The 144,179-nt window shown below is 32.2% G+C and overlaps 1 protein-coding gene across 1 annotated transcript; it reads right to left on the bottom strand.

The window, feature by feature from the left end:
- Positions 1–32,149: 32,149 nt before the first annotated feature.
- Positions 32,150–69,485, bottom strand: LOC126880888 (dopamine receptor 1). The gene is made up of 3 exons (XM_050644961.1): positions 69,263–69,485; positions 37,515–37,644; positions 32,150–32,204 (listed from the first exon to the last, which is right to left on the bottom strand). The coding sequence occupies exons 1-3, from the start codon at positions 69,483–69,485 to the stop codon at positions 32,150–32,152; spliced, it is 408 nt and encodes a 135-aa protein (XP_050500918.1).
- Positions 69,486–144,179: the final 74,694 nt, after the last annotated feature.

The following is a 144,179-nucleotide window of genomic DNA, read 5'->3' as shown; positions in this document are numbered from 1 at the left end:
TCCCTGATAGGACTATCCAATAGAATCCAAAGGACTCTAAAGGAGTTCCTACCCGCTACCTAGACCATATTTTAATAATAGATATAATTGATAATAAGGTAAGAATCTAAAATTATGGTGCAACGTAAGTGATACTCAAGGAGGCCCTTTCTATAAGTAGAGCTTAGCTATGCTGGAGCTTAATATCTGTTGGTGCAACCAGGCATTAGTCTTTTTTTGATAAACCAGTTTTTATCGAGATGATGCTTCTTTTTTAATATGTGTACATAAAAATTGTATGGGGGTTTCGTTCCTTTAAACCTCCCAAATGTTTGTGTACTTTTCAATTAAACTTTTATTGCGGTACCATTAGTTAAACACAGTGTTTTTAAAACTTTTTTGCCTCTTAGTATATTTTCACATTATAAAAATGTAAATTATAGATTTTTCATATTATTCCCAGGTCTCTATAATCGTACTTTACCAGATAGTCGAGGAAATGAAGCTGGATAAATGGCAAAACCTTGCAATTTTTTCGTCCAGCATCGATTTGTACAAAAATTTGGAATTAGGCTCATTTCACCCTCTAGTTCATTTTCTATATTGAGCCGTTGTACGCTTTTGGTTTTTTAAGGGTGAAAACCACCCCTAATTGTAAAAAATTATAAAATAACATTGTTAACTTAATATTGTCAACATTTGCTTCTTATTAGTTACATAATGATTGTTTTGTGCTTTAAGATATAATATCACAATATTTCAACCATTTAAACCACCCTTGGAGCTATATATGAAAAGTATAGTTATCCTAAAAGAATAATTTCGACTTGCATCAATTTACATAAAAATTTGGGGTTAGGATCATCTTACCCTGTACTTCCTATTCTATATCATGCTCAAGGGCGTTGATTATTTTTAGGGGTGTTAACTACCCTTATTGTCAAAAATTATATAAAAACATTGTAAACTTTAATATAGGTTAAATTTGGTTTTTTACTGGTTAAATAATGATTGTTTTATGCTTTAGGATATAATATCATAATATTTCAACCCTTAAAATCCACCCTTAATAACATTGCAATTTTTAGAAGTAGACAATTTAATAGACCTAAAAAAAAAGTAGAATTAAAGAATTACAAAAACATTTATTTACACAAAAATACGAATTTACAAATACAGAGAGAGTGTAATTTGGAATAAATTCAATATCTCAAATAATAATTATTTTTTAGAAAAACGCTCAGACCCGTCGATTAGTATTTAAAATTGTCCTTTTCGGCATACAATAATAGTGTATACAGGGTGTCCCAATTCAGAGATATGACGTCATCGTTGATTTTCTTAAATGGCAACACTGTCATTTTGATAGCTATTTTGATAGGGTGTGTAAAGTTATACACTAGTGCAAAATTTCAAATTTTTATTCTCTACCATTTACAAGATAATAGAAAATAACCAAGTTATGTCTGTAATATGGATTAAATTCAATAATTAAAATACTAATTGTTTTTTTTAAATGATCAGACCCGTCGATTAGTATTTCTAATTGCATTTTTGACGTAAAATAATAATCTATACAGGATGTCCCAATTTGGAGGTATGGCGTCATCGTTTGATTTTCTTAAATGGCAACACTGTCATTTTGATAGCTATTTTGATAGGGTGTGTAAAGTTATACACAACTGCAAAATTTAAAAAAATTGTTCCCTACCATTTATAAGATAATAAAAAATAACAAAGTTATGAAAAACAAATATTCAAATAATAACTGAATTTAATTATTTCAATTAAGCAAATACTCATAATGTTGCCCTCAATTATTGTCAAATTGTCAATGGGCAACGTTATGAGCATTTGCTTATTTGAAATAATTAAATTCAATTATTTTTGATTACTTGTTTTTCATAACTTCGTTATTTTTTATTATCTTGTAAGTAGTAAGGAACAAAAATTTGAAATTTTGCAGTTGTGTATAACTTTACACACTCTATCAAAATAGCTATCAAAATGAGAGTGTTGCCATTTAAGAAAATCAACAACGACGTCATATCTCTAAATTGGGACACCCTGTGTAAATTATTATTATATGTCAAAAAGGACAATTTGAAATACTAATCGACGGGTCTGGGCATTTTCCAAAAAAACAATTAGTATTTGAGATATTGAATTTATTCCAAATTACAGACTCTCTCTGTATATAAAAATACACATACAAATAGTTTTTTAGTCATCCAGTATACGAACCGGCTCTGTGGTATTATATAAGTACATTGAAAATGCTCTATAAAGGGGACTATTCGAATTTTTTGAAAAAAAAATTAGGTTTATAAACATAGCTCCTTCATTTTTGGCGATAAAAAGTTTTTTCAATAACAGTTTTGTAGGATTTTTGAAGAGTAATAAGACTGTGTAAATTAATTTCGTAAGATTCCTTAATTTTTAATTGAGGTGGGTTTAAAGGGCTCGAATAAGGGGATGTTTGCTCGTAAATAGATGTTTTAAACAGCTATATCTCGCTAACTGGTCACTGTAATGAAAATCTATGCATAAGGAAATTTTAGCTATTAAAAAAGCTACAATTTAGAAGTCCATCATTTTTTTTCGTATCTCCAGTATTTTCGAAGATATTTTAAAGAAAATGATAAAAAATGAAAAATTTCAAAAAATAAATTTTTTTAAACTCCAATTTTTCTAAAATTAGGCCTTTTAAATAAATCAAACTTCTTGGGTGTATTGATAATATAAATATAAAAGGAATTACAGAAAGGCGAAGACCAATTTTTAGTTACAAGGGTAGGTAGGGGGTTGTTTTCACTGTTTTTTTCCTAGAGAAAAATAGGTTTCGAATTTTTTTGATCATAAATTGCTCAATTTTTATGCTAGAAACTTTTTACTATTTTTTTTGAAAGATCTTATTATATGCTTGAAAAAACATCATGTAAGTTTTCCTGGAAAAATGCAAAGTTTTCCCGTTATTTGGCTTTGATTATTTCAAATTATGCATTTGATGAAAAGAAACTATTCTTTAACATGCCGTATCTCGGTTTGTATTGGTCGTAAAAATATTATAGAGAAACAGTTTCGTCTGTGTTAATAAAAGATATAATTTTGATATCTACAGTTTTTTGATTAAATGCATATTTTTCGAGTTATTCTCAAAAAACCCTGTAAAAAAGTCGATTTTTCCGTCGAAAAACTGTTACTTTCAACCACGAATAACTCGAAAAATATTAGTTTTACGAACAAAATGTAAAAAACATTTTTTTCTTAAAATTACGTTTTACATCGATTTACATGGTTAAAATGTAATAAAAAATTCCCACCCCCGAGATGGGGTGGCAAATATCCCCAAGGTTTTAGCGTAGAGCAGCATGATATAGAAAATGATCCTTGGACTATTTCCTACCTTCTGTGAAAATTTCAAGTAAATCCATGCTGGACGAAAAAATTGCGAGCCAAAATGCTTCATTTTCTCGACTAATATACAAAATAGGTGGTGGATATGAAAAAATTTTCAAAATATCTCGATAAAAACTGGCTTTTCGAGAAAGTATCAGGAGGCAAAAAGTTTTAAAACACTGTGTTTAACTAATAATACTTTAAAAATAATTTAATACGAATATACACAAAAGTTTGGGGCGGTTTAAGGAAACAAAATCCCCATACAATTTTTAATGGGTGTACTTTCACTAGAATTTTATTTTAAGATGTTCCTGCCATAATAATGCCACACGTCTATTTTCATTAAAAAATCTTTAATAATTTTCGAATTATTGAAAAAAATTGATTTTCATTTTGTAACTTCAAAGGGCTATAACTTTTTTTGTGAGCACATTCGTACTAAGGTAAATTAGGTTCAATCAACATGTTTTTGGCACCAGAATCTGTGGTATAATTTATAACCAATCTTTTCTCGACACCCTGTATATTCGAATCAAGCAAGTCGTTCAGTCGTGATATGAAAATTATATCTAATTGGAATCAAACTGCCAAGATAAGAGTTGACAACCAGGACACCCAAGATATCAAAATACCTAGAAAGAAGATTCCATCAGTGTTGCGTGCTGTCTCCACTACTTTTCAATGTCTGCAGTGAAGCGGTATTTCAAGAAGCGCTCTCAGATTCAATGGAAGGTATATCTAACAATGGAGAACATTTGAACAACTTACGTTTTGCAGTCGATACAGTAAAATTAACGGATAACAGCAATGATTTACAGAACGTAATGCAACGCCTTAATAAACGCTGCCATGAGTACGGACTGAAGATGAATTTAAAGAAAACTAAATGCATGATCATGACTAAATCAGCACACGCAAACATCCAAGTAACTATTAAAGAGACTGTAATTGAGAGTGTGGATTACTACAAATATTTAGGAACATGGATAACATCAAATGTTTGTAAACCAAACCAAAGAAATTAAGACACGTATTGAAATAGCACGTGCATCATTCATTAAACTTAAAAAGTTTATTTGTTGTCACCTAAGAATGCTTCGATGTTATGTGTTCTCTACTCTTCTTTATGGTTTGGAAGTGTGGACATTGAAGCAAGTCCATTTGAATAAGTTGGCCGCCTTTTAATTTTGGAGTTACAGAAGAATCCTACGAATATCATTGATTCAAAGAATGTCAAACGTGGAAGTAAATAGAAGAATAGGAAATCAACCGAAAATAATACTATCAAAAGACGAAAACTTGAGTACTTGGGACATGTGATGAGAGGGCAAAAATACTCATTATTACAACTTATTATGCAAGGCAAAATCCGAGGAAAGCGAAATGTGGGAAGACGAAGAACATCCTGGCTTAAAAACTTACGGGAATTGTTCGAATGCAGTAGTGCAGAGCTATTTAGAGCGTCAGTCAACAGGGTCCGCATTGCCATGATGATTTCCAACCTTCGGTAGAAGATGGAACTTAAAGAATATTTTTTAAAAATATATCGAACGACACTAAACGCACCTCTTAACCTTCACCCCTGAGAGTGGGATAGGGATAATTCTAATATCTTTAATAGGGACCTCATTTTTATCTAAGATTTGGATTCGTTACAAAATGTTCCAAAGAATGTGCGTTACAAAATGTTCCTGTAGATTTTATTCCAAATATTTTTTCCAAATATTGATGGATGGCGATATAATCGCAAAAATATGAATTATTTTGATACCCTAGGAAGATTTTGGAAACGGTCTAATATCTCAAGAACTAAAAAAACACGTGTTTAATATTTGCCAAGAACCTTTCGAATGACACGAAACACGACCTCCTATCTCACCTGTGGGGATGGGGCAAGAGTCAACATTCAAATCTTATTAGAAATACAAATTTTTATTGCAGGATTCCGAATCTGTATTTCGACGCTGCCAAGCCAAAACGGCATAACTTTTTAGTTAGTTGCACCAAAAAATAGGATTTTAATTTCCGCATCAAACAGTCAACACGGTATAACCCCAGACAAAGTGAAATAGGGGTAATATTGGTTTAAACTTTTTATAAACGCCAGTCTAGTCACGCACGTGAACACCGACGCCGACGTGAACACCGATTGGCATAATCGCCAGTGCCCGTAAGATTATCATTGTGTACAGTTCGGTCCAGCAATAATAGTAAAGGTATGTATTCTTACAATTTTTATGGATAAGTAACCTGATATTACTTACCTTTGCAATATTTTCAATTGGTATTGATTTTTGAAGCGTAATAATACACTGAAATTCTCTAAAAACTATGAGGCGTTTATGCCAAAACCAAATATTTACATCGTGGTTGACACAAGCGCCATTCCTCAATGGTATTCTTATGGAGGTTTCTTATTTAAAAATTGCGCAAATAAAAAGTTCATTTTAAAATTTTCTATTGTAACTTTGTACTAGTGTGATGAACATTTTGTATTACAACATATAGTTCAAATCAATTTTATATAGCTAAAAATGATCGATTTTTGGCGTGTATGCCATTTTTTTGTTGCAGATGAATAGCAGAAGTAAAAAAATAATGGCCTTACTAAATGACAATAAAACATATACCGAAGCAGTAAAAATAATATACAGACTGACAATAATTCCCCTATATTCCCCTTAGAGGTTTATGATATTTATAATGCCAACATTGACAGTGATTATGAATTACAATTTGCTATTATTGAAGTTATACTTCTTTACGATCGACAGTGAAATTTAATAATGCCGGGCGCATGCGCACACAGACAGTATGCATTTCGTTGCTAATATTTCAAGATATATATGTATCAGCACTGTCAGCAGAAATAAGTCATATTATATCATATAATTTTTGTGTCTTTGGATTTGTTTTCCTCGGGAATAAGATATTTTATAATAATAGTAAGTATATTTAAAGTATTTTTGTATACTTCGCTTGGTCTATTAAATTTGTCAGTATGTATGAGAAATCTTGTAACCTGTCAAAGCAAAAGTTATATAGCTCAGTGGTAGAGCGTGTGACCGGAAATCAAGAGGTCCCGGGTTCAAATCCCGGACGATTCATATTCTTTTTTTTTATATATTTTTGGTATCGTTTTAACAAAATTTTTTTAAAAGTGGTAGGTAAAGAAAGTTAGTTTAATATTTAAATAAAATACAAATAACCTGTTAAGTATATTAGGTAATTTCGTTGAAATAATAATAATATAAGTATAACTTCTTACGTGCGTACAAAGTACACACACATTCATTTTAGATATCCGCTTCTATTTGCGAATTATTTACTTTTAAGTATTTCATCCTAGCATCAAAAACATGTTTAACGAATTTAGGGTATTGTTTTTAACTTAAAATGTATTTTTGGTTTAAAAAAATAAAGCCTATCAAAAATCATCGTAATTTCATAATTTTTCTTGTTGGCATAAACGACAATTTTTAATTTTCGTTTTTTTCTTTTCATTAATGGCATATATCCCTTTTAAGCGCCATATTGGCTAACCTTACAACGATGCGATCAACACAAACGCCAGAGGTAAGTTTGGCATATTCACCAATGTTATATCTTGATTGGACATAAGTGCCATTTTCTAGTTTTTAATTTATTTCAGACAGTATTTTCAGCTACATTCATGTTCGCAAAATATTAAAATTTAAAAAAAAAATCATTAATTTTTTTGAGTCACTGTGCAGATAAGCAGAATTGGTAAAAATAAAAATAATCATTTTTTTGTGTTTCCTGAAAACTCAAGTTAATGTCGTTTATGCCGTTTTGGCATGGCAGCGTCGATTTAGTATTATAAAAAATTTCCATCCCCATCCACCCCGGGGTAAAATTAAAAAAAAATTAAATATATACAAATTTATATGAAAATTAAACAATATTTTAATGAAATATTGTAATATTCTTTAATAGGGCTTATCAACGCTTTTCATTTGTTTCGAGCTTCTATCATATTTTATTATGTCGTATAATCCGTGTATAATATTAATATACGACAAAATGAGAAGCGTTGAAAAGTCTTATTATGGATGATTCTGTTATCTTCAAAAATAAGATTTGTGATTTAAAAATCTAATATTGATAGTATTTTTATTTTACAAAATGAACATATCATCGTTTAAATTATAATAAAAATATCCTTCAAATCATCCCTTACCCTTTTCGTTTGTAACCAACATATCTTATTTATTAATAAATAGGTACGTATACAGAAAGTGGACTATTTTTGTTTTAACTATTTGTGCTTCAATCATTTGATAGGTACTTTACACCGCAAATTAGGTACTTTACACTTCAAACACCGCGGAGTGCTACCATTTAAAGGGGTGCGTTTTTGAGACAAGGGTGAATTAGTCCCTAGGCACAGGGCGAATTAGGGTGAGTTCTATGCACATTTGGTGCAAACATGCCTACAGGAAAATTGTTTCAGGTTAAATTTACTATAAAAATATCACATTTTAAAGTCAAAAATATTTTTTTTTACAAAAATATATTAAAAAAAAAGCAAGCAAAAAACACGAAATATAGCAATTTTGTTTTTTATCCCAAAGCTTTTGTCAATGGGGATATGGTATAGGAATTGCTTCACAGAAAAAGAACTTCCATTCTTTTTTTTAAGTGACGTTTGGTATAAGTCCCTGTGATTTACAGTTTCCAAATTATGATTTTTCCAAGTTCGCCACTCACAGCGATTTTGAGACATTTCCCTTGTTACTTCGCAAACTTTGTTTAATAGGAAGAAAAATTTATCTTTAAAATGATCTATCAAAAAGGGTGTGTGGCTATTTTTAAGCAAAATATGGTTTGTCAAAATTGTATACTTTTAATGATTTTTGATATATTTTAGGCTTATTTTTAAATTTCTCATTATAACTTTTTTTTTATTGTATACTTAGTTGTATAAATTGTACAATAAAAAAGAAAACTTATTTTATTTACGTTAAAACTGTGTATTGTAAAAAACTCTAGGACTATTTTTAAACAATATATGCTTTTTCAAAATGTCACATACACATGCAATGGGTCCCACTAAGCTGGAACCATATGGAAAACTTTTTTATTATTAACTTTATGAAAAAATGTATGCTCTATAAAATGCTCTGAATAGTCTAAAACCTAAGATGCAATCATTAGATATAAAATTTCTTCAATAGTATACGAGGTATGTTAAAAAATATGAATTTCGCTCAAGAGTAAAGTAGCTTTATATTTCAAAATATTGAAAAGTGTTATTAAGAAAAGTTATTTGGAATTAAAAATTATGTTATAATATGCCATGATATTCTTCTAATTAAAAAAATTAAAAATTTTAAATTTTTTCTCAAATTACGGATATCTTGTTTAAAAATAGGCCAAGAAGTTTTTTTGCAATACACCATTTTAAGGTAGAGAAAATATGCCTGTTTTATTTCACAATGTATATACCTGAATGTACAAGAAAAAAAGTCATAATGAAAAATTCTAAAAATAATCATAAAAAATATTAAAAATCATAAAAGTATAAAACCTTGAAAAAGCATAACTTGCTTAAAAATAGTCGTACAACCTTATACAATAGACAATTTTTAAAGGTAATTAACTTATCTTTCTACTAAGTTTACCATTGCATATACCTAGAAATGCGTAAAAAAAGTTACAGAACAATGTTTACGAAATAATGGGTAAAATGGCCCAAAAATGCTGTAAGCGACGAAATTTGAAAAATCCTATTTCGGAAATTGTATTCCCTAGAGACCTCTATCGAACGTCATTTTAACGAAGAAGGATGGTAGTTATTTTGCTCTGAAGCAATTCCTATACCTATATCCCTGTGGAAAAAAGTTATGGGGCAGAAAACAAAATTGCTTTTTTTTGTGTTTTTTCTTGTTATTCTTTTGAGTATATTTTTGTAAAAAAAAATTATTTCCACTTTAAAATGTGATATTTCGATAGTAAATCTAACCTGGAACAATTTTTCTGTAGACATGTTCGTACTAAAAGTGCAAAGAACTCACCCTAATTCACCCTGTGCCTAGGGACTAATTCACCCCTTTCTCAAAAACGCACCCATTTAAATGGTAGCACTCCGCGGGTTTTTCAAATTTAGAGGTCGATTGACCATATGAGATAATAAAATCCCACTAACGTTGTAGTTCCTTTTAGCTCTCTTATTTTGAACATAATCAATAGCCTATTAAAATATACAAGCAGATTAACCTTCACCAATAAAGAAAAAAATAACTATTAAAAGTGTTCCTTTTTCAATGTAGGTCATCTTATTTTACAACAAAGAATATCATTCCACTACCAATGGTTGTAAGCTGGGTTGCTAGGATAATACTCGGAAACAAGAAATATTTTCAATGATACTTTTCGACTTGGAATGAATCCTATCTGAAAATCGACTGTATGAAGAACAGTTAAACGATCTGAAGCAATATCTTCTATGAAAAGTCGACAAAAATTATCAAGATTAAAGTCAGCAACAACAATAACATTTATTAGAATATAAGAATAAAGAATTATAGATATTATTTGTACAGCAAACAATAACAAAACAAAATATCCCTGACAAGTAATGATTCCTAACTTCTCATTGTACAAAAAACATGATGTATCCATGATGAAAAGTCATATTCTAATGTTTTGGCAATGCTCTTACGTTAGATCTTGAATGACGTAAGTGTGTTTTTGTAGTAAAAATAGTATAAGTATTCGTACCACGTGTTTTTTAGAATAACAGTCAAAATTTTATCCTGTTTACTCCACTTTTTAAAGGACCGAAAAGGTTTTGAAAATTGTAATCCTTTTAGATATTTCTTGACTGATTTCATTGTAATTTTTTTTAAACTACGGTATACAGCCAACCACTGGGAATGTTTCCTTTATAAGAAAAATAAAGAAAATAATAAACTTTCTATAAGTTTTAAAACTTTTTTTGATAATGGTTTTTTGATCTTTTGTTACATTATGCTCCGCGGACAGCTTAAACTTTCGTCAAAGTTAGCTTAAAAATAATACAACTTTCAAACTTTGGATTACAGAAAGGAGTTGCTTATGTCTTTTATATGTTCGTATAATATAACTAATAATAATGCAAAAAATATACAGGGTGTTTTATTAATAATTGGAAATATTTTAACTGTAGAATTTTGTGCTCAAAATGCTAAGATGTAACCCAAATTAATTAAATCAAATGTGTCTCCTTAATGAGTTACAGGGTATTATATTTAAAAGTTTAAAAACTATTTTTACCCATTACATCAAGACAAGGTGTCTCAAATTAAATGTAAATTTTCGTTAATGACAACCGGAGATATTGCGACATTTCTATATTCAGGGTTTCTAGCGAAAACCCGATAACTAACAAAACCATTGTATAGAGATAATCGCGATTAAAAATTTTAGGAAGTTTGAAGAAGATTTAAAATCGTCATAGGAAGTTTTATAAAATATTTGTTATTGCCAAATGGTAGAGAATTTAATATTTAGTTAGAATAATTTATTTTAAATATATTTTATAAAAAGGTCTTTACAAAAAAAAATAAAACTTGATATTTATCCGGTTTTACCTCGTTGAATGATTATAGCATTTGACTTTATTGGTTTTTATTTAAAATTTTTTTTAATTATAAAATAAAAAGATAATTGTATATTATTCCAATAAAAATAAACTAATCTGCATTCTTTTTAGAAAATTAAAAGGTAAAATGTGTCTTCTTCCGATTCTTCTCACATCATTACGTCTGGAGTTCGATCTACGATATAATTACCGGTTTTTAAATTTGTTATTCAAGCATGCACCTCTTCTGGAAAATATTTTCTTGGCACATCTTTATCAAATCGTTTTTCTTTGCTTTACTTATTGGAAAAGTCCTTTTATACAACTTTGGTAAATTGCCCGGAGTTGGTAAGTCTATGGTTGCTTTTTGGGATGAAATTTGTTTTAGCCTACTAGGGCGTAGAGTAGGAGTTTTTTTTATTCAAACCAATATCTTCTAATATTTTTATTAACTGGTTATCGTTTTCCGCCATTGTCCTCTTTAGAATATCATCCAGTAGAATCACTGTTAGCTACAGCATTTATTATATCATCTGAGAATATACTCGTACACAGAGTTTTTTAAAAAACTTTTGACACTGTGACGTTCCGCCCCTTATAGAATCGATTATTGATGGGAAGATATTATTTAACTATCCAAAATATTATTTAATTATTTTCAGAATTATTTTCTTTCAATGTTTATTCAAATAGAACTTAAACCCATCTCAGAATTTTTAAATGCTTGATGACGTCACATTTAAAACGTGGCAACATTGGTTTCCCCACTTTGACAGCCAATGCTTAGTAGAGGGGTACGAAGGATTCAGCTGTGAACGTGAGCCTTGGATTGCGATTGTTTCTCGAGTGTTCGGTCTGAATCGTAGTGTGCGGGGTCATTAGACTCAATTATTCACCTCTAATTCTCAGTTCCAAATTGATTAAATATTACAATAAAAGTATAGTGAAGTTATCCAGCAGCAGTGGATTTGAAGAATTTTAGAGCATACTATATCCAATGAGTTCTACCCCGCACCTACCATGAAATCTTAAAGCCACCCTACAACAACACCAAGGCCAGACCACACAGAGAGAAACAATCAATAGGCGACCAGCCTGGATTATTTCCACATTTTCTTTTTTTTGAGTACCTCCAGCTGCTTTCCAACAGTTTTGAGTACCTTCAGCTGCTTTCTACCAGTCTTCCTCTCCTGTACCTCCAGCAGGACAGCTGCTAGCGAGAGTTAGCACCCTTGGGTGCCCATTACATCAACTTCAAGATTAGGAAAGAGTGGTTTGTTTGGGAACATTTACTGTGCTCTTATTAAAGACAGACTGGTTTTGTGATATTTAGTACATTTTTTTTTTAGTTCAATTGCACACACATTTTTCCTGCTTTATATTTTTTATAGGTTTTTTTTCTTTACAACATAATATTTAATTGATAGCGTTCCCCAACACTCTGCAATCTATAAAGGTATAAATTTCTGAGCTCAGATATTTTCCCTGATAATAGTAGTCGGTACTCTTATCTTGATTATTTTTAGGCTGTGTTCCACTTTTGTATAATTATTTAAACTCATTCCATTATTTTAGTATATGTTTAATTAAATTTTTAAAAATTAACTTCACATATTAGTCAAAATTGTAATTATTAACTTTATTTAACTTGAACTTATTAACTTTACTTAACTTTAACTTATTAACTTTATTTAACTTTAACTTTAATTTATTAAATTCATATGAACTTCTGGATTCTAATCCCTCAGATTAGTTTTTGGTTTCACTTGTTATTATTACTATTATAAACCACGAGTTAGGAAAAGGATCTGTGTATCCACTCGTAGGTTTATTTATTCAATAAGGCTTGTGCCTGTCCCACTCACAGTGAGGTATTTATATGTTATATATAGTATCAGGTAGTATTTAATTAAGGTGTACGTATTATAAACGTACAATTATTATTTGGTGAGGGTTCTACTAACCTAGTTGTAAGTTGTACTTCCTGTATTAGAGGTACCCGTAGTCAGTTTTTCTAACCTTATAAAGAGTATTCTTAGATCATAGTTGTATGATGATTTTGTAATTGACTTTCACTAGTATCACTTTTTCCTGTCATGTTAGAGTTACACACTAGTTACTTGTCCTAACTCAGAGATTGTTAAAAAGATCTAGTAGTTACATTCAATAAATATACATTTATTGTGATTTTTTTTTCTTATTACTCCTTTATTTTTAGTAGTATATTTTATAATTTAATAATCTTTAATAACTTTTCACATACTTGTACTACAAATTTAACATACTCTATAGCAGCGTAGAATACCTGGAAGAGCGTTAACCTAGTTATCCTTCTTCTGGCGCCCAAAAATTCATTCTATTTTCAGTATATTATTATATTTACTCTATCTATTTTCTGAACATTATCTTCATATCTTCTTTTCGAGCCATCATTGTCACTTCCTTTAATCTATTGTCTGGCCAAAAATAGCCGTGCAAATTGGCCGAATCCTTCCTTGAGTGTCAAGTGGCCCTTCTCATACATATTTAGCTAGCCATTCAAGTTATATCTATCTATTAATGATTTCTCATCTCTAGTCCTGTATCAATTCGATATTCTTTGTCTTGGCATCCTTCCATACAAATACTACTACAAAGTTGTATTTTAGTTACTCCAGCTTCTTCAACGGAGAAGCCACACATTTTTGTCCTTTGGCTACATTAAGTAGATCTTCTTCTTTTTACTACTTCTGTTGGAGTTTACCACTCCCTTTTCATTCACTCCAACAGAAAATCATCAGCTAGTTGTTACATTGGCGCCCAACGTGGGGCTTTATTTTTGGTCTGAGACAGTATTCATTTAGGTCAATTCTTCTCTTTTATCTGAAATCTCTTTGTTATTTCCGTTTGGTATCCTATACACATATTGTTACTTATTTATTTTATTTTTAATTTCTGATACATATCAGGTATTCTTAAACGCTGTTTTGATTTTTGTTTATATTTTGGGACCTCATTATAGTATATGTTTGTGCAGCTTACATTCTGGGTTAGATTTTGAATTTTTATTGGGAACTTATATTTAATATTGCTATTAATAATATAATTCATATAACAATTTTATTTCTTCAGTCAATAGTGGTATAGTTGGAGGTACAACTAAGTGTTGATTATTATTATTATTATTATAGATATATATTTTTTCTAGAGTGGTGGTAAGTTACATATAAATAAAAAAATTTACTTCCAGTATTTAGGTAGTAGGTTTACTTGAGTATACAATATTTATTGGATTATTTATCCATTTATTTGATCTTATATATTTATTTGATCTTATTTATTAGATTATATACTGCATTATATATATATTTTTTTTTTGCTGGCTATTTTGATTTTGTTGGTGTGTTGCTGATATTTTCTCGGTTTATATTATATATATTTTGCGTGCAAACTTTCATATTTTCATATTTTTCATATTTCTGTTCTTTGGACTATTTGTCAATAACTTTGCTCTCATCATGTGTGCTTTTAAAGCTGAACATCTTCTGGTGGATGAATTGGATTATGAATTAAAGATTCGGGACATAATGCCAGAGGAGTCGACAACTGTCGATAAAAAACGCAATCTTTTGAGAGGTGCTTTGAAACAAGAAGCTGGCAATAGAAGTTTTCTCCAAATTTCAGCTGTATCCCTTCCTTTTGAGGAACAACAAAAAGGAATCACTGAAACATTGGACAGCTTGTCTAAAAAAATCGAAAAGTTTAGGGGAACTGTAAAGGATACAGAGTATGCGCGATTAACATCTCGTCTAGGCCATATTTCTGCCCGTGTACACTTGCTACACTGTCCTTCTGAAGAACAGGAACCGTTCAAGAGGTCTGTTTCTCTTAAAATATTAACACTAGAGGGTGAACTTGATTCTAGAGTTAACCCCATTGCTACCTCTACTCCTAATGCTTCAGTCAATGTACCTAGCTTTACGTACTCCAAACCTGTTCAAGTACACAAATGGGGTATTTCATTTTCAGGTGAAAAACAGCACACTGATGTGATGTCATTTTTAGAAAGGGTTGAATGTCTTCGAATATCTAGAGGTGTTTCTGAAGAGGATTTGTTTGCTGCTTCTGCTGAGTTGTTCACCGGGACCGCTTTTACATGGTTTATGAATAACAGGGGTAATTTTTCTTGTTGGTCTGATCTGATTAAAAAGTTGAAGTCGGATTTTCTTCCGTATTCATTCCAGGATGATTTATTAGATCAAATTAAGAATCATAAGCAGAAACCTGGGGAATCTGTTACTATGTTTATTAATACTATATTAGGTATGTGTAGTCGTTTAGACACTCCTTTGTCAGATTTAGCTAAAATTAAAATCATCCTTAAATGTCTATTGCCCTTTTATCATCAACAATTAGCTCTTATGGACATTCAGAACATTGATGACCTTACTATAAAATGCAAACGTTTGGAGGAAACGTTATCCTGGTCTTCTCAACCTCCATCCACATCTCGATCCTCTTCTAACTCTTCTTCTCAGCCAACTTCCTTTAGGCAACGTTCTTGGCTAAATAAGGGTCATGAACATAATGTTTCGGTTGTTAGTTCTCTTGTCTGCTGGAATTGTGATCAGCCTGGTCACCCATTTTACAATTGTGGGATTCCTCAAAATCGTATTTTCTGCCATGGTTGTGGCCGAGAGAACACCCTTAAAAGAAACTGTTCTAAGTGTTCGGGAAACGACACGTCGGAGGTCCGTCCCCTGAACGTTTCTCCGTCCAACATCCAATCAGGGAATCAAACCCCATCGTCAAACGAAACTACAGGACCAAGCACATCCAGCAACCCAAACCCATCTTCACGAAAAGGGAAAGGGGTGTCGTTCAAGAAAGCAGCACACACCACAAAACAAAATTAAACCAGAAATTTATTTCTATAGATAATACGTTAGATTCGCTTGATTCAAATGATCACAGATGGTCATTTACAAACGCTTCTTTGATTGGTAGTGTTCAACGTAACAATAATAATTGTGATAGTAATGTGGTTCCATTATCTATATTAGATTCTAGTTTTGTTAATGATGATGATACGTCTGGGTTAGTTCCATATAACGGTTGTAGACAACCAAATACTTTAGATCTAGATATTAATTCGTTATTAGTTAGGAAACAAAATGATAATAGGCCATATCTTCCTATTCAAATTTTAGGACAATCGTGTTTAGCTTTGTTAGATAGTGGCTCTAATATTTCATTGATAGGGGCACATTCGTTAAATTTATTGAAAAATTCTAGTATTCCCATTATGCCCATTTCATCTTTGCAAGTATCTACTGCAGATGGTACAGTTCAGTCCATTACGGGCAAACTCCAAATTAAAATCACAGTGGCAGATTTATGTAGGGAAATTACATTTTATGTTATTCCTTCCGTGCAGAATTCTATAATTTTAGGTATGGACTTTTTCAATGCTTTCAATAGTACCTTAAGTTGTTCTGATTTTTCTTTTTCCATATCTGAATTTAATTTATCTACCCTTAGTGCTATTCACGATTTTGCTAGTTTATCAAGCTCTGAACAAAGGCAATTAGAGAGTATGATCTCTAAATTTACTACTCTTTCTTCAAAAGACAAACTAGGTCGTACGTCGTTAATCTCTCACACTATCGAAGTGGGAAATCCCACTCCTTTCAGATTATATCAGTACCCCATACCTCAAGCCTGGCAGGCAGATTTAGAAAAGGAAGTAGATTCGATGCTTGCTTTAAATATCATAGAACCTTCAACATCGTCCTACTGTTCTCCGCTCTGGTTAACGAAGAAGAAGGATGGATCCTTCAGGATCTGCTTTGACGGTCGAAAACTAAACAGTATCACAACTAACAGGGATGCTTATCCTATCCCCAGAATAGATGTGATTTTGAGCAAACTTCAGAATGCCAAATACATCTCTTCTATTGATTTGTCTAAGGCCTTCCTACAGATCCCACTGAGTGAAGAGAGCAAGAAGTATACTGCTTTTGCTGTCAGTGGTAAAGGATTATTCCAGTTTGTCACCATGCCTTTCGGTCTTGTTTCTGCTCCTCAGACAATGTGTCGTCTGATGGATTTAGTCATTGGTCCACCGTTAGAGCCCTATGTTTTCTATTATTTAGACGATATTTTGGTTGTCACTCCTGATTTTTCCCTTCATATGGAAATTTTAGATAAGTTATTTTTACGTCTTAAGGAAGCTAATCTAACGGTCAATCTGGATAAATGTCAGTTTTGTCGCCCTAGTCTTAAGTTCTTGGGTTATGTTGTGGATAACCAGGGGCTGAGGACTGATCCTGAGAAAATAGTTGCTATCAAAAATTTTCCTATACCAAAGACCACCACCCAAGTCCGTAGGATATTGGGAATGTGTGGCTATTATCGGCGATTTGTACCGTCCTACTCTACTTTGTTGTCACCTCTTACTGATCTTTTGAAGAACAGGAAAAAGGGACAGACCATTACTTGGACTCCTGAGGCTGACGAAGCTTTTAGGCGCGTTAAAGATGCTTTAACGAGCGCTCCGGTTATGATGTCACCTAATTTTGATGAGCATTTTTATCTAATGACAGATTGCTCTAATACAGCTTCTGGAGGCGTATTATTTCAGTTGAAAGATGGCTCCGAACACCCCATAGCGTACACTAGTAAGAAGTTGAACAAGGCCCAGAAAAACTATTCAACTACGGAGAAAGAACTCTTAACTATCATCCATGGGTTAGAAGCTTTTCGTTATTATCTGGAAGGTCGTAATTTCACTATAATTACTGATCATAGTTCCTTAGTATGGCTTCATAGTATGAAAAACCCTTCACAGAGGCTTTCTCGATGGATATGCAAACTGGCTGCCTATTCATATAAGATTGTCCATAGAAAGGCAAACGGGATAGTGGTCGCAGATGCTCTTTCACGTGTCCATGATATTAATGTCCTAGATCTGTCCTCTTTAAGTCCTGATATGTGGTATCAGAATATGATTGATAGGGTCACTCAAGACCCACAAAAATATCCTGATTTTAAGGTAGAGAATAATATTCTGTACAAACACATCTTAAGTCCGATAGAGTCCTTATCCAATATGTCGGAGTGGAAAATAGTTGTACCTACGCCAAATAGGGAAAATATTCTGCATATGTTTCATGATGAAGTTACGGCGGGTCATTTTGGTTTTTATAAGACTTATCACCGTATTGCCGAATTATATTATTGGCCTGGTATGCGGAAGTCTATAAAAAGGTACATTTCTAAATGCATGGTTTGTGCTACTTGTAAACCAAGTAACCTACCACAGGCTGGACTTATGGGTTCCTTCAGGAACATAAATTTTCCTTGGCAGATGATCTCAATGGATCTCATTGGACCTTATCCTCGGAGTTACAAGGGTAATACCTATTGCCTGGTAGTTGTGGATTATTTCACTAAATTTCCTTTAGTTTGTCCCCTTCGCCAGGCCACAACTCCAGCAATTTTAAAATATTTGGAGGAACAAGTCTTTTTGGTGTATGGTGTTCCTCAAATTGTGTCATGTGACAACGGTCCTCAGTTTGTATCGAAGGCCTTTAAAGATCTTCTAGCTAAATATAAGGTTCAAAAGACCTTTTATAATGCTGCCTACCATCCACAAGCAAATCATACTGAGAGAGTAAATCGCAGTATTGTCACAGCTCTAAGGTCCTATACTTACCCTGATCACAGAGCTTGGGATCAATATATTCATTCCATAGCTCAAGCCATAAGGACTTCTGTCCATGAAGTTACCCAGTGCTCTCCAGCATATTTGAATTTTGGTAGGAATGTGGCTTTATCAGGTGATTATTTTGGTGTAATTTCAGACAATTCCGAAAATCTTCCTCAAATATCTGAGAAACTTCATCGCTTAGATGATCTCCAGACGTTACCTCATATTTTCGCAGACATTAGGAAGAAGTTAAAAACTTCTTACCTAAGGAACCAGCAGCACTATAATTTGAGGAAACGAGATCTGCGATTCTTTGTTGGTGATCGAGTCTTAAAGCGCAATTTTGTCAAATCCAATAAGGGTGATGCCATTTCTGCAAAGTTTTGCCAGAAATATGTCCCATGTACTGTCTCAAGGGTAATATCTCCTTTGATTTATGAATTAAAGGACAATTCGACTAATAAGCGAATTGGTCAATTTCATGTAAAGGATTTACTGCCTGACAACACCATGGACGATGTGGATTCTTCAACTTCATCGGAAGAAGATTAGCTTAACAGGGTTGTTTAAGCTAATATCTTCCTGTGTTTGCCTTTAATTAGTTTTATTATGGTATAGTATTTTAGTTTAAATTGTTAATCACCAGATAATGCCTGACCATAGCAATTTTTATCCTTCGGCATGGCTTGATGATTTCTCACGTATTAGTTATTAGGTACCGAATTCTTGTGTAATACCGCTTGTATGAGTTTATTATTATTTTTTTTTTGTATTATAGATTGCATTTGAGTCATTATCGACAAATATTCTCAAATACTAATCCCGCCAGTAGTATTACCAAGTTAATAACCTCCACTTGTACTCTTAGTTTTGTACTCAACCTCTCAGAATAAAAGGGCTGTTGATTATTATATATTAAGATATTTGGATGTGTGGGCTCATACAAGTATTCTTGCTTAATATAGATGGAACTATGTTACACTACCATATCTTAGATTATGTGTTATATCTTGGATATTTGATTACATACCTATTATTTTTTTCTTATTGTTTTTATATCATGTCATTGGATTTGCCATATTGGAAAGAAGTTGTGGTTGTTAATTTGTTATTGGGTTACTTTATTGATATTTGTCACAGGTACCTTAAATACTTTATATTAATTCGGATTCTTACTTCCTCCACAGGATGATTCTGGAATGAATTTGGAATTTTGATTTATAAATGAATTCTTGAGTCCTTCATATTTCTTCTTATGAACTAGTCTGTTAATGCTCAAAGTTGGTGAATACGTGGGTTCGAAGTTCAGCAACTGATCACTGCTATCCGATCTCGTAATCCATGTCTTTCTTGTCAGAGTAGGCAGATGTTTATCCATGATAATATTTCTGGTTGGGAAATGGTGTACAACACTTCCTAACCATTCTTGTGCAATTGTTCCAAATATTCCAGGCACATTTTCACACGATAATAGGGAAGTCTAGTTTGCTTATTTTATGTCTCTTAGTTCATAGTATATTGATGCTTGACTTTCCATAGACGTAGAGTCGTAATGTTAGTGATTAACCCACTGGGACAAATTATTGATTTTCTTTTTAGTAGATTCCCTCTTCTTTCCTTAGGCATTAATTGTTGCTTAGATTCAGGAATATCTCCTGGATAATCCTATGTATGTTCACATGAATATACAGTCTTATGAAAGATTGGGAGCTCGTTCCCGTCATATTTTGTATTTACCATGGAGTCATAGAACTTATAAGTTCATCCTTTATTTTTACTATTTAGTTTCGATAGGCTCATATTACCGGATGAGGGTAGATCTAGAGCTAATTTAGTTAGTTATTTAGTATTAGTGAGAATTGGTCCATAAATCTTCCTGATCGTTCTTCTTTGGATATGCTCCTATAAATCTGGTGTCCATTGCTAGTCCGATTTTGGATTAAGTGTCCGATTCTTCACTTATTTTGTTTATTTGGTTGTATAGGTTCGTATTACCGGATGTGGGTGTACGTAGACCTAATTTATTTATATGATTTAGTATGGATGTGAATTGGTCCATAAATCTTCCTGGTCGTTCTTCATTGGATATGCTTTTGTGAATCTGTTGTCCATTGATAGTCTGACTTTGGATTGAGTGTCTGATTCCACATTTATTTTGGTTAATGTGTTTGCATTCCTTTGGTATGTTCACTATTTATATTAGTTGGTATTGGTGAAAATTATTCTATAAATATTCCTAGTTGTTCTTCTCTGGATATGCTATTACGAATCTGGTGTCCATTGCTAGTCCAATTTAGGATTGAGTGTTTGATTCTTCACTTATTATAGTTATTGATTTCATTGGTGACTTTAGTATATGTACTTGCGTTATGGTATGAATTGGCTCTCACCTTTGCCTGGTTGTTCGTCCTTGGATATACTCCTTATAAATCTGATGTCCATGGATAGTTCAACTTTGGATTTACTGCCAATTCGACACTTATTTGTCATTATAAATTATGTCTCATCTTTAGCACTTTTACTAGGACTTCGGGTCATATTTTGCAATTCCCGTTATTTGCTGCAGTGACCATCCTACTTTCCCTTGATTATTAGTGGTGATTATTTGTAATCTTGCGAATCAACGGGGAATGATACACTAAGCACTACTACTCTAGTTTAATATTTTGAAAAAAAAAAAAAAAAAAAAAAAATTTTTAAATAAAATTTTTTTTCTGGTGGTTGAAAGGGAATGTGACGTTCCGCCCCTTATAGAATCGATTATTGATGGGAAGATATTATTTAACTATCCAAAATATTATTTAATTATTTTCAGAATTATTTTCTTTCAATGTTTATTCAAATAGAACTTAAACCCATCTCAGAATTTTTAAATGCTTGATGACGTCACATTTAAAACGTGGCAACATTGGTTTCCCCACTTTGACAGCCAATGCTTAGTAGAGGGGTACGAAGGATTCAGCTGTGAACGTGAGCCTTGGATTGCCATTGTTTCTCGAGTGTTCGGTCTGAATCGTAGTGTGCGGGGTCATTAGACTCAATTATTCACCTCTAATTCTCAGTTCCAAATTGATTAAATATTACAATAAAAGTATAGTGAAGTTATCCAGCAGCAGTGGATTTGAAGAATTTTAGAGCATACTATATCCAATGAGTTCTACCCCGCACCTACCATGAAATCTTAAAGCCACCCTACAACAACACCAAGGCCAGACCACACAGAGAGAAACAATCAATAGGCGACCAGCCTGGATTATTTCCACATTTTCTTTTTTTTGAGTACCTCCAGCTGCTTTCCAACAGTTTTGAGTACCTTCAGCTGCTTTCTACCAGTCTTCCTCTCCTGTACCTCCAGCAGGACAGCTGCTAGCGAGAGTTAGCACCCTTGGGTGCCCATTACATCAACTTCAAGATTAGGAAAGAGTGGTTTGTTTGGGAACATTTACTGTGCTCTTATTAAAGACAGACTGGTTTTGTGATATTTAGTACATTTTTTTTTTAGTTCAATTGCACACACATTTTTCCTGCTTTATATTTTTTATAGGTTTTTTTTCTTTACAACATAATATTTAATTGATAGCGTTCCCCAACACTCTGCAATCTATAAAGGTATAAATTTCTGAGCTCAGATATTTTCCCTGATAATAGTAGTCGGTACTCTTATCTTGATTATTTTTAGGCTGTGTTCCACTTTTGTATAATTATTTAAACTCATTCCATTATTTTAGTATATGTTTAATTAAATTTTTAAAAATTAACTTCACATATTAGTCAAAATTGTAATTATTAACTTTATTTAACTTGAACTTATTAACTTTACTTAACTTTAACTTATTAACTTTATTTAACTTTAACTTTAATTTATTAAATTCATATGAACTTCTGGATTCTAATCCCTCAGATTAGTTTTTGGTTTCACTTGTTATTATTACTATTATAAACCACGAGTTAGGAAAAGGATCTGTGTATCCACTCGTAGGTTTATTTATTCAATAAGGCTTGTGCCTGTCCCACTCACAGTGAGGTATTTATATGTTATATATAGTATCAGGTAGTATTTAATTAAGGTGTACGTATTATAAACGTACAATTATTATTTGGTGAGGGTTCTACTAACCTAGTTGTAAGTTGTACTTCCTGTATTAGAGGTACCCGTAGTCAGTTTTTCTAACCTTATAAAGAGTATTCTTAGATCATAGTTGTATGATGATTTTGTAATTGACTTTCACTAGTATCACTTTTTCCTGTCATGTTAGAGTTACACACTAGTTACTTGTCCTAACTCAGAGATTGTTAAAAAGATCTAGTAGTTACATTCAATAAATATACATTTATTGTGATTTTTTTTTCTTATTACTCCTTTATTTTTAGTAGTATATTTTATAATTTAATAATCTTTAATAACTTTTCACATACTTGTACTACAAATTTAACATACTCTATAGCAGCGTAGAATACCTGGAAGAGCGTTAACCTAGTTATCCTTCTTCTGGCGCCCAAAAATTCATTCTATTTTCAGTATATTATTATATTTACTCTATCTATTTTCTGAACATTATCTTCATATCTTCTTTTCGAGCCATCATTGTCACTTCCTTTAATCTATTGTCTGGCCAAAAATAGCCGTGCAAATTGGCCGAATCCTTCCTTGAGTGTCAAGTGGCCCTTCTCATACATATTTAGCTAGCCATTCAAGTTATATCTATCTATTAATGATTTCTCATCTCTAGTCCTGTATCAATTCGATATTCTTTGTCTTGGCATCCTTCCATACAAATACTACTACAAAGTTGTATTTTAGTTACTCCAGCTTCTTCAACGGAGAAGCCACACATTTTTGTCCTTTGGCTACATTAAGTAGATCTTCTTCTTTTTACTACTTCTGTTGGAGTTTACCACTCCCTTTTCATTCACTCCAACAGAAAATCATCAGCTAACTGGAATTCATTCATGGTTAGCTAGTGGAAAGAAACATTTGTTACTAAATGTTCGTTAATTTCTTTGGGAAGTTTTAGGGTCAAGTCTAGTCGTAATTAGTTTAACAGTTATATTCTACAAAAAAAAAAAATTCTAGACTATTTATACTACTACTACTAGACTCCAGTAATTTCTACAGAGTTTCAATAGTCTTCAGACAACTTTTCAGTACACTTAAATTTAAATTTACTACAATTGATTTGCTGTGATACCTTTAGTCCTGTCGCCAGGGGGGGTACAACGGCCTCCTTAATTCAGATGGACTTACCCAAGTTTTTTTTATATATTTTGACCCGCAAAATACGAATTTTTTGGGTAACAGTTGATCCGGATGTCGATAAGATTGTTATAGACAAAGAACTTGAGGAATTACATAACAGCGATTTCTCGCAAAACAAAACATCTTTTTGTATTTTTTGGGTCATTTTAAGCAAAAAATATTCCTACAAGTTTTTTAGTAGACTGCATAGTTTTCGAGATAAACGCGGTTGAACTTTCAAAAAATCGAAAAATTGTAATTTTTGAACCCGAATAACTTTTGATTAAAAAATAAAGTAGCAATTCTGCTTACCGCATTTGAAAGTTTAAGTCAAATTATACCGGTTTTGATTATTTGCATTGCTAAAAATTAATTCTTTTTTTGTTAAACTAATCTGTCAAAAATTTTGAGTTCTAAACTTCTCTGATGTTCTCACATCTTTCGAAATTGTCCCGTCTTGACTGTATAATTTATTTAAGTGATCTAAGTGCTACCACTCCTGAATTAAGGTCAATATTCCAGTTTCCAGTAAACACATTCGATTATAGGTACAAACCATTTGCAATGCTACGAGTTTTAAATTGTTGCTCATAGTTTTCCGAAATTTTGGATAATGCTCCTTTAATCTGATTATAACCTGTAACTAGTTATTTTGCGGCATCACCTCCATGATCATCTAGTAGTATTTGCTCTTTTAAGAACAATAATATTTTTGCCACGGTCTGCGTTGCTGTGGCTTAAAGACGCAGCTTTTAAACATTCTGTTAACAAGCTGTATATATGTAGAAGAAGTGAAAAAATACATATTATAGTTAGTTCTTCTAAGTTGCAGTTGCAGCTTTTGAAACTAAGTTTAGAGAGTGGGCGACACAAGGAATCCACAACTCCAAGATATTAAGGTACGTATCCATACGTGGGTGCTCCGTGTAGCAGCTCCACATAGTGGATACGTTGGTGCTCGCCCCACGGCGCTCACCCTCTTTGATTCAACCGGTTTGCGGGTTATATGTAGGGGAGCGCATGCCGTATCCATTTGAGCAGCTACACCGAGCACGGAGCACCCACGTATGGATACGTAACTTTTTGTTCTGTAATTTCAGCCTGAACACCATTGTATTTTCCACCGATAACTGACGCATTAACGTAGGACGGTCTCCTGCAGTGTTTCAAATCGATATCATATTCTTGCAAAAATGTCATTAGAGAATTAAATATATCTTCTGCTTTATAACCGCGATTTGGCAAGAATGTGGTAAACCTTTCAACAGGAGTGAAACCTTCTATGTAACGAAATATCACAGTTAATCGATTGATATGAACTGAATAATATTTTGACTTTTTAATCCTTGAAACTATTTCATTTAATACGTTTTGACCTATCGGATGTACATATTTCCTCACATGATTGGCGAACGATAGTTGACATGTGCGCTTCCAGGATTTGAATATTTATTAATATGGTGCTTCAAAAATTGATCATATTCAGCTAATAACTGGAGTATTCCCAAATAATTTTCATTTTGTAGTGATGAACTCGACAACTCATTTTCGCTGCGAAATGCTAAATCTCGTTCACAAATAAACTTTATAACACTAAAATTAGTCTGTGAGTATTTTCCAATAATTCTTTATTGCTTTGGCCTGTTTTGCTATTTCAGTATCAACACGCCTAATTCTTTCGTGTGCTTTAGACATTTCGTGATCCATAAGCCTACTATGTGCATTTTTCCAATCATTCCTCTGTGGCTAAAATGTGTACGAACACTAGATAAGAATCTACAAACGAAGCAATACACTCACCCGGTGGAAGGTGAAAAACATAACCATGAACAATGTATGATATTATTACTCACTCCTACGCTCCTTCATTTTATTCTTGACATAGGTACATTGTCGATGTCGAGTTCCTATATCTCCTGCCAATATCTGTTTAAATGAACCTCTTATGTTTGGGGCTTTGTGGGGGCCCCCGAAATGTGGGGGCCCCGGGAGGCTGCCCAGCCTGCCCCCCTTAAATCCGGCCCTGATTAGGAGCTGCCCCAAATTTTATTTTTCTAATCTTTAGGGGGGGTCAATATTAGTATAAATTTAAAATCTCGGCTGAATTTGACCGTTGCGTTAGCCGCCATCTTGATTTTAAACGAGAACCGTTTTTGCTCAATATATCCGCCATTTTCAATTTTTGGACAAAAAATATACAAACTGAAATTGTTGAAAATGCGATTTTCTATAATTTCGTTTTCGTACGGTCTATATTTTCCGAGCTATGGTGAAAAAAACTGTGACAGTTAAAGCATAATTATTGATTTATTGAATTATCTCGTTTATTATTACTTTTATAACAAATATTCACCTATACAAAACTGAAGGGAATTAAATTTTACACAAATTTGGTCTCTTTTATTTTTTTGATTAAATCAATATTTAAGGTAGTACGTATGCGGTAAAGGCGCGAGCGTAAGACCCGATTGATTTTAAAGGAATTGTTTTTGTTCAATATCTTCCCTATTTTCAACTTTTCGACGAAAAGTGTCAGGACTGAAATTGTTGCAATTACGATTTACTACAATTTTCCGAGGTGGGAAAATTCCCCCAACGGGATCCAAATAAAAAAAATTGTTGAAATATTAAAATATGTTAGCTGACAAGAAACTTAATTATCGACAGACCAATTCAACCAATAAAACCAGCTAGTTAATAAAATTAAGCGAACTTAATGCATATAAGTTATTATTTATGTCTTTTATGTACTTCGTTTGGTTGGTTCTTCATTGGAAGTTTCAAAAATTGTATAAAATATAGTTCTCTTTATTTTAGTTTATGTACAATTATGTCGTAAAGCTAATAATAAATGAGACAATTCAATAATTATGCTTTCCCTCCGCTTCCACTATTTTCCTCCTAAACTCGGAGAATATTGATCGCTTAAAAAAATTGTGGAAAAGAAATTGTAGGAAATTGGGTTTTCAACAATTTTAGTTCTTACCGTTTTTGTCGAAAAGTTGAAAATGGCGGAGATATTAAGCAACAACGGTTTTCCTTTAAAATCAATATGGCGGCTAATGCAACCGCGGAATTCAGTCGAGATTTTAAATTTACACTACTATTGATCTCCCCTAAAGGATAGAATTATAAAATTTGGGGCAGCTCGGAAAAAAGATTCAATTCAGTAATTATGCTCCCCCCACCACTTTTTACTATTTCCCACTTAACTCGGAAAATATCAACCGCATGAAAAAATTGTTAAAAAAGAAATTGTAGGAAATCATATTTGGAACAATTTAAGTTGAAAATCCTCTAGATATTGAACAAAAACAATTGCTACAAAATCAATCAGGTTTTACGCTCGCGCCATTATCGCATACATACTACCTTAAATATTAACTTTGGCAAAAAAATAAAAGAAACTAAAATTGTGTAAAATTCAGTTCTCTCTATTTTCATATAGAAACATTTTTGTTGTAAAACTAACAATAAACGAGATAATTCAATAATTATGCTCTATTTATGTATAACTGTCACTATTTTCCGCTATAACTCGGAAAATATCGATGGCACGAAAAAATTGTAAAAATAGAAATGATAGAAAATTACATTTTCAACAATTTCGGTTGTTATACTTTTTGTCGAAAAGTTGAAAATGGCGGAGATATTGAACAAAAACGGTTCTGGTTTAAAATCAAGATGGCGGCTAACGCAATCGCGGAATTCAGTCGAGATTTTAATTTACACTATTACTGACCCCCCTAAAGATTAAAAATAAAATTTGGGGCAGCTCTTAATGCAAGGTTAGGCCTGTTATTCATCTAACCCGACTGGACTATTGGGGAAGATTTAATAAATAACTGTGCTCAATATGTGTCTTTTTTTTGGAAAATTCTGATATTCGTGTATTTAACCGTATTTTATTATAATATTATTTTGTTTACAAAACGTTTCAAAATATAATAAATAACGTTCTAAAAGAAATTGTTCCTCTTGCTGATTTATTTCATTCAACGACCACGAAGTTAAAAATATTATTTTTCTCCAAACTCGTTCCGAAATAAAATAAAAAATATGCATATGTCGAAAATAATTCCCCAACTTTAATGTGGGTTGTGGAAACATTACTCGTTCATCAAAAATCCCTTCTCAACTTTTTTGTTATCCAAAGCCACAAATTCAGCCGTCACACACATTAACAAGTTTTTTGCGCGCTCTACATGTTCCATTTGTATTTAATTTTATAACTTTACGTCGGATATACGTCTCAATAAAAAGTTGAAATGAATACCAAAAACTTGGCGGTACACGTGCTTTTCACGATTGCGTTCCAGGTTTTAGGAAAGCGTCAAGAAATTATGTGGATTTTAGGTAGATCCGGCTTTCAGCTTTGGGGAGGAAACTCACTAGAAAGTTTATTAAAATTATGGATGTGATAAAAACGCAAGATTTAGAGAATTGTAGGGAACGGCGCTATAAGAATGGTTTTTAGGAAGAATTGTAAACTTCGTAGAGTCCTTAAAATTTCGTAAAGTCCATAAATTTGATTTATTATTAATAGTTATGTACATTATACAGGGTGTTAGCAAATAAGCATGAAAAATTTTAAGGGCTAATTCTACATGAAAAATTAATGCCAGTTTGCTCTATACACATATGTCCGCAAATGCTTAGTTTCGGAGATACGGGGTGTTGAAATTTTTATTTCAAACTGCCAATTTATTTATTGCTCTAAGACCAGTTGAGCTATGAAAATGAAATTGGGTGAGTTTTAGGAGGTAGTTATTACAAATTTTATAACATACAATTAAGAATTTTGTATTCATCATTGGCGCGCCTACGGGCAATGGTCTGAATTATTTTAAAGAAAAAAATAGTACGCCACTGAGATATTTCGAATTAGAAATTATTTTTAAATTCCACGTCTAATTTATGATAAAAAACCTTTCTTGCCTTTTTTTCATATGATGCACCGTTTTTATGAAGAAAAATAAAACATCTTGGCGCATATTTTTCATTTCTTAATACATCATCAAGAACTATCCAATATAATAATACTAAACTAGAACAATAACACAAAATATTACTAATACCATTTCAACTAGGTGCAAAGCTGCAAGAAATGTTTAAAATGATCTCCTTTACAGGTAACAGAAGAATTTTATATTCATCATTGGCGCGCGTACGGGTAATGGTCTGAATTTTTTGAAGAAAAAAATAGTACGCCACTGAGATATGTCAAACTAAAAATCATTTTTGAATTCCTCGTTCAATTGACGACAAAAAATCTTTCTTGCCTTTTTTTTCATATGCGGCGGTGTTTTTATGCAAAAAAATTAAACATCTTAACGTTTACAAAGTATTTGAACTAAGTTTCTATGCATATGGAAACTACCTCAAATACTTGGTAAGCGTTAAGATGTTTTATTTTTTTGTATAAAAGCGGCGCTCGTGTGAAAAAAGGAGAGAAATATTTTTTGTCGTAAATTGAACGAGGAATCTAAAAATGATTTTTAGTTTGACATATCTCAGTGGCGTACTATTTTTTTCTTCAAAACTACTATTCTAACTTCTATTTTCTTCAGACCATTACCCGTACGCGCGCCAATGATGAATATAAAATTCTTCTGTTATCTGTAAAGAGATCATTTTAAACATTTCTTGCAGCTTTGTACCTAGTTGAAATCTTAGTAATATTTTCTGTTATTGTTCTAGTTTAGTATTATTATATTGGATAGTTCTTGATGATGTATTAAGAAATGAAAAATACGCGCCAAGATGTTTTATTTTTCTGCATAAAACCGGTGCATCATATGAAAAAAGGGCAAAAAAGGTTTTTTATCATAAATTAGACGTGGAATTTAAAAATAATTCTTAATTTGAAATATCTCAGTGGCGTACTATTTTTTTCTTTAAAATAATTCAGTCCATTGCCCGTAGGCGCGCCAATGATGAATACAAAATTCTAAATTGTATGTCAAAAAATTCGTAATAGCTACCTCCTAAAACTCACCAAATTTCATTTTCATAGCTCAACTGGTCTTAGAGCAATAAATAAATTTGCAGTTTGAAATAAAAATTTCAACACCCCGTATCTCCGAAACTAAGCATTTGCGGGCATATGTTTATATAGCAATCTGGTATTAATTTTTCATATAGAATTAGCCCTAAAAATTTTTCTTACTTATTTACTAATACCCTGTATATTACGCAGCCCTACAAAAAAATTATCCTGCTGTCAGAATAAAAAGCAACTGATTTTGATTAATTTAACTGATTCCAAAAATACAAAACTTTTTTGCATCAACTTTAGTTTTCGAGATATACATATACTCATCAAATAATTAAATATTGTTATTAGGCTATTGATTATGTTCAAAATAAGAAGCTAAAAGGTACTAGAACGTTAACGGGATTTTATTGTCTCATATAGTCAATGTACCTATAAATTCGAAAAAACCGCGGAGTGTTACCATTTATATGGGTGCGTTTTTGAGAAATGGGTGAATTAGTCCCTAGGCACAGGGTGAATTAGGGTGAGTGCTATGCACTTTTGGTGCAAAGACGTCTACAGGAAAATTATTTCAGGTTAAATTAACTATCGAAATATTACATTTTAAAGTCAAAAATATTTTTATTTACAAAAATATATTCAAAAGAAAAGCAAAAAAACAACACGAAAGAAAGCAATTTTGGTTTTTGCCCCATAACTTTTTTCCACGGACATATAGGTATAGACATTTCTTCAGCAGAAATGAACCCACACTCTTTTTCTTTAAAATGACGTTTAGTAGAAGTAACTAAGATTTGTATTTTCCGAAATAGGATTTTTCAAAATTCGCCGCTCACAGCATTTTTGGACCATTTTTCCCATTATTTCGCAAACATTGTTCTATAATTTTTTTTACGCATTTCTAGGTATATGCAATGATACATTTATTAGAAAGAGGAGTCAATTACCTTTAAAATGGTTTATTGTATAAGGCTGCTTGGCATTTTTGAATCAAGTTCTGATTTTTCAAGGTTTCCTATTTTTAATGAATTTTGATATTTTTTATGATTATTTTTTAAATTTCTCATTATGACTTTTTTTATTGTACATTTAGGGATATACATTGTATAATAGAAAACAGCATATTTTCTTTACTTTAAAATGGTGTATTCCAAAAAAATCTAGGACTATTTTTAAACAAGATATCCGTAGGGTATTCAAGAGTATCCGTAATTTGAAAAAAATTTAAATTTTTTATTTTTTTTTTGAATTAGAAGAATATAATTGCATATTATAATATATTTTTTTAATTCCACATAATTTTTCTTAATAATACTTTTCGATATTGTGAAATATAAAGGTACTTTACTCCTGAGCAAATTCATATTTTTTAACATACCTCGTACACTATTAATAAAATTTTATATCTGATGATTGCATTTTAGGTTTCAGACAAGGCAGAGCATTTTATAAAAAATCACTTTTTTTTCATAAAATTGATATTAAAAAAGTTTTCCATATGGTTCCAACTATTGCATGTGCATTTTGAAAAGCATACCTTGTTTAAAAATAGTCCTAGAATTTTTTACAGTACACCATTTTAAAGTAAAGAAACTGAGCTTTCCTTTTTATTACACAATACATATACCCAAATATATGATAAAAAAAATATAATGAGAAATTTAAAAATAATCGTAAAATATATCAAAAATAATTAAGGCCGTCCGCACATGGGTCGATCGAAGACACGTCTCGAAGTTCGCGCGTCTTGCTCGTCTTGTACGAACCCTGCGACACAAGCGATTGCCCTCCGCACACTAGTCGATTCTGTTTTTATAAATTAACGCATTTTTTATATAGCAACCAAAACGACTATTTCGATCTGTGAAAAGTACGGTATTATTACATTTTTAAACAGTTGAGGGTATTGTTCTACTTCCTCAACGAATTTTATAATAAACACCTAGAAACAGAAGTGCAATGTTTTTAAAATTTTACATTATAAACAATATATTTCCACAAAGATAATAGTACTACAATCAACGAAAAGAAGATTCGCCGATCTTTAAAAAGACTAAAATTTAATTTAGTGCAAAAATAAACAAAAACGAAGCAAACAAATAAAATAATGACTGTAAACGTGCGCCTCACTCGAACTTTCTCGTGCGCTTCAGATCGCACGAAACGAGAGTCGTACAAGACGAGGAGATTTTCAATCCTAAACGCTCCGTGTACGGAGCTCAATGCCACAACGGAGGAACTTGAGTGACGGGGAGAGATCTACGCGATTGGAATCGAGTCGATTACTTCGAGCGTCGCTCCATGTAAGGACGGCCTAAAAGTATAAAATTTTGAAAAACCATATCTTGCTTAAATATAGCCATACGGCCTTCTAGGATAGAACATTTTAAAGGTAATTGACTTTTCTTTCTACTAAATGTACCATTACGTATACCTAGAAATGCGTAGAAAAAAGTTACAGAACAATGTTTGCGAAATAACAAGGAAAATATCCCAAAATCGCTGTGAGTGGCGAAATTTGGAAAATCATATTTTGGAAATTGTAAATCACAGGGACCTTTACCAAACGTCATTTTAAAGAGGAAGGATGGAAGTTTTTTTTCTGTGCAGCAATGTCTATACCTATATACCCGTGGAAAAAAGTTATCGGGCATAAACCAAAATTGCTATCTTTCATGTTATTTTTTTGCTTTTCTTTTGAATATATTTTTGTAAAAAAACATGTTTTTGACTTCAAATTGTGATATTTCGAGAGTAAGTTTAACCTGGAATAACTTTCCTACAGACGTGTTTGCACTAAATGTGCATAGAACTCATTCTCCCTGTACCTAGGGACTAATTTACCCCTTTCTCAAAAACGCACCAATTTAAATGGTATCACTCCGCGGTTTTCTTAAATATAGAGGTCCATTGACTATATGAAACAATAAAACCCTGTTAACGTTGTAGTTCCTTTCTAAAATACATAATCAATATCCTATATATTTATGTCTATATATTCCACTTTAATAATTGCAATATATTTATCAAAAATCTTAACAACTTCTAACTCGATGAAGGAAGAATATAAAACAGTAGCAGTTGCTAAAAAACATCAACTATGAACAGCATCAACGTGATCTGTATTGATTTCAAGATTGAGAACTTTCTTCCGGGACAACAATGTGGACATACAAAATAGCTTGTTTCCTGTGTCTTTAGGATCGAAGTTCTAAGGACCAACAGATGAGTAGAACAAAATGGGCTTCTAGAGATGCTGTAGTTCATGAATTTTTGGAATATTGGAATTTTTGGAATTATAATTATAACATTTAATACACCTATTAAAAATTCATATTTTATAAGTTAATTATTCTTTCGAAACATTTTGTGTCCTATACAGGGTGTCCCAGACTAATTTAGCCACGCTATATCTCTTAAACGAATAGAGATTTTTGAATGGGACAAAAAGTGGTCTATTTTACTTGTAATACGCTTTAATATGACGTAGAAAAAAATCATCCCCTAAATATTCATCCCTTAGTTACAACCCCTAACTTAAATTTTTGTAATGGCACCCTGCATATTTTTTTATAGTTTTGGATGTGGTCTTCTATCGTCTATTCAAAACATTTTTTGAAAATAAAATCGGTTCGTAAGTAACCAAGAAAATATTAGTTTAGTTTTGTTAATTATGTGTCCCAGACTAATTTATTCAGGCTATATTTCTTAAACGAATATAGATTTTCGAATGGGACAAAAACTGATCTATTACATTTGTAATACACTTTAATATGGCATAGAAAAAAATTATCCTCTAAATATTCATCCCTTAGTTACAATCCCTAACTTTATTTTTTTTAAATAGCACCTGTAAGTTAGGGATGAATATTTAGGGGATGAATTTTTTCTACGCCATATGAAAGTGTATTACAAATGGAATACATCAGTTTTTGTCCCATTTGCAAATCTCTATTCGTTTAAGAAATATAGCCTGGATAAATTAGTCTGGAACACACAATTAACAAAAATAAACTGATAGTTTCTTGGTTATTTACGAACCGATTTTATTTTCAAACAATAAGTTAAATAGACGATAAAAGACCACATCCAAAACTATAAAGAAATATACAGGGTGCTATTAAAAAAATTAAAGTTAGGGGTTGTAAAGGGATGAATATTTAGGGGATGGTTTTTTGTACGCCATATTAAAGTGTATTACAAGTAGAATATATCACTTTTTGTCCCATTCAAAAATCTATATTCGCTTAAGAGATATAGCGTGGCTAAATTAGTCTGGGACACCCTGTATATAACAAAACCGTGGCAATATAAAAAGTACGTTTATATTATAGTATAATTTTTGTAATTTTAAGCGTTTTATATTGTCGAATTAATTTATATTGTCTCCTATAAATAATAAAAACCTTTTATTAGAAAAAAGTTCTTTTTTATTAAAGTGAAATTATCTATTTCTATACTTCAAATTAAACTCAAGATGATATGACGAGGGCATGAAGAATCATTGAAGAAACTATAAAGCGATCTCCCCATAAGCTATCAGACCCCTAAAAGAAGGGGGAAAAGAGAAAGGGTTAGGCGTCGATTGTGAGTATAGATTTTGAATGTTAATAAGCAAGCAAGCAAGCAATTTGATTCAACCCGACCGCGACTTGAGGAAGATGTCCACCCTTTCGAAAATAAGTACATTCGGGTGTAACACTTCATTGGGGCGAGGTGTTTTGGCCCGAGTAAAAAACAGTGATCTCCCCACCTCGCTTTAATGGCCCAGACCATCCCTTTCCCCCCTATAGCACGCTGATGCGCGATAGGGGCACAACTATCAGCCAAATGCTCTTCACAATGGAATCCTGCTGGGTAATAAGATTCCAATGTGGTGCCCTAATCGAATTCAAAACTAGGCCAGCGTGAAGCGCTCTAAGCCTTTATCTTCTAATTACTTCTCCGCGGAACTAAGATTGCTTGCTTGGGCCCCAAGTGATTGTACCAAGAGCAACTGGGCTCAGTCCAATGGCTTGGTGCTCATATATTTTTTTGTTTTTTATATTTTTTTGGTGGCTTGCGCCTTCTTTTAATATTTTTTTTTTGTATGCTGACTTTACTTGATCGTCTGTCTGGTACCTTGGATGATTTCTTGGACTACCTTAGTCACTATGTTTGTTACCATTATGACTAGGTCGTCTTCGTCTTGGAGGATCGCTGAGGTGTTTTGCGTCGTTTTGGCTTGTGTGGCTTGGGCATAGGATACCCCGGTTGTCTGCTGTCGTATGTTCGTCTGTTGTTGTGGCCTTTGTGGTGGTGGTCTTCACCGGGTTGGGCATCTAGGGCATTCTCTGTAATTTGCGGGGTGGCTTCCGTTGCAGTTGGCACATGTTGCCTTTATTTCTCTGGGTCTTTTACACAGCTTCGTGGGGTGATCTTCTCCGCATTTCACACACCTCGGGTTCTTGTGGCACGCGTTCTGTGCATGGTGGTAGCTCTGGCAGTTGAAACACTGCGTTGGTCCTGTCGCTTTTCGTAGGTCCTCTACCACGACCTTCATGTGGCACAAATTGGTAATCCGCTTCGCCTTATCCATGTCCTCGTGATTCAGAGTCAGTATGAACATCGGAAGTTTTCTTTTCGGTCCGGCTCTGGTAGTCATGTTCTTCGCTGCGTGACAGACTATCTGGTGTTGTTCTTCCATCTCTTCTTGGATTGCCTTCTCGGTGGTGTTTGTGGGCAATCCTCTTAAAACCACTGTGGGTTTTATGTCCTCGTCTATTGGGAAGGCTATCCATTGTAGCCTCTTATCTTTGTATGTCTCTGCATACTCTTCTGTTATCCTCACCATTTTTTGATAATTTTCCAGGCTTTTCGCCTGGATGAGTGTTTCCCTACCACTCCTGGATATTCTGTATACCGTGTAAACTTTTAGTCGTTGAGCTATGGTGAGGATATCCCCTGTCTTGCTTACCTCTGTAATTTAATTACAGGCGGCTTTCGGTGTGGTGTTGTCTGTTGTTCATGCAACACGGTGGGTTTTTCGTTTGTTTCCATGTCCTCTGTCTCCGAATTACCAGGACGCTGCAAGGCAAGCGTATCTCCATCTGCGGTTGGCGCTGGGGGGACTGGATCATTGGTTTGTGGATCGGTTCTGTTGGTCCTCGTGGCAGAGTGAGAATGTCCGTTGGTTGGCTGGTGTTGGTTGCTAGTGGTGGGAAGTCCTCTTTTTTTTGGTTTCGGTTTTGTAGTCGGTGGTGACTTTTCAGTCGTTGACATCTTTTTGAATGTTGATATTAGTGATCCCTTAGGTAATATACCAGTTTTGCATGTACTACAGAATAAGACAAAGATGCTATATTTATTGCAGTCATCAATTAGCTTAATGACTTGCGTTGGTATTTTATCCGAAACAACCGCTTTATCAGTTTTTATTTCTACTTCACCGTTTTATAACTAGTCCTGATTCCTATTTCAGATCTTCATTGTTCTCTTTGATTACTAAGAACCCAAAGAACTCTTCTAATGTGCTTATTATACAGAAAAGCTATTAATCATCATCATCATCAATGGCCCTACAACTCTTCGTGAGTTTTTGTCGCGTTTACGATATTGCCTTCCATGTTTGTCGGTCATGTGCCACTAATTCTTTGACAGCATCTTTCCACCTTCTTCTAGGCCGCCATACAGATCTTCTTCCATCTGGCCTTTCCCAGAACACATTGTTTATAAGGCGATTGTCGTTACGGCGTATCACATGCCCTGCCTATCTGAGTCTATTGACCTTTATAAATCTGACTAGATTTTCTTTTCCGAATAGAGACACTAGCTCGTTATTGTATCTGCGCCTCCATTTGTTTGTTACGCTGTCTCTGCAAGGGCCATATATCATTCGAAGGATTTTACGTTCCCACACCAGCAATTTATTAACTTCTCTTTTGGTTAGCGTCCATGTTTCGCTTCCATACGCAACTGCTGGTCGTATTATGGTCTTATATATCTAGATTTTTGCACCACATGAAAGAAGTTTTGACTTCATTAGATGTTGCATTGCAAAGAAAGATCTGTTTCCTGCCATTATTCTCGTTTCAACTTCTCGCTCTAATTTGTTGTCATTTGCGATTGTTGCTCCTAGATATTTAAATTCTTTAACCACTTCGAAGTTATGATCGTTTATAGTAATGTTTTGCCTTATTCGCCGTCGTTCTTGTTTTGAGATGACCATGTATTTTGTTTTGTCTTCATTTATTTTGAGACCGATGTTTAATGCAGCTTCTTCAAAGCTCCAGAAAATATCCTTAATTTCTAATGTTGATTGTGCTATTGCGGCTACGTCATCGGCAAAGGCGAGTATGATTTTTGCTCCCAGTTATGTCTGGATTGATTTTGTGATATATTTTCAGCATGGCATATTCTAAGGCCAGGTTAAAAAACAATGGGGAAAACGGATCTCCCTGTCTCACTCCAGAATTTACGCAGAAAGCGTTTTAAGCTATTAATGCTATGAGTGAAGTTCAACATTTCTATTAATACTAGATTAAAATTAGATGGACAAGAAAACTAGATACTAGATATAGCAAATATGAATGTGGTATTGAGAATAGAAGTATACGCTTGTTTTAAGTAAAAATAATGTACTTACCTAAGGGGGTCTTTTATGTGAATATATCTATCTAGTGATATGGCGCAAAGATTGAGTATACTAGCTGTTGAGCACATGACGTCGAAGGCCACCCAAGTGTCACAGAATTGAGCACCAAAAATCCAATATCCTAAAAAATATTAAAATATTAAAAGAAAATTTATTATTATTAAACGCTTTTCTTTACTTTAATAGTTTGCATCAAATTTTTAGACATCTGTAAACATAGAATCAAATATTTAGACGTTAATTTGACTGACTTTTCTTCAATGCAAATGAATGAAAGTTTGCAGACATATCTATGCATTCGCGGGAACAATACACGAATAGTCAATCAAATTTTTTTATATTCATTAATTGTTTAAATAAAAAAAAACGATTTTAATGGAAAATGCTTAAATTCTCTTGTTTTTTACAATGTAGAAACTTGAAATTTTACGGATTGTAGCTAATGATATGAACTATACGTAATTTTATTTTTACGTTAATTGTTTACGTTATGCTTTATAAATAAACAATAAAGTTTCAAATTTTGAACGCTCATATATTTGTTTATATATAAATCAGAGTTTATTTCTTGTCAAATTTCAATACGATACGAAACAAAACTTCAACCAAAACTCGAATTAAAAAAATTCGTGCTTTTATCGTTGTCTTAGAAAAACCACCGGTAGAGATGTTTTGTGCTACAATTAACATTAGAATTCGTTTTGTCGTATTAATTAATTAAATGCTTTTCTTTAGTTCAATTGTTTGGGTCAAATTTTTGGACGTTAATTTAACTGCCTTTTCTTCAATGCAAATGACTAAAAATTTGCAGACATATGCATTCGCGGGAACAATACACGAATAGCCAATAAAAATTTTTTTGTTTAATAATTGTTTAAATAAAAAACGATTTTAACGGAAAATGCTTAAATTCTCTTGTTTGTACAGATTGTAGCTAATTATATGAAGTAGGTATACAAAATTTCACTTTTTACGTTAATTGTTTACGTTATGCTTCATAAACAAACAACAAAGTTTCAAATTTTTTGCCGATTTCGACTACTTTTCATGTTTGAAAAGTGTAAAATTTAAAAGTAAAAAATAAAAAAACATGAAAAAAATATTTTTAAGAAACGCTTTCCCTTAGTTACGAGCGACTAACATTAAACATAATATTATAAAAAAAATCAACTAAAAAGCAAAAAATAAAAAAAATTTACAAAATCTAACACATTCGTTAAAGAAAAGCGTGGGGCGAAAACCGTTTATTCGATGAAGACGCGCCACGCTGTTCTTTGACGAATGTGGTAGATTTGTTATTTTTTTTTATTTTTTGCTTTTTAGTTGATTTTTTTTTTAAATATTATGTTTTTTAGTCACTCGTAACTAAAGAAAAGCGGTTCTTAAAAATATTTTTTTCATATTTTTTTATTTTTAATATTTATAATATTCTATAACATAGAGTATTGGCCAAAATAAACAATACCGAAAGGGAAGATTGTAATTATTTTTTAATTTACATAATTTATATGTTGAAAATATTCATCATTTAGACGTAAATTAACTTCATAACGATTTTTAGGATTATCCAGCATATTTACTAGGATGTTCAATAAGTTTTGCTGTTCGATAAGAAAATCACACTTTTATGGTTTTGAATATACTTTATTATCTAGTCTAGTACTCTGAACACCAATAAACTTTTTCCAACAAGATTACAGTCTATAAATTTATCCCTGAACTGAGGATCTGGAAGGGCTTCAAAATACGCTTCCACGGTTGTCATGACTTCACCATTGTATGAAAAACGCTTTTCACGCATGAATTTTTTAGGTACTTAAACAGATGAAAGTTGCTAGGGACCAAATCTGATAAATAGGGTGGACAATTCAACAATTCGGACTTTAGGTCATGGATTTTAGTCATTGTTAAAATGCCCATATGACACGGTGCAATGTCTTGATGAACAAGGATTTTTGTCTTCAGTTAACCGGGTCTTTTTTCACGAATTTTTTCCTTTAGCTGATTTAAAAGGTTACAATGATATCCAGAATTTTCTGTTTTACCACCTTGCAAGTAATCCACAAACAAAATTCCTCTCGCATCCCAAAAAACTGGTGCTAACATTTTCTTGGCAGATTTCTTGACAATGATTTGTTTTGGAGCCGTAGATGCAGGTCTACAGGAAACAAAACTCCGGGTCTATGAAACAATAATCAGGCCCATATTAAGTTATGTTGTTCTGAAGCTATTTTCTTGTGGCATTTTTATAATCAAGTATATTCAAATGGGAAATAAGCCACAATTTTACCTAAAAATGATTTTATTAACGTTTCGACGCCCAAGTCGGGTGTCGTTGTCAAAATACAAAATAATACTAAATAAACAAAAATGTTGTTGCTTAGTAAAAAATTCTTCTAATAATTTATTTAATCTGACTCATTTATATCGGCAATTCAGACACGTATTATACATTTTAAAGTAGACGACTTTAAAATGATATTGCCAATATTGATGAGTTGCGTTCCTGGGACGACTTTATTAAAAGATAGTTCATTCGATTACATGAAATCAATCCCAACTCAAGAATATCCGCCACAAAAAATCATAGCATGTGATCTGTCTTTAAAAAGACAACCAAATGCAACGGTGCCACTGAAATTCTCGCGTTAGAGATTCCATAGTAAATGGAAAATTTATAATAATAAAAATTATAAAACTTAATTTATTAAAATTTATTAAAAAATTTATAAAAATTAATACCAGCGGATAAAGGAAATGCAACTGTAATAATGGATAAAGTACAATATGAGGACAAAATTACAGGTCTAATTACAAATGGACCTTATACCAAATTAACGAAGGATCCAACGAAGACACTGGAAAACAAAATCTATAGAACTTTATTCAAATTTAAAAATGACCTAACGTACTATCAAAGAAAATTAATGACACCTCATTACAGTAAGACACCACATTTTTATGGAGTACCGAAAATTCACAAAGCAAATATTCCACTTAGACCTATTTGTAGTACCATCAATTCTCCTTGTAGTGAACTATCAAAATTTTTATTAAATATTATAAAACCATTTGCAAATAATAATGACACATTTATAAAAAATACACAACATTTTTTAAACAAATTATCAAATATTGAATTTAATCCAAATAATATTTTAGTAAGTTTTGACATAAACAGTTTATTTACAAATGTGCCATTAGATAAAACTTTAAACATAATCAAAACGAAATTAGAAAATGATAATACATTAACAACTAGGAAAAGACTAAATGTATCAGCTATAATGGAGTTATTGACATTATGTACTAATAATACCTATTTTCAACTAAATAATGAATTCTATAAACAAAATTTTGGTCTCGCAATGGGCTCTTCTTTATCTCCATTATTGGCTAATATATTTATGGAGGATATCGAAACTAATATCATTTCTAAACAAAATTTAAAACCCACAGTATGGTGGAGATATGTAGATGATGTGTTTTCCATATGGCCTCATAGATCGGAATTGTTGGATACATTCCTGAATATTATAAACGATCAAGAAGAGACAATAAAGTTTACAATGGAAAAGGAATACAATAACACCCTACCTTTCCTCGATATTTTGGTCTCAAAGAAGGATACTGGATATGAGACTCAAGTGTATAGAAAACCAACACACACCAACAGATATCTCAATTACAAATCAAATCATAACATCAACGTTAAAAAGGGAATCATTAAATCCTTATATGATAGAGCCAAAATTACTTGTTCTAACGAAAATTCATTTTTAGAAGAAAAACAATTGGTAACATCTGTTTTATTAAAAAACATCAACGTTAAAAAGGGAATCATTAAATCCTTATATGATAGAGCCAAAATTACTTGTTCTAACGAAAATTCATTTTTAGAAGAAAAACAATTGGTAACATCTGTTTTATTAAAAAATGATTATCCCATATCGTTTATAAATAAGGAATTGTCAAGATTGGATCGAATGGAACAGAACAACTTAGAACGGGATCCTACAACATTCACAAGAAATAATACGAGGAAAATATCAATACCATATGTAAAAGGACTATCCGAGAAACTTAAAACAATAGGAAATAAATTCAACATATCAACATCATTCAAAACAACAAACACATTGAGATCTATTCTATCTAAAACTAAACCTAACAGTGAACAAGAAAGAACAAAGAATTGTGTTTATAAAATACCTTGTGAATGCGAACAATTTTATATAGGTGAAACGTCAAGACCATTAGACGTTAGAGTAAATGAACATCAGTCTTATATAAAAAATAGAGAATTTGATAGATCTCAAATATGTCAACAAGCATGGGATAATGAACATAGAGTTCAGTGGAGAGATTCAAGTATAGTCCTAAAAGAAGCAGATAGTAAAAAGAGAAAAATCAAAGAAGCGGCTCTAATTATGCTAAATGAAACCAATTGTGTCGCAAATTCCTCGGTAGAATGCAGTAGGATGTGGTTACCCATATTAAAGGAGGAAGTCAATAGAAAGAAAATACCACAATTAGTAAATCAGTAACATATCGAGTTAGTACATATTTAGTATTTTAGTATTATTTAAAATTTAAAATATCAAGTCAGAATTTGGTATTAGTTTTGAGAGTAAACTAAATGTAAACACAAATACTTACGATGTCGGGATAGTATCACGAGGTTTTTCCTGGTTTTCCCTCGTGATTTACTATGGAATCTCTAACGCGAGAATTTCAGTGCCACCGTTGCATTTGGTTGTCTTTTTAAAGACAGATCACATGCTATGATTTTTTGTGGCGGATATTCTTGAGTTGGGATTGATTTCATGTAATCGAATGAATTATCTTTTAATAAAGTCGTCCCAGGAACGCAACTCATCAATATTGGCAATATCATTTTAAAGTCGTCTACTTTAAAATGTATAATACGTGTCTGAATTGCCGATATAAATGAGTCAGATTAAATAAATTATTAGAAGAATTTTTTACTAAGCAACAACATTTTTGTTTGAATTATTTGAAAAACTTTGCTTTGGTTGAAAACGTCACAGTTGACAGTTTTTAATTTTTGCTAAAAAAACCTCATCAAACCTAATTTAGTGTGAAAACAGTTGTTAATTCTTGTTAATTTTTTATTTATCGTTGATAAGAAGTCGAGGTCCGCTGGGATGAACAGCCTCGGCTTCTTTTCGCAGTTAATATCTGTTGTGAATTTTGTTGTGTTTGACATTTGATTTTTTGGAAGAAAACTTAAAATAGACAAATCTGTGATTATCGTTCGAGGTGAACGGACGACTCATCCAAAGGGTAAGGGCCAAAACTATCTATATTTCCCTGTTAATTTCTAATTTGCATCGACTGGCATAGATTTTAAATTCGTCAATCTGCCGCATAAGATGGAGGAAGAAGTTCCTCCCGATCCTCCTCCACCACCTGACCCTCCTAATAAAATCAACCAACATGAATGTCAATCTCAACCTCCAATTATTCAGAAAAGTCTTAAAGGAAAAAAACAAATACTATTTTCGGAGACCGACATAGGTCCTTATGAAGTATTTGTCCAGGGTCAGGATAAAAATATTGGAGATTACCACGTGTTAAGTATAGCTAAATCTATTTCTGTTTTAAAAATTAAAGGCATCACGAAAATCAGTAGAAAAGGTAAAAAGAAGGATAGGGGTATTATTTGCCACTAGAAAAGCAGCCAACGATTTCGTTGTGAGGAAAGATTGGGAAGCCCTAGGGTATGCCGTGTTCATTCCATTTCATCAGATTTCTTGTAGGGGTATAGTAAGGGGAGTTAATAAAAGATTCACAGAGGAAGAAATAAAGGAGGCATCAGAAACCAACTTGGCTTTATGTAAGATATTAAGTGTAAAGCGAATGAACCGGAGAGTACAAGTGGATTCAAAGGTTGAATTTGTCTCCACGGGAACTATTAGCATAACTTTTTCAGGAAAAACTATTCCTAAAGAAATTTCCATATATCAACTACCAATGAGGGTCACACCATTCATCAGCCCTATTCTTCAATGTGGAAATTGCTTACTTTATGGCCATTCTACGAACCAATGTAGAGGAAAAAAGAAATGTGCTAGATGCGGAACTTCTCATGAGGATTCTTCATCTAATACGTGTACAAAATATTGCATTTTCTGCAAATTTTCTGACCATGAATCAAATAGTCGTAATTGTAGAGAGAGAGTCAGACAAAAAGATATTAAGGATCTAATGTCCTTTTCTAATCTATCTTTCTATGAGGCAAGTCAGCAGGTTCCTAGGATACATAATATTTTATCTTTAAACATAAACGATTTCCCCCCTTACATAGCGATCAGAATAATTCTAATGGCATCTTACCACAGGAGAGGAGGTCTGCAGCCTCAGCTCAATATTCAAAACCTTTTAGTCAAGTCACTTAATCTCCACCAAAAATAAGAAGACCTTCAATACAAGAAAATACAGGTTATGATAAAATCTCCCACCAAAGACTACTTATTAATCCATCAGGTAGAAGAATAAATGAGCCTTCGACTTCAAAATTCAATCCTGCTCACTCTGATTCTCAAATCGCTAACTCACAATCTTTATCCCAACTTCATTTGGATTTCAATCAGGCCATGTCTATGCTGAACCAATCTCACAGGGAGCTCGTCATGACCTTCATTGGGGACTTAATAAACTCAAAATCATACTCCATTCCTTACAATATGGCAGATCTAAAGACTAGCATAAACAAAAGTGTATCACCTTTCAATACAAATGTAAACCAGGGTCGGAGGGGAATAGAGGATCTCGAGCCTGAGGATTCGAGATCTTTTGACTCCTTGGTCTAGCAAACATACTCTTTATAATGAATCCTAACACTCCGATAACTATTATTACATACACGGAATGCCTTACATACCTCACCTCAACAATTCAAATAGGCTTCGCTCAAAATCAATACACTGTTGGCATATTTCTAGATATCTCTTCTGCTTATGATAATGTCAATATATCACTCTTGTATTCCAAATTATTAAAGTATAACATTCCAACCCAACTGGCTAATTTGATTTTCTGCCTTCTAAATGATAGAGAGCTATTTGTCAAAGACAAACTGGGACAAACCCATGGCCCAAGAAAATCAAGTCTGGGACTACCCCAAGGTTCCCCATTAAGCCCTATCCTCTTCAACCTATATTGTCTTTCCCTGTATAATTTAATCCCCTCTTCATGCAAACTAATTCAGTATGCAGACGATTTGGTTCTTCTGATTAGAGGGAGTGATATTAATGAATTGGTAATTAATGTAAATAAATTATTGATTCAGATGGAATCATGGTTGCTAGACCACAATTTAAATCTGTCTAAGAACAAATCTTCTGCAATATTATTTACAAAAGGAAACACGAAAATCTCTCCGCCTAACGTAATATTTTGTAACCAGAATATTGGTTGGGTGGATTCAGTCAAATACCTGGGGGTAAATATTCAAAAAAACTTAAAGTGGAATTCATATGTAAACTCAATAGAACTAAAAGTAAATCGTGGCCTGAATGTGATGAGAGCTCTTTGTGGGACTTATTGGGGAAGTGATCCAAAAACCTTACAAATTGTACACAATGGTCTGATTCAGAGCCATCTGGACTTTGGCTGCCAGGTAATTTTCGATTGTCCAACTTCCTTAATTAAAAGATTGGAGAAACTAAAATACAAAAGTATCCGAATTATAACTGGATGCATGAAATCTACCCCAATTCATGCTCTCTTAAGTGAAAGTGGTCAGATCTCGCTTAAATCTAGATGGGAATGGCTTAGCTCTAAATTTATATTAAAAAATTTAATGTTAATTGGCAACCCAATTATTTCCGCTCTCGACCTGTTAGACTTGGCAATTGAAAGGAAGCAAAATCATTGGAAAAACAGAAGTATTCCATTTCTAGTGCTTTTAAAAAACAAATTTAAAAGTACTTATCCCAACTTATATTTAAGTGACTTATACCCATGCCATAACTTTGAACTAGACCATCAATTATCAACAATTCCAATCATAAATATCCAATCTAATCGTTCAGATGAACTTGCCTCAGTTCAACTCCAAAAAATAATTCTAAATAAACCTAGTCACACCAAATTCTTCACGGACGGCTCGGTTGATGATGAAGGATCAGCAGGCTTTGGTGTCTTTAGCCGAGAGATCAACTATTCTTATACCAGTAAACTACCTAAGTATACCCAAATATGTACGGCTGAGATTGTCGCAATTAATCATGCCCTCCAAATTATTTTGAAAAATGGGATTAAACAAGCAATCATCTGCTCGGACTCTAAAAGTGCCTTACAGAAAATAGGCAGATCAACCTATTCTATGGAAACAGAACATTCATCGTTCATGACCAAGAGAGGCATCATTGAAGCGAAAGAAAATAACGTTAATATTAGTCTGGCATGGATTCCAGGACACTCGAATATTAAAGGGAACATGGTGGCTGATAAACTAGCTAATATAGGTAGAACCTTAAATGTAGCTGCTGGTATCACTCTTCACTATTCCAACTTTCTACCAGACATCAAGCATTCCATCTGGAATCAGTGGAAGCAAGAATGGCAGGGGAAAAATCGAAATAATTCATTTTACTCTAAAATTGTAGGTCAGATAGATAAACTCCCTTGGTACCACAATTTTGCATACCAAGACAGAAGACATATAACCACCATTATTAGAATGAGGACAGGTCATTGTGCTACTCCAGTTCACCTATTCAGGATAGGAGTAAAAGATGACCCATATTGTGACTGTGGCCGAGTTGGGTCCTTAAATCATCTGATTTTTGAGTGCCCTATAAATATGTCACCCAATTTTGACCTATATAAAGAATTAGCCAAGACAAATATCCCTACTCCCATTGAAATTTGCCTACTTATGTCCAACCTTAATCCACGTAGGATTAACCTGATCCTTAAATTCCTTAACTTAGCCAAACTTAATTTATAAATTAATCAATTCCCAAATTTGAATTAAAAAAATTAAGAAGATAAAGATATAAAAAGATATTGGACCTCCAAAATGATAGAAGCCTTAACCCTTATGGTATAATATTGCCTTTCCTGTAGGGACTGTCTGGCCCTATACGAAGATGTTCCTGCTAATATATATTAAAAAAAAATTGAGGCTTTAACATATATATTTGGAAATATTCGACTGCCCAGAGCAAGACAAGAGTATTTCCCTGGTGTAAGCTGGGCGAATTATCCCGAGGGATATAACCCAATAAAGGAAGAAGAAGAAGAAGAACATTTTTGTTTATTTAGTATTATTTTGTATTTTGACAACGACACCCGACTTGGGCGTCGAAACGTTAATAAAATCATTTTTATGTAAAATTGTGGCTTATTTCCCATTTGAATATACTTGATTATTAAGTTATGGTTGTGAAACATTATCATTAGACGTGTTTGAAAAAAAAATAAAGTAGTAGGATACTGTGCCCAGTAGTTGAAAATTACAACCTTCCGAATTAGGTGTAATAAAAAATACATGAACGGTATAGCGAACCAGCTCTAGAACAATAGACTAAACTAGAGATTACGGTGGGCAGAGCACGCGGTCCGCATGCATGAGAATAGAATCCCTAGAAAATTGCCACATGTAAGAACGCAAGGAAAAATACCTGTTGGAAGGCCAAAAAGTATATGAGGATACCAAAAACCTCCTAAAACATGTTCATGGAGAAGAACATCAGTATATCGAAATGATTGGAGAAGCTTGATAAAGGAGGTCATGAGGTCAAGGCCCGGTTTGGACTGTAGTATCATTACATTCGGATGGATGGAGAAGCAGGTCCATACCACTATTTAGCTTCTTGTTTTAATTCAGGATGGTGATAGACCCAAGTCTCATCTATAATGATAAATTGATGCACACAATTTATTTTTTCTATTAATACTATATAATATGCAACTTCTCTCACTACTTACATACATTCAAAATGAACAATTCCTCATGCAGTGAGAAATATTTTTTATCACGGGTTCTCCTACGGTCTTCCATACTATGATCGCCGTGTCCATGGTAACATACACAATACAAACACAATTATTATTGTTGCCAAATAAATGTGTTAAAGCAAATCTTACCAGAAATTACCTTTCAAAACTGTTCAAAAATAACTGTTAATTAAAATTTTAAAAAATAGGGTACGTATATAAATTTTAAGAATATTAAATACCTACATGTATATGTATTTTATTTCAATTTATGCTTATTATAATATACCCAAAAGCACCTAAATTATTTAATTTTGAAGTTTGAGCTCTTGAGAAAACCGCATCCATAGAAAAAGTACAGTGTATAACACATGAGAAAATGACACATTTCTCACTCCCTTGATTTGCCTCGTGCCTCGGCTCACAAACTTCTGCGCTCGTGAGAAATATGTCTTCTCTCACTTGTACAATACTATTATCTATGCGAAAATGCTCTAAATATTGCTGAAAAATTCGCATTCGAATGTGATTTTTTCTGTTATTACCGTACCCATTGTCAAAACAGCTTTCTGAAACTAAATACTTTAGTCAAAATATTACTCACACTGTTAAAAGAGATACCTGGAGATTCTACTAAATGTCTTATAGTCATTGGACAATTTTCCTATATCATATTCTGTATTTTTTTTACGATTTCTGGTGTTGTTGCTGTTTTTGGATACGATTGACGTAGATCGACTTATAGTTCAGAAAAATAAGGAAAAAAAAATATCGTGTTGGTGACACATCCCCCTCCAGGCTAAAACCAAATTTTTCGAGTAATATGGTCATCTATAATAATAACCTATATGTTTCCTGCAGCCGATTTTGATGATATACATAGTTATAAACAAATGAAGATCAAAAAACGGTAAATTTTCGCTTTTTTCGTCTCTTACTAAAAAATTGGGCATTTTAAACAAATTTGAGAGTAATAAACTCATAAACCGTATAAAAAACTTCAATATGGCGTTCGCTGAATATGTCTATCCTTATTGGTTACTTAGAAAATTGCCAAATAAATAATAAATTTTGAGTTTTTATAAATATTCATAACTTATGTAAAAATTAACTTAGAACCTTCTGATTACATGGAATGCTGAGACTTATGGTGCTTAAATTACACCCTAAATTCCAAAGCAATTGGTCAAATAGTTTAAAAGTTATTTAATTTTTTTATCCAAAATTAATTTTTTTTGCAACACTGTAAGTCAGAAAATGATGAAGTTAGAGTAATATTTTGGATAGTTTATGAAAGAAGAAAATTTACGGTATTAATTTAATTTAAAAAAAATGACAAAAAATAATTGTAGATATTGCAAAATAATTTTGCAAAAACATGTGAATTAATAAAATGGGGGGGCTAATTTTGTCCCTAAATGTCCTAGAACAGTTGTTTTTCTTTCTAAATGTGTATAAAAATTCAGTCTTTCTAAATATGAAAAAATAATTTTTCTACGGGTAACGGTTAAAAAGTTATTCTAATTGTTTATAAGTAAACAAAAAATGGACATGTTTTTGCAAAATAATTTTACACTGTTTAAAATTATTTTTTGTCATTTATTTTTAATTAAGGTAATAGTATAAATGTTCTTCTTTCATAAACTGTCCGAAGTATTATTGTAACCTCATAATTTTCTGACTTATAGTGTTGCAAAAAAAATGAATTTGGGAAAAATAAATTAAATAACTTTTAAACTATTTAACCAATTGCTTTGAAATTTAAAATATAATTTAAGTACAAGAAGTCTCGGCATTCCGCGTAATAAGAAGATTCTAAGTTAGTTTTTACCTAAGTTACGAATATTTATAAAAACTCAATATTTATGATTTATTTTGCAATTTTCTAAGCAACCAATAAGGTTGGACATATTCAGCGAATGCCATATTGAAGTTTTTTATACGATTTATGAGTTTCTTACTCTCAAATTTGTTTACAGCGCTTAACTTTTTGGTAATAGACGAAAAAAGCGATAATTTACCGTTTTTCGATCTTCATTTGTTTATAACTATGTATATCATCAAAATCGGCTGCAGGAAACATATAGGTTAATAATACAGATGTCCATACTACTCAAAAAATTTGGTTTCGGCCTGGAGGGGGATGTGTCACGAGAAAAACCTTATTTCTCTGGACTATTAAACGTCTGTACGACCACGTTTAAATTCAGCAACCCAGGTTTCAACTATACTAATTGAAGAGGAAGAGTCCTTATACACTATCAACTTTCATTAATTAATTTTTTTTGCTTGAATGCTTCCAAAAATAAAAATTCAATCAGTCAACGATTTTTGATTGTTTCCGTGAATAAATAATTTCCATGATGAATTTCCATTGTAAAAAATACTGTGACACATAGATACTAAAATGGCTTGTAAACAAAAAATTAATGCACAGATTGACATGAAACTTCAGACATGTTCATATTAGAAGTGTACCAACATAACAACATAAAATTAGGGTAGTAGTAACTCCCTCTCTTATCGAACCGCAAAACTTATTGAACAAGCGTCGTTGCTGCAGTTGTTGAAAACAGGTTATTACCTTTGTCTTAGTTCTCCAATACCTGCTGACGGAACTTATGAATTCAATACTAATTCCTTCATTATGCTTCAAATGTATGCATCAGATGTCAGATCAGATGAGTGGGCGGGGTTTTCGAAGTGTGTTTCGCGAGAAGTTATTTGGTTTTCAAAATGTTCTAGAAGTAAAGCTAGCGGCGCATAGTTATATGGCTCGTTGCGCCATTGTGTTATAATGCAGTATTTGATTTAATTAATGCAGTTTTATTTTTTTAATAAACTGCGTATGAATAATAATTATTTTCTATAATAACTTGCAGCCACTTCAAGTCGAATTCAAAATTTTTAAAAGACAATTGAGACTAGGTTAAGTGAACAGAGTACACAAATACCCCAGGCTGTGGGTGAAAAAACGTGATATAATTCAGGACTTTTTGAAACCTATCAGGTGTTGTAAGGGACGATGGCAGGAATAACTTCGACTAAAATGCAACCAAAAATTTTGTGCGGTTTTTTATTTATGACGTTTTTCATTAGTTAAATTTGCAATTATTAAAGATTTTTAATTTTGCAGCTTAGGAAATCCATTTTAGAGAAAAATATTTAAATAGAAAATTGTAGTAAATTAAAAAACTTACAATTTGAGCTATGACAAGTTTAATTTTGTTAATACGTTATTGCAAAACAGCCTGTGAAAAGTCCAAAATGGCCGTTTTTTGCAATTTCATTATTTATTGTAAAAATAACTTTTGTGCATTTTTTAAGGCTTTAAAATGAAGACTTTTCAAAACCAAACCTCAAAAAATTTGTGGGGGGGGGGGCACGATTGGTGAATTTGTTGCTTAGATATTATAATTTGTTTATCCCATGGGGTCAAATGTCAAAATCTATAACTTTAAAAAAAAATCGTAGATAGTTAATAAACTATCCACCCTGCTTCTAAAGATAGACTTATATTTTCATATTCTGATGTAAATAAATACTTATATGATTTTTCATCCTCTTATTTCGGGTTTGAAATAAGGGAGCAAATTTCGTTATAAACATTTAGAACTGAAGCCGCCCCTGTACACCCTATGAGTTTTTACCTTGCAGGTTATTGTTGCTTAAGACAAAATAAAGATTAAAAACAAAATAAAAATTTTCTACGACCAACTGAAGCCGAGATAATTATTGTTTTTGTTTTCTTAGATCGTAGTGATTTTAATTATAAAAATTAAGAAATTATTTCACAGTCATTGACTAAAGAAACACTCATATTATCTTAGTATAAAAATTATTTTAACCGAAAATTACATTTAATTATTAAAAATGATTTTTAAAGTCTATGGAAATTTATTTTTCGTTACGAATTTGATTTATTGTGTCGGTTGCCCTTAGCCACGGTTAGCAACTTATAATACATTGAATCCCGGTTTTTGCTTTCAATTTTAAAGCACTGCTTGGATTGACATGAAATTTGGAAAACACATAGATATCATGTCAAAGAATAAATTGGGCCTCTGTGTGCTTTTGTCCCGGGGGTGAGTTTCACCCCTTATAAGGGGTGAAAAAATATATGTTCAACATAAGTTCAAAAATGGATAAAACGTCTTTTATTATTGTAAGCACCTTTGGTGCTATAGCATTTTTTACCAAGTTAATACTTTTCGAGTTATTTTCGAGTAAAAATTTTCATTTTTCAACAAATAACACGTTTTTAGGCGGTTTTTGACAAATAACTCAAAAAATAAGTGTTCTATATAATCTTTTTTAAATACAGTAGAATCTCGGTTATCCGCCATAAACGGGCCGACGGAAGGGCGGATAAGCAAACATAGCGAATAATAGGGAGCGTTAAATGAAGCACAAGTTAGGCCTTGATGATTTCCAGTCTCCAGGAGACTGCATATCTCTGTATATATGTGATAAAGTTTTTCTGTCCCTGTCTTTTGATTAACTGAAGTTTTATCTCTTTTTCTCGCAAAAACAAAAAAAGAAGAAAATTAAGTTTATTTCTTTACATTTAACTTCAGTATATTTGTAACGTATCGGCATTTTTGATCGTTTTTGATTTACCCAAAAAACTCCAAATGTCAAGATTTCGCGGTCTTCTGCAATTTCGTCATTTAAACGACTTCGTAACAGGACGCATCGTGGGCATGAAAGAGGCCGGTTTTGGTTTACGGGAAACTCAACAAGAGTTGTTGAAGCTGATTCATCAACTACTGTGTTAAGAATTTGGAGGAGGTGGTCCAATTATAACTCTTATCGGCGTTATGGAGTGTCTGGACATTATTCGCGGTGTGCAAATACTTGGAGGGGATACGAGAAACAATCGTGCGCTAGTAGCGAAGAAATCTGCCAACTTTCCTAAATAAATCATATTGTCAATTGAAATTGTCAAATTGACGTCTATTTCATACCTACTGTCATTGAAGTATAAAAATTATATGTTGCTCCACAATATTGATATGATAAGCAATTATTATATAAAAGTATAAAAAAATAATTTTATTTTGCTGGCAGTACTGCATTTTAATAATTAATTTTATTTACTACATACAATTGCTTACCTTTTAATAACATAACCTTAATCTTACTTTTTCTTCTTATAATTTTTTTGGGCTTTGGCCTTGACAATTATCCAGCAACCAGAGCTAATATAATTGGCCAATATAATTAAAAGTGCGAAAAATGTTGCTGAGCTATGAAACCAGGTGTCGCTTTTCCGAACTTGCACGGTCCCAATAGAATATTGACAGGCCGAGATTTGCGCCATCTTATACTTTCTGCTCTCAGAAATAGACCGGAAAGTGTACATTAACTAAGAAATGATTAAGTTGCAGCTAAACGAAGGGTAGTCTCAACAATAACTGTTAATCAAAGAGTAGTTGGAATGGGTCAGGTTTTGGTGTTACTTTTGAGATCACAGCATTCGGCTTGATGCTCAGAAGCGGCGCAGAGCTCAGCCAAACGGGAATGACCAGTGGAATTTTGTCTGCTTTAGTGATGAATCGACCTACTTTTTCACCCACAGCTTGGACTATAACAGATTGCTGTAGGCGGAGGTCTGTTTACAATAAGCAACAAGCTTAAGCAATCTGTTATAGTCCAAGCTGTGGGTGAAAAAGTAGGTCGATTTCAGGATATACTTTAGGAACTTTTGAAACCTATCAGGTGTTATAAAGGACGATGCCAGGAATAACTTCTACAAAAATTTAACCAAAAATTATAGAAGCTTTTTTATTTATGACGATTTTCATTTGTTAAATTTGCAATTTTTAAAAATTTTTAATTGTGCAGCTTAGGATATTCATTTTAGAGAAAAACTTTTAAACAAAAAGTTGTAGTAAATAAAAAAACCTACAGTTTGAGCTATGGCAAGTTTAATTTTGTTAGTTGGTTGTTGCAAAACAGCATGCGAAAGGTCCAAAATGGCTGTTTTTTGTAATTACATTTAATTTGATATTAAAAAATATCTTTTTTTTTATTTTATAAGAGTTTAAAACTAAGATCTTTCAATTCCGGATATAAAAAAATTATAAAGCCCGATTGGTGAACTTGTTGCTTAGATATTATAAATTGTTTATCCCGAGGGGTCAAATGTCGAAGGCTCTAACTTTTTGAAATCAAATCGTAGAGAGTTAATCCTAGATCAACTCTCCTTCTAGAAATTTATATTTTCAACCTTTTATTTCGGGTTTGAAAATAAGGGGGAAAATTTCGTTATAAACATTTAGAACTGAATCGGTCCCTGTACATCCTAAGAGTTTCTAACTTACAGATTATTGTGGCTGAAGACAAACCGAAGATTCAAAACAAAATAAAAATTTTGTACGGCCAACTGAAGCCGAGATAATTGTATTTGCTTTCTTAAATCGTAGTGACTTTATTTATAACAATTAAGAAATTATTTCACAGTCATTGACTAAAGAAAAACATATATTATTATCTTAAAATTAAAATTATTTTAAAAGAAAATTTTACATCATTATTAAGAATGATTTTTAAAGTGGAGTGGAGATTTTTTTCTATAACATTGTGATTTGTTGTGTCGGTTGCCCTTAGCAACCTATTATAGTACATTGAATCACGGTTTTTGCTTCAAGTTTTAAAGAACCGCTTGGATTACCTTGACATTTGGCATATACATAGATAACATGTCAAAGAAGGAAAGTGATATTAGGCCGATGTGTGGTTTTTCCCTGGGAGTGAGTTTTACCCTTATGGGCGGTGAAAAAATATACGTTCAAAATAAGTATGAAAATGGATAAACTGATTAATTCTAAGCAAATTTGTTCTAAGCATTTTTCACCAAGTTAATATTTTACGAGTTATGTGCGACTAAATACGTTCATTTTTCAACAAAAAAAAACGCATTTTTAGGTCGTTTTTTGCAAATAACTCAAAAAGTAAGTATTTTATCGAAAATAATATTTTTAGCGAAAATATAGCCTATAAAAAAGTGAAAAGTGGTGTATGTATGAGATACCTAGACGCAGTAAAAGAAGAGTTCTAAGTAATAGAAAATAGGTTTATACTCGCCAAATTCCAAATATAATAATTCAACGTGAAATAATATCCAAAAAACGAAGCACTTTTTGGGGAAAACTCATTTTAACTTTTTGAAGTTATACTTCTTTACCGGCGATAGAGGGTGATTTTTTTATACGTTAAAACCTATCAGCCCGGCGCATGCGCATTATAACTTTGTTCTGATTGGATGTTCAAATGACATGTCAAAAATTATCCGATATGGCAGCTGTGGTTTGTAGTTAAAGGTAAAGGTAAACAAATGTATAATATATTAGTTTTATTGTTGTGAGGACAGAAACAAAAAAGTTTATAATATTGTAGTGACTTTTAAATAGTTTTTAAAAGCAACAGGTACGTAATAATTGTTAATGTATCATGGGTATAAACCTACCTATTTGATCTGCCAAAATACATAGTATGTAATACTTTTATTTATATAATTTGATTACCATCAAAATTTCTATCAATATTCACCTAATATATTGTTTTTTTACTCCATGTTTTGTTGTATTTTTTCAATTCTAAATCATTTCAATTCAAAATTAAAATAATTTGATCAATTTTCAAAATATCAAAATATCACAAGTTTAATCCGTTTAGTTAGTCGATCTTCGTAAATAATGACACATAGTGTTCGTGGCTAAGTGGAGAAGGCGAATGAATTCCAATACCAACCGCTCTTATCAGCGCTGGTTCGAGTCCCAATAGAAACTTTCTTTTTTGTTTTTTTTAATACATTTTATGACTGTAAGTATATTTATTATATAATTGTATTTTCAGAAAATACGTATTTAGTTAAAAAAATTTTCGGCAATTAATGTTCAGACATCATTTGTGGCTTGTTTAATGTGTTTGTGTGTGTTTTATTCTTTTATTATTTGAATTTTTGGCACTGTTCTAATAAAAATGTTTGAGAAGTAGTAAGTATAAATTAGTTTAATATTTAAACAAAATATAAATAAAAAGTATATTAATTTCGTTTAAATCATATAATAGAAGTAAAACTTCTTACGTGCGTACAAAGTACACACACATTATTTTTTTAAAGCTATTATAAAAAGCTTTACTGTTGTTTTTTAAAAAGTTTTTAGCATTAAAAGTAAGGAAGCTACGGACAAAATAAAGTGGGTACCCCCTAATTAGCATCCCAAATGAAATTAATCGTTACCATTTCATAAGTTGCTTTACTCGTGTATCTACAGAAAAGCGAAACCTACATTTTTTTACTCTTCATGATTTTTGGTATCCCTAATAAATTTCAAGTTATTTTGAAAAAGAAATTGTTTTTTAAATTTAAAAATTAAAAAAAGTTTACTTTAAAGCCATATATTTTTTAAATAAGTCCTTTGAACAGGTGAACAACAGGGTCCTTGAACAGAATAATACAATAAATAAAGTAACTTATGAAGCAGTAACGATTAATTTGATTTAAGATGGTATGTAATTAGGGGGTGACTTTCCCGAGTTTTTTTTGACCAAATAAAAAGAGGCCAACTTTATTTTGAGCGTAACTTGCTTACTTTTTATGCTAGAAACTATTTTAAAAAACAAGAATAAATAATTTTTAATAAATTTAAAAAATTGTAATGAGTTTTCTCCAACAAGTGCATAATTTTTTGGTTATTTCACGTTGATTTATTCACTCTAAAATTTGACATATATGAACCTATTTTTCATTAGCTACAACAATTTCCTTATACTCGGTCTAGAGAGTTCATACACACACCATTTTTTGCACTTTTCTATTTTTTGCACTTTTTGCTATATTTTTGTTAAATGCGATTTTTTGAAAAAATAATTGCTTTTTGAGTTATTTTCAAGAAACCGTCTAAATACGTGCTGTTTTTTTGTTGAAAAATGAACGTATTTACTTGCAAATTACTCGAAAAGTATTAACCTAGTCAAAAATGCTAAGGAACATAAGTATTCACCTCCACAAAGGATGAAACTCGCCCCCAGGGCAAAAGCACACATCGGTCCAACATTATGTTTTTTTATTTGATATATTATTTAGGTGTATGTCAAATTTCATGTCATTCCAAGTGGTTCTTTAAAATTTTGAGCAAAAACCGTGATTCAATGTACTGTAGGTTGCTAAAACAGGTGTATAGGTCTTTACTAAAAGCGGTTATTTTGCTGGTAAAACTGGATTTGTTTGTTGACAACAATAACAAATAATTGCAATTTGTTGACTTTAATGCTAATTTAACTGGATATTATGTAAAGAGTTTGTACACTTACAGTTTATTTCAATATATCACTGAGATTCACAATTTGTAACTTATATTAAACTTTGTTAATATTAAAAATATTCGGAGCCCACATTGAATACAACATTATAGTTATCGGTGCAGAACCGAACCCGGAGGCTTTTTTGTAACAACAAATTAACGAAATTAAAATTGCCGTAGCTCAAATTAAAGGTTTTTTAATTTACTACCAATTTCTGTTTAAAAGTTTTTCTCTAAAATGAATATCCTATGTTGCAAAATTAAAAATATTTAAAAATTGCAAATTTAACAAATAAAAAAAAAGTCATAAATAAAAACGCTCCTATAATTTTCGGTTACATTTTAGTAAAAGTTATTCCTTGCATCGTCCTTTACAACACCTGATAGGTTTAAAAAATTCTTGAATTATAAGACGTTTTTTCACCAACAGCCTGGGGTATTATTCAATTTTTGAGGATTTATTAATGTTAGAGGGTTATTCGGAAGAAAATTTTTAGCGTTTGACATGTTGAATTTTTATGTGAGACGTCAAAATTGACATTCATGCGTACCTATCTGTAGCAACGAAGTGAAAACAGCCCATGGAACCTGTTATCAGTGCATGTTGCTGTAATTGGTTATTTTTATTCACATGACCTCAAATCTACATATAAACAATCATACAGAAGTAAAACCTTCGTTTGTATAATGGTATAAAAAGTTTTATTAAAAAACATTTAAAGTCATCCAAAAGGATTTGCAAAACGTTTTCAATCTGGTGAAATAATATTATATAGGTATAATACTAGCTATATTCTAAGAACATACGTCATGCAATAATTACCAAGGAACTATGTTCACTCTGTTATTTGCTACACCCTTTGCTAAATACTGAAACACCTAGTTCTATACCGTTCAATGTGTCACAAATTGCAGAAACCAATTTCTGCTCGTATATCTACTTCAACATTGTTGACTTAGTCGCAATATTAACAGTCCGGGAAATCGCACTACAAATTTTCTAGGAACTATAGGTACACCAATAAGTTACATTTTTAGCAGTTGATTAATTTTAAATAACCAACAAAATAAACATCTATTATTGTGAAAATAAATTAATTATCTGAACTTGACAGTCATTGTCGGAAACATATTTATACATGTTCCCCTCATTAATAGCTGAAAGAAGTGGCGCAGACCTGTTTAACTGAACATATTTTTTCTACGGCCGTGCTAATAGAGCCACTTTCACGCACGCATTTCGTTTCCGAAAATTGCACTTTCCCACACGGCGTGCGTAAAAGTAAATTTTCCCGCACGGCGTGCGGGAAAGTAAAATAATTTGTAATATAGCATTATAATATATTATAATACATGTAATAAACTAATATTTACGTATTATTTAATAATTTATTTCAAATTTATCTTATTGTGTTCATGTTTTAATGAAATTAGCGTGATTATTTCATTCATAGGAGATTCTGACCAATAGAAAGCTACATAAATCTAAATTAAACTGATAATTTTTGATAATTTCCCGTCGTCAAGTATATTACGTGAGATGCCCTTCGTTGCTACGAAAAACTACATTCAGTGACATTAATAACAATTAATGTTTTAAAAATTATAAAAGTGATGACTTTTAACCGTCAAATTAATATTTATAACAACTGTGTGTTTAATTGTACTAATTTGTACTTACATAAATAAATTACAATAAAATTTTGGTTTTGAACATTTTTATTCATGAAATAATCGCAACAAATTGCACGTGATCTCTAAAATTAATATAGAATTTTGAAGCTCTTGTGCAATTACTACTGATTATTTCATTCATAGGAGATTCTGAGCAATAGGGAGCTACAGAAATCTAAATTAAATCGATAATTTTTGATAATTTCCCGTCGTCAAGTATATTACGTCAGATGCCCTTCGTTGCTATGAAAAAATACATTCAATGACATTAATGACAATTAATGTTTTAAAAATTATAAAAGTGATGACTTTCAACCGTGAAATATTTATAACAACTGTGTTTAATTGTACTAATTTTGTACTTACATAAATAAATTACAATAAAATTTGGGTTTTGAACAGTTTTATTCATGAAATAATCGCAACAAATTGCACTCGATCTCTAAAATTATTATAGAATTTTAGAGCTCTTGTGCAATTAGTACTGATAATTCGATGAAATAAAATTACTTTGACATAATATTTAAAAGTCAGATCAGTAGACAATTACAATGGTTTTGAATCGTCGTCATGGAAACCAATATCGTCGTCGTGGTAACCCATTATATTGAAAGTTTGGTTTTGACAACCTTGTCAAAGAATTAATTTGTGTATTTTCTATTTTTTGTGGCTTTTTCATTAAAACATGAACACAATAAGATAAATTTGAAATAAATTATTAAATAATACGTAAATATTAGTTTATTACATGTATTATAATATATTATAATGCTATATTACACATTATTTTACTTTCCCGCACGCCGTGCGGGAAAATTTACTTTCACGCTCGCCGTGCGGGAAAGTGCAATTTTCGGAAACGAAATGCGTGCGTGAAAGTGACTCTTTTAGCACGGCCGTAGAAAAAATATGTTCAGTTAAACAGGTCTGCGCCATTTCTTTCAGCTATTAATGAGGGGAACATGTATAAATATGTTTCCGACAATGACTGCCAAGTTCAGATAATTAATTTATTTTCACAATAATAGATGTTCATTTTGTTGATTATTTAAAATTAATCAACTGCTAAAAATGTAACTTATTGGTGTACCTATAGTTTCTAGAAAATTTGTAGTGCGATTTCCCGGACTGTTAATATTGCGACTAAGTCAACAATGTTGAAGTAGATATACGAGCAGAAATTGGTTTCTGCAATTTGTTACACATTGAACGGTATAGAACTAGGTGTTTCAGTATTTAGCAAAGGGTGTAGCAAATAATAGAGTGAACATAGTTCCTTGGTAATTATTGCATGACGTATGTTCTTAGAATATAGCTAGTATTATACCTATATAATATTATTTCACCAGCTCACCACGGAATTTTTTTTTATTTAAATTATAGAAATTATTGTTCTACAAATTAATAAATAATAGTAGTGATATAATATATTTGTATATCAGCAATATCAGTAATTTTGTTTATTAATTCTAAAATAGAAAGAGTTATATGAGACCGGGCAGTATCGTCGCCCCCGCTAGCGAAATTATTCCGATTCGATTTTTTTGCAAAAATTTTCTCAAAAAGAGGTCCTTATAACATATCAACAGGGTGCCGGGCGGTGCCGTGGTCAAAAATTGTTTAAACAATTTTTTTCTACGAGCGTGCAAAAATGTCTACTTTCGCGCACGCATTTTAGTTTAGAAAGTTTTACTTTTCCGCACGCGTTTTACTTTTCCACATGCGTTTTACTTTTTCGCACGCGTTTTACTTTTCGCATCTAATATTTAGATATTATTAAACGCTTTTATTTAGTTCAATAGTTTGCGTCAAATCTTTAGACGTTAATTTGACTGCCTTTTCTTCAATGCAAATCAATGAGAATTTGCAGACATATGCATTCGCGGGAACAATACACGAATAGTCAATAAAAAAATTTTTTTCATGTTTATTAATTGTTTAAATAAAAAAAAACGATTTTAATGGAAAAAGCTTAAATTCTCTTGTTTTTTACAATGTAAAAACTTGAAAACTTTTACGGATTGTATAGCTAATGATATAAACAATACATAATTTCACTTTTTACGTTAATTGTTTACGTTATGCTTCATTAATAAACAATAAAGTTTCAAATTTTTTGCGATTCCGACTAATGATGTACTAACATTTTTATGTAATAATAATACTAATATTTGTATGTATGTTTCATGTTAGTACATCATATGTTTTATATTTTATACATAATATTTTAATAAACATGACGATATATTTTAATGTTTGAAAAGTGTAAGACTAAAAAGTAAAAAAAAAAATATGGAAAAAATTTTTTAAGAAACGCTTTTCTTTAGTTACGAGTGACTAAAATTAAAAATATTATAAAAAATCAACTAAAAAGCAAAAAAAAAAATTGAAAAAATCTGACACATTCGTTAAAGAAAAGCGTGGGGCGAAAACCGTTTATTCGATGAACACGCGCCACGCTTTTCTTTGACGGATGTGTTAGATTTTTTCAATTATTTTTATTTTTTGTTTTTTAGTTGATTTTTTTATAATATTTTTAATTTTAGTCACTCGTAACTAAAGAAAAGCGTTTCTTAAAAATTTTTTTTTCTTTTTTTTATTTACTATTATATTTCAAATGTATCTTATTGTGCTCTTGTTTTAATGAAATTAACGCGATTAATTCATTCATAGGAGATGCTGACCAATAGAAAGCTACAGAAATCTGGATTAAATCGATAATTTTTCATAATTGCCCGTCGTTAGGTATATTACGTCAGATGCCCTTCGTTGCTACGAAAAAATAGATTCAGTGACAATAATGACAATTAATGTTTTAAAAATGATAAAAGTGATGACTTTCAATCGTCAAATATTTATAAAAACTTTGTGTTTAATTGTACTAATTTGTACATACATAAGTAAATTACAATAAAATTTTGGTTTTGAACAGTTTTATTCATGAAATAATCGCAACGAATTGCACTCAAACTCTAAAATTAATATAGAATTTTAGAGATCTTGTGCAATTACTACTGACAATTCGATGAAATAAAATTATTTTGACATAATATTCGAAAGTCAAATCGGTAGACAATAACTATCGTTTTGAATCATCGTCATGGAAACCAAGATCGTCGTAGTACTAACTAATTATATTAAATTTTGGTTTTGAAAACCTTGTCAAAGAATTAATTTGTGTATGTATTTTCATATTAATTAAATTAATTGATTAAGATTTGGTCATTTTTTAAATACTCGTAGAAAAAATATTGTCCCTAACTCTTGCAGAAAGTCTCTTTTGCGCACACGGCTGCTTGCCGAACTCCCGCTTCGCGTCGTTCGGCAAACTGCAGTCGCGTGCGGAAAAGTATGACTTTCTGCACTTGTAAAGAAAATAACCATTTTTAAACAAATTCCCAAAAATAATTTTTTCATTTCGAACAATTTTTTTTAGATAATTTGGGTCATTCTAAGCAAAATAGGTCTCCTGTAATTTTTTTTTAAATTGACTGTTGTCGAGTTATATGCGATTAAATATTTGTAAAATGTGAAAATGGCCATTTTCAAGGCATAATAACTCGATTAAAAATTATTATTATGAAATTCAAAAAGTGACCATATCAATTTTCAAACCCCTTCTTCAAGATCATGAAGAAATTTTTGTCATTTCAAATTATATTTTATTACAAAGCTGTTATTTTTAATTATTAACAATTAGCGCTATATTCCAGGATATATCGTCGCCCACGTTAGTGAATTTATTCCGGTTCGATTTTTTAAAAAAAACTTACTCAAAAAGAGGTACTTATAACATATCTACAGGGTGCCATGCGGTGCCGTGGTCGAAAAATTGTATATACAATTTATTTTCAAACAAATTCACAAAAATAATTTTTTCACTTCCAGAAATTTTTTTAGATAGTTTGGGACATTCTGAGCAAAAAATTTTCTTGTGATTTTTCTCTAAAATTGATTGTTGTGGAGTTATACGCGATTTAAAATTTGAAAAATGCGAAAATGGCCATACAACTCGACAACAATCAATTTTAGAGAAGAATGACAGACCTCTTTTGCTCAGAATCACCTAAATTATCCAAAAAAAAATCCGGAATTAAAAAATTATTTTTGTGAATTCGTTTTAAAAAATTGTTTAAACAATTTTTCGACCACGGCACCGCCCGGCACCCTTTGGATATGTTATAATGACCTCTTTTTGAGCAAGTTTGTGCAAAAAAATCGAATCGGAATAATTTCGCTAGCGGGGGCGACGATACTGCCCGTTCTGTATGACCTTTTGTCCCAATAGTAGTTTTCAGTGGGGTGATTAACACAATACTAATAAAATGACAAATATAAATATTATTTGTTAGGTAAAACATATATTACGAAGGAAATTGCAACAAGCAATTATTGTATAGAGTTAAATGAATTACAAGCTATGCAAATTAGTGATGTCGCCAGGGGGTGGAGGTTACAACGGCCTCCAATATTTAGATGTACCTACCGAAGTTTTTTTTATGTATTTTGACCCGTACAACACGAATTTTTTGGTTAACAGTTGGTCCGGATGTCGGAGAACACATCCGGAGATGTCGATCAGTTTATTATAAACAAAAAATTTGCAAAATTACAAAAAAGCGATTTTTTGTATATTTGGGTCATTTTAACTAAAAGTTATTAAAAGTTTTGTCCAAATGTTATTACAAGTTTTTTCGTAGGATGCATAGTTTTAGAGAAAAACGCAGTTGAACTTTAAAAAAATCGCAAAAAATGCAATTCCTGAACCCGAATAACTTTTGATTAAAAATAAAATAGCAATTCTGCTTACGGCATTTGAAAGTTCAAGTCAAATTATACCGATTTTAATTACCTGCATGGCTAAAAATTAATTTTTTTTTATTGTTAAACAAAGCTACAAACACATATTCCTTGAGTGTGGTATTCAATGCATCTCTCATTTAAAATCGAACGAGTAGGTACAAGTGCTAGTGCCTGCAAAGAGGCAATTTCTACGTAGCATGCGTTAAAAACGCTAAAACAGTATTTATTTATAGCTTTATTTAACAATAAAAAAATTAATTTTTAGCAATGAAAATAATATCAGAACCGGTATAATTTGACTTGAACTTTCAAATTCTGTAAACAGAATTGCCATTTTATTTTTTGAATTAAAAGTTATTCGGGTTCAAAAATTGTAATTTTTCGATTTTTGAAAGTTCAACCGCGTTATCTCGAAAACTATGCATCTTAAGAAAAAATTTGTAAGGACATTTTTTGCTTTGAATGACCCAATATAAAAAATATTTTATTTTGGGCAAAATTGTTTTTTTGTAATTTTTCAAGTTCTTTGTTTATAACAATCTTATCGACATCCGGATCAACTGTTACCTAAAAATTCGTGCTCTACGGGTCAAAAAACATAAAAAATCTTGGGTCCATCTAAATAAAGGAGGCCGTTGTTCCCCCCCTGGCGACCGTACCAAATTGTTTTTGTTCTGGTTTTGAGTTTATTACTATTAAAACTATGATATCTTCTTATTGAATATCCTCCTAAAGGTAGATAACCTCTCACAATATTCATGCTTTTTTGCCATTTTAATTTTCGACCACAATTGTTCTAATATATTTTTTACCTTATTTTTTTTCTTTACCTTTTATAGCATTTGTTTAGCCAATCGTACCATATGTAAGAATGGGGATATTCTTATGTATCAGGATAATCCAAGAATTGACAATTAATATTATCACTTCTCTTTTCTCCGTCTTCTTCTTCTTCTTCTTCGCGCGACTAGGATTACTCCTGTTTGTCTGCCTCTTATTCCGTTTCAGTTGTTGTTGACTGTAAATTGTCTTTCCACCTTTTCGGCGGCCTTCCAACGGGTCTTCTGCTATAGGGCTTCGGATTTGAATCCATTATTTTAACAAGTTCCATTTACATTTAAATAACAATAATTTTCCTTTTATATATACAACCACCAATACAATATAAATTTAAATAACTTGCCTACCTATTAATTCATTTGTACAATAATATTCCAACCAATATTTATTCTTTCTCCTCTCTCACCAACATCTGTTTTTTATCATTCGTTTATCATTATTAATAGAAGCTCCTTTCTAATCAATTTGATCAATTTAATATTATAGTATACAGTCAACATAAAATAATTTTATATTCAAAATAAATTTTGTAAATCACAATTTTATTTTCATAAAACAATATATATAAATGTTAGACATTTTCAGATATTATAATCTTAATCATATTATCATTGTTTTGGATCATGACCTTTTGTTAATAACCTTTGAAAATTGACTACCTTTTTCTCTACTGTCAATGTCACTCCAAACAATTCCTTACACACTTTTGACACTTGTTAGTCAGCGTTGGCCTAAGATGGTTGATTAAGTTTCCTGGTAGGGTTTCACCATGTTCCCGGAGGTTATATCTTCTAACATCGGCGTTTAGCCTGTTTAATATTATTTTCAAATAATGTAAATCGAATTATAAATTCAACCATTGTTTGGTTCTGGGGCTATTTAGCAAGTATTCAAGTAAGTAATCATAACCACACTTTTCTAACTTTCAAAATTTCAACCATCTTTCAATTTTTAATAGTGGGATTACTTATTTTATTGTAGATTCACTGATGATGGACCGATAGGTCTGAAAACGTTCTGAATTGGACACATTTTATTCAATCCATTGGGATTTTTTAAATTTTAATAAATATACCAATTACATAGAAGTGGTTTTTACTTCATGTTAGAGTTTCTTAATACTTTCATTTCGATATTGTTGATTTGTTGTTTCGTCTTTCTTGTATCGGTCCTTGTCTCCGCTGCATATGTTAGTATAGGTCTTACTGTTGTCTTGTATACTTTTATTTTGCTTTCCGTGGTCAGATATTTGTTTCTCCATATGGTTTCTTGGAGGCAACCACATACTCTTGCCGCTTTTGTTGCTTGTGTTGTGGTCTTTGTTCTTATATTCCTGTCACTAGTGATCTCTACTCCTAGGTAATTGAATTTCATTACTTGTTCTATAATTTTGCCGTCTATCGTTTTTCTACTGATATTCTCATATCAAGTTTATTTGCTGTGATATTGAAAGTGTGGAGCTGCCTTTGTAGGTCATCTTCGTTATCAGCAATTAGTAATGCATCATCGGCATAGCATAGTATCGTGATTTTATGCGGTCTACTTGTGGTATCCATGTCGTTTTCTTACTTCGTGAATTATTTGATTTATCACCATATTGAATAACAATGGACTGAGCGAGTCTCCTTGGCGGATTACTCCTTTTAGTTCTATGCGTTTTGTTTCTCCTGTTGACATTATAACTCTGGTCTTGTTGTTCTTGTTAATTTCGTTAATTAGCCTTATTATCTGGTGGTCTATTTGTTCAGCTTGTAATAAATTTAAGATATCATTTCGCCTCACCCTGTCAAAAGCACTTTTTAAATCTATAAAGCACATGTATGCTAGTTTTTTTATATTCAATAGACTTTTTTACTATTTGCCTGATAATAAAATTGCATCTATTGTCATGCGGTTCTTCCGGAAGCCTTGTTGTTCATCTGCCATGTTCGCTTTTTCCTCGATTTTATCTTTTATGACTGCCGTAAACAATTTTAATGTGCTGTTCTTCAGACTAATGCCTCTATAATTTTCAAGATTTTTCGAGTCTCCCTTTTTGAATATCGGTAGCAGCAGACTTTACTTCCATTCCGCTGGTACTACTCCGATATTTATTATATCGACAAATAATTTTAGGAGCCATTTTGTGTAGTGTTTCTCCTCTATATTTTAGCAGTTCATTATTTATCTTATCAGGGCCAGGTGCTTTTCTGTTTTTTAATTTTTTTTATTCGTTCTTGTAGCTGTTCTTCTGATATTAGTACTCTATCGTGGGTTTCATTAATGTTGATTTCTCTGTTCTCTTCTTCTCATTCTCCGTATAATTTCGTGAAATGCTCAGTCCATTGTGTTTCCGTAATGTTATCTATCCGTACAAATTCATTCATTTCTGTTTTTTGTCTCCTTATCATCTTCCACACCTTTTTCTGGGATCCATAGAGGTCGTATTCCATATCTTTGGTAAATTTCTCCCACTGTTCTTTTTTGATGTTATCTATTTCTTGGTTTACTCTATTCCTGATTGTCACGTAGTCGTCTCGCGCCTCCGGTGTCTTCACTCCTTTGTATGTTAGGAAAGCGTGTTTCTTTGGATTTGCTAGTGATTTCACCCTTTCGTCGTACCATGGAGTTTTGTATTTTTTCTTTTCTTTGCTTTTCTTCGTGTATCCTTTATATATATATTGGCGACTATCATTGCTTATTTTACTCTGGCTCCAGCGGTGCGGAAGAATTCTATTGTTATTTTTCCACTCCACTTGGTTAGTTTTTTCAACCAGGACGTGTGTCGTCTCCCCGGTCTTCTTTTTATTTCCACTTTCCCTTGTATAACCAATCGCGTCAACTCATATTTTCATTTGTTAGTGTATGACCAAAGTAGGGGAGACCGGGGCTGGTTGACGCATTTTTTATATTTTTATGCCTAGATGCTAAATTAAAAGATTTAGTACAACTTTTTGCTCAATGTATGAAAATTAATTCCTTTGCGCAAGAGATATTGTAAAAATTAATATCTTACAGACGGTACTTTATGTTCAATTTGAGAAAGAAAAATGTATGTCACTGTGCGCCTACCAGCCCCGCCACGGGGTTGGTTGACGCAACACATGGGGTTGGTTAACGCCCATATTATAAATTAACAAAACAACAAGATAATAAACAAAAACCTCATTATTCATGAAAAACATTGGTGTATTTAAAATTCTAGAATCTAAAATTAACTCAAATAATAAATTAGGTATATAAAACCAACGGCATAAAATCTTTTCTTATTTTTACCTTTACGTGCAACCAAATGTTGAATAAAATAAAAGTGATATGTCAATTGAAAAATAAATAATCTGTAAGTAAACTTAATTTCAGATAGTTAGTCGCTTTTGCAATAGAAGCATTCTTCACCCTTCGAGTCGATGTCTTTAACAACTTTCCTCTTTTTTTGTTTCTTTGATTCTGCTTTCTTATCTGGGAAAATGCTTCTCTTTAAGAGTTTTACTACTATTTTACACTTCTTCAAGAGCTTTTTTTATTGGAGTGTCGGTTAAAATTACTGCCTCTCGCTTTCTTCTTTTATATTTTGCATCCTGATTTCTAGCCGCTGCTTTGGTAGTGGTTTCAAAAGGAAGTGACTCTGCGGAGGAGAGTTCTCTTTTTTATTTTGCATTGGTTTTTGTTATAAGATTACTTTTAGAAGGGCCAAGTTCATCAGGTTTGCTCAAATATCTTTCATTATTTTTGTGAGCATCAAGTGCCTTCAAACACTCTGGTTGCAGCTGTTCGTTGGATTTGTTTGACAGTTTTGTGGTATTTTCAAAGCTTGAAGGTTCTCTCTCTTTGTCAGTCCCTGTTATGGATTTTCCATTTATTTTTTCTCACTAGTTGCTCTTGACATAATATTTGGTGTAGTTTTACCTTTTTCGGACTTCCTTTTAAAAGAACGCAATTCCTAAAGTAAAATGTCAAATCAGTCAATCAGCCCCTCATCGAATGCGTCAACCAGCCCCAGTGCACATGTTTTGATATTTATGGTAATCGACTCTATATTAATTAATTTTTGGAAAATATTAAGATTGTATCATATAGTAGTAGTTCTAAGCTTTAATAAAAAACGAAGAACGAATTCTTATCTTTAAAAATAGGATTTCTAGAACAAAAAATGTATGATAATAAAAATTTACTCATCACTATAAAAAACTACAAAACGCTCTGTACACCCTATTAGTTATCGCGCCAAACTGAAACTACCTTCCGCTCAGTGTTCCCAGATGACTTTTTTGATGATCAGTAGGTGTCGCTTTAAAAGATCAGTAGATTTCAGTAGTATCAAGTCGCCTCAAAAATCTTATCAGTTTATACATAGACAACTAGATGTCGCCCCGAAAAATCAGTAGAATTCAGTAGAATTAGGGGGGAAGGCAACCAGATGCCTCAAAAAATCGGTGGATTCAACCGATTTTTCGTTAAATTTACCGAATCCCTCTATTAAAATACGATGATTTTGAGTATTTTAGTATTTCAGTAGGTTTAAGGATGCCATCACTAGATCAGTAGTAGACGAGGATCGAGATCAGTAGGTCTACTGATTCTTCAGTAGGTCTGGGAACACTGCTTCCGCTTCCGAGAGTGCGCTTTATGGGGAGCCTTGGAACTTGTGTAAACGCATGATTGCCAAGTTTCTTAGTTTTAAGAAAATCGCACTGCGTCAACCAACCAAACTCGTTTTGTTTCCTTCATAGTGTTGAATATTTATTTTTATCCTTTTATCTTTGATAATGTTTCCCCTTTTGTTGTGTGTTGTGTCCAGGCTTAAACTCCACATAAAAGGGTAATGAAGACTTAAGGTGCTCACTACGGAGAGGGAGCAAGGGTCGGAGCGGGGATACAATCCATTGCTCTCCGTAGTGAGCAAACTCTTAGAATCTCAATACTCTAGTTTTAATTTCAATTCCCGATTTTCCACAATGCGTCCCAATTTTACTTCAAAGCTGCCGGTCCCATCGTTCATTTATTTAACTTCTCAAGAATTTGTATTTGGGTACTTTCTCTAGTGCGATCAACGAAAATCTGCAGCCTTCCTCTGCTGTTTGCAAGGAGTTTTGTGTTGTGAACTACTAAATTTGTGCTTACATATATACAGATAAAGATATACTTATTTACGATACTTACCTAAAATATCATTGACACCTGCAAATGTCATCACCAGGCAGGCCACAAAGAGATCGGCGATGGCCAGACTGGCTAGAAAAAGGTTTCCTATTCGGCGTAGGCCCCGGTCTGTATAGATGGCGACGCACACCAAAATATTACCAGCTACTGAGAGAAAAATTAAAAGGGAGAGAAATACACCTGAAACAAAAAAACTTAATAAAAATATTGTCGACAGAAACATAAAATAGGTGTTTTTTAGCTAGTAAGCTGATAATACAGTTGGTGGTTTTTAAAATGTAACTATATTAATTGAGGCCATGAGAGTCAAAGTGGCCTAACAGATTTAAACATTATTTTACATAATCAAAGAAAATGATCAGAAGCTAACGATGTCCGATTGATTTACTAATCGTATGTTGACCAAGAATCATTACTTATCAACATACAATTACTAAAACAATCAAACATTGATATCTTCTGATCATTTTCTTTGATTATGTAAAGTAATGTTCAAATGGGTTATGCCACTCTCTGACTCTCATGGCCTCAATTTACATACCACTCCTGAAATAAAATTTATTTGATTTATATAGTTTTAAACTAAAAAAATTCACAGTTTTTGTGAATTTATCGTGTCAACAAATAGTCATCATTGCAGATCATACCAGTCTGATAATTTGGATGTCGACCATAGATCAAATGCTATTCGTGAATTAGTTAAAATAAAAATGATATCATACCTAGAGCATGTTCTTCAAGGTGACCGATACAGCTTATAAAGTTACATACAACCAAGGGTCGTAAAGGAATTGGAAGAAGGTAGATGTCACGGCTAAATAATATTAGCGATTGCCAAGTCAGTAAAGACCAGTTGGACTAAAAAGTTCGTAGGCTAAAAAAATTTTGCTATGATAAAATTTGATTTTATTATTTAATATAGTAACATTTGAGGATGATACAATGTTTATACAGGTCATACAACTTTTCACAGTGGCGTAACAAACTCCGTCGGGGCCCCTCGCAGAATTGGAAATGGGACCCCCCTTTAAAAATTACTAAATACGACATGTGCAACAAATACCTATATGTGTTACAGCCCAGTAAATCAACGTAAAATATAGCGATACCGTGTAATTTTCAATGTCACCACCGAATTGGTCAACTCAAGACCTTTCGAGTTATTTATGAGTATAAATGTTTATTGTTTAACAAAAAAACCACGTTTTTAGTCGATTTTTCGCAAATAGTTCAAAGATATTCAAAACTCAAAATAGTTCAAAGAAGTATTCGATCAAAAAAAATATTGTTAGCAAAAATGTATCTAGCTTTTAAAAAAATAAAAAAAATGAAGTCTATCGACTCAGTAAAAGAGAAGTTGTAGCTCATAAAAAGTTTTTCTTATTCGTCAAATTCCAAATCAAATATTTCAACGTGAAATAACCAAAAAATGAAATACTTTTCGGGGAAACTCATTAGAAATTTTTTAAAGTGTTTAAATGAAGCTTTATTTTTTACAAAAGTTTGTAGCATCAAAACTAAGCAAGTTACGCTCAAAATACAGTTAATTCCATTTTTTGGTAAAATAATTGTGAAAATCTCCCCTATTGCACCCCAAATGAAGCTAATCATTATCGCCTTAAAAATTACTTAACTTTTTTATAGGACCTGTAAGTTTCACTTGTTCAAAGCGCTTATTTTTAAAAGGGTTTTAGTTGAAAGGGCTTGAACGAGTCACTAATCACGAGTGTATGCAAATTTTAAACAGCCATATCTTAACCAATTTTTTCTTACACAAAAACAAAATATAGCCAAAATATTTATAAAAACAAGACCTACATTTTTTTACCCTTTGAGATTTTTGGTATCACTAATATTTTTTAAGTTATTTAAAAAAAGGCGTTTTTCCAATATAAAAAAACTTTTTTAATATGAAACCAAATTTTTTCAAAAATAAGAACTTCCAACCGGTCAAACTTACAGATCATCTAAACAATAAATATTTTTAAAGTAAATGGTAAAGCGCTAATAATAAATTTTATTTGAGGTGCGAAATAGGAGCAGATTTTCACGATTTTTTTTTTAACAAAAAAAAAGAAGCCAACTTTATTTTGAGCGTAAATTGTATAGTTTTGGTACTAGAAACTTTTATAAAAAAATAAAAATAAAGCTTTTTTTGAAATATTTAAATGTTTTTCCCAAAAATTGCTTCATTTTTTGGTTATTTCAGGCTGAAATGTTCGATTTGGAATTGGACGAATAAGAATAATTTTTCACAAGCTTCAACTGTGCTTTTAATATGTCGATAGAATTCATGAATAATGACACCATTTTTTTTTTATCTTATAAGCTATATTTTTGCTACAAATATTTTTTCGATATCTAATATTTAATTCGATAAATACTTATTTTTGAGTTATTTGCAAAAAACCCGTCTGAAAACGTTGTTTTTTTTGTTGAAAAATAAACATTTTCACTCGCCAATGACTTCAAAAGTATTAACATAGATAAAGAAACTCTATAGAATAAAAATTGCTTATAATTAGTCAATTTATACACTTTCGGACTTGTGTTAAACGTATGTTTTCACCTTCAAGGACGGGTGTCACCCCTTCCAACTTTGCATAAATCCAATTTTGAAGTGGAGTGTATCTATAACCTAAATCCAAATTGTCAAGCAAATACGTCCAAATACACAAATACGATAATTTCACTCCAAAACTGTCATTTACTGAGCTATTGGTGTATTCATGCATTGTTTATGACGACTTACATTTTTCATCTTTATTGGTATAGAATAAAATAGAACAAAAATTACTAAATGATTAAATTAGTATTATTCTATGAGGTGAACAACTTTCTTCGTGTACACAACTTCATTTTCAATACTGCACTGTTTAAAAAACGTATGTATGGAAATAATATAACAACACATTTTTACATATATTGAACAACAAAATGAGGCTCTTGACATATTGGGACCCGTAAGCTTCATGCTGAGGGGGCTTCTGTTACGCCTCTGGATAATTGTATCGAAATACTAAACGTAGGTAAAGATTACAGAGAAAACCCATTTCTAGATTTAGAAATATTGTTCTAAAATTCGGCAAATTGCAATTCTCAAATCTTTCAATAGTCACGTACAAAGCATTACAGTTTATTGTCGTCACACATAAAAGTTCGTGAGACCGGAAAGGATTAAGTTTCTAGATATGGAACGATTCACTTGCCGAATAAGCCTATTTAGAAATTTACGTTTTTAAAGTTAAACACACAAAGTAAAATCATATACCCATAAAATTTTTTTACATAAAATCAGACGACAAGATGGGACCCCTGCTCGACTGCCCCCGCAAGCTTCACGCTGCGGGGGCCTCTATTAAAACTGTCATTTACTGAGCTATTGGTGTATTCATGCATTGTTTATGACGACTTACATTTTTCATCTTTATTGGTATAGAATAAAATAGAACAAAAATTACTAAATGATTACATTAGTATTATTCTATGAGGTGAACAACTTTCTTCGTGCACACAACTTCATTTTCAATACTGCACTGTTTAAAAAACGTATGTATGCAAATAATATAACAACACATTTTTACATATATTGAATAACAAAATGAGGCTCTTGATATATTGGGGCCCGTAAGCTTCATGCTGAGGGGGCTTCTGTTACGCCTCTGGATAATTGAATCGAAATACTAAACGTAGGTAAAGATTACAGGGAAAACCCATTTATAGATTTAGAAATATTTTTCCAAAATTCGGCAAATTGCAATTCTCAAATCTTTCAATAGTCACGTACAAAGCATTATAGTTTATTGACGTCACACATAAAAGTTCGTGAGACCGGAAAGGATTAAGTTTCTAGATATGAAACGATTCACTTGCCGAATAAGCCTATTTAGAAATTTACGTTTTTAAAGTTAAACACACAAAGTAAAAGCATATACCCATAAAATATTTTTACATAAAATCAGACGACAAGATGGGGCCCCTGCTCGACTGCCCCCCGCAAGCTTCACGCTGCTGGGGCCTCTATTACGCCCCTGACTTTTTAATACCATTATTATAATACAATTTGTCATTAGGCTCAGTTTCAGCGATTACCTCTTCACTGGTGCTAAGTTTATTTACAGCGAGCACTCTCTGGAGGCCAGCAAACAGGTGATAGTCGCTAGGAGCCGTATCCAGTGAATACGGTGGCTGTGGAAGAAATTCGAAGTCCAATTCATGAAATTTTGCTATATTTTTCATTGATTTGTGACACGGTGCGTTGTCTTGATGAAATGGCACTTTATTCTTCTTCAAATGGGTCATTTTTTTCACGATTTCGGCCTTCAAGTACTTCAATAATGCAATGTAATAGTCGCTGTTAATAGTTTTCCCTTTTCAAGATAGTCAATGAATATTACACCATGTGTATCCCAAAGTACTGATGCCATAATCTTGCCAGCCAACTGTTGCGTCTTTCCACTCTTTGGAGTCGGTTCATCATGTGCAGTACACCCGGCAGACTATCGATTGTACTCCGGTGTGAACTGATGGAGTCATGTTTCATCCATTGTAATATATAAAAGCAAAAATTTGGTTTTATTACGATTGAAGAGCTTCAAACACTCACCAGAATGATTAATTCGTTGTTGTTTTTGATCGATTGTGATTTCTGCACGAATCTCGCGGCACCCACTTTGCACAGAGCTTTTGCATACCGAAATCTTCATGTGAAATATATCCAACACGTTCGTTTGATATCTTTAGAGTCTCACCTATCTCGAACGACTTCACTTTACGGTAATCCAACATCATTTTGTAGACTTTTTTGATATTTTCTTCGGTTACAGGCCTTTTGGGGCGTCCACTGCTTGCATCGTCCTCGGCGCTTATTTCGTCTCGTTTAAACTTTTGTCATTTAAACTTTTGTTTAAAATGTTATTTTTTGAACATTCGCGAATACGAATGCGAACACGAATATCTGCTACCGACATTCGCGAATGCGAATACGAATATCTGCTACCGACATTCGCGAATGCGGATGCGAAAGTAACGTAAAGGCTGATAATGTAATTATAGGTACGAGGTTAAGTTATTTTCTTAATAAAAAAAGATAAGAGGTAAATATATTTTGATTTTATTAACCTCATATTATCCTCAAATTATTTTTTTTCTGATGTTCGTATTCGCAAAACATGCGTACAAATCTCGCGAATACGAATGCGAAATCGAATATGCAAAATTATGCGAATACGGATATTCGTTACATCACTAAAACTTAGCAAACCATTTCTCAACGGTTGATTTTCCGGGTGAAGAGTCCGAATAATTTTTATCAAGCCAAAATTTGGCTTCATCCATATCTTTTTGCCAAAAGGAAAGCTTTATTAAAACATGAAATTCCTTTTTATTCAAGGAAAGGTAAGGTACAAGGAAATATTAGTATTACTCCTATAGAGTAACTAGGTCCATTTTCCGTTGGAACTTTACCAAGCTGCAGACGGGGGTTGTGAATTGCATAGTGTAGAATTTCTTCCCTTTTGTCTTCACTGCAGCATCCATTTGGCTTGTATATTGTAGAAGCCTTGGAGGTGTCACCAGGAAAATGGACCAATAAGTTTTTTAATTAAAAATCTTTTAAAAATATTTTATTTTACAAATAATTTTATTGGGTTGAAAAACATAGCCTTTCATTTAGCAGATGCCGCTACGCACCTACTACCTTCACGTCAGTTGCAATGGGGGACTAATATGTCGAAAAATTTTTACCTGGAGTAGAGAAAGCAGTCTGTGCATTCTCTGAAGAGCCTCTAACAAGAGGGGAAATCGTCGATAAGGGTGCTGGCTGCACTCTCTAATCTAAGTAAAAATTAAGATGGTTTTGGCTTCGAATTGCAACTGAATAAAAATGGTATACATTTTTATTCCTTTTTATTTATTTTATTCCAACTAACATAAGTTGCTTCACTTAAAATGCTATATCTCATAAACTTATAGTTCGACAGATGTCTAATTTATACATGCAACTTTTGAAGGTTAGGGCTGACTAAAAATAATATGGATTTGATACCAGTAGTGCCATCTATGTGTCAGTCTACGAACATACCTATATGTTACGTCCGACATGTTACGTATGTAATACCGAAAAACTAGGTATTTCCATTAGATGAGAACCGCGAACATTTTGCCAATGTAACTGCCAGACCTAATATGGCACCAAAAAAAGAAGAAAAATAGTAATCGAATTTTAATTATTGCAATGCTTAACACTCATGGGCTTTTTGATGAAAGAAGCCTTTTTCTTCAGTGCAATATCAGAACTACCCAAAATTGACGATTACCATTGCGAAGACTTTCCGATCTTGTGCGATATGGAATAATTGTTCTGCATTTGATATTTGAGTCCATTCATTTCGTTTTTTAACCAAAAAACTTGTTTTCTTCGTAAAATTCTACGGCCCTCTATTTTGTCTTTAATCAGTTGTAGTATTCTATATGAAACAAACCGACAAATTTTTTATGTTAAACGAACTTTATGATTGTTTATAATGTTTATTCATTCCATCTAGAATTTTTCCTAATATTCCTACAAATATTTTTCTTATAATGTTTCTTATAAAAAAATAACATTTTTGTTATAATGCTTTTATAATGGCCTTTTTGAATAATGCTAACAAAAAGACCACAGTAGCTCATCGAATATCATTGAGCTTGGGAAAATGCTGATACAATGATTATAATTGTGAAACTCAAGAACTTTATATAACAGAATAATATTATTTGCAAATACATATATTATAATTTGATATGCCAAAATGGAAAAGCTTGTTTTTATCACAAACGTAAAACCAAGCTAACTGAGGTAATTATTGCAATGCTTTTCGCTTTGTTGAACATTCATTTCAGAATTACAAACCCAGAAAAAATTAAAAAGGTTTAGTACAGAAATTGTAGCAGTAAAATAGTATACTATGCAATGAGCATTTAGTGATGGTCATTATGATGTGAGTATGACGGATACAGGATACATGAGCCACCTTTGCTACTCTACGTGAATGTGAAAATCATAAGAATAGTGACAGTGAATTTCGAGTAGTGTTCATTTATTTCTACGATTATTCACAAATTTGAATGTATTTATTTTGTAACAGAAACAAGTAGCTATACATTTAAATGAATTATTCTATTGATACATGTACATTTTGAATATTAAAATTAATAAAATAAATTTGAGATGACAATTTTATTGAGCTGGCTGATGAGGTTCCTGTCGTCGGTGATGTGATATGGATTTCCTTATTAATTTGGTTGTATTCGATGAAATTTAAAATTTGGTTACCCATAATGATTATGTTTTCAACGGATTCCTCAATATAACTTTTTGCTATCGATGTGGACTTCCATCCGCCCCGTGACGTTTTAATGTTGGACACTATATATTATGATGTTGGATAAGGTAGATTTAAAAATTTGGCCATTTCTTTTCCCAGATTTTATTTATTGATTCCAATATTTTGAACTGTTATTTTCCCATTTTGATAATTCTTGAAAAATTTAACAGAGATGCTTGGATGTTAAACGTCCTCTTTATGTTTGTTTTATAGACTACAATAAAGCGTTTGACAAAGTAAAACATGATCGACTCAAGGAAATTCTAAAAACTAAAAACCTATATGAAAGAGATTTAACACTAATAACACACCTCTATTAGAATCAGCGAGCAATAGTAAGAATTAAACAAGAAACATCTGAAGAAATGGAAATAAAGAGAGGAGTCAGGCAAGGCTGCATACTATCACCTCTATTATTTAACGCTTATTCTGAAGAGGTAATGCGAGAAACTCTGGAAGATGTAACAGTCGGCATAAGAGTAAATGGAGTCTTAGTTATCAACATCAGATATGCAGATGATACAGTAATAGTAGCCGATAGTTTATAAGAACTGCAAAGACCCATAAGTAAAATAGTAAGGTGTAGTAGGGAGTACGGACTCTCTCAATATCAAAAAGACGAAGTTTATGAAAATTCGTAAAAACAACCATAATATACTAACGAAATCTTGATAGTAGAGGGCCAGCAGACCGAAAGAGCAAAAAGTAAACTTAGCTAGGAACACTTATAACAGAAAATAATGACTACCCTGCAGAAATCAAAGTCAGAATCGAAAAAGTACGTTATAATTTTATGAAAATGAAAAAGGTCCTATGTAGCAAATATCTAACATTTGCTCTTAAGAGGAATGGAACATTTTGACGCCTGTCAAAATTTTCAATGTATTTTAAATGTAATAATTTTCTTCGAATCCTGAGAAAACTAATAAGAATAAGTATTTTTGAAAAATATAAACTCAGAATGAAACTTTACTTTATTATCGAGGGCCGAAAGTCCCTTAGAATGAATAATGGGTCTCACCTAAAGTTTTATGAAAATTCGATACACAATCAGTGCAAATTCACAAGTTGGGGTTTTACGGTACTAATCACGAATATAGTTCGTCCGCTATAACTTTTCCCATGCGTCACGATTTACTTTCAAACAAATTAAGTCAAAACATAAAGTGAGGAGGTTTAAAGCAAAACCGAATAAATCCACTAAAAACGATTTTTGGAAAAATAGGATTTTTCTGGAACGCAAAAAGGAATTATGTTTTTGTTTACCTTGTTCGCAAATACTATTAGAGAAGTCATAATAAAACTTTTCCTACAATAAAAATTTAAGAAAGTGATATTTAGTACAAAAGAAAATTAAAACAAAAGTGGATTTATTTGGTTTTGATTCAATTGCTGGATTTATTTCATTTTGCTCACAACTTTATTAGCAAGAATTAACAAAAGTACTATTTTATTACTAATACATAAATCAAAAGTATATGGCGATTGGTAAACTAACAGCACATCCAATAGTGCATTTAAAAATGAAGTGCGAACTCTTCTTCTAGACAGTCACACTTATTTCTTAGCCCTTCTTCTTCCTGAAGCACTTCCTTAGTATGTTCAACTTTATTATTTTCACATAAAAGATTCGTGTACCACAAAAAAGTTTCGTCACTTTTCCACTCCTTTCGAAATTGTTTTTCCATAAGTTGTTGAACACTTTTTGGTGCAATGGCAATTACCCCAGACTGTGGGTGAAAAATAGGTCGATTTGAGGATATAATTCAGGAATTTTTGAAACCTATGAGGTGTTGTAAATGACGCTGCCAGCAAATAACTTCTACTAAAATGTAACCAAAAATATTGTGCGCTTTTTGTTTTATTGCGATTTTCATTTGTTAAATTTGCAACTTTTAAACATTTTTAATTTTTCAGCTTAGGATATTGATTTTAAAGAAAAACTTTTTTATAGAAAGTTGTAGTAAATTAAAAAACCTACAATTTGAGCTATGGCAAGTTTAATCTCGTTTATTGGTTATTGCAAAACAGCCTGCGAAATATCCAAAATGGCCGTTTTTTACAATTGCATTATTTATTGTACAAATAATTTTTTTTATTTTTTAAAGCTTTAAAATGAAGATCTTTCAATTTCAAACATAAAAAAAATTGTAAAGCCAGATTAACGAATTTGTTGCTTAGATATTATAAATTGTTTATTCCAAGAGGTCAAATGTCGAAGGCTATAACTTTTTGAAAAAAAAAATGGTAGAGAGTTGGTGAAACATCCAATCTTCTTCTAAAGAGTTATATTTTCATATTCTGATGTAAATAAATGCGTAAAACATTTTTAAACCTCTAATTTTTGGGTTTGAAAATAAGGGGGCAAATTTCGTTATAAACATTTAGAGCTGAAGCGGCCCTGTACATCCTATGAGTTTTTGACTTACAGATTATTATTGCTGAAGACGAAACAAAGATTTATACAAAAATAAAAAATTTCTACGACCAGCTGAAGCTGAGATAATTGTTGGGTTTGAAAATAAGGGGGCAAATTTCATTATAAACATTTAGAGCTGAAGCGGCCCTGTACATCCTATGAGTTTATAACTTACAGAAATGAAGATTTATAATAAATTAAAAATTTTCTACGACCAACTGAAGCCGAGATAATTGTTTTTTTTTCTTAAATCGTAGTGACTTTATTTATAACAATTAAGAAATTATTTTACAGTCATTGACTAAAGAAAGACTTATATTATCTTAAAATAAAAATTATTATAAAATATAATTAAATTTAATTATTAAAAATTATTTTTAAAATCGCTGCTTTTGCGAGCGGCCGAATTTTGCAAATCGCCCAGGCCCCGATTTTTGACCCTTCGCTTCGTTATCGAACGTATTCGTTTCGTATCTGTTTAGTATACGAAGCGAATACGTTCGATAACGAAGCGAAGGGTCAAAAATTGAGGCCCCGGCTCGCTTCAAATCCGCACGCTCGGAAAAATTTTACGTAACTTGTATTAAATTTTGACAGAAAACAATTTATTATAATATACAGTCTATTTACCATTTACCACTGTATTTGTTTTTTTTTGATAAACTTTTATATGTGAAATCTCATTTTTGAAAGAATAATATTACAAAAATGATACATATAATATATGAAATATATAACTATATTTTTAATTTTTTGATTGTTATATAAATATAATAATAATAATATTACGTCTTATTATACAATATAAAACTTTTTCTTCTTGTAGTGACTATCCGTTTTGGATGTTGGCGACCATCATGGCAATTTGGCAAACCCCAGGTTTGATTTTGATGACGTCGGATTCTCCTGCCTCTGCTTGGATATACGCTGTTTGATTGCAATACAGATTATTGATAATTCTTAAAATACAGGGGTCCGTCAGGGATATAACTATACTATCACCACTGATGTTTGACATACACGCTAAGTAAATCTTTCAAAAACAGTGCATGACGTTGAAGCCGGCGGAATGCGAATTAACGGAGAATGTATCAAGAACATATAAAATACGCAGATGACACGGTGGTATTCGCTGACAGTTCTGAAACCCAGGAGTAAATGAACAGAATCACAAAAGTCAGTCAGAGATACGGACTTTTACTAAACACTAAGAAAACAAAATGTATGATGATCTCTAAGAAGAAACAGCAATTTGGACGAACCAGTGTGAACGGTCAATAAATAGAAAGAACAAAAACATACACCACCTTGGTACTAAGTCAATGAAAATTGGGACTATTCCATAGAAAAATGAAAGGTACGATAGAGAAAGCAACATTTGCATTTAAAAAAAAGTTATTCATTACGTTATGATTTATCAATACCCACAAAAATCAGATACTAAATTGTTTTCTGTCAAAATTTAATACAAGTTACGTAAAAATTTCCCGAGCGCGCGGATTTAAAGCAAGCCGGCCGATTTGCAAAATATCTTCCGCTCGCAAAAGCACCGATTTTAAGAATAATTTTTAATAATTAAATCTAATTATATTTTATAATAATCTCTATTTTAAGATAACATAAGTCTTTCTTTAGTCAATGACTGTAAAATAATTTCTTAATTGTTATAAATAAAGGCACTACGATTTAAGAAAAAAAAAAACAATTATCTCGGCTTCAGTTGGTTGTAGAAAATTTTTATTTTTTTTATAAATCTTCGTTTCGTCTTCAGCAACAATAATCTGTAAGTTAGAAACTCATATGATGTACAGGGCCGCTTCAGCTCTAAATGTTTATAACGAAATTTGCCCCCTTATTTTCAAACCCAAAAATTATCTCGGCTTCAGTTGGTCGTAGGAATTTTTTATTTTTTTATAAATCTTTGTTTCGTCTTTAGCAACAATAATCTGTAAGTTAAAAACTCATAGGATGTACAGGGCCACTTCAGCTCTAAATGTTTATAACGAAATTTGCCCCCTTATTTTCAAACCCTAAAGTAAGAGGTTTAAAAATATTTTACGCATTTATTTCCATCAGAATATGAAAATATAACTCTTTAGAAAGAGATTGAATGTTTCACCAACTCTCTAAGATTTTTTTTCAAAATGCCTTCGACATTTAACCTCTTGGGAAAAACAATTTATAATATTTAAGCAACAAATTCGTTAATCTGGATTAACATTTTTTTTTATGTTTGGAGTTGAAAGATCTTTATTTTAAAGCTTTAAAAAATAAAAAAAATTATTTGTACAATAAATAATGCAATTGTAAAAAACGGCAATTTTGGACATTATTGTAGGTTTTTTAATTTACTACAACTTTCTACTAAAAAGTTTTTCTCTAAAATCAATATCCTAAGCTGCAAAATTAAAAATATTTAAAAATTGCAAATTTAACAAATGAAAATCGCAATAAAAAAAAGCGCACAATATTTTTGGTTACATTTTATTAGAAGTTATTCCTGGCATCGTCCTTTACAGCACCTGATAGGTTTTAAAAATTCCTGAATTATATCACGTTTTTTCACCCAAAGCCTGGGGTAAATTCACAGGTTGACTTCGGATAGCAAAAATTTTTTTAATAACTTTCCCTTTTCGTAAATTGCGCGCCTAAGTTCAGATTGGGCTTCAAATGGATAATGCTGAAAGCATGAAATTAAAATTTTAATTTCTTTAGTTTTTTGAATCTGTGTCTTTTCCAAACAGATTCTTTTTAAATCTTGTATTCCAACAATCTTGTTAAGGTAATTTTGCAGAGACGAAGCAATCAACGACAAAATATCTGAACACCCATATTACATCGTCGCATCTCTAATAACTCCATAGTACCATCTATTGGTCGAATAAAATATTTGCATAAGAAGATAAAGTAAAAAATTCATATTATTGGATTTATTTGGATTTGAATAAAAAGTGGATTTATACGGTTTTGCATGAAAACATAAATATCACCATTAAAATTCAGTGGGATTTATTCGTTTTTGCACATATATTTTTATATATGGTGTAATTTAACAAAATGAGCCGATACTGGTCACTAACAAAATTTTCGTAAAAAGTGGATTTATTCGGTTTTGCTTGAAACCTCCTCAAGTGAAACGATATACTACACATATCGGGGTACGTTCTTATTTATGTTTTGACTTAATTTGTTTGAAAATTTTTTGCTCAATTAGAAATCCAATGAAATCAATTAATTTGTGGTCATCTGATTGAATACAACCAATAAAACCAACATTATACTGAAAACAGATCCCATGGGCTGTTTTCACTCAATCATGTAGCTATGGATACCTACATTTCGTTTCATTTGGATTTTGACATTTCAAATATTCAATATTTCAAAATGTGATTCGAAACTGGTTTCTTAACTAGTAAACAGTGTTTCCGATTAGCTCTTAGTTTTTATCAAAATTAAGGTGGTTTTACTTGTTAGAAAATTATCAAAGTTGGTATAATAGTGTATTATATAGTGCTTAATCCGATTTTTGGGATCAAACTGTAAGTTAGATCATCTTTATTACTATTTTTTAATCAACAAACAGTAAACAACGGTTATAAATACCAGTAACGAGGTAATTAAGTAGCTTAATTACTAATGAACCTGTCCAAGCACAAGGGCCGTAATCAGGCAACATAGGCCCAATATGCAGGAAATTTCAGAGGAGAGATCTTCTGAACTTCAAAATTCTCAAGATGTCATTAATCCATCCAATCAATCAAAATTATATTCAACCGCTCTGACTCAACCTAACAAAAAATTCGCAAGCAAAAACCAAGCCATTTTATTCAATTCACTTCCAAATACAAAAATTGAAGATTATTTAAATGCCATAGCAACTAAAGTCGATCCCAATAAAATTCTCGCCATTTCCAGGATTGTAAATGATCGTATTTGCGTATATTTTACTACTGAAGAAACAGTCACCGAATTTTTAAGAACAGATAATGGAACAATAATAATCAATCAGGAACGTATCCAAGCCAGGAAGTTAGTCACACCAAGCGAAAAACTGATAATTTCTAATGTCCCCCCATCAATACCTCACAGTATTATAGAGACTCAACTACAAAATTTTGCAATTCATCAAATAACTCCATTGGATTTTCTAAGAATAGGTACAACTAACTCTTTATTTAAGCATATCTTGAGTTTCCGACGTTATACTTACATTTCTCCTAAAAATCTGGAAAATATTCCTGAGTCTATATTAATTAACTATGAACAAATCAATTATCGAATTTATTTTTCACTTGAAAAACAGTCTTGTTACATTTGTAAAGAACAAGGTCATCTAGCCTCTCAGTGCAAAAAAAATACAAACACTCAAACATCTATCGAAAATTCATCACCTACTGCTCCACCAAATTATATCCAAAATTGCCACCCTATCATAACAGATGCTCAGCCAACTATCCATCCTTCACAATCTTCGCAACAATCCACCAGTCCACAATCAAAAGAAACAACCAATACTTCTCTATTTGATTCAAATCCCATTCAAACACCTATCCAGCCAGATAATGTTGAAATGAATAATCACAGCCAAAATCAACCTCCTACACCCTCTGACACTCAATCGTCTAAACGAGCGGTGTCAGAAATAACGTCTCCTTCAACATCAGTAGACCAGAACCCATTTAAAGAACCTCTGCGTAAATCTAAGAAAGCAAAAACTATTCCTGAAGATAATAAGACTTTAGCAGAAGATCTTATTAAATGCACTAGTTCTTTTTTCCAAGATAATTCTGACAACGGATATTTAACCCAGGAAGAACTAATTGATTTCTTTGAAAATGCATACGGCTCTGCAGATCCTCTCAGCATTGCAAAAACGTATACAGAAGATATCGAAGGACTACTCAATTTTTTAACTAAAATCCATCCAGCATTAACTCCCAAGTATCTGAAAAGTCGCTGTACAAGATTAAAAACTAAGATTAATAAACAGCTATTATTATCCGCTTTCTCTACTGATCACAGTGAATACAGCAGCGACGCCTCTGCTGAAATTTAATACAACATTCAACTGTATACTGCAATGGAACCTAAATGGGTATTACACCCATTTAGAAGAACTTAAATTAATTATAGCTAAGTTTAAACCATCTGTAATATGCCTACAAGAAACCCACTTCAAAGAAGATAACTGTCATAATTTAAGAAACTATACTCCGTATTATAAGAACAGAATAACTGCTAGCCATGCTAGTGGGGGAGTAGTAATATATGTCCATAACTCATTTAATACCGAAGTAATACGTTTAAGAACTGAGTTGGAGGGAACAGCAATATCTATAAAAGGCCCCCACAAAGTCAATATATGTAATATTTATTTTCCTCCGAACTTAGACCCGTCCATAAAAGAAATAACTGAACTCTTCAATCAAATTCCAGAACCGCGTATTATATTAGGCGATTTTAATGCCCACAATATACTTTGGGGAGGTAAAAAAACAGATTCCTTGGGACGTAAAATCGAACAAATTGTTACAGATTCTAATATGAATATCCTTAACGATGGAAGAATCACAAGGTTCAATATTTCCACCGGCAATGGATCCCCAATAGATTTATCCCTCTGTGACCCTGTCTTACAACCAACTCTGTCGTGGGATGTGACATCCCATTTGCATGGAAGCGATCATTTTCCTATCCTAATTACGAACAATAACCATATCTCCTCATCAATTCCATCCAATAAATGGTGTCTGAAAAATGCAGATTGGTCTCTATATTCCTCTTTAATTTCACAAAAAATTTCTCAGTTGGTTCAGCCCTTTGATACAGACATTGATATTAACTCCAAACTACTCCATCTCGTACAGTTTTTAACGTCAATAGCTCACGAGTCCATAGGTTATTCAAAATTTCCAAAAAAACGTGCTCCAGTCCCGTGGTGGAATTCCCACTGCGAAGCAGCAATTAAAGAGTCAAAAAAGGCGTTTTATAAATTAAGAAGGCACCCAACTTTAAATAACCAGCTAGAATTCAAAAGATTAAGGGCGTATTGTAGATACACCTTAAAGAAGAGTAAGAGAGAAGCCTGGAAAAATTATGTATCATCTTTAAATTCATCTACCCCGACTTCTGAGGTTTGGCAAATGATAAGCAGAATGTACGGGAAAAAATCATTTAACACCATTCATTACCTAGAACATCATAACCATATTTATTCAACTAAGCAAGAAATAGCCTCCGTACTAGCAAACGTATACCAACAACATAGCAGTGACGAAAATCTATCTACAAGTTTCCTAGCCCATAAAAATAAATTTAATAATGCATGTATAAATCTTGATGACCACAATAATTTACCTCTAAATGCCATATTTACGATGGATGAACTGTTAGAAACTTTAAACAAAGTTAAAGACACTAGCCCAGGGCCTGACAACATCCCTACGACATTTTTAAAAGCTATGCCAACGGAAGGAAAACAATATCTTTTGGATCTTTATAATTTCATTTGGACAAATAATGTTTTCCCCATTGATTGGTACGATTCCATTATTGTACCAGTTCTTAAACAGGGCAAGAATAAATCGGACCCAGAGTCTTACCGACCAATCTCCCTAACATCTAATATGTGCAAAGTACTTGAAAAAATGGCAAGCAACCGACTAATGTGGTACCTAGAAGATCGACAGCTACTTAGCCCTATACAAAGTGGATTTAGAAAGTCCAGATCTACATTAGACAACATAGTGGATATTGAATCTGTAATTCATGAGTCATTTGGATGTGGTCAAGAATGTCTGGCTGTATTTTTTAATATAACGCGTGCATATGATACAATCTGGAGATCAGATATCATAAGAATCCTGTCAAGTTGGTCGATTAAAGGAAATATTATCAAGTTTATTAATAATTTTTTATATAGGCGAAACTTCAAAGTTCGAATAGACAACTTTCTTTCAGACTCTAAAATCCAATTAAACGGTATTCCTCAAGGGTCTACTCTTAGTGTTGCATTTTTCCTTATTGCCATCAATGACATCGCTAAGTCACTTAGCCCATTAGTCAAAGCCCGTCTATTTGCTGATGATCTTGTTATATTCTGTCGTGGTAAAAATATATCAACAATGACGACCCATATACAGCAAGCCATTTACAAACTAGAGAATTGGTCGAATACTACTGGCCTAGAATTTTCACCCACTAAAACGAAAGCAATGATCTTCAGTAAAACTCCAAAGAAACAAGTAAATCCACCGAAACTCTTCCTAAAAAATTTACCAATAAAGTATTCAGAATCGATCAACTTCTTGGGAGTAAAACTGGATAGCCGACTATCTTGGCAAGACCACATCCACTCTCTCCGTCTGTCAGTTCAAAACGGCCTTAACTTAATGAAAAGTATCTCTCATAAACAATGGGGTGCCGATTTCCAAACTCTTATGACTGTATACAAAACCCTAATTCGTTCAAAACTAGATTATGCTGCTGTTGCCTACAACTCAGCCAAAGGTTCACTATTGAAAGTGCTAGACACAGTTCATAATTCAGCAATTAGAATTGCACTGGGAGCACATTACACAAGCTCAGTTGAGTGTATGTATGTTGAATCAGGCGAACCATCCCTTCAACTCAGGAGAGAATACCTTAGCCTCATGTATGCCTTAAGAGTATCAACTAACCCACATGTACCTGTTTATAAAAACACATTTACAGATAGATTTCCATCGACATTTAATTGTGGGAAAAGATTGGATCCTCCGTTTTATCATCGAGTGAGAGCAACGTTACAGAGCTTAGACACAATAATTCCACACACTTACAATACTTTTAAAGTCAGCCAACACATATTACCATGGACAATTGCTCTCCCTGCTTGTAATACAAACCTATCTGCATTCAAGAAAGGTGACACACCAGCAAAAATCTTCAATCAGAGATTATTAGAGATATTAAATGGTTTTAATGATCACATCCATATTTATACCGATGCATCCAGATCTGCAAATGGAGTAGGAGCGGCTTTCACAACAGATAACTATAACAGTTCCTACCAGCTCCCTCCCCAAACCTCCATATTCTCAGCTGAACTCTTTGCTATCCTCCAGTCATTAAAGTTTGTTAACACACATGACATCAAATTCTCAATAATCATTAGCGATTCCCTAAGTGCATTAACGGCCTTGAGGCGGGTATACCCCAAACATCCTATCCTCCTCTTAATTAAGGCGGAACTCTTGATATGCCAACAAAATCAAAGATTAGTTCAGTTCCTCTGGGTACCATCACATTGCGAGATAAGTGGAAATGATAAAGCTGACACATTAGCAAAAAATGCGAGTGAGAATCCCTTAACAGACATCATAACTACTTGCGTTCATACTGATCTAAAGCAATATTTTAAAAACAAGATCATGACAGAATGGCAAACAAATTGGAACGAATCAAACTCTACATTAAGAACAATCAAACAAAGTATATCACCGTCGAAACATCCTACAAAGAGAAGAGACCAAGTGCTCATGTCCAGATTGCGACTTGGTCATACGAAGATCACCCACGACTTTTTATTAAAGAAGGAAGCCCCTCCGATGCGTTATGTGTGTGATAGTGAACTAACAGTGCAACATATAATAATAGACTGTCCCCTCTACGTTATAGAACGGCAACATCAACAGTTACCAACTACAATTAAAGATTGTTTAAGTGAAAGTAATTCATGTAAGACTCTTAATTTTTTACGTACTATAGGACTCATTAACCAAATTTAATATACCTAAATTTTGTAATTTGATGTAAATACAGTTCATTGCTAATAACCCTTGTGGTTGAAGCAAATTGTAAATAAAAAAAAATATTTCAAAATGTCACGATTTGGTTGTAATACTGATGAGAATATTAATGAAATTATCGAATCAAATATACCAAAGAATACTATTTACAGTAAAAAATTTGTATGGAAAACGTTTATGGACTTTTGCAATGATAGAAAATATGAATTAGATGGAAATCGGACGGTGGAAGAATTGGCGTCGATTTTAAAAGATTGGGCTGTGAACATGAGAAGAAAAGATGGTACAGAGTTTAAAGAAGCTACTGTCAAAACCATGTGGAACCTAACAAGTAAGCTTTTACAAGAAAAGTATTATAAGGAAATGAAAGTTATAGATATATTATTATATAATGATAGATTAATAATGATATATAATGATAGATTATTCCTAAGAACAAATCGTTACTGGAAAACCGAAAATGATCATTGGTATGATAATATGCCCATTGGAAAAAATATGATTCAAAATTGGACAAAAACGTCTGCCGAAGCGATTGGCTTGAAAACCAAGGAAAAAAAAAATTACTAATCACTCCAATAGATCGACCGCGGTCAGTTGGTTGACCAAAAGTGGTGTTCAAGAGCAAGCGCTTATAAAAATTACGGGGCATAACAATCCCAACTCAATAAAACCGTACTTGAACATTGACGAAGAACATCATAATAAAATTATTAACAGCATGCGTAGTGGAAATACATCTTCATCAGTTATAGAAACTAACATGTCTGGATCTTCATTAAATTTTTCTAATTGTTCCTTTGTTAATTGCACATTTAAATAAATTGTTTCTGCTCTGTATTTTTTTTCATAACCAGCAAAAAATTTTCTATCCGAATAACCCTCGAACATTGATAAATGCTCAAAAATTTTTTAACAACTTTCTCAAGCTTGTTGCTTACAGGCAACAGACCTCCGCCTACGGCGTCGGTCTGTTTCCAAGCAACAAGCTTTCGAAATCTGTTATAAAATTTTTTCGAATATTTATCAATGTCCTTGGGTTATTACTACTGAAAATGATTCGTGACGCATTGGAAAAGTTAACGAGTTTGTATTGATTTTGTATCAAATTTCAGACAGAAAAATCAATAAAAAAATTGAAGAAATAAAAAATTTAAAAGGAAAATACGGACACAAAAATTTTTACCAACATTTACATTAATTTCAGCTGATACAATAAAAATTTTTGTACCATCCTTTTGTTCAGTTTTGGCATATCCCTTAATATTTATGTGGTGGTTTAAACCATTACGGAAACAAAGTATTTACAGTAAGCGTAACTGCATAATAAATTGTAAAGTTCGAACTTAGACAAACGAATAGTACCTATTTATTTCAAATGATATGGTTTCAACCACTTCGTTAAAAGTTTAACTCGGATATTCTCGAGAACAAAACTAATATTACCATAATACAAGTTTAAATGTTTGTCAGATCAAAGGAAAGTAGCTTTATATTTCAGGGATAATTGATTTGCAATTCAACCATATAATTCCTTAACACAAAGCACTAAATGATCATAATAAATTTATTTATTTAAAATTCAATAAAAAAATTGTTGTAATACACCGATTAATAATTAGGTAAGAAAAAATAAAAAGTAGACCAATAATAAGGTGCATATACCTACCTAATTAAATACAGAGTTGGGATCAGGTATGAAATAAAGTAAACACATTTGAAAAGAAACAGACCATATTTATAAAACTTTGCATTCCAATATAATAGTCCATGTAATGAAGCTTAAAATAGGACAAAACTTCGCAATTTTTACAGAATGGATCAATTTGCTTGAAAATTTGAGAATAGTCAAATTCAAATTAGTGGATAGTCCAAGGATCAAAATCTATATCATGCCAAAAGGCGTTTTTACCATGGGGTGGTTGCCATTAAGTCAACTAATTTAGAGTTGCCATTAAGTCATTGAAATTTAAATAACTCAATTTGGATCCCACGTGTTGGGAAATTTCAATACATTACCTTAGGGCATTATCCTAGTTGCCATGTGACCATCATTAGGCTTTTTGTTGAAGTATGCACTTTTAACGCATCGATATTGCATTTAAAGGGTTTTTACCCGGATATTTTTCTTTTGTGGCTCAGCTAGCATCCAGTTTATCTAACACTGGTGATGATTTTAATAAAATTTTATACCCTTTTTCCAATTTTTTTAATTTAAAGTATTTAAAAATATTTATCTACAGAAATAAGAAAAAACCTCTAGCTAAAAAAATTAAGTAACATGAAAGAATGCCGGTCCCTATTTTTTGAGCAAAAAAAGTGATCGTAAACAACCGCCTACTCACCACCCTAATTAAAATTTGTCATTGACCTGATTCGATTTTCTGGATTTATGTATTGTTAATAGGTTCTAGACGTTTGATCGGCTTAGAATGATTAGTTTAAAAAAAATGGAGTTAAAAGCGAATAACGAGTTTTTGTAGTTTGGTAAAAAATGCCCTTTTCTTCAGAATAGAAAGATTAGCATCAGAGATACGAAAAAATATTTAAATATGAAATTGTAGCTAATTTATTTCCCAAGAACTTGGTTTTTTGCGGCAAAAATTGAGTGAGCTATTGACAATTAAATCTTGTAATATCATGCAAAAACCACCTTTACCAACCATTTCAATGCCACCTCGTTTTGTGACTGAGAATTTTAAAAGGACTTAATATCAATAACCTTATAGATCTTATAATGAAAACCTACAAAATTCTTTTACAACGAACTTTCTAAGATAAAAAATAAGTTACGGTTAAAAAATCAATATATTTTTTTGAAAAAAAAAGGATAAATCCAATTGGAAGCATAATATTGTAAGTTGGCGGTGTTTATAGTCATTGGCCTTATTTTTTCTTCTTTATTTATGTATTATTAATAAATTTTAGAAGACTGGCTTAGAATGATTAGTTTAAAAAAAACTGAAGTTTAAAGCGAATAACAAATGTTTGCAATTTGGTAAAAATGCCAGTTTCTTCAAAATAGAAAGATTAGCGTCAGAGATATGAAAAAATGTTTAAATATGAAATTGTAAGTAATTAAATTCCCAAGAAATTGGTTTGATAAAATTTGTTCTACGGCAAAAATTGAGTGAATCGTAAATGAGTATACCATCGAAAAACATTGATTTTTAGATATAAAACTAACACTTTCGATAGCGAATAAATCGAAAACTATTAATTTTATCAAAAACATGTATAGAAAATTTTTTGCTTAGAATGAATGTTTTTATTATCTTTTGTGGTCAACATATAATAAAAACTTTCCACCTCCGAGATGGTGTGACACCACCCCCATGGTAAAAGCGTCTGTCGGCATCATATAGATTTTAATCCATGGACTATACAATACTTATTCTCAAATTTTCAAGCAAATTGACCAGTCTGTAAAAATTGCGAGGCGAAAAGCTTTGGTTCCTGGACTAATAATGAGACATAGCGCAACTTTTGTCATGTTCTTTGTTACTACTATACTTCGGGTTTCATCGGAAATACCGTCATCCTATTTAATTTAAATGGGACGCCCTGTATATTGTTGCAGATTTTAAAAGAAATTGTTATTCCTACTTTATACATACCTACTTCATACATGCCAAGTTTGGTAGAAAAAATGACTTTACAGTTAAATCTATCTATACGGCCAATAAGAATAATAATTTAGAAAAATAAACAGCAAAATGAATAGACCAGGAATAGCCATACTGGAAATAGAAAAAGCCTACTACACAATTATTTTGAAAAAGCCCTAATCTACAAAATGGAAAGACCTAGGCTACTTGATTACTTAGTTAGCATATGCGATACATATTTGACTAATAGAACTTTTCAGGTTTCAGCCGACAACAAGATATCCAGAATGCAAGCAGTTCAAAATGGAATACCTGATGAATAGAATATTGATGCCAGAACAAGCACCTGCACATGATACCGCATCAAAAGACAACGGAAGGATCGTTGAGAAACTTGCAAACACCTAAAGAGAATTGAATTCTATACACCGACAATTAGAAGATAAAAATCAATAGAGAGAAAACCCAGTTCATCATATTTACACAACAGACCATACCAACTAGATGAGATGAAACTAACCAATTAACGTTGAGATCACATATAATCTAGTCAGAAGGGGCCGTCATGTACCTAGGAGTCCATCTCGACAGAAGATTAAACTTTACAAAAAACATCCAGGAAGTAAAAAAAAAATGTTCTTAAGTTGTTTATTTATGGTACCTTATACAATTTACTATTTTATTGGGATTTAATTTAAAAGTGAAATTTATTATTGACCTTTCGACTTCCAATTCGGAGGTCGTTATCGAAATACAAAATATTAATAAATTAAAAAATTTTGTTGTTTAGTAAAAGAATTCTTCTAATAATTTAGTTTAATCTGACTTATTCATATCGGCAATTGAGACATATATTACACATTTTTAAGTAAACGACTTTAAAATTTTATTGCCAATATTTATTAGTTGCGTTCCTTGGTCGACTTTATTAAAAGATAGTTAACTCGACTACATGAAATCAACTTTAACTTAAGAATATCAGTTACAAAAATCATCGCAGCATGAGATTTGTCTTTAAAAAGACAACCGCATGCAATGCTGACAGTAAAATTCTCCTGTTAGTGATTCCATAGTAAATTACGAGAAAAAAATTGATTCAACCTTTACCTGATAATACACTCACCGGCAGAGAAAACGGGCACCCCAAAAAATGGGTCATTTTTAATGTCTTGTATTTCCTAAACCTGATGTCCGATTTAAGTAATTTTTTTAATATGTTATAGCCTTATTCTTTATCAATATCGCTGTAATAATATTGTTGCTAGACAGGTACATTGTCATTGTATACAGGGTGTACGAATCAAACTGTGTTTTTTTCTCAAACTTTGGAACACCCTGTGGAATGTTCTAGCTTTTATAAAATACTGAAATTATAACCAAACTATAGCCTCAGGTTTTTTTAACATTCTGTTTTTTGATTCATTCGCTTATGTTGGATAATAAAAAAGTTAAGCACTTTAACGACTACCCCTGTTTTTCGTTAATACAGGGTGTTTTTAAATAAGTACGGCAAACTTTAAGGGGTGATTCTGCGTGATAAAATAATGACAGTTTGTTTTATAAACGTATGCCCGCAAATGCTTCGTTTCCGAGATAGGAGGTGTTGAAATTGTTCTTACAAACTGACGATTTATTTATTTCTCTAAAACGGTTTGTGATATGCAAATGAAATTTGGTAGATTTTAAGAGGTAGCTATTGCGCATTTTTTGGTATACAACTAAGAATTTTATATTCACCATTGGCGTGCATACGGGTATAAATATTTTAGGTATATCTCGTATGCACGCCAATGGTGAATATAAAATTCTCATTTATATGCCAAAAAATGCATAATAACTAGCTCTTAAAATCTACCAAATTTCATTTGCATATCACAAACCGTTTTAGAGCAATAAATAAATCGTCAGTTTGTAAGAAAAATTTCAACACCCCCTATCTCAGAAACGAAGTATTTGCGGGAATAAGTTTATAAAGCAAACTGTCATTATCTCATCATGCAGAATTACCCTTAAAGCTTGCCGTACTTATTGAAAAACACCCTGTATTGACGAAAAACAGGGGTAGTTGTTAAAGTGCCTAACTTTTTTATTATCCAACATAAGCGAATGAATAAAAAAAGAGAATGTTAAGAAAATCTTTGGCTATAGTTGGGTTTTAATTTTAGTATTTTATAAAAGCTAGAACATTCCACAGGGTGTTCCAAAATTTGAGAAAAAAACACAATTTGATTCGTACACCCTGTATACAATGACAATGTACCTGTCTAGCAACAATATTATTACAGCGATATTGATAAAGAATAAGGCTATAACATATTAAAAAAATTACTTAAATCGGACATCAGGTTTAGGAAATACAAGACATTAAAAATGACCCATTTTTTGGGGTGCCCGTTTTCTCTGCCGGTGAGTGTAGGTATATAGCACCGGTCGCAAATATATTTACCGTTGCTCCTATACTACGACACCAGAGTGCTGAAATCGGTTAGCCTTTGAAATACATTATAACGCTACAAACCTTCATTGATTTAGGCATATATTTAATTACGGTAATTAAGTTTTTATTGCAACTAATATTATTGCAAGTATTGTATATTTCAATTTATTGCTTGAAAAACAGGAATGGAAATGTCGAAACTGCAATAAATCTAGCATACTTAAGAATGTGTTTTTTGACCCTTACCCGAGAAACAAATAAAACAAAAATTATAAAAAAATTTATAATGAATAAAAAATAAATATATTATTATGTATCACTTTATCAATCAAAGATAGAGTAAAAATTTTAATTTTTGATTATAACGTGGGCACATAAATTTGATACACCCTGTATATTGATTTGTAACTATTTAGTAGAAGGTAGCTTTTACTCATTAAGAGGAGTTAAGGGTTTCCCCTTAATGAGTTTTTCCCTGAAGACTTAAAGACATTTTTAAATACAGAGAAGTGAAATGACAATTTATTTCGGATTATAATTTAAAAGAATTGTTTGTTACGAGAAGGTAAAATCCACAGGTAGTTGTAATTATTAGTTTTTAGAAAAATAAAGGTAGAGAGATTTGGAATTTTAAGTCTGTTTGTTTAAACACAAGAATTTTTCTATAATTTCCGAAAAGTGATTAGATTGAGTAGAAGTATTGTTTGAAAGAATGGTTGGGTTTTTCGAATGGAAAAGAGAAATGTTTCTGATTGGCTTGGCAATTTAGAAGGGGGAAAGAGAGGTTTTGAATGTTCAGACAGTTTGGAAAGGAAAGATTATTGTGTTGCGGGCATCCGAGAAGGGCAGTCGAAAGTTTTCGCGTAAAGTTCAAAAGCAAGTACTAGTGGTTTTGTTTGTTAGCGGAGAGTAGCTGAAAAGTGGAACGAGAGACAAATCAAATCGAGAAGAAATACCTCTTTGATTCTGTAAAGTCCAAGAGAGTAAGTTACAAGAACTATAGTTATTAAAATTTTTTGTGACACCAAGTAAAAAAGATATTTGGTCTCAGAAGATTATTATTGAGAGAAAGAGAGGAGAGCTTTGGAGTTTATTGAACGAGTACTGGTCAAAAGCGGCCTGGTTTGTGTTTTGGAGAAATAGTTGCTGGTATGCTGCTGGATTAATGCTGAGAAAGGAGAGGGCTTTGATTGGTAGCCTAACATAATCAACAAGGAGGAGCTGTTTGAGTCAAGAGGAGACATCATTGTGTGTGAATCAAAAACGTCAGTCAATAACTTATGCGATAGATGTTTTTTATAATCTTTTATAATTTTATAGGTCAAAATATTTGCGGAAAAGCATATGAATTAAGATTCCAACATTTCAATAATTTAATAGGAAGTATAAGTAGTTTTGCAAATACCTAAATTTGTTTGTTTAGTTTATTTTATAAATGGTATCAGGAACAAAGCGATAAATATTTGTTTAAATTAGATTAATCATATGGTAAAAGTTTTATTTGGCCAATTATGCCCACAGGATTTAATTGATAGATTTTCAGAACATTGCTTTTGATAATAAAGGTATTTGTATATGCTGATTTATGATTTTTCTATTTATTTCCTTTTTCTATTTTATCCCGATAAGGATCAACTAAGAGATACTGAAGCCACGAGAAAGGATAAGTATAACCTAAGATAATTTTAGTTAATTTTTATGACAAAATGGCACCTTGAGATTTTTTATTAATTGTTTATGTATGATTTGCGCCAATTCAATAATTAATTAAATAAATACTCAATTAAAATAAAAGTAATAGAAAGCAGATCATAACAATGTTTTATTTATATGCCTTTTATTTATAAGTCCAAATATAATTACTCGTATACAGTGCGTTCATAAGGTAACGCATAAATTAATTATTAGCTAAATAAACAACATTCTTAGAAATTACCGAAACAGGTCGATTTTTAATTTTAATTTATGATTTTTGACATATACCATACTAGTGGCGTCATCCATATGTACGTGATGACGTAATCGATGATTTTTTCAATAAGAATAGGGGTTGTGTGATAGCTCATCTGAAAGGCAATTCAATTCTCTATTCAGTAATATAAACAACAACATAATTATTTATACAGGGTATCCAAAATCAATTTTTTAATTAAATTAATTGACATAAAAAGTAGACTGTGCGTAGTTTATTTAATTCAAAATACATTTTAGTGCTGTCAGGAAACAGAAATAAAATGTTTATTTAAAATATAAACATTACTTTTTGGTTGAATTCAATGTTTAAGGTGCCACCCACCTGACTCTTAACAGTTTGAACATTTAATTTAAGCAAAAAGCGATGTTTATTTGTGAAATAAAATTTTTATTTTTATTTGACAGCTGCTGTTTTTTGACAGCAGTAAAATGTATTTTGAATTAAATAAATAAAATAAATAAAATAATTAAATAAATATTATTACATTTGTCTGTTTGTGTCAATTAATTTAATATAAAAAAATTTTGGACACCCTGTATAAATAATTGTGTTAATGTTTATATTATTGAATAGAGAATTAAATTGCCTGTAAAATGAGCTAGCACACGACCCCTATTTTCATTAAAAAAAATCATAAATTAAAATCAAGGATCGACCTATTTCGACAATTTCTAATAATTCGTCAGTCAATGGGAGCAAGAATAGGATATTACCTCCGAATTCTATCCTACTGCATGGATTTTAATGAAATTTTGGGCCTATCCTCTACTTATCTCCTAATTCAAAGTCTACCCTACGCCGATGTGTGCTTTTATCTTGGGGGTGGTTCCCACCCCTTCTTAGGGGTGGAAAATTTTTTGGTTAAAATTACCGCAGAATTCGCTAGAGAACCTACTTCTAAACAAAAACTGTTCCATATTTTTTTTTTGAAAACTCTACTTTTTGAGATATTCGTGGTTGAAAATTGGCCATTTTCATTGAAACATAATACCTTTTCGAACGGTTTTTTGCGAATATTTTAAAAACTATGCATCTAACTTAAAAAACTATATTAAATATTTTTGTGGGTTATAAAAAACCAAGAGACTCTTGCCTTCATAAATCTTCTAGTTATAATACAAAAAGAGATATTATGGTAGGTGAAAATAGTTTGTTTTTTTTTGTGCATTCTCAAATTGGTGTATTCAACTTGAAATAACAGAGAAACGGTCGATTTTAGGTGTATAATGCTACCATTACCTTTTGTAGTGCTTGAAAAGAACTTTAAAATGAGCTGTATTATAGGTCCATTACATTAAAATTAAGCGAGATATGCTGTAAACAAAATTGATAACTAATGTATTTTAAGAAAAAATGAGAAGTCATTTTAACCCCCATCCACCAAAATGTAAATGAATCGTTTTCCTTTCGCAATACCTTTTATTATAGTGTTATTTCTGTGTTTAAAAAGTTGGACGGGTTAAAAAGGAATGGTTTTTGAAAAAAAAAGATCGAATTATAGAGAGCATTTCTAATTTTCTTAAAAATCTTCCTTTTTCTCCATGAAACTTGAAAATGGTAAGAGATACAGTAATGAAAAATATAAAGGAAATTTTTATCTAAAAAAACCCTACATTTTTGTGTGGTATTTTTTATTCGTATCTCTTATCTTTTTTGAGTTACACGGAGGAAAAAGAAGATTTTTAAGAAAATTTAAAAATGCGCTCTATAATTTGATCTTATTTTTTTTCAAAAACCATTCATTTTAATCCAGTCCAACTATTTGAACATAGAAATAACACTTTAATAAAAATATTGTAGAGGAAAAACGATGTATTTAAGTTCTGATGGATGAGGGGTTAAATATACTTTTCATTTCTTCTTAAAATACATTAGTCATAAACTTAGTCAATATCTCACTTAGTTTGAATGTAATCGACATTTAGTATTGCTTATTTTAAAGGTATTTTCAAGCACTACAAAAGTTATTAGTATCATTATACACCTAAAATCGACAGTTTCTTTGTTATTTCAAGTTGAATACACCGATTTGAGCATGCAGCAAAAAAACAAACTTTTCTTACCTATCATACCCCTCTTTATATTTTAACTAGAATATTTATGAAGGAACGAATCTCTTTGTTTTTTTTTTATAACCTACAGAAATTTTTTATATAGTTTTTTTGTTAGCTGCATAGTTTTTAAGGTATTCCCAAAAATCCGTCCGAAATGGTGTCATTTTTCGATGAAAATGGCCAATTTTCAACTACGAATAACTCAAAAAGTATTGAGTTTTTAAAAAATAATTATAGAACAGTTTTTGCTTAAAATTAGGTTCTATAGCCTCCTTCGTGGCTATTTTAACCAAAACATTTTTCACCCACGGGAAGGGGTGGGAACCACCCCCAAGATAAAAGCGCATCTCGGCATAGGATAGACTTTGTTTCTTGAGCTATTCCCTACTTACTCTGAAAATATCAAGTACATCTATGTAGTAGGTTGGACTTCGGAGCCAAATATCCTCATTGACTGCTCTATGAGGCTAAATTTAAACATTTAAACCAATAGTTAAAAGCTTAATATTATTATAATCGGTTGAAATAAATCTATTTAAAAGATTTTAGGAATTTGCGCATTTATTACGTAACTATTTAATCAACTAGAATATAATTACATTTAGGGTTTAATATTTATTTAATGTTAAAATACAATTCGATGATTTTAAATGCACATATCGATTAACTCTCACTGATCGAGTAAAGTAAATAAATTGTGTTCCAAATAGCATTTTCGGTTAAAGTTTAGTAGGTTTGTATTAAGGGACTAGGCGCAAAATTACGGCTCCAATGCATTTTAAACATATTCATTTTTTTCGAATCCTGAAAAACTAATGGTACTTTTGAAAAATTAAAACGCAGAATGAAAAGTTACGATATTACTCTGGGCCGAAAGTTCCCGAAAACTTCTAAATTTTTATTTTAATAAGCTACAGAACACAAAAGTAAAATCTCATTCAAAATAAGTTTTTTATTTATTCTGAGGGACTTTCGTCCCTCGGTAATAATTTAGTCTTTCATTCTGTGTTTAGGATTCAAAAAAATTGATGTCCGTGGTGATATTTTCCAAATCGAACATTCGCTATCTTTGTCAAACAACGCATTTAGTACAACAGAATGTAGTGACAAGACAGTGACAAACAAGGCTACTAAATAGTTGACACAGCTTCAGCAGACGGATCACGAAAGTCGACTCGACTCAATCGACTTAACTCGTTATCGAGTCTATTGAGTTATTCACGAACCACGATCGAGTAGAAAATCGAGTTTCTCGATTGCATCTAACTTCTGTTTAGTTTATGTAGGCAACCGAAGACACGTTCAAACGTTTTTTTTTTTCGTTGTTTCGGTTTTAAGATAGCCATCAACCACCCCAATGCAGCCAGGAAATCCCCATTTCCTTAAAAAATCATTTCTTCAAAATCCGTTCTTCTTCACTTGTAGGAAATGTTATTTTCTGAGGCACAACACAAAATGTTCATTTAAAATATCAGTTATTAGATGGACATATGTTATGAGCAGTGCTCTGGGCTATACCAATATTAAACTCTTCTCCCAAACACCTTTGATATGACACTGTTGCGTAAAAACGTAAACTACAAAGAACTATACTTTCCTCTAGCTACTTTAGCCTCTGCTACATGATGGCTTACAAATTTGATGAGTACTGATGCCAAGTCCTTAGAGAGTCTGAACAACTCTATAAATCTTTTTTACAGGCAGTTCAAATGGTTCCTGATTTCGTCTGAGTTGTTACGTTTACGAACCAATGCAAGATTTTCTTGCCTTCTTAGAATTTGCAGTAAATGTTCTCGAACAATTGGCAGTATACTTGTGATTTTTATTAAGAAATTAACAAATTTGGTCCAAGGCACTTGTGATTATATATAAGAATAAGTTTTTATAGAAAATAATTACAAATATATTAGAGTTTTTATAGAAAATTTTTTTTAATTTCGTCCAAATCACACTAAGCCCAGCCGCACACCAAAGAAACATGAAACGTAAATTACGTTTCATGGAAATAAAACAGTGCTAAACAAATAAACGTCCGCCCATTTATGAAACTCTCCGAAAATAAAAATGTGTTATGAGCATGAATCACACTCGTTTCATTGATAGGCGGACTTTGAGATTTGTTTAGCAGTGTTTTAGGTTCATGAAACATGTTTTTCGTTTCATGTTTCATGTTTTTCGTTTCATGTTTCTTTGGTGTGCGGCTGGGCTAATAATACTAGCAAAACCTTCAAAACTGGTTAACTCGACTCCTTTAGGGTTGTCGAGAGATTTTGGTAGAGTCGAGTCGATTTATCGAGTGTCGTGGAACAAAGTTCCCGATTATCGAGTTTCGTGATCGAGTCGTATCGATCGACCGAAGTCGATAATCGAGTTTCGTGATCCATCTACAGGAACATTTTGAGCTGTTTATTAAATAATAATATTGATAGTGTATTTGATAAATAATAATTGATTCAAGACGTAAAATTAATAAAAAGTTATTTACTGTTTATTATTTATGGAAGATCCAAGCAGAGAATATACCAGGATATATTCTGTGATCCAAGTATATTGTTGTTAAAGATGTTCAAATTTTATGTAAGCGTTTCATAGCGACAATATTATATTATTGAAAAAATCACTTTCTTACTCTTCTCGATGATTAGTCTTAATTGTATAGTATATAAGTTATTGTAATCGCTGAATACATAGTTAGTGAAAAAATAATAATCGTATTAATTAACTGAATTAATAATTTATGCGATTATACATAATAATATCGTATGACAGTTTTGCCGGGAGATCTTTTCAGATTGTTCCGGCGCCAATTATATCTTTAACACTGTTTCAAGAAACTTTACTACGTTTTTAAATATAAGGAGTAATTTAAGTTTACAGCGCTATAATACTTGTTTTGTAATTGGTCCAATCACAAACAAGTTTACTACACTAAATTATAAAATTTTGATACTGTTGACACTTATGAAAATTTGAGAATAATGGCATTTAAAATTAATAGGTTAATTAAGTTATACCGGCGATTTTTTGTGCTTTTTCCTATATTTCTTTACTTTTTAGATTTATATATATTTGTAGCTCAACATGCCCTAAAGGCCCATGGCTTGGAATTTCTCCACGGTTTTCCTCCATTTTCTCCTGTCCATGGCCGCAGTTCTCCAATTTGTTACCCCGATTGTTTCCAGGTCTACCTTACACGCTTCTAGCCACTTTTTTCTTGGTCGTCCTATTCTTTTCTTTCCTTCCCCTCTCATCAGCGAGTCCTTTGCCCACCTTCCGTCCGCCATTCTCGCAAGGTGACCTAACCAACAAAGTCTCTTTGTTCTGACGATCTGGCTTATTTCTGGTTTTCTGTACAGCTCTCCGATCTCTGCATTTGTTCGTCTTCTCCGAAAGTTTTCATAATCTTTTACTCCCCCGAATGTTTTCCTTAGGACACTCCGCTCCTAGATATTCAGCATCCCCTCATGGTTTTTGTTCATTACCCATGTTTCCCTTCCGTAAAGAACTGTGACTCACTAAATAATCTCAATTTTGCCCCTCTGGAAATATTTTTGCTCTTAATAGTTTGTGTAGTGCTCCGACAATATTCCTTCCTCTCAAAATTCTCTGCTCAATTTCTTGGCTTTCTTCCCCTTTACTTGTTAGAGTTACTTCTAAATACTCAAACTTTGTCACCTTTTTGAAGCAATACTTTTTACCCTCGTTGTCTGTGGTAATCTTCACTGGTGTTTCATCATATCCAATTTCCATATACACTGTTTTTTGCTCGTTAATCCTCAGTCCATACTGCTAAGCCTTTACTTTACAGAGTTTGAAAATCCTCAGAAATTCTCTTTCAGTTATCGCCATTAGCACTACATCGTCCGCAAAGGCCAGGACCTGGTTTTTGTTGTCATAGATCATACCTTTCGTTCATAATTGATGGATTCGACCGTTACTTGATTACTTGATGGAAGTTCATTTTATCTCACAATAAAACACTGAAAACTTTTCTTTTCTATACTTCCACAAAATTTATTATTTACAACTATGTGACTAGAGCTGTTTCGGCAGAGTGCCTTTCTCAAGTGATAGAATTTAAAATGTGTTTGCCTTTTTAGGTCTCTAACTGAAGAGGTTGAGGAGTGGGGAACTATTTGTCTCGAGTTGGTCATTCAGAATTATATCTGTATTTTTTAGTTTATTAATTTCCATAGATTCTAAAAAAGATAGCTTAAGGCCTTTATTTTGGATATGCAGAATTTGAAACTCTTCATTGAAAGAATGATTATGATCTAGGAGGTGAAGTGCGTATATGGAAGTGTCTGTTTTTCTATTGTTGAAAGCCCTTTTGTGTTCTGCTATCCGTTTGTAAAAAGTTCTGCCAGTTTGACCGATGTACGTTTTCGGACAGTCACCACAAGTTAGTTTGTACACACCACTCTGTAGTTGCTTTCTCTTTCGGCTTTTATTGTTCTTAATATATTTGCTTAAGTTGTTGTTAGTTCTGAAAGCTGGTATTATTCCATTCTTTTTATGTATCTGGCTATTTTGGTTGTTATCTTGCCAGTATATGTGAGAGAGCAGAAGGTACTGGGTTCTTTCTGTGGTGGTGGATACACTAATTTCAGGGCTTTCTTATGGAGTTTTTGATTTAAAATTTTGTTAACTGTTTGTTCGTTATAGCCGTTGTTTACTGCTATTTGTTTAATGATGTTTAGTTCTATCTCGAAGTTATTTTTTGTCCTGGGAATTTCTGTCAGTCTATGTATCATGCTATGGTAGGCTGCTAATTTGTGTTGTGTAGGATGGGATGATGAATTGTGTATAGTTGTGTCAGTATGGGTAGGTTTATGATATAAAACAATTTCTAAACATCCCGTATTTAAACAGTTCTTATATTGGTGGAGATAGGTGGATGATATACTAGTATGCTTTACAGGAACTAACAGACAACTTGACCAATTTCTATCGTACATTAATTCACTTCATAGTAATATTGAATTTACAATAGAAACAGAACGGAATAATTCAATAAACTTTCTAGATGTAACGATTATCAGACTACACAACAAACATGAGTTCTCCGTATATTATAAACCTACCCATACTGACACAACTATACACAATTCATCATCCCATCCTACACAATACAAATTAGCAGTCTACCATAGCATGATACATAGACTGACAGAAATTCCCATGGCAAAAAATAACTTCGAGATAGAACTAAACATCATTAAACAAATAGCAATAAACAAGGGCTATAACGAACAAACAGTTAACAAAATTTTAAATCAAAAACTCCATAAGAAAGCCCTGAAATTAGTGTATCCACCACCACGGAAAGAACCCAGTACCTTCTGCTCTCTCACATATACTGGCAAGATAACAATCAAAATAGCCAGATACATAAAAAGAAAGGAATAATACCAGCTTTCAGAACTAGCAAAAACTTAAGCAAATATATTAAGAACAATAAAAGCCGAAAGAGAAAGCAACTACAGAGTGGTGTGTACAAACTAACTTGTGGTGACTGTCCGAAAACGTACATCGGTCAAACTGGCAGAACTTTTGACAAACGGATAGCAGAACACAAAAGGGCTTTCAACAATAGAAAAACAGACACTTCTACATACGCACTTCACCTTCTAGATCATAATCATTATTTCAATGAAGAGTTTTAAATTCTGCATATCCAAAATAAAGGCCTTAAGCTATCTTTTTTAGAATCTATGGAAATTAATATACTGAAAAATACAGATATAATTCTCAATGACCAACTCGAGACAAACAGCTTCCCACTCCTCAACCTCTTCAGTTAGAGACTTAAAAAGGCAAACACATTGTAAATTATATCACTTGAGAAAGGCACTCTGCCGAAACAGCTGTAGTCACATAGTTGTAAATAATAAATTTTGTGGAAGTATAGAAAACAAAAGTTTTCAGTGTTTTATTGTGAGACCTTTCGTTCATATGCAACTCTCTCTTAATATTGTCTCTAACAAGAAATTGAAGGATACTGTGGACAGCGGATCTCTCCGCTTTAATCCTCTTTTAACTTAAAATTTTCCTGTTAGGCTTCCTTCTCTCCTTACCCTATTATCGGTCTTCATTAAGGTTATTTCTACTAGTCTGATAATTTTTTCCGGAATTCCAAGTACTCTTAGAGCCTGGTACAGACGCCACAGTGGTTCCAAATGCTGAAAACGTGGTCATGAGGCGCAAAAAAGTCCATATCTAGGTATTTTCATGTTTACAGCGGTTTTCTCACACTATCGTAGACTCGTAATACGCAGGTATAAGGATCAGACTAAATGTATTCTGGTTCATAGCTCAGGAATAAGTGAGCCATATCCGAGGTTATTTTGGCCGGCAGAGAAAGTGAAAAAGGACGCGTATATTGAAATCGCTGTAAAACTTTTTGTGGTTTATCAATTTTATCGCTGTAAAGCAGCTTCTTCTATTTTAAGTATGTAGTAATGTAAGTTGTAAGTTAACTTAAGATTTAGTAGCAATAAATGCCTCACCTAAATTTGTTAAAACATAAATGGTGAAAATATACTTGAAATAATCAAAATTTTGTAAAGATACATTCAAAAAGTACAAAATTCTGCATAATTCTGCGACTAATGTTTATTAACCTTAAAACATATAATGGGAAAGTGCATAATCACTTTAGTTTAGCTGCCTATAACTGCCTATGCATTGCTGGCAGTTGTTTGAATACAAAAGGGGGAAATGACGCATATTACATGATTCTGGCGATTGTAAAGTATGTATGGGCGGTTGTACAAATAGTCCATTCTTTCACGGCTTTTGCTCTAAATTTTAAAGAACCTCTTGGATTGACATGAAATTTGGCATGCGTATAGCTTACATGTCAAAGAAAAAAAGTGATATTGAGCCGATGTGTGCTTTTGCCCTGGGGGTGACTTTCACCCCCTTTTGGGGGTGAAAAAATATTATTATTTATTATTATTATTATTATTAACATTCAATAAGAATAGAGGATTAGAATCCTATTATACTCTAAAAGCTAAACAAATTTTGGTACTTAGCTGTTTTACACTTATGCTGATTTACATATAATTAAATTAAAAATACAATCAATTATTATCGAGTCTATTCTTAAAACTATTTGTACTAGGAGCCATAGCGACATAAGCCGGTAATGAATTCCAAGCATAAACAACCCTATTTGATAAAAAGTTTAACCTGATGTTGGTTCTGCAGAGTTCTCTTCTTAGCTTTCTGGGATGGCCTCTTAACCGCTCATCTGTATTTATTGTAAAGAAATTTCTGAGTGAAGAAGTTTCGTAATGAAATGAATTGAATGTTGTAATTAAGTCGCCTCTAAGTCTGCGGGCGGATAATGGAACTAAATCCATGATCCTTAAACGATCTTCATATGAGGGACGCACCAATGAATACGGGATCCGTGTTACTCGTCGCTGTACATTTTCCAGCATATTTACATCACGCTGAAGAACCGGACACCACACTGAATTAGCAAATTCTAATATAGGTCTCACATAAGTTTTATACAATTTTGCTAAGGTTCGACTGTCACAGGACGAAAAAACTTTACTAATAAGATATACCATGCGATTGGCTTTATTACACTGTTGCAACGTTTGAGGAGTCCAGGACAATTGTGAGTCTATTAACACGCCGAGATCAGAGTGACAATCGGTCTTTTTTAAAACGGTGCCGTTAATAAAATAATTTAACCGAGGGTTATTCTTGCCGAGATGAAGAACGACACATTTTTCTATATTAAGCGGTAGCAACCAGTCAGTACACCATCGAGAAATGCTGTCCAAGTCCTTTTGCAAACACTGAGAGTTTATTTTAGGATTGTTGTACAGCTTTGTGTCATCCGCATAAACCGAAAACTTTGATGAAATGATGTATTTTAGCTCCGATGTAAATATATTAAACAGTAGTGGCCCTAAAACAGATCCTTGGGGGACTCCACTTATCACGTCATATAGGGGGCTACTTGAAGACTGTATTCTTACTGAAAATTTTCTTTCACTTAAGAAGGCTGAAATCCAGTTTAACAGTTGCCCGCGAATTCCAATCCTGTTTAATTTTTTCAAAAGCCTTTCCCTTGGAACTTTATCGAAAGCCTTGCTAAAATCTAAGTAGATAATATCAATATCCTGTCCCATATCTACTTCGGCAGTCCAGTCATTTAGGCAACATAACAAGTTGGTAACAACCGATCTTCCACTGGTAAAGCCATGTTGTTCGTTCGGGATTATTTGATGCTGGTTCAAAAATATGTGTAAATTATCCACAATAATTGATTCCATAACTTTGGATATAACTGGAGTGAGACTAACAGGCCTATAATTTTTGGGGTCGAGTTTATCTCCTTTCTTAAAGATTGGTTTCACCCGTGCTTCTTTCCAAATAAGTGGCAGAGTAGCAGAGTGGAATGATTGTTCCATAAGCAAATGGAGTGGATATTTAAGAGCATTTGCACATGATTTCAAGAAAGTAGGAGAAAGATTATCTGGTCCTGGAGATTTGTTGGTGTCAAGTTCTTTAAGTTTTTTAAAAATATCATCAGGAGAAAATTCTACTGAGGTAATAGAACTATGATTTACGGGTTCATAATGTAAGTCTGGGAGCGGGCCATCAGGTTCTAAAGTAAAAGATCCGTAAAAGCTCCTAGCAAAAGTTGTAGCCACTTTCAAATCATCATTTGTAATATCACCTGAGTCTGTTTTTAATTGAGGAACAGAAACTTTTGTGTTTATGGAAGTTCTAATATACTTATAAAACTTCTTTGGATTATTGCTGTCTATAATATTTTTTTCATAGTTTCTCCTAGCATTGCAAATTTTTGTTTTCAATAGATTGGCAACTTTCCTATGCGTAACAAAATCATTCTCCAAACGTGATCTTTGATACTTTTGCCAAAGAGCTTTCTTTCTCTTAATCAGTCTTTGAATATCCCAATTAATCCAGGGTTTAGAAGGAAATGTAGTTATAAGTCTTGAGCTTGTATTCTTTTTTATGATGTTGCTACATTGTTCATGAAAAATATTCCAGTTTTCCTGTACATTTGGTAACGACAGGGCGGAAGCCCAGTCAACCAGTGACACATCATGATTAATACCTCTATAATCAATAAAATATCTTGATGAGTATAGTTTTTTTGGATCAGTAACAAGAATTAACTGCATTTGGAACTGAAGAATTGCATGATCGGATTTAGCAAAAGGGGGATAGTATTCTAGATTGTTTATTAAATCATTATCAGAAGTAATAATTAAATCCAAGATGGAGGGTTGCTGCCCAGAACGGAAACGAGTTGGTTCAGTAACGATTTGTTGGAGATGTGAATCTTGTACAAAATCCAGAAGAAGTCTAGATGAAGCATTTTGAGGTACAGGATGTGGCCATTTTAAATCTCTATGATTGAAGTCACCGGCAATAATTAGGTTTTTGTAAGTTGAAGCTAGAACGGATAAAAAATTAATAAGTTGAACATAATTATTATAAGCAGTATCAGGCGGTCTGTAAACACAGCAAATCGTAAAAGATAAGTGTTTATTATGAAAGAGAAGACATATTGCCTCGAAGCCAGGAATATTGGAAGGTAAAACAGTTACTGTAAATTGAGAAAAAACAGAATCTAACACATAAATGCATACTCCACCTCCAGTCGAAAGCCGGTCGTTGCGGAATATAGTATAACCTTGTACATCTATGATAGAATTAGGTATATGTGGTTTAAGCCAGGATTCTGTTATAAGCATAATAGCAGGCTTCTCTAAATCCATATAAGGAACAAATTCATTGAGTTTTGCCATTAAAGAATCAATATTAGTATAAGATATAGAGAAATTAAGAAAATTTGACTGTTTCAGTTTTTTGATGGTACAATAGAGGGGGTTCCTCTGATGAACTTTATAGTAATATCAGTCTCGCCTTTAGCCTTTCGATCATTTAGCTCCTTTCTCAACTGATCCAAATACTCCATTTGCTTAGGTGTTTTATCATCTCTAATAATAAATTTATCAAAACGGGTTCCCGTTAATGAGTTCTTGCGTTTAAGAATATCCTTTGCAATTGATGCATTGTTAAATGAAAGTTTCATTAATTTTGGTCTATTGGGTGAAGGTTTGCCAATTCTGGTTATGCTAACAGGAATATGTGGGGTTGAATTCCCACACACTACCCCCAAAATATCGGATGCTAATTCTTCATCATGCTTTTTACGTTGATCGATACTGCCTGTACTTTCTGGAGCACCAACAATAATTATATTCTGAGCTCGCACCATCCTCTCAGTTGCCTCCGAAACAACTTCTTCAAAAGTTTGTGGTGACATCTTTTGGTTTGTAATTTGTGTGCTTAGATCATCAAACTTTTTATTTAATTCTGACATTTTAGTTTCAAACTCATTTTTAAAGCCTTCAAAAAAAGATTTTAATTGATCAAGATTACCAATATTTCCTGAACAATTATTACAAAGAATCTTAACGCTTCGTGATTTATTTCTAGTCATTCTAACATCTTCGGCGGATTGCATTCCAACACACTTCAAATGAACAGTAGATCGACATCCGTCACACATTGTTGTTGGCGTAGACCCTAAAGCTGATCGACAATTCTGGCAATCACTCATATTTAAAGCTGTTTGACCTTGGTAACGATAAACAATTATTGACTAACCTGTTTATACGGCAGAACAGCTTCCAGATATCTTCTAATTACTCGCTTAATTTATGTTGCACAGTTTTTAATTTTTCACTAATATTACCACTATAATTAGACGATTAAATTGATGCCAATTAAACAATACAAAAATAACTATTTCCTTGCAAAAATAGCAAATAACTACGAGCGATTTTAAAAACGTTCTACACAGTACCGTGTTTGGTTATTTAATAATAATATATGTCCAAAATAAGTCCGGAAATGGGTAAACTGACTAATTTTTAGTAACTTTTGTTCCATAGAGCTTTTTCGCCAAGTCAACACTTTTAGAGTTATTTGCGAGGTAACCACATTTTTAGACGGCTTTTCGCAAATAACTCAAAAAGTAAGTATTTTGTCGTCGAAAAAAACGTTCTTAGAAAAAATATAGCCCATAAAAAAGTAAAAAAATGGTGAACGCGTTAGGTCTCTGGATCTCGTAGAACCAGACTTATAGCCAATGAAAAATAGATTCATATTCACCAAATTTCAAATAGAATATTTCGAAGTGAAATATTAAAAAATTTAAGCACTTTTTGGGGAAAACCCATAATAACTTTTTTAAAGTGTTTAAAAAAAGCTTTATTTCGGTTTTTACAAAAAGTTTCTAGTATTAAATTAAGGCAAGTAACGCTCAAAATAACGTTGGTCCATTTTGTTTTTGCAAAAGAAATCGGGAAAACCAACCCCTAATTAGCAACTTGAATGAAATTAATCGTTACCGCTCCACAAATTATTTTACTTATGTTGTGTTTATATGATCTGTAAGTTTCGTCGATTCAAAGTGCTTATTTTTGAAAAAATTTGGTTTCAAAATAAATATGCTTCTTTTCAAAATAACTTAAAAATTGTTAGAGATACCAAAAATCTCGAAAAACAAAAAAAGTCAGATTTGCTTTTCTGAATATCATGTATTTTTTTGTTTTTCTGTTAGACAAAAATTGATTAAGATTTGTTGTTTCTAAATTTGCATAAATTCGTGATCAGTGACTCGTTTAACCCCTCTTAACTACAGCCCTTTCAATAATAAGGACTTTGAACCGATGAAACTTACAGATCATATAAACAATAAACAATATATACGCGAGTCAAGAAACTTGTGAAGTCGTAACGAATAAGTTTATTTAAGATACTAATTAGGGGGTGATTTTCTCGATTTTTTTACCAAAACCAAAAGGGACTAACTTTATTTTGAGCGTAACTTGTTTAATTTTGATGCTAGAAATTTTTTTTTAAAAAACAAAAATGAAGCTTTTTTTGAACACTTTTAATAAGTTGAAATGAGTTTTCCCCGAAATGTACTTAATTTTTGGTTATTTCAGGTTAAATTATTCCATTTGGAATTTGACGAATATGAACTTATTTTTCATTAGCTATAACTCTGCTTATACTAGGTGTAGAGACGTGATGTATACACCATTTTTTTTTTAAATTTTTACAGGCTATATTTTTGTGAAGATTCTTTTTTCGACAAAATACTTACTACTATTTGAGTTATTTGCGAAAAACCGTCTAAAAGCGTGGTTATTTTGTTGAAAAAATGAACATATTCACTGCCAAATAACTCGAAAAGTATTGACTTAATGAAAAAACTCTATAGAACAAAAGTTACTTAAAATTAGCCAGTTTATCCATTTCCTGACTTTCTTTGGACGAATATTTATTCACCCGCAAGAGGGGGTGAAAATCACCCCCAGGGCAAAAGCACATATCGGCACAATATCACATTTTTTCTTTGACTTGTTAGCTATGTGTATGCCAAATTTTATGTCAATCCAAGTGGTTGTTTAAAATTTAGAGGTATTGCAATATTTTACCGTTAAAGAACGGACTAATAATTACTAAATAGCATACGAATATGGTACTTCAAAAAGAAAATGTACTGGTAATCAGGAATTACAAAAGTCTCTTATAATTTAAAATTGTTAAAAAATATGCGTTTAAAATAAAATTTTCGAATTTATTTCGGCCATATTGGATCCGCTTTTTTTTTAAAAAAAGTAATATTAAAGGGTACCCCCCGTTAATATAGGCAAAATGCCCTCACTCCCAGAATTCAATATTTTTATTTTTTTTTACGTTCTATGCAATTAAAAAATGAGATAACGCGGATTTTTAGCCCGCCACCCCCCTTACCCCTCCCCCACAGTCAAAAAGGTAGATTTTTAGATTTAATTTTTTTTAGTTGGGTTGCAATTGATTTCAAAATTTCAAAAAATTCACACATGTATCTGAGACTTTTACAAAACACGTCCATTTTTTATGGACCCGTAGGTCGCGTGTACATAACCTCAAAAATTTTTTTATCTATTTTAAAGCTAAAACTATTTTAAAGCTTAACTTTTTCTTGGAGGGGGCTGCAGGTCCAATTTTTTTTGCATTTTATGTATTTTATCAAAAGCTATCTCTCTGATTTTTTTCAGATTTTTCCGTTACCAGCGCCATCTTGGAAAATCCGGAAAACTGTTTTTTTAGGGGGTTTTTGGGGGATTTTCTCCATTTTATAGACTGCAACATAGATCAACTCAAGGTTTTGTTAATAGATTATGTAGAATTTGAAATAACTGAGTATTTTAGGACTATCAAAAATTGGGCAAAACACCCCAAGCCACCCAAAAACCATGTTTTTTTAAAAATATCATTAAGCCAACAAAAACTCTTATAAAACTTAAAAAAAACATGGTTTTTGGGGGCTTGGGGGGTTTTGCCCAATTTTTGATAGTCCTAAAATACTCAGTTATTTCAAATTCTACATAATCTATTAACAAAACCTTAAGTTGATCTATGTTGCAGTCTATAAAATGGAGAAAATCCCCAAAAACCCCCTAAAAAAACAGTTTTCCTGATTTTTCATGATGGCGCAGGTAACGGAAAAATCTGAAAAAAATCAGAGAGATAGCTTTTGATAAAATACACAAAATGCAAAAAAATTGGACCTGCAGCCCCCTCCAAGAAAAAGTTATAAGCTTTAAAAAGTTAAAAATTTTTTTGAGGTTATGTAAACTCTACCTACGGGTCCATAAAAAATAGACGTGTTTTGTAAAAGTCTCAGATATATGTGTGAATTTTTTGAAATTTTGAAATCAATTGCAACCCAACTAAAAAAAATTAAATCTAAAAATCTACCTTTTTGGCTGTGGGGGGAGGGGTAAGGGGGGGTGGCGAGCTAAAAATCCACGTTATCTCATTTTTTAATTGCATATAACGTAAAAAAAAATAAAAATATTGAATTCTGGGAGTGAGGGCATTTTGCCTATCTTAACGGGGGGTACCCTTTGTAGTCAGCGATCTTAAACTACCAAATTTGACAAAAAATTGCGTTTTGATTGATATTTTCAATTTCTTTTCGCCATGTTGTATCCGCCATTTTGTTTTTCAGAAAAAATAATGTCAGATGCGTAATCAGCGATGCCAAAAACCCTTAAGAACGAAAGTAATTCCGAAGTGTATAAACAATATACGCTTTCAGAGGTTCATGACCACGTTTTCGGCATTTTGAACCACAGTGAGACGCCTTCTAATCACAAAATCGTAAGCTTGTTTTAAATCTGTAAAGAGGAGGTTTAGCTTTAACTGATGCTCGTCCGTACTGCTTTGAATCAATTTTATCACGAATATTTGGTCTATGATGGATCTGCCCTTTTTGAATCCTCCCTGGTACTCACCAACCTGCTCGTTTAAGTGCCTTTCCAGTCTGCTTCTTATGACTGGCGAGTTGGCGAGTACCTTATATGTTACGTCCGGGAGAGTGATACTTCTGTAGTTTTTGCACACTGCCCTGCCTCCCTTCTTATTAATGGGACATACTATTGCCTCTCTCCATACTTTCGGCATTTCCTCTAGCTCCCAGATTTTCGTCAAACGGCTATATATTCGTGTTATAAGTGTTTCTCCCCCATGATTTATTCTGCAGTAATACCATTGTTGCCTGCACTTTTATTGTTTTTCATGCTATGTATGATTTCTCTTATTTCTTTCACTGTTGAAGTCTCCGTTGTCGTTCACTAGCTCTATCCTTTCTTCTTGCCCCTCATCACTTCTATCCGGTTCTTCATTAAGCAGCTCTTTAAAATGCTCCTGCCATATATATCTATCTTCCCCTGATTATCTCTTATTAGGTGCCCTTCCTTACTATTGTAGTAATTCTGTTTTCTTGCACATTGGTCACTGCTCCGTTTCGCCTCCTGGTAGAAGTTCCTTACATTTTTATTAAGCTTTTTATCCATATTATGCTCCCTTTTCTTCCTCCTACATATATTTTTGCGTTTCTTCTCGTCGCTTCATATTCATTCCTGTTTTCGTCACTTGGTTTATCCATATATTTTAGTCTTGCCTCATTCCGTTTGTTAAGGCTTTCCTTGCAATCAGTTTCAAACCATTCTTTGTCTCTTTCCTTCATACTGGACCTAACCGCTTTTGAGCTGCTTCCTTCATAGCTTCTATTATTCCCCACTCAATTTCAATATCACCTTGCTTTTCACTTTGAAGTAGTTTTGCTCTCATCTCTGCCTGGCAATTTTCAGCGGTTTCTTTATTTTTTAGTTGGGCGACGTCAAACTTTTTATTTGTTCTCTGACCTTTGGGATAGTTTCTCTTAATTTCATGATCATTAGTATGTGATCCGAATCCACGTCTGCCACTCGATATGTTCTAACGGCTGTTATTAATTTCGCGCGCTGGCTCTCCACTAGGACGTGGTCGATTTGGTTGCGTGTTCTGCTATGTGAAGCGATCAATGTTTATTTGTGGATTTGCTTGTGGTCGAAGTAAGTACTCATAATTGTCAAGCCATTTTCCTGCGCAAATCCTACCAACACCTTCCCATTCTTATTACTTTGGTCAGGTTTACTTTTACCTCCAGTAGTTTTTCGGTACATCTCTTCATTCCCCACTTTGGCATTTAAAATTATCTATTACAATTTTAATATCACATTTTGGAATTTGATTAAATATAAGTTCAATCTTACCTACTATAGAAATCCTGTTTTACATTTTGGTCTTTTATTAGGCTTAGTCTTATGTTAGTCTTATATTTTATTACATTTTATTAGACTTAGTTTTTATACTCTTACCTCTTAGTCTCAACCTACAAATCCGATCAGATATTAGCTGGAAATCCACTATCGCACTTTCCAACCGGTCACTGACCATAAAACCAGTTCCCAGCATTTGGTCCCCACCACTACTAGAAATGCTGTAGTTGTCTATCCTCTTAAAAAGTTGATTTTATTCGCCAGACTTTTATATCTCTTGGGTTTTTGGGAACAAATTCAGCTTTTCTCCCTTCTGGAGCTTCAAGCCTTCGTCACCGGTGATGCCACTACAAGGTAGGACATAATGGATGAATCTCCACTAGAATACAGCTAGACTGTAACGACGAACATCTTCAGCTGCAGGGATCTGAGGCCAAACATATGCCAAGGTCTACAAGAAGTCTACAGCAGTAACATTCGACATCAAGAAGTTACCATCGAACCAATAAGCCATCAGAATAATCCAAAAATTGTTAGTATATCGATCTTCGACAGTAATCCATAAATATTATATTGTACTAATACGTCGCTAAAGAGTACTAGAATCAACTGTTTTCTGTATAAATGCAGACTAAATATCTAAAAGGCTATTATTAGGAAGGAAAGTGAGCAGACAAAGAAAGAAGTGCGAGCATTGAGCACTAGACTAGATTACCTAGAGAAAGAGAAGAAAAAGGATAACGTGATCGTAACAGGTTTTTAAAATAGACGCTAAGGAGTCAGATATGCTGAAATTGGCCGAGGGAAAAAAATAGCGAAGGGATTAAATCAGCTCTTAAGATAGGAGAGAGAACATGCCTGATGTAGATAGAAAATCAAGAAGAAAAGGAGACGCTGATTAAAAATAAAAGAAAATTAAAAGACTACAAAGAAAAAAGAATTTTCATAAGGTGATGGAACCGAACGAAAGGAAGGCTGTATAAACCTGCAAACTAGAACTGAGCAGGATAAGCACTGAGCTAACAAAGGATAATGGAACTATGGCAATGAATGAGGACACGGAAGGAATGTTATTAGGGGAAGCAGGCAAGGTAAGAAACAATTAAGTCATCCAAGCTCAATCCGGATAGGTTCCTGGAACATGAGAAGTACTTATAAAGCGGGCGCCCTAAAACATATCATCTCGGTGATAAAGCAGTACAAAGTTGATATCCTGGTAATGCAAGAAACGAAACAAAAGGGAACTGGTAAAAACGAATGAACTGGTGAAAGTGAAACGAATCAATAAACTACACCAGATAATCGAAATACAGTCGAACCCGCTTATTAGAATACCTGTTAAAGAATATCCCGCTTTAAATAATAGAAATTTGAGATCCCGAAATATTTCTACTGGCCAAAAATGCTCGGTTATTAGAATATCCCGGTTATAGGAATATTTTTGCTTGGCACGAAGGCTATTCCAATAAGCGGGTTCGACTGTAATACTGAACAGTAATACCTCAATCATCCAAGATAGCCATCGTTCACCCTGGCCCAGCTCAGTCTCCCAAGGTGTGTGTTCGTCTTGTCCTAATCAAAAACATGAGCGATGAAAATCTGGATTGGAAGCAAAAAAACAATATTTTAACCAATCATGTTCATTGTCCAATAAAGATAAAAGTTGACTTATTAAATGCATTAAAAAATATATTGAAATTCTTGCCAAAAGATCAACAAAAGAAGAAGATAAACCTGGTTATTTTTCTAGTGACATTATTGTGTGTCTGTATTTTCAGTTCATTACTCCTATTTAAAAAATTAACCGTAGTGTCGACGTACACTAGACCAGGGGACTGACGGCTTAGCGTACCCTTCGAAGCACCGTGAACGGCTCATATATTTTTAGAAATGAAAATGAATTTTAGGTGCCAAAAATCGAACTTGTGCGCTCTGGTTTATGAAGCCAGTATCATGCCGCTGTTGGATAACGGTTATCCAAGAACATTCAAAAGCCATTTCCAAGTTAATGATGAAAATGTTATTGTCAACTAATGTTTACATCTCCATTATATTACAGCGATTATACAAGTAACGGTTTAATGATGACAATGTTATTGTCAACTAATGTTTACAACTCAATACCAGTGAGAGTTTTACTATTAAATCCATAAGGAAAAATTTCCTGTAGCTGGCTGTATACCATTAATTAAAAAAATTGAAGAAAAGATCTTCTGTGTAAGGTGTACATTTATTTGAAAACCCCAATATAGGGCCACATTAAAAAACAGAACGTTTCCGCTCTAAAGAGAGCATCATCAGTGTTCTAAACAAGCTCTACATGCTAAGCCACCAAAAATATATGGGTTAAAACCCTTAAAATGCCGACTAAAAGCCTTACATTGGCGTGTTATATATTAAACCCTGGCGATGGGTAAAATTTAAGAAAGATATACCTCAAAGCATCATATGACTATATCACGAGCATGTGGGTGGTTGAGTTGATTTCTCTGTCTTCACAAAAAGAAAGGTGAATGCCAACTTTAAGGGTTTTAACCCATGTATTTTTGGTGGCTTAGCATGTAGAGCTTGCTTAGAACACTGATGATGCTCTCTTTAGAGCGAAAACGTTCTGTTTTTTAATGTGGCCCTTTATTGGGGTTTTCGACTAAATATACCTCTTACACAGATCTTTTTCTTCAATTTTACTATAGTCGATTCGCTAATCTGATTCACTACAATCAAAATAAAGATGCACTAGAAATAAACAAGCACGAGGAGCACTCCCAAATCATGATTTGGGGGTGCTCCTCGAACATTCAACGTGTCTTGGTTTGTTTATTTCTATATAGTGCATTTTTATTGTGATTGTAGTGTAGACAGTTGTGTCTCAGATTATCGAATCGACTATATAGTCTAAGAGCTGGGAGCGGATTTTGTGCGTGATAAGTAATATGGAAAAACTATACGGGAAGATGTTGAATTAGTTGTGAACATGGCTTTTCCCAACGGTCAGAAACCACAGTGGAGGACGAGGGTAGTTATAAGGGCTCAAAGTTGCGGGTTTTATTATTTTTTGTGACGCACATGATCAAGAGTGTGTACCAAAATTTGGGAACAAGTAGGTCATGATGTAACTAAATAAAATCCCTAGGGGCGGAACGTTGCGTGGCTGACAAAGGGGTGAGGGTAGTGGTGAATATAAAAAATTTAAAGGGTTTTTTGCGACGTTCGTGATTGAGATAGTGCACCAAAATTTGGAAATGAGTAGACCATGACATAACTAAGTAAAATCTTTTACTTATTTTTTTTGTGCCGCTCATGATCGAGATAGTGCATCAAAATTTGGGAATAAGTAGGTCACGACGTAAATAAGTAAAATCTCCAGAAATGGAACGCTGCGTAGCCGACAAAGGGGTGGGGCTGAGGTGAATATTAAAAATATAAGGGATTTTTTGCGATGTTCATGATTGAGATGGTGCACCAAAATTTGGGAATACGTAAACCATGACATACCTAAGTAAAATCCCCAGAGGCGGAAACCAGAGACGAAGGTAGTTATAAGGGTTAAAAGTCGCGGTTTTATTATTTTTTTTTTGGTGACGCTCATGATGGAGATAGTGCACTAAAATTTTTGGAGTAAGTAGGTCATGACATAACTAAGTAAACTCTCCAGGGGCGGAACGCTGCTTGGGGTACAAAGGGGTGGTAGGCAGGGGTGACTATAAAAATTTACGGGGTTTTTTTTACCGTTCGTGATCGAGATAGTGCACCAGAATTTGGAAATAAATAGTTCATGACATTACTAAGTAAAATCTCTAGGGGCGGAAAGCTGCGTGGGGGACAAATGTTGTGCTGCGTCACAAAAAAAATACAAATTGCGATTTTGACCCCTTAAAACTAACGTCATCCCCAACTCTAGTTTCCGCCCCTGCAGATTTTGCTTAGTTACGTCATGATCTACTTACTCCCAAATTTTGGTTCACTATCTCGATCACGAACGCCACAAAAAATCCCTTATAATTTTTATATTTACCCATTCCCCACCCCTTTGTCGGCCACGCAGCGTTCCGCTCCTGGATGTTTTAATTAGTTACGCCATGATCTACTTATTACCAAATTTGGGTGCATTATCTCGATCATGAGCGTCACAAAAAAAATAATAAAAACCGCGACTCTGGCCCCTTACGACTACCCTCGGCCCGAACTCTGATTTCCGGCTCTGGGGATTTTACTTAGTTGTCATGGTCTACTTATTTCCAAATTTTGGTGCACTATCTCAACCACGAACGTCGCAAAAAACCACTTATATTTTTTATATTCACCCCTGCCCCACCCCTTTTTCGGCCACGCAGCATTCCACCCCTGAAGATTTTACTTAGTTACTAAGTGCAGTAAATTTTTGGTGCACTATCTCGATCATGAGCGTCACAGAAAAAAATGATAAAAACCGCGATTTTGACCCTTTATAACTACCCTCGTCCCCCACTTTGGTTTCCAGTTCTGGGGATTTTACTTAATTATATCATGGTCTAGTTATTCCTAAATTTTGGTGCACTATCTCAATCACGAACGTCGCAAAAACCCCTTAAATTTCTTATATTCACCCCTGCCCCGCCCCTTTGTCGGCCACGCAGCGTTCCACCCCTAAAGATTTTACTTAGTTACGTCATGACCTACTTATTTCCAAGTTTTGGTGCACTATCTCGATAATGAGCGTTACAAAAAATAATAAAAACCGCGACTTTGACCCCTTATAACTACCCTCGTTCCCCACTCTGGTTTCCGGCTCTGGGGATTTTACTTAGTTATGTCATGGTCTACTTGTTTCTAAATTTTGGCACACTATCTCAATCACGACCGTCGCAAAAAACCTTTTATGTATATACACCGTTCTTAGGCGTCAACGCCCTTCGGTAGGGATCTATGGGGGAGTATCACCGAGCCGCAAGCCCTTATCCCTTGCCGTACTGCTCCCTCATAGGTCGATCAGATGCCCGCATATTCAGGTCTAAGCGCCAGATTCATATTTAGAATTTTATACTGACGCGTTAGCCTTTTTGTTTTCCGATGGCCTGGACTGGGCTTGAACTCTCGTACCTCACGGCGAAGTGAAGTGCGGGTCAGCCGCTAGTCGCACTGAGCTATCCGATCGACAAAAAAAAAAAAAAAAAAAAAAAAAAACCTTTTATATTTTTTATATTCACCCCTACCCCACCCCTTTGTCGGCCACGCAACGTTTCGCCCCTAGAGATTTTACTTAGTTACTTCATAACCTACTTATTCCCAAATTTTGGTGCACTATATCGATCATGAGGTCACAAAAAAATCATAAAAACCGCAACTTTGACCCCTTATAACTACCCTCGTCCCCCACTCTGGTTTCCGGCCGTTGGGGAAAGTCATGTACACAACTAATTCAACATATTATATCACCGCATAATTTTTTCATATTACTTATCACATCACGCAAAAAAACCGCTTCTATCTCTCCGACTAATACACATGATTTGTCGTGCAAAGAAAGAAAAAGTAGGGATAGCCGTAAAATATTTGCGCCTACGCTGTTAACAAACATGAATAAATATTATAACAGTAACATTGTTTTGGTTTAGTTTCATTGTTTTGATTTAATTTGACTTAAAACGAAAAACCATTTAATAGTTAGTTTCAACGAAAAATTAATATAATTTATTCAACTATACACATAAAAGTATGGTAACTGATTCTCTGGATATTACATATACATACAGTATGTCAAATTGTAAAGTTCATTGACTAAAAAACACAAGGAGAAATATATCATTGATAATATGATGAGATTCGAAGGCAGCAATTCTTAGTCAAAATAAACAGAACAGGATGTAACTACATTTAAATTATTACTACCTTAGAATAATGTATTCTCTTTCTTTGTGAAAAAGTGTTCTTCTTTTTTACGTGCCATCTCCGCGACGGAGGTTGGTAATCATCATGGCTATTCTGATCTTAGACGCTGCTGCTCTGAATAGTTCGGTTGATGTGCCTCCGTACCATTCCCTCAAGTTACGCAACCATAAGATTCTTCTCCTTCCTACACTTCTCTTGCCCTAGATTTTCCCTTGTATAATTAATTGAAGTATGTTGTATCTCTCATTACGCATAACATGCCACAGGTATTGCAGCTTTCGTGTCTTGATTTTTTCCAATATTTCTATTCTTTTGTTGACTCTTCTCATGACTTCGTTGTTTGTTACATGCTCGGTCCATAATATCTTCAGGATTCTTCTATACACCCACAGTTCAAATGCTTCCAACTTTTTAGTAGCCGACGCGTTAAGTGTCCATGTTTCTATCCCGTAAAGCAGAGTCGAGAAAATATAACACGAGAACGAGAAAAAGTGTTAGTTTCGTCCAATTTGTAATCAAAATGTCACCACTAGCTTCTTTCTACTTCTTCGTCAACTTTTATTAACTCACTCCTGAACGTATGTACCTCCCAATTGCCTACATTCTATCTCTGTTCCGCGCCAATGTCATGTACTGTCGTCTACTCAACTCTTTTTAAATATCCACAATATGGTTCTTTTTGCTTCTCTGAATCTTCAATACAGAAGAATAAGAAGAAGAACAAGAACATTAGCATGCATAGAAGATAGGATGTCATTTATACTAATAAGGCAAGAAGAAAAAATTAATGATAGCTAATATTAAGATCAGGATATCTATATTTCTATGTAAGTGCGGAAGATAATAAAACAAGTGGAATTTTATATAAAAAAATATAAAACAAAATATTAGAAAAAAAATAGATAATCAAAAAAATTAATAATAAAAAAAATATAATAAAAAAAATGAATGACGAACTTGGACATTGGACAGTCCATAGTAAAAAGCTTTCGAATTAAGTAGAGGGCTAAAGAAGAATGTTGAAGTTTTTGCTGTGGAACTATAAGAACATCATTTAGAAAAAAAAAATAAAAAAATATAATATAAAAAATTATTAAAAAAAATACAAAAATAATTATTTATTAGTAGAATTGTTTATTAGAGATTAATATTAGTATTAGTTTTAGGATAAGATACGAAAAAATGACTAATAAAATAAAAAATAGTAAAATTGGCGAATGGATTTAGTGTCCGCAGTCATATAAACCCAAATAAACAATAACAACATTATTTGATAAGTATAGAAAGTTAAAAAAAATATTATGGGCAAATGGATATTGAATGCTTACTAAATATTGAATAATTACTAAATCGGTAAAGTAAAATACCAGCTTTTCGAATATGTAAAAATATTTTTTCTGCGGATTATATTTTTATCGCCAACCGTCATTAAAATCATTCATCATTGTTGTATTCATTTGCCCTCATTTTCGGCAGTAAAGTAACACTTTATTGTACTGACAAAGAATTTGAGTTGAATAAATGTAAGTGGTCGATGGTAATAATCGATTTATTTATTTGAGTTAACTTACAATTTATTTACTTTAATTATTAAAAGTATTGGACCAAATTTACGACATTGTTAATTAAATTGATGCCAAAATGTGAAATTCTGTAGTATTTTGTAATTATATGCATATTATAAAATAAATCAACACTTTACCGATTTAGAATTATTCAATGTTGATAACTATCGGTTAAAAATCGAAAGCGGCCATCATGCAGAAGTCACCTGTCATCAGTCACCTGTCATCACTGTCATGAAATTTTTTTTACGTCTAAGGGTTAAAAAAATTCTTAAATTACAAATTATAAGTAAGTATTAAAACCAATCTCAAATTGCTGGCGATAAAATTTTGTATGCACCACGTCATTAAAGACTCTATAGAACTCGTCTGTTATTCGCCTTGCTCGCTAGGCTCCCTCTGCTCATAATAGGTTTTTTCTAGCATCAGTTTCAAACGGTTTGAAACCATCAGCGAATAGTCGACCAGCGCAAGTAAAGGGAAAAGCACTGGTGACTGTATTATGTTCTCTCACTGGCCAACTGTTTGCTGACGATTTCTGACTAGTTTGACTGTTTGCTGGAACAAACCTAATCAGACTCGTTCGATAAAGAGTCACTTTACTGACTTGGTACATAAATAACTATTATATGAATATAATTAAAAAATACTACAGAAATTCACATTTTGACATACATTTATTTGATAATAATATCGTAAATTTTGTACAATATTTTTAATAAATAAAGCAAATAAATGTTAATTAAGTTCATTCAAATAAATAATCGATTACTTTTATCGACCACCTTACATTCAATCTTGGTTACTTTGATTAATAATCGCGGCAGGTAAAGTAAAAATCTTCTTTCAGTACAATAAAATGTTACTTTACTGCCGCAAATGGGGGCAAGTGAGTACAATAATGAATGACTTTAGTGACGGTTGGTAATAAAATTAAGTTAATAAAAGTTAACAGCGAATTTTATTGTTTTATCTTCTACTGGTAATTAATCTGTTAAGGTCGGCCATACACATACAATAATGTTAAATGAGTATGACTCTATAAAAATTTCCATATAAATTGCCTCTTTAAATTCGACATTTTTAATTATTTCATCCTTTTGTAGATTCACTTCTGCCTTTTTTATGTAAAATGTCCTTGTTCCTCAGACTACAGCAGAGTTGGATTAAGTAAAAACATAATGCAAAAAAAAAGAAATTTAAATTTAGATTAGGACATAAAATACAATTTTATTTTAAAGAAAAACAGTAATCTAAAATATCTGAAATATTTTTTTAAACAGTTTTAGTTATCCTGAAAGTAAGAGTACATAGAAGAGCTTTTGTCAGTAATGTAACAAAAAGTAAAACTGAAAAAAGTTCTTTAACTGAAGTTTTTTTTCTCAAAAAACAAAAAAGGTAAGTAGGTTTTTATCTGTATGTAACTTTGGTCTATTTGTAATTTGGACTTTGAAAAACTACTAACTAGTAATAAGGTGAACAGAGAAGAAAACAACGAAGAAAATGAAGAAAGAACAGAAAAGGAAGAAAACACACAAGAAATAACAAACGACGATAAAGAAACAGCAATAAAGAGACTTAAGAATGGGAAATCTCCTGGACATGATAGCCTAACACCAGAAATACTGAAGTATATGGGACTGGAAGGACTGCTCAGAGAAATATGCAACGAGGCATGGAAGAAAGAAGAAATACCGTCGGACTGGTACATGGGAGTAATACTGCCCATACATAAGAAAGCAGATACCAAAGAATGTAACAATTATAGATGAATTGCACTACTATGTATGGCACTAAAAGTATACGAAGCAGTATTAGAACAACAGCTGAAGCATATAATAGAAACGACACTAGAAGAAGCCCAGAGTAGTTTCCGGAAAGAACGAGGGGTGCAAGATCACATATTCACAGTAAAGAAAGTAACAGAAAAAACATTACTGATTAAAACCAAAGCGTACATGGCCTTAATCGACCTAAAAGAAGCATTCGACAGAGCGAAAATAGAAACAATATGAAACAGTCTAATTAGAAGAGGAGTAGATAGAAAACTAATAGAAGTCATCAAAAGTTTATATAGAAGGAACACGAAGTTATAATGCATAAAAATATGAAATCGCAACAATTTAAAACATTTGAAGGCTTAAGACAAGGAGGAGTCATGAGCTCTATACTCTTTAACATCTTCATGGACGAAATAATGAAGACCACAATTAAAAAAACTACATGTAGGTTACCGAAACCTAGAAAGAGTCGAAATATCAGAATGTGAAACGGAAAACGGGAAACAACACAAAGATATAGAAGAAAGGATTAACAAAATGTCTAAGATATTCCACGCAAATAACAACAAATTTTTAAATAAAAAAGAAATATCCAGAAAAACCAAAATAACTGTCTTGAACACGATGTACAGACCATAGCACAGTCGGGATAGCATTTGACCTTGCATTAGGAGCTGCCCCAAATTTTATTTTTCTAGTCTTTAGGGAGGGTCAATATTAGTACAAATTTAAAATCTCCACTGAATTCTACCGTTGCGTTAGCCGCCATCTTGATTTTAAACGAGAACAGTTTTTGCTCAATATCTCCGCCATTTTCAATTTTTTGACAAAAAGTGTAGCAACTGAAATTGTTGAAAACGCGATTTTCTATAATTTCATTTATTATATTTTTTTTCTTGCGGTCGATATTTTCCGAGTTATGAGGGGAAATAATGACAGTTGTAGCATAATTATTGAATTATTGAATTATCTCGTTTATTATTAGTTTTACAACAAATATTTACCTATACAAAAATGAAGAGAATTAAATTTTGTACAAATTTGATGCCGTTCATTTTTTTGATAAAATCAATATTTAAGGTAGTACGTATGTGCTAAAAGTGCGAGCGTAAGACCTGATTGATTTTGTAGCAATTGTTTTTGTTCAATATCTCCGCCATTTTCAACTTTTCGACAAAAAGTGTAAGAACTGAAATTGTTGTAATTACGATTTACTACAATTTTTCGAAAGAACCAGTGGCGGGTCTACAAGGGGGGGAAATGGAAAAATTCCCCCCAACAGGGTCCAAAATAAGAAAAAAAAATTATTGGAACATCACGATATATTAGCTGACATAAAACTTAAAATATCGACAGACAAATTCAACCAATAAAACCCGCTAGTTAATAAAATTAAGTGAACTTAATGTATTTAATGTCTTTTTAAGTCTTTTATATACTTAGTTTGGTTGATGTTTCATTGGAAGTTTAAAAAATTGTATAAAATATAATTCTCTTTATTTTTGTTTATGTACAATTATGTCGTAAAGTTAATAATAAATGCGACAATTTAATAATTATGCTTCCCCTCCGCTTTCATTATTTTCCCCCTTAACTCGGAGAATATTGATCGTATAAAAAAATTGTGCCAAAGAAATGGTAGGAAATTGCATTTCCAACAATTTTCTTTCCCACCATTTATGTCGAGAAGTTGAAAATGGCGGAGATATTAAGCAACAACAGTTCTCATTTAAAATCAATATGGCGGCTAATGCAACCGCGAAATTCAGTCGAGATTTTAAATTTACACTACTATTGATCTCTCCTAAAGGATATAATTATAAAATTTGGGGCAGCTCGGATACAAAATTCAATTCAATAATTATGCTCCCCCCACCACTTTTTACTATTTTCCCATGTAACTAATGTATAACATTCAATAATTATGCTCCAACTCTCACTATTTTCACCTCATAACTCGGAAAATATCGACCGCACGAAAAAAATTATAATAAATGAAATTATAGAAAATCGTATTTTCAACAATTTCAGTTTCTACACTTTTTGTCAAAAAATTGAAAATGGCGGAGATATTGAGCAAAAACGGTTCTCGTTTAAAATCAAGATGGAGGCTAACGCAACGGTGGAATTCAGTAGAGATTTTAAATTTATACTAATATTGACCCTCCCTATAGATTAGAAAAATAAAATTTGGGGCAGCTCCTAATGCAAGGTTAGGCCTGTTATTCGTCTAACCCGACTGGACTACCAGTACTTAAATATGGGTGCGAGTCTTGGGAATTAACAAGAAGAATGAAGAGTAAGATTCAGGAACTGGAAATGAAATACCTAAGACAAGTAAAAAGAGTAACAAAAAGAGACAGAATAAGAAATATTGATATACGAGCGGAGCTCAAAACTAAACCACTCCTAGAATACATCGAAGAAAAACAACTGAGTTGGTGGGGCCACATAAAAAGAATGAGAAGAAACATACCAGCAAGAGAAGTATGGGAAGCAAGAATACAGAAAAAAGAAACAGAGGAAGACCAACAGAAAACTTGGATACAACTATTGCGAAGATTATCCAAAAGAAAGTGAAAACCGTAGCAGAAGCAAGCAGACTGGCGCAGGATAGAAAACAATAATCAAAGTTTGTGCACACGTGAATAGACATTATTCCCGACACTGAAAAGTAAAAGGGAGTTAAAAGAATATACAGAGTGAGTTTTATGTATGGAAACCCTGAATTATCTCGGAAACGGCTTGCACGATTTTTATAGATTTTGATAAGTAATGATTTTATAATGCGACCGATATTATAGTGGTAACTACTGTGGTATTATAATATCACCCTGTACAAAATATGTTTAAAACTCATTCAAAGTCATTAATCCATGTAGTATCTGTTCTTGTATCAATAACCACAAGTAACATTGAATTGTCATGTTTTGTTATTATTTAAATGTGTATATAAACATTAACTCGGTGGAGAAAGATTGTTGTACTCAGTATTTAATTAATGTAAGGTAGGTCGCTACTGATATATGTAAACAGATTGTTATGGTTAGTCATTGATGGAGTTGAGTGTAAATAATATAATGTATTTGAACTAAGAAGAGAGTTTTAATTAATTACGACCTAGAAGACAGTAACCACACACTATTTAATACATGGCTGATCCTGCAGACTAGAGGAGGTCTTCTGAAAGGAGCAGAGATGGTGGCGCCAGCGTGGAAACGGAGACGGCGAAGATAAACCAGGACGAAGATGCAGAGAACCCAGGGAACAAAGACAAAGTGATAAAATGTAAGTAAGAATGTCTATCTTTATTAAAAATGCTTCCCTCGTTTTATATTATTATTGAACATTAAATATTTATCTTTTCTGATTAATTTATGAAGTATCGATTTTTTTGTTAAGAATATCTATGAATTTTGAAACATGAAGTGATTTTTGAATTGAATATTTTTATAGAAGTTTATTATATATGCTATTCTTGAATTTTTATTGAATTTTGAATTTTTATTGAATTTATTTGAAAAATCTATCCGATTTCGATTTTTAGTACGGTTATTTTTGAATATTTTATGGAATATCGAATTTTTTTTTTCAAAAATGTCTATCGAATTTTGAGATATGAACTGATTTTTAATATTTTTATCTAACTTTTGCATATGCTATTTTTTTATTGACGAATATGTATACTATTATTGAATTTTATTAGCCAGTTATCTTATTACATATTGATATTTATTGATTATATAGGTACATTTTCATCGATTTTGTGTTAAATTTTGTATGATATGAACCTGAATTAATATTTTTTGAATGATAAATGATATTTTTTTAATGAATAATGATTAGTGATGACATACGTTAATATAAGAGCTTAAGACAAACATTGCTATAAGCAAGAGATTTATTTTTAACGAACCGACCTGATGCGTCGAGATAAGGAATTTGGAGAAGAACTATATAGATAAGAAGAAGAACTAACAATAGTATAAGCTAAATATTATGAGGCAACTAGAGACAATAAGAAACCCACTGCTCTTGTCAAATTGGGAAGGTACTAAGTGATTTATAGAAGCTTGAAAGCTTATTAGAGACCCACTCTGTGTTTTGAGAGTACCTATTTTGTTCATGATTATTCGTGAATAAACAACGGCCTCAAAGCAAGGGATTGAGGTTGTGATATTTTTAGAAGAATTTGAACCGCATAAAATACCTATTTCGTGTTTTGAGTTAACTATACCACCTCAACGGTGCGTACAGATCAGGGCGAAAATTCGGGTTAATATTGGCGGAGAACTAAGACATCCGAGTGAAACCTCTTTTATTAAGGTAAAACGAAGGTATCGGAGCTAGTATATGAAGTGATGATTATGATGTTATATGAAATGATACATGAGATAAATGATATATGATTGTTATATGAAATATGTATATGAAGATGAATTATGTACACTGTAGAAGTGCTGTTATATGAAGAAAAATGAAGAAATATATAGTTGTAGTACCAGACAAGAAGAAGAGTAGAAAAAAAGAGAATTTTTAGTAAAATATGTGGGAAAAATGAAAGAAGAAACATAAAAAATGCCAAAATAAACAAGCAAAATTAAGAAGATACTAAGCAAATAAGTAGCTAATCATTGAATTTTTGTCTAAGAATTAAAATTGTAATTTTTTTTCTAAAGTAACGTAAATTATAAATAACTCATTTTTAAATGCATATAATGAATTCAGGTTAAATTTTCGTGGAAAATGGAAGTGTTTGAATTAAGGATAGACAATATCTTACAATAGTGTTAGTAGATAGTAAGTAAAGGGACGCAAAAAGTGAAGTTCTTAGAGAGATTAAATCTTTATTATAGGTACAAGAGAGTTATTAGAAGTTTTTAGAGACACATTAGAAGTTTTTTAGAGAGATTACATTTTTATTATAGGTACATTATTTTAGAGTTAGTAAGACATATACAAATAAATCAAAAGAAGACTAAAATAGGAATTATTAATAGAGTAAAGGATACATTTTTTTCACTTATTCGAGTAATATTAGCTTAGCTTAGGACTTTTAGGTAGATACGAGATTTTTAGTTAGGTATTCCCCCGCTTATATGAGATGCCTATAGGCACTAAAAGACTATTTAAAAGTAAGGATCAATTTCATTCACTGTGGACACTGTTTTGAGGAAGTGAATTAGTGAACGAAAAAAAAAGGACGAAAAGACACGACGTGAAAGTACGTGAACTAGTAATAGGTTATAAAATACCAGTTTAGTATAGGGAAAATATGAACTTTTGTGTAAAATAGGAAAAAGAATATACATGTTTAGGGAAAAATTGATTGATCTGAAATGTACCATGTTACAGTTAGTTAGCATAGTTAGGAAATTTAATTTTTCAAAATAGTATTAGGTAACCATAAACATTTTTGTAAAAGGGAAAGAGGAGCATCACATTTTAAAAATATGTAATCTTAACAAAACGGGGAGGTGTGGTATTATAATATCACCCTGTACAAAATATGTTTAAAACTCATTCAAAGTCATTAATCCATGTAGTATCTGTTCTTGTATCAATAACCGCAAGTAACATTGAATTGTCATGTTTTGTTATTATTTAAATGTGTATATAAACATTAACTCGGTGGAGAAAGATTGTTGTACTCAGTATTTAATTAATGTAAGGTAGGTCGCTACTGATATATGTAAACAGATTGTTATGGTTAGTCATTGATGGAATTGAGTGTAAATAATATAATGTATTTGAACTAAGAAGAAAGTTTTAATTAATTACGACCTAGAAGACAGTAACCACACACTATTTAATACACTACATTGTTGTCAGATCTTCCGTTTTTCTGGTAATCTAATGAACTTTGTTATTTCAAATGGAACATCTTGTATATTTTTTGCGTTTTGAAGAAGAAATGCTGACTATTTTTCATGTTATATTCCCTATACCTAAATGCCATAATTTTGGAGTTATTGCAAAATTTATTTAAAAAAAAATTTTAATCAAATTGTAAAAATCAATTTTATCGGTCCGGTAGACATTATTTTAGGTTGTTTGGATCATTGAGAACAAAAAAGGTCTTTTGTAATTTATCTCTAAAGGTAATCGTTTTCGAGTTACAAACAATTTAAAACTGAAAAAAACGAAAAATGTCGATTTTCTAGGTTTAAAATTACAGGTAAAAAATACAATTTTCGAAAATATGAAGTACCTAAATTCAAGCTCAAACCTTCTATCAGCTCCCCATAATAATTATTGGCACGTTTTATTCTCAAATATATATTTTTAATTATTAATGAAGCACATATGAGTGGACGGGCATTCGGGCTGCATTAACATCTAAAACACAATGTTTTAAAATGAAACAAGTCCAAATGAGGTATCGGTGGCTGATAAAATAAAGTTTGAACTTAAATTTAGGCACTTCGTGGTTTCAAAAATAGAATTTTTTATTTGTGTTTTAAACCTTGAAAATCGTCATTTTTCGTTTTTTTTAAGATATTCTTCTTTAGCGGCGAATCGATTGAGGGTAAAATTTGATTGATCCGCGCGCATGCGCACACCGACAGTATGGTATTAGTTGTTATACGGGCTCTGATTGGGTGTTGAAATTTTGAAATGATCTGTCAATAATTGTTCAATATGGAGGTTATCGGTAAACAAAAATATTGTATAATACTAGTTTTTATTGATGTGTGGACAGAAATAAAATCAAATTTATAATTATAGTGACTTTTTAAATAGTTTTGAAAAGCCGCAGGTACGTAATTCTAAATGTTTCAGTTGGAAATACCTAATAGTTTCAATACCTATCAATTTGGAAAATGTAAACAAAATAATGTAGTGACCTATTAGTAGGCAATGCTGTAATTTACATAATCTGATTACGAACAAACTTTCTACAAATCTTCATCTCATATATCGTTTTCTTACTCTATATTCTGTTGTATTTTATTTCGACAAAAATCAAACTAATAATTTTATTAAATTCATATAAATTTATGGTGTAAACGTTTAGTTTGTGTATATTCCCACATTACGTATACGAGAGTTTGGTGCAGTTTGAAATGGCGTCAACTTTCGTACGGCGCGGTAGACGTGAAGTGGGTTCAAGCCCCAAGCAAGTTATTATTATTTTATTTTTTTTATAGATTTTATGATTGTAAATATATTATTATATAATTTTTGAAGATATTCTTCTTTTTTGAAAGGGGTAGATAAGAAAGTTAGTTTGATTTTTAAATAAAATAAGTACAAATAACCTTTTAAGTATATTTACTTCGTTTAAATTACCTATTATATAATAGAAGAATATCTTCTTACGTGCGTACAAAGTAAACACATATTCTTTTTTTATGTTTTAAATTGCTTATAACTCGAAAACGATTAACTTTAGAAAAAAATTACATAAGATCTTTTTTTGTTTCCAATGACCCAAAGAACCTAAAGTAATGTTTGCCGGACCGAAAAAATTTATTTTTATAATTTGTTTAAAAATTTTTTAAAAATAAATTTTGCAATAACTCCGAAATTATGGCATTTAGGTATAGGGAATATAACATGAAAAATAGTCAGTATTTCTTAAGGTTTTCAAAACGCAAAAAATATATAGGATGTTCTATTTGAAATAAGAGAGTTTATTAGATTTCCAAAAAAACGAAACATCTGACAACAATGTAATTACCACTATAATATCGGAAGTATCGGTGGAAAACCCTTTCATACCAAAATCTAAAAAAAAAATTGAAAGCCGTTTCCGAGATAATTGAGGGTTTCCGTACATAAAACTCACTCTGTATGTTATAGTCAAAGCCCGAATTTCAGGCACTCCTAGGTTTGACTAGGCAATCCTCAGGTCTGACTGACGGTCTTAGTCAAAGCCCGAAATAAATTACAGTTTCGGCCTTTGACTAGTCAAACCTAGGAGAGACTAGGTTGGTCAGGCAAAGGTCGAAATTTAATTTTATGAAATCGGGGTTTGACTAGTCCAAGGATTAAATCTGCTACCAGCGCAACCGTACCCACAGACTCAAGGACCCTTTATTGGGACCAGATTATAGCAGGTACCATGTGCGTAATCGTCCTGCTCCCTGAAGATCGTGTTGACCTATAGGTATAGAGCTCAACACCACCCGCATTTGAGTTGGAATATAATTACAAATGGGCAGAGAATGCGAAATAATAAACACAATAAAAATATGAAAGTTACAACATCTGGGACACGTAATGAGGGGACAGCGATATGAAATGCTAAGACTGATAATAGAGCGAAGTTAAGAGGCGGAAGGAGTATAGATAGAAGAAGAGTGTAATGGAAGGGACCAACTTAAATGCAGTTCTATAGAACTCTTCAGAGCAGCGGTAGATAGAGTAAAGATAGTGATGATCCAACCTTTGATTAGGAGACGACACTTAAAGAAGAACAATAATTTCAACTCAAACCAGCAAGCTAAATATTGTAGCTTCAACGTCAAAGGAAGGGAAAACTATGAATTTTTCGAGGATAACTTGTTGAAACTTATTTGAAGTATTTAAAAACAAGAATAAAAAATTGAGAAACGCCGTAAAAATGAGTAGCGCATACAATATTCCAGCTACAAAAGATGTGATATGAATATTATATAGCGCTAAAATGTATTTTCCTTTTGATGCAAAACAAAATTCTAGTTTTATTTTAAAAGATTTTTTCATAATATTTGCCCAATTTGAAATAAAACGCGCCTCAAAAAGTAACTTTGATACAGTTTGAATTTTGAAAATATTTTGTGGTGCGTTTACTTCAAATTTAGCAAATATTATGAAAAAATCTTTTAATATAAAACTAGAATTTTGTTTTGCATCAAAATGAAAATACATTTTCGCGCCACGTAATATTCATATCAGATATTTTGTAGCTGGAATATTGTATGCCCCTCTCATTTTTACGGCGGTTTTTTATTCTTGTATCAGGAGTTTTTCAAAGTTATAAATTAAATGTATAAAGTTGAATGCAATGTTTTCGATTACACGTTAAGATTGCCTTTGGCGCATTATCTCCCAAATGATCTACAGTCGGAAAAATGAAAGAATACCCATGAACGAACATATAAAACACGCTGTATTTTCCTGTCATCGTATCACAAAGAAAATTGCCTAGCGCAAGTACATGTAATAAAAATTATTACATGTACTTGCGCTGGCCAATTTTTTGTGTGACACGATGACAGGAAAATACAGCGTGTTTTACATGTTCGTTCATGGGTATTCTTTCATTTTTCCTACTGTAGTGTCCATAGAATGTACACTAGATTTTTTCTATTCAAAATAGATTGAAAAAAATATTGGGATGGCCGGTAAATGAAAACGGATTGCCCGTTGCCAGATCAAATTAGCGTCGTAACCACTACAACTACATAAACCATTTAGGGAATAATCGTTAATTGGATTATACCTTTGTAGCTTAATAACTTCTAAACGGCTTAACCGATTTTGTTCACTAAACATGAGTTTGAAACGTATTGACAAGTAATATCTTATGCATCTAAGGTCAAGTATGATAACTGAAGCTATTACAAGAATTATTAAGCTTGAAAAACCGTTTTTCTCACAAGAAATAGATTTGATCATATTTATGAAGTCTTTAACTTAAAAATTAGAATTTTCCAGGATATAAGGTATACACCGTTAGATTCTTCTGAAGTCCTTCTACAAACGCTCAGTTATTGGCGTAATTCGTAGGTTGAAATTTTGAGTAATTGTCGAAAAACCGAAATTTTCAAAGTTTAGTTTTTCAGTTTTTCGGCTATACTGAGCCGTGTGTATGTCTGATCTTGACAACTTAGACACCATTTGAAGGCTTAACTCAACACTATTGATTTGGTGTATTTACTGTTCTCCTGTCTCTTCTTGAACCGAAGATATATACCGCCGAAGAACATGCCGTTTTGTACCTACCAAGTACTTTAGCTGGCTTATGGGTAGTCAAAACTCACAAACTACACCGGTTCTGAATCGACCCCCACCCCCTTTTTCAACACAGAAAAAAATTCGTGTATATATAGTGTCGCGTATAGAGGGTGTAGGTGTGCGCCACTAGCGAGAACTACCGTTCTCAGGTAATAAGTATCTCCAGAAATAAAAAAAATCTCTAGCTAAAAAAATTAAGTGACTAATAATGAAAAAAAAGTCAGTCCCTATTTTTTTCAGCAAAAAAGTGATCGTAAACAACACCCTAATCACCACCCTAATTAATATTTGTCATTGATCTGCTTTCGTTTTCTTGATTTAGGTATTGTTAATAGGTTCTAGAAGTTTGATCAGCTTAGAATGATTAGTTTTTAAAAAAATAGAGTTAAAAGCGGATGAGTTTTTGTAATTTGGAAAAAATGCCCTTTTCTTCAAAATAGCAAGATTAGCATCAGAGATACGAAAAAATATTTCAATATGAAATTGTAGCCTATTTAATTCCCAAGAAATCGGTTTGCAAAATTTTTTTTGCGTCAAAAATTGAGTAAGGTGTTGACAACTTGTGTGTTGTGTGTTAAAACTTGTAATATCATGCAAAAACCACCTTTACCAACCCTTTGAATGCCACCTCTTTTTGTGACTGAGAACGATTTAATATTAATAGCCTTATAGATCTTGTAGAAAGCTACAAAATTCTTATTTATCGAACTTTCTAAGATAAAAAATAAAAAAGTTATCTTTAAAAAATCAATATATTTTTTGAAAAAAAAAAGGAGAATTCCAATTGGAAGCATAATAATGAAAGTTAGCGGTGTTTTTAGTCATTGGCCATATTTATTCTTCTTTAGTTATGTATTATTAATAGATTCTAGAAGTTTGACTCGCTTAGAATGTTTTGTTTTAAAAAAACTAAAGTTTAAAGCGAGTAACGAATGTTTGAAATTTGGTAAAATTTTCTTCAGAATAGAAAGATTGGCAGCAGAGATACGAAAAAGTGTTTAAATATGAAATTGTAGGCAATTTTAATTTCCAAGCACTTGGTTTGATAAAATTTGTTCTACGGCAAAAATTGAGTGAACCGTAAATGAGTATACCAACGAAAAAATTGATTTTTTAGATATAAAACTAACACTTTCGATAGCGAATAAATCAAAAACTATAAATTTTATCAAAAAAAGTATACAACATTTTTTGCTTAGAATGAATATTTTTAATAACATTTGCGCTCAAAATATAATACAAAATTTCCACCCCCGAAATGGGGTGGCAACCACCATAGTAACCATAGTAAAAGCGCCTGTCAGCATCATATAGATTTTAATCCACGGACTATCCACTACTTATTCTCAAATTTTCAAGCAAATTGATCCATTCTGTAAAAATTGCGAGGTGAAAGGCTTTGGTTCTTGGACTATAGGGAGAAAATTAATAGAACACTAGTATAGCTTTGCTTCAATAGTAAAACAAAACAGAAAGTTACCAAATGAATAAAACCAAGCTAGATTGAAATAAAATAATAATATAAAGAAAAATAACAAACGTGTTGTTTATAATGTTACAAAATCTTTAATTGGTCTTTCGGACTACTTAGCGTCTGTGTAAATTACTCAGAACTACAAATACCAGCATTTTACTTCGTAGGTTGCATCTTTTTAAGATGGTTCTTTCGAATTTATATAAATAGTTACATAGAATATCATCAAATATACCATGAAAAGTAGACATTTTTATTTAAAAATCCTTACTTTGGTATCTTTACAAATATATTCCTAAGAAAACGAAAATCTACTGTGCTAGCCTGTAACCATCCCTGTTTAGTCTTTGTGGAAAAAGAAGAAAGTTTTTAAATTAATTGAAAACATCGGTGGCTTTTTGGTCTCTCTTCTCAAAGAAACGCTGAAATTTCTATTAAAAGTTAGTTCAAATTTTGTAATACCTTAATTGAAATAGTTTTCTAAGTTGTAATGCTATTTCTAAAAATAATATAATATTTCTCTATTATATTTACTATTACTACAAAGTTGAAATAGTTGATACATTTTTTAAATAATAGGGGAGTGCATTTAGATTTTCACTTCGGAAAAAATCAAACAAGATAAAACTTTTTGCAATTTCATTAAGAAATGTTTAATAAACAACATATCAAAAAGTTCTACTCGAGAAGTGGGTGCTTCATTTTTTATTAAACAAATGAACAGCGAAGTTAGATGTGTTTTTAAATAACTCCGAAAATATAATTTTTAGAATAAAACTGACTTGACCATTGAAAAATTCAGAAAATTTTACAAAAAAATCGTATATAAAGATTTTTCTAACATTAAATCTCTAGCTTCTGTAATTTTTTATTTATAACGCTAAAGTCACCCTTCTCACACATATTGGCGCACTGTAAACTAGCGTTGGAAGAATTGCACGGTTTGTAAGTAAATTGTAATGAGTTTTCTTCAAAAACTGCTTCATTTTTTGGTTACTTCACGTTAAAATATTCCATTTGGAATTGAACGAATATGAACCTATTTTTCATTTAGCTATAACTCTGCTTTTACCAGGTAACTCTAAACTCGCTTTTACCTAAAATATACACTATTTCTTTCAGTTTTTTACGGGATACTTTTTTTAATAAGAATGTTTTTTTCAACAAAATACTTACTTTTTGAGTTATTTGCGAAAAACCGTCTAAAAGCGTGGTTATTTTGTTAAAAAATGAACATATTCACTCGCAAATAATCCGAAAAGTATTGATAGTCTGGGCAGATTAGCGAAGAACAGGGAATTTTTGGGAAAATTTATTTACCAGCAATTTTATTGTTGAAATCGCATCTTATGATTGTATATATTAATAATATAGGTAAGCAAAGTCCGCAGATAGTGTACTACTTTTTATAAACAAAATGGCGACCGAAAATCGTGTTTTTTTTTAATTTTCGCTCTATAACTCCAAAGATCATCACCTTTTTATTTTTGTCCTCTTTCTCCACACCAAATTTCATATCTTTGAAATACTCCTAACATATATTATTATAATAGAAACTATCGATATTACGAGTGAAAATTGCCACAAATAGCAAAATTCCAATCAAAAATTAGGTTGGAGAAAATGTAATCTCAAAGTTTAAAATCAATATACGTTAAAAAATGCATTTTCTCGGCTTTCCATGAAGCAATTTTCTTCATTCTTTTTTTGTTCTTAAGTGTCTCGAGTAGAGCCATCTAACTAACGCCTTATTAAATGCAAACTTGCTTTTGTTTTGTTATAATAAATTAATTTATTTATCTTAACAATCATTTTTAATTTGTTTAAATAATTATACAGCTTTCAAATAAGAATATCTGTGTTTTAACGTTAAAAGGTACACTTGTAATAAGTTTATCTAAAAAAGTCTACAACTGAAAAAAAATATATAGTTTTCTTTCCTTATCAATAAATTAATCTATTATTACAAAACAAAAGCAAGTTTAACCTTTAATAATGCATTAGTTAGATGGCTCTACTCGAGGTACTTTGGAACAAAAAAAGAATAAAGAAAATTGCTCCATGGGAATCTGAGAAAATGCATTTTTTTAATTTATACCGATTTTGAACTTTGAGATTACATTTTTTCCAACCTAATTTTTGATTGTAATTTTGCTATTTTTGGCAATTTTCACTCGTAATATCGATAGTTTTTAGTATAATATATGAAAATAATTCTTGTGGAGAAAGAGGACAAAAATAAAAAGGTCAAACTTGCTTTTGTTTTTAATAATAGATTAATTTATTTATAAGAAAAGAAAACTATATATTTTTTCCAGTTGTAGACTTTTTTTAGATAAACTTACTACAAGTGTACCTTTTAACGTTAAAAACACAAATATTCTCATTTGAAAGCTGTATAATTATTTAAACGATCTTTATTTAAACAAATTAAACTTTTTTGCAGAAACCTAATAGCTTGATTGTAATAGGAATCAAACCAGAACTCATAAAGGACAAGTTAGAATTACCAATCTTCTTCTTCTTCTTCAGCCCATTTGCATCCACTCCTGGACAAACGTTCTTTAACGGTAAGGCCGTCCGCACATGGGAAGACGCTCGAACTACTCCACTCGATTCCAGTCGCGTAGGTCTCTCACCGCCAGTAAGGTTGCTTCGTTGTGGCATTGAGTTCCGTACACGGAGCGTTTAGGATTGCAAATCTCCTCGTCTTGTACGACTCTCGTCGCTTGCGATCCGTAGTGCGCGAGAAAGTTCGAGTGAGACGCACGTTTCCAGTCATATAGGTAGTTTATTTTATTTGTTTCCTTAAATTTTTGTTGTTTTTTGCGCTGAATGAAATTTTACTTTTATTTAAAAATCAATGCATATTATGTTCGTTGATTGTAGTACTACCTACTAACTTTGTGGAAATATATTATTTGTAATATAAAATTCTGAAAACATTGAACTTCTGTTTCTAGGTGTTTAATATAAGATGTATTGGGGAAGTAGAAAAATGTCCTCAGTATAATGCTCATTGTAATCAAATTATAATAAAAATGTAACAATACCGTACTCTTCATAGATCGAAATAGTCATTTTGGTTGATATATAAAAAATGCGGTCTTTATAGTTGGAAGGTGTGAGCAAACTGAATCGTCAAGTGTGCGGAGAGCAATCGCTTTTGCCGCAGGGTTCATACAAGACGAACAATAAGCGCGAACTTCGAGACGTGTCTTCTATCGACCCATGTGCGGACGACCTTAAATATTTCAAAACCTTTAAATTTTAAAGAACCGCTTCCATTGACATAACAAAACAAAAGCAAGTTTACATTTAATAATGCGTTAGTTAGATGGCTCTACTCGAGTTACTTGGGAACAAAAAAGAATGAAAAAAATTGCTCCATGGGAAGCCGAGAAAATTCATTTTTCAACTTATACCGATTTTGAACTTTGAGATTACATTTTCTACAACTTAATTTTTGATTGGAATTTTGCTATTTGTGTATTATGAGTATTTTAAAGGTATGAAAATTCTTGTGGAGAAAGACGACAAAAATAAAAAGGTGATGGTTCGAAACTTATGGTCTTATTGTTTATATCTTTGCCGTAAATGCCGGTCAAATTTTATCAGTTGTATCTCAGGAACCACTCATCAAAATTACACGTTTTTTCTTTTAAAAGAAGCGTCCTGCCATATTTTTCCCAATACCGTTTTCATGATTCAATTTAATTGAATATTTACCGAGATATTCAATTTATTTTTAAGCCAAAAAAATTGTTTATAATTTTAAAATATTCCTGAGGCCGCTTAAATAATCCAATTTTAATTCTGTAAAGTACATTAGATAGTGATAAATCATAGTTATTTAAGACCGTAAATTTTTAATTAACAATTCAATTGTTGCTAAACTGTTTATTTAATTTAAGTTATTTAATTAATAATAAACAATTACTTATCTAAAATTTCAGTTGAAAATTAAAGATTTTGTTGGAAAAACCCGCATTTTCCGGTGAAAATTTTCATCGAAGTAAATCGGGAAAACACACTTCTATGCAGAATTTAAAAACGGTGAATTTTTATTTGGGTGTTTTTGGTGTAAAGTTAAAATCTTTGGAGTTATAGAGCAAAAATTGAAAAAACACGATTGCTAGGCGCCATTTTGTTTATAAAAAAAGTAGCACACTATCTGCGGATTTTGCATACCTATATTATTAATATATTCAATCATAGAATTCGATTCCAGCAATAAAATTGATGGTAAATAACTTTTTTTGGTATTTTGCTAATTAGCCCAGAGTATGACTTAATGAAAAAACTCTATGGAACAAAGGTAACTTAAAATTCGTCAATTTATTCATTTTCGGACTTACTTTGGACTTCACCCCTCAGAAGGGGTGAAAGTCACCCCCGAGCAAAAGCACACATCGGCACAATATCACTTTTTTTTCTTTGACGTGTTAGCTATGTGTATGACTTTCATGTCAATCCAAGTGGTTCTTTAAAATTTAAAGGTTTTGGAATATTTTACCGTTAAAGAACGTTTGTCTAGGAGTGGATGCAAACAGGCTGAAGAAGAAGAAGAAGATTGGTAATTCTAACTTGTTCTTTATGATTTCTGGTTTGGTTCCTATTACAATCAAGCTGTTAGGTTTCTGCAGAAATTATTTAACCAATTGTCAATTAATAACTGGGTCAAAAATAGAAGAGTAGAATGGAACGACCACATATAAGCAGAATGACAACAAATAGAGTAGTAAGGACGACGGCGAGAGACGGTTATCTCAGGGAATCGTCGGAAACCGGGAATAGGAAGACGATCAGTAGGAAGGCCACGAAAAGATGGAATGACAACCTACTGGAGGCTCATTGAAAAACAGACAAAGTCAGGTCTACACAAAAAGAAGAAGAAGAGAAGCTGAAGAAGAATTGTTGTCAATCGTCAAATTGATAGGAATCATTATCTTTAATATAGTTCCTTTTTTTCGTTCTTCTTTTAAGGTACTAGTACACTTTAGAAGACCAAAAATAGACATTTTTCAAGATTTTTTTTCAGAACCTTTATTCAAAATGACCATTGATCTTTTTACATATTAATATATACCTCTTATAAAATACAAAAAATATATCTTGTAATAATATATATATATATATATATATATATATATATATATATATATATATATATATAACAAAGGAGCACTCGTAAGTGTAGGGTTTTATCGGTCAAGTGGGTGAAAAAAGAGACAAAGAATTCAGCTACTTCATCTATTTATTGAAGACGTTTCGTCTACTGCTCAGTAGACATCATCAGTTCATCTACAAAAAGAGTGGTATAAGAAACAACATCCAAAAGAGAGGTAAAAAAGCACTAGCGTTACCTTAAAAAGACATGTAGCAACAGATAAGATGTACATAGTAAAAAAACCTTATCCATGAACCAACGTAATGTAAAAGTATATAACATTTAAGTGTATAGTTAATATTTAAAAAACTTTAGTACAGCCAAAGACTGTTTTGTGGTTTTCAGGCTTTTCCCACTTCTTTAATTTTGATCTTGCGGAATCAGTCGACGTTATTACTCTTAAATTATTTTATTGTAAAAAAAGTTTTTGGTGGTTTTTTCAAGCTTTTCCCACTTTTTTTGATAATAACACTTTACTTAATAGATTAAACAATTTAAAATTTTCCATATGATAAAATTTTGCATTATTGATATTAATTTTAAATTACATTTTGCTAAACTGATTTATAAATTTTCTTAAATTATTGCATATTTTTTCTTGCTTTTTGAGCTGCGATATATGGGAGTTATACTGTTGTACTATCTAATATATTAGTTAGTTAACTGGATTACCAGTACTAACGTAGGCACTTTTCCATATAATTGTGTGAAGTGCCCTCACTTGTTTAAATTAAACTGTGATTCTTGTCTACGAGGTATAAGGTACATCCCTTGATTACTTCTTGATATTACTTTCACTTTTTAAACACTTATATAACTGTTTTAATTACATCAATTTAAATTTTACCGCGCTGCACTGCAGCTGTCAGTCACTCTTTGTTATAAATCTTTTAAAGGTTGCCTGCCTCTTGGCGAGATGTCAGTTTACACCTGATAATTCAAACTCCATTTTCTTTTGTGTGTCAGTTGGGCTCGGATGACCTGCTGGTAACTATTTAACTTTAAATTTTCAAAGTTGCATATTAGCATTCTACTTATTTAATGATGTTACCTAAAGTTAAAATGAAGTATGTTTAAATACTACTAAGTTTTTGGAAGTGTGAATCTGGTTTTTTCTTGGTTCATTCTTGACTTTAAAAAAGCAAGCCGGCTTTTTTACACTTGTTTTTTATATGTGACTGTTACCACATGGTCTTGTCTTTGGCTGTACTAAAGTTTTTTAAATATTAACTATACACTTAAATGTTATATACTTTTACATTACGTTGGTTCATGGATAAGGTTTTTTTACTATGTACATCTTATCTGTTGCTACATGTCTTTTTAAGGTAACGCTAGTGCTTTTTTACCTCTCTTTTGGATGTTGTTTCTTATACCACTCTTTTTGTAGATGAACTGATGATGTCTACTGAGCAGTAGACGAAACGTCTTCAATAAATAGATGAAGTAGCTGAATTCTTTGTCTCTTTTTTCACCCACTTGACCGATAAAACCCTACACTTACGAGTGCTCCTTTGTTATATTGGAATTGACGGTCGTACTCCTTTATGATATATATATATATATATATATATATATATATATATATATATATATATATATATATATATATATATATAAATAAGCAAAATCATTGGCTAATACTCGTAAAGTGAATGTGAATTTAGTTGGAAATATATAAAATGATGAAGGGTCATCATTCCATACATTTCTGTGCAACTATATACACCGGTGTTTCGGCCTATTTGGGCTTCGTCAGTATAGTGTAGCAAGTTAAAAAAGTTGTTTGTTAACTTGTAAAAGGATTACTACAGGAGCAAGGTTACCAATTTTGGTCAGGTTGTTAGAAGACCCGCAGTCGCAAGGCTACAACTAACATTGCCAAGGAGGTAAAGCTACTTGAGGAAATGAAAAGCCATAACATTATTAAATAAAATGATGTTGGATAATCGAGTACAAATATAAAAATAAATAAGCAAAATCATTGGCTAATACTCGTAAAGTGAATGTGAATTTAGTTGGAAATATATAAAATGATGAAGGGTCATCATTCCATACATTTCTGTGCAACTATATACACCGGTGTTTCGGCCTATTTGGGCTTCGTCAGTATAGTGTAGCAAGTTAAAAAAGTTGTTTGTTAACTTGTAAAAGGATTACTACAGGAGCAAGGTTACCAATTTTGGTCAGGTTGTTAGAAGACCCGCAGTCGCAAGGTTACAACTAACATTGCCAAGGAGGTAAAGCTACCTGAGGAAATGAAAAGCCATAACATTATTAAATAAAATGATGTTGGATAATCGAGTACAAATATAAAAATAAATAAGCAAAATCATTGGCTAATACTCGTAAAGTGAATGTGAATTTAGTTGGAAATATATAAAATGATGAAGGGTCATCATTCCATACATTTCTGTGCAACTATATACACCGGTGTTTCGGCCTATTTGGGCTTCGTCAGTATAGTGTAGCAAGTTAAAAAAGTTGTTTGTTAACTTCTAAAAGGATTACTACAGGAGCAAGGTTACCAATTTTGGTCAGGTTGTTAGAAGACCCGCAGTCGCAAGGCTACAACTAACATTGCCAAGGAGGTAAAGCTACCTGAGGAAATGAAAAGCCATAACATTATTAAATAAAATGATGTTGGATAATCGAGTACAAATATAAAAATAAATAAGCAAAATCATTGGCTAATACTCGTAAAGTGAATGTGAATTTAGTTGGAAATATATAAAATGATGAAGGGTCATCATTCCATACATTTCTGTGCAACTATATACACCGGTGTTTCGGCCTATTTGGGCTTCGTCAGTATAGTGTAGCAAGTTAAAAAAGTTGTTTGTTAACTTGTAAAAGGATTACTACAGGAGCAAGGTTACCAATTTTGGTCAGGTTGTTAGAAGACCCGCAGTCGCAAGGCTACAACTAACATTGCCAAGGAGGTAAAGCTACCTGAGGAAATGAAAAGCCATAACATTATTAAATAAAATGATGTTGGATAATCGAGTACAAATATAAAAATAAATAAGCAAAATCATTGGCTAATACTCGTAAAGTGAATGTGAATTTAGTTGGAAATATATAAAATGATGAAGGGTCATCATTCCATACATTTCTGTGCAATTATATACACCGGTGTTTCGGCCTATTTGGGCTTCGTCAGTATAGTGTAGCAAGTTAAAAAAGTTGTTTGTTAACTTGTAAAAGGATTACTACAGGAGCAAGGTTATTACCAACTAAATTCACATTCACTTTACGAGTATTAGCCAATGATTTTGCTTATTTATTTTTATATTTGTACTCGATTATCCAACATCATTTTATTTAATAATGTTATGGCTTTTCATTTCCTCAGGTAGCTTTACCTCCTTGGCAATGTTAGTTGTAGCCTTGCGACTGCGGGTCTTCTAACAACCTGACCAAAATTGGTAACCTTGCTCCTGTAGTAATCCTTTTACAAGTTAACAAACAACTTTTTTAACTTGCTACACTATACTGACGAAGCCCAAATAGGCCGAAACACCGGTGTATATAGTTGCACAGAAATGTATGGAATGATGACCCTTCATCATTTTATATATTTCCAACTAAATTCACATTCACTTTACGAGTATTAGCCAATGATTTTGCTTATTTATTTTTATATTTGTACTCGATTATCCAACATCATTTTATTTAATAATGTTATGGCTTTTCATTTCCTCAGGTAGCTTTACCTCCTTGGCAATGTTAGTTGTAGCCTTGCGACTGCGGGTCTTCTAACAACCTGACCAAAATTGGTAACCTTGCTCCTGTAGTAATCCTTTTACAAGTTAACAAACAACTTTTTTAACTTGCTACACTATACTGACGAAGCCCAAATAGGCCGAAACACCGGTGTATATAGTTGCACAGAAATGTATGGAATGATGACCCTTCATCATTTTATATATTTCCAACTAAATTCACATTCACTTTACGAGTATTAGCCAATGATTTTGCTTATTTATTTTTATATTTGTACTCGATTATCCAACATCATTTTATTTAATAATGTTATGGCTTTTCATTTCCTCAGGTAGCTTTACCTCCTTGGCAATGTTAGTTGTAGCCTTGCGACTGCGGGTCTTCTAACAACCTGACCAAAATTGGTAACCTTGCTCCTGTAGTAATCCTTTTACAAGTTAACAAACAACTTTTTTAACTTGCTACATTATACTGACGAAGCCCAAATAGGCCGAAACACCGGTGTATATAGTTGCACAGAAATGTATGGAATGATGACCCTTCATCATTTTATATATTTCCAACTAAATTCACATTCACTTTACGAGTATTAGCCAATGATTTTGCTTATTTATTTTTATATTTGTACTCGATTATCCAACATCATTTTATTTAATAATGTTATGGCTTTTCATTTCCTCAGGTAGCTTTACCTCCTTGGCAATGTTAGTTGTAGCCTTGCGACTGCGGGTCTTCTAACAACCTGACCAAAATTGGTAACCTTGCTCCTGTAGTAATCCTTTTACAAGTTAACAAACAACTTTTTTAACTTGCTACACTATACTGACGAAGCCCAAATAGGCCGAAACACCGGTGTATATAGTTGCACAGAAATGTATGGAATGATGACCCTTCATCATTTTATATATTTCCAACTAAATTCACATTCACTTTACGAGTATTAGCCAATGATTTTGCTTATTTATTTTTATATTTGTACTCGATTATCCAACATCATTTTATATATATATATATATATATATATATATATATATATATATATATATATATATATATATATATATATAT

This window comes from Diabrotica virgifera, chromosome 2, assembly GCF_917563875.1.
Source record: "Diabrotica virgifera virgifera chromosome 2, PGI_DIABVI_V3a".
NCBI classification, from domain to species: Eukaryota; Metazoa; Arthropoda; class Insecta; order Coleoptera; family Chrysomelidae; genus Diabrotica; species Diabrotica virgifera.
Note: the sequence above shows the minus strand (reverse complement) of the source record. Positions and strands in the feature narration are given on the sequence as shown.

Coding starts and splice junctions, on each gene's coding strand:
- LOC126880888 (XM_050644961.1), bottom strand. CDS start 69,485: ATGTTTCTGTCGACAATATTTTTATTAAGTTTTTTTGTTTCAGGTGTA. Junction 37,645..69,262: donor AGGTGTCAATGATATTTTAG/GTAAGTATCGTA, acceptor AATATTTTTTAG/GATATTGGATTTTTGGTGCT. Junction 32,205..37,514: donor CACATAAAAGACCCCCTTAG/GTAAGTACATTA, acceptor TTATACTTTTAG/GCCGTCCTTACATGGAGCGA.